Source organism: Bubalus bubalis, chromosome 10 (assembly GCF_019923935.1).
Source record: "Bubalus bubalis isolate 160015118507 breed Murrah chromosome 10, NDDB_SH_1, whole genome shotgun sequence".
Taxonomy (NCBI): domain Eukaryota; kingdom Metazoa; phylum Chordata; class Mammalia; order Artiodactyla; family Bovidae; genus Bubalus; species Bubalus bubalis.
The window spans coordinates 11988300-12132478 of NC_059166.1; the positions used below are offsets into that span (position 1 = coordinate 11988300).

The following is a 144179-nucleotide window of genomic DNA, read 5'->3' on the forward strand; positions in this document are numbered from 1 at the left end:
TTTTCTTCTCCTAGGGATCTTCCCAACTTAGGGATTGAGCCTGCATCTCCTGTGTCTCCTGCATTGCAGGCGGATTCTTTACCCACTGAGCCATCAGGGAAACCCTAAGATTTCCCTATCACCCCCAACATAAGTGAAAATACTCTTCTCTACTGTTTAAATATCTTATGGAAGTTCATCCTTATTATTATTATTTTAAATTTTTAATCGGAGAATAATTGCTTTACAATATTCTGGGTATATTCTATATATAATACAGAATATTCTATATATAAATATATATATTTATTCTATATATATTCTATATATAAATATATTCTATATTATTCTATATATAATGCTAGCTATGTTCGTAGTATTCTATATATAAATATATATATTTATATATAATATATATAAATAAATATATATATATCCCCTCCCTCTTGAATTTCCCTTCCAACCCCCCCACAGCCCATCCCAACCCTCTAGATTGTCACAGAGCACCAGGCTGAGCTCTCTGTGTTATACATCAAATTTGCACTAGCTATCTGTTTTACACATAGTACTGACCATTCAGGTATGACCTAAATCAAATCCTTTCCGACTATACAGTGGAAGTGACAATAGATTCAAAGGATTAGATCTGATAGGCAGAGTGCCTGAAGAACTATGGGCAGAGGTTCGGAGCATTGTACAGGAGGCGAGACCACCCCCAAGATAAAGAAATGCAAAGAGTCAAAATGGCTGTCTGAGGAGGCCTTATAAATAGCTAAGAAAAGAAGAGAAATGAAAGGCAAAGGAGAAAAGGAAAGAAACATCCATTTGAATGCAGCGCTCCAAAGAATAGCAAGGAGAGATAAGAAAGCCTTCCTCAGTGATCAATGCAAAGAAAAGAGGAAAAAAATAGAATGGGAAAGACTAGAGATCTCTTCAAGAAAATTAGAGATACCAAGGGAACATTTCATGCAAAGATGGGCTCGATAAAGGACAGAAATGGTATGGACCTAACAGAAGCAGACAATATTAAGAAGAGGTGGCAAGAATACACAGAAGAACTGTACAAAAAAGATCTTTATGACCCAGATAACCATGATGCTGTGATCACTCACCTAAAAACAGACATCCTGGAATTCGAAGTCAAGTGGGCCTTAGGGAGCATCATTACGAACATAGCTAGCATTGGTGATGGAATCCAGTTAAGCTATTTCAAATCCTAAAAGATGATGCTGTGAAAGTGCTGCACTCAATATGCCAGAAAATTTTGAAAACTCAGCAGTGGCCACAGGACTGGAAAAGGTCAGTTTTCATTCCAATCCCAAAGAAAGGCAATGCCAGAGAATGCTCAGACTACCGCACAATTGCACTCATCTCACATGCTAATGTGTAATGCCCCAAATTCTCCAAGCCAGGCTTCAACAGTACATGAACCGTGAACTTCCAGATGTTCAAGCTGGTTTTAGAAAAGGCAGAGGAACCAGAGATCAAATTGTCAACATCCGTTGGATCATAGAAAAAGCAAGAAAGTTCCAGAAAAACATCTACTTCTGCTTTATTGACTATCCCAAAACCTTTGATCACAACAAACTGTGGAAAATTCTGAAAGAGATGGGAATACCAGACCACCTGACTGCCTCCTGAGAAATCTGTATGCACGTCAAGAAGCAACAGTTAGAACTGGACATGGAATAACAAACTAGTTCCAAACTGGGAAAGGAGTACGTCAAAGCTGTATACTGTCACCCTGCTTATTTAACTTGTATGCAGAATACATCATGAGAAATGCTGGGCTGGATGATGCACAAGCTAGAATCAAGATTGCCAAGAGAAATATCAATAACCTCAGATATGCAGATGACACCACCCTGATGGCAGAAAGCGAAGAACTAAAGAGCCTCTTGATGAAAGTGAAAGAGGAGAGTGAAAAAGTTGGCTTAAAGCTCAACATTCAGAAAACGAAGATCATGGCATCCAATCCCATCACTTCATGGCAAATAGATGGGGAAACAGTGAAAACAGTGAGAGACTTTATTTTTGGGGGGCTCCAAAATCACTGCAGATGGTGACTGCAGCCATGAAATTAAAAGATGCTTGCTCCTCGGAAGAAAAGTTGTGACCAACATAGACAGCATATTAAAAAGCAGAGACATTACTTTGCCAACAAAGGTCCATCTAGTCAAACTATGGTTTTTCCAGTAGTCATGTATAGATGTTAGAGTTGGACTATAAAGAAAGCTGAACACTGAAGAATTAATGCTTTTGAACTGTGGTGTTGGAGGAGACTCTTGAGAGTCCCTTGGACAGCAAGAAGATCCAATCAGTCCATCCTAAGGGTAATCAGTCCTGAATATTCTTTGGAAGGACTGATGCTGAAGCTGAAGATGTGAAGAACTGACTCATTTGAAAAGACCCTGATGCTGGGAAAGATTGAAGGTGGGAGGAGAAGAGGATGACAGAGGACAAAATGGCTGGATGGTGTCACTGACTCAATGAACATGAGTTTGAGCAAGCTCTGGGAGATGGTGATGGACAAGGAAGCCTGGCATACTGCAGTCCATGGGGTCACAAAGAATCACATGTGACTGATCAACTGAACTGAACTGAACTGATTTATTTTAATGAAAAGAAAGTGTGGCATTTCGATTAAGAAAAGAAAGGTAAGGATGGAGGGTAGATTTGCCCAAGGAGTTAGGAGAAAATTCAATCCTAGGAGAAAGGGAAGAAAATCAGTAAGGTAAATAGGCTGCAATATTCAGGAATGTTTAGGCAGTACAAACCCCAACCACGTTGGGAAACGGTGTGCTTCCCATCCCCCCACCTCTGCTGGGCTGATGGTCCACAGGCAAAATGTCTGAACTGCTAGCTCAGGAGAAAGATGGGGGACTTGTTAGACAGAGCCGCCTGGGCTTCCCAAACCATTTTCCAAAAGGATGGATGGCAGAAAGCTGTCCCAAGAGGTAGCTGCTCCCATGACCACAGGCAAGCAGGTTTGCAGACCGTTTCAGGTGTTCCCTACCACTGTTCGTTAATATGCAGCCCGCATATGTCAGACACAAGGAAGCCTGGGTCTGCCTGCAGCCTGTTGACAGAAGAAATGGTCTGTGGGGGATAAACCCAAGGAGAAATCATCACATCGCAGAATACTTTGTGTTGAAAAGAAATTGTACGATCCTTCCCCCTCCCTGTCCTCCAGAAAAGGCTTTTTATTTTCTAAAGGGCATGATGCTTAAATCGTTCCAACCAAGGCTGTGCACAGCTCTTCAAAGGGGCTTCTGTGGCTGCCCTTGGGAGATGGTGCCAAAACACATTAGATTTTGAAGCTCTAATTTGAAAAAATGTTTCTAATTCAGATCCTCCAGTTTCCTTTAGTAAATTTCACAGTATTATTTCTTGTTATACTTCCTCTTGGCACTATATATAATCCTACCCTTCTTCTTACCCTTCAGATGGCAGTCAAGAGTTATTGCATTTCTCCAATTTATCACTTAGCTAAGACATATAAAGCATAGTGAGTTATTTTAGCCACCTTTTTCAGGATTAAATGCTTAATATGATCTCTTTATCGTCCCCAGCACTTTCCTGGCAGAAGATCGCAAAGTTAGAAGGAATTTTAAAGATCATCCTTAGTCTGGCCACCTAATTAATATCTAAATCTCATTCTCCCAGAAGACCAATAAGAATACCCCCAATGGCTACTCAGCCCTCATGTAATTTAGTACCTTGTGAAGTAACTTTTTCTTTGCCCAGATGAGATGTATTTTTTGTTCTTTTGTTGTTGCTGTTCTGGTGGGGAGAAAAAAAATTATAGCTTCCAACTATTGTCTATGCTTTTGGCAATAAACAGAAATCTACTCTTCACACATGCAGCCAATCAAGTACTGAAAACAAGTTTCAAGCTCATTGAATATCCCCAAGACTCTAGCTAAAGTCAGGTAAGAGGACATACATTAAATTTAACTATGAAGTAAGCAATTTGCTTACCTATTTACTTATCACGGGAAAAAACACAAAGAAAGCATCCAAGTGTTTCTTCCTGAGTTTCCATCTTTCATGTGCCTTGTTTTGGTCAGTGTATCCTGCATGTTCTCCCTGAAGAGCCCTTCCTTTACATTTTCCCCATCATTTACCTATATTCTCCTTAAGTCCTTGCTGCTGCTGCTGCTAAGTCGCTTCAGTCGTGTCCGACTCTGTGCAACCCCAGAGACGGCAGCCCACCAGGCTCCACTGTCCCTGGGATTCTCCAGGCAAGAACACTGGAGTGGGTTGCCATTTCCTTCTCCAATGCATGGAAGTGAAAAGTGAAAGTGAAGTTGCTCAGTCGTGTCCAACCCTCAGCGACCCCATGGACTGCAGCCTACCAGGCTCTTCCATCCGTAGGATTTTCCAGGCAAGAGTACTGGAGTGGGGTGCCATTGCCTTCTCCACCTTAAGTCCTTACTAGGTGGTTAAAAATCTAATATGTGAATATGAACTAACAAGTCAATGTGACAGAATGATTTAGCCTTTTCTGATAACATCATTTTAAAAGAGACCACCAAGTCATACATGCTCAGTCATTCAGTAGTGTCCAATTCTTTGAGACCCCATGGACTATATAGCCCGCCAGGTTCCTCTGTCCATGGGATTTTCTAGGCAAGAATACTGAAGTGAGTTGCCACTTCCTTCTCCAGGGGATCTTCCTAAACCAGGGATTGAACCCATGTCTCCTGTGTCTCTTGCATTGGCAGGCAGATTCTTTACCTCCTGAGCCACCTGGAAGCCCGAGACCACTAATATTTACCACAAATAAGTACAGGATGTTGGAAATATCAGATGACCCGGTAGTTTGAAAGGAGTGAGATCCTGAGCTTTCGGAAGGAATTTTGATCCTTTTAAATGTAAACCATTTGTCTAGCCTAGGGCTCAGTGCTGGAGAGTAATAGTAATGTGCTTCAGGTTCTGGAATAAACCTCCATTTCAACTTTGAAAGAACTGCTTATGTTATTTGTTTGGGGAGATGACTCAACATTTCTGGCATAAGCTGTAAATCAGCTCAGCTGAATTGCATTTACACCTGGAAAGTAAGAAGCTTACCATGAGCATTCTCCCCTGATTACTCATATATTCAAGGGAAGAAAGTCTTGACTGTATCTCTACCCTCATTCCTAGAAATCTCTTCATTCTGTGGATGGAGATACCCATTAGTTCAGCAGGACTCTGACTGATGAGAAGTTAAAGGTCTCCCAGGAAGGAAGCATCCTGTGGTTACCTTTGCCAGCATGGCACTTAAATACACCAGAATGTCTCCCTGTCCTTCCCGATTCAAAACCCTCTCCTCACCTTTTTTTGTTCCTCCCATGAAGGCATTTGGATTCTCCTGACCCTTCTATATTAATTTTTGCCAGGTCAGCTCTCACCTCAAAGAAACCCAGAAGTTCCATTTGCTTCCAGAATAAAAGTCAAATTCTAACCAGGTCTTATAGATTCTTCATGAGTCAGGCTTCTCCTGCTTTTCTGGGCTGATCTCCCACATTCCCTTCACAAATCTTCTGACTTAGGCAGAATTCATCATTGGACCTACCTTTCATGGTGGCTCAGGAGGTAAAGAATCTGCCTACAATGCAGGAGACCTGGGTTCAATCCCTGGGTTGAGAAGATTCCCCTGGAGAAGGGAACAGCAACCCATTCCAGTAATCTTACCTGGAGAATTCCATGGACAGAGGAGCCTGTTACAAAGTCCATGGGATCAGGAAGAGTCAGAGATGACTGAGTGACTAACACGTTAACTTTCAGATACACAGACACTTTCACACCAGCCCTTGATATCCTTTCTGCCTGAAATGCCCTTTGCTGCTGCTAAGTCGCTTCAGTCGTGTCCGACTCTGTGCAACCCCATAGACGGCAGTCCATCAGGCTCCACCGTCCCTGGGATTCTCCAGGCAAGAACACTGGAGCGGGTTGCCATTTCCTTCTCCAATGCATGAAAGTGAAAAGTGAAAGTGAAGTCGCTCAGTCGTGTCTGACTCTTAGCGACCCCATGGACTGCAATCTACCAGGCTCCTCCGTCCATGGGATTTTCCAGGCAAGAGTACTGGAGTGGGGTGCCATTGCCCTTTGCTACTTGTTTCCAAAGAAATATATTCTCCTGCCCTTCAAACACTAATGCTTCTGTTAAGGGTTCTTTTATACTGCTCCTAACACTTCCTTCTAAACATTCAGGGAATTGGCTTTATTACTTTTTTGTGGTACTTACATACAACCCAGCTTGCATGATTTTATCATCTTCCTACCTGCCTATAATAACATCTTACACCAGCACCTAGTTCTGTGTTTGAGTCCCGTGGCATTTGGTGCTTATCAGATGGCATCAAGCTTAAGCTAGTAACTCAAGTTTATTCATAAACTCAGATTCCAGTGAAAAAGAAATACAAAATAGATATATAAATGGCACATACACATGTTCATTTCAGGCCCAAGACCAGTGTTTTAGAATCTTAACCTCAGGCACTAGAGCCAAGGCATTTTTGTGCTTGAATCACTAAATCCTCCATTTTATATATATATATATATATATATGTGTGTGTGTGTGTGTGTGTGTGTGTGTATTACTGTTAGAAGAAAATGAACATGCTCATCACTTGCTCACATAAAGTTTTAGTACTGTTAAACCATCCTGTAAACTGTTTTACGTTTCATTCTTTGCTGGGCTCTGCCACAATATTGTATTCCACTGATGCCCTTCATTCCTTTTAACATGTCTGTGCTCTTGTCTTAAAGTTCTTAGAGTCACTGCAGAATACCACTGTTTCTTGTAATCAGTGAGAAAAATGGAATAGCTTCATTTCCCACCAACATAACTCTAGGTAATCTTCCTTTGCTGCTAATTCTGGAAAGGACAGGAAAACACAAAGAAAACATCAAAGGGTTATTTCCTGAAATAATTCCATTCTCCCAGATCCCTTCGCAAAAGTGACAGCAGAAACAGAAGAGACAAGGTACAGCTTCCAAAAGCTAATGACGGTGCCGCCATCCAGGGCTGCAATAATTGAGTTTTAATGTCCTGAGCTGTTGCTGGTCATAAATCCTCTATATGCAAAACGCCAGCCCCTGCTAGGCAAGATGAATGGTTAGCACTGTATATAATATTTATTAGACCCCCTTTTATGTTGCTTGGCAATCTGTGCTACCATCAAACAAGTTGAAATAATTGACATTTAGCACATCAACCTGCTTTTGACTGAGAAGCATGACATTCATGTAGATAGTAAACATTTGGCAATTGCTGTAAATGTCTCCAAATTTAACGTCATGACCTTTTCTCAGGTAAATGTTTTTGGATAAAATGTAAATAATGATTCGCTGTATGTCAAATACCACGCAATGTCAAGTTTACTGTCTTGCTACCCTCCAGAGGTTCATAGATTGGTGGACCTGTTGCATCTTTCAGTGAGTTTTCTATTAAAACTCACCATTATTTATTATAATTTACTGGCTTTCCAAACTTTGCCCCCCACAACATTTCTGATTAAGAAGCGTGGTTTGGTTCCATTGTTTAATTACATGAAACGTGGCATTTTAAAAATCCATACCACAGTATGAAAAAATTAATTCTATTTCTGAGACTTGTAAGTACAAAGAAACACACATGCCTCAGAATCTTTGGAAGTAGTGACTGAAAATCATCAAAGAAAGTAAGGCTAATGGATTCGAGGGGCCCATTTCTTACCCTCCAACATCTCTGGGCTCTTTTCCAATCAATGAGAAATCCTAATGTTATAAACGTATAATGCAACTGCATCCAATCGTGCTGCTTTATAAAAACTCATCCTCATTCCTCACGTGAAAAGGATCACTCTAATTAATGGTCCATAGGTCCTTTGCTACGACATTTAAATCTCTTTCCAAAGAGGAGATCTGCTTTTCAGATGTGCTCTCCTTTGTACACATTAAGTACACATGGCATTTGTTCCATGAGATCTTCCATCCTTTAGTTTAACAAAGTATTCTAGACAGAGCATTTCACAACTGTCAGTGGTTCACTTAGGCTATTTTAATGTGGTAATAGATATAGATATGCACTGATGTGCCAAGAATAAAATGAAATAGATTTAAATTTTTTTTTCCTGCTGTTTAAAGATAAGATAGGAGAGGTGCTCCTAAGATGGCAGAGGAATAGGACGGGGAGACCACTTTCTCCCCCACAAATTCATCAAAAGAACATTTAAACGCTGAGTATATTCCACAAAACAACTTCTGAATGTCGGCAGAGGACATCAGGCACCCAGAAAAGCAGCCCATTGTCTTTGAAAGGAGGTAAGAAAAATATAAAAGACAAAAAAAGAGACAAAGAGGGAGGGACGGAGCTCCATCCTGGGAAGGGAGTCTTAAAAAGAGGGAAGTTTCCAAACACCAGGAAACACTCTCACTGCCGAGTCTATGACAAGCCTTGGAAGCACAGAGGGCAACATAATAGGGAGGAAAAATAAGTAAACAATTAAAACCCACAGATTACGAGCCCAACAGTTACTCCACCAGCGGAGAAGCAGCGCAGATGCCTGCACCCGCCACTAGCAAGCAGGGGCTGGGCAGGGAGGCGCGGGCTGCATTGCTTAGAGTAAGGATCAGGCCTGAATGCCCCGAGGATAATCAGAGTGAACTAATTTAGGCTAGCAAACCAGACTGTGGGATAGCTACCACGCAAAAAGCCCTAAGACGCCGCCAGGCCCGTGCACAGAACAAAGGGCTGAACAGAACTAGCCGGCTGCAGACCATCCCCCTCTGGTGACAGGCAGCCAGAGCTGGAAGTGGGCAATCACAGCCCCAGAGAGACATTATCTACCTAACTGCAAGCAGGCTTCTTTGCTAACTAAGACTTCTTGGGGTTCTGGACAGTCATCATCTGCCTGAGAAGGTGAGCCGGTTGTACACCCAGAAAACCAAGCAGCAGGGACGGGAGAGGCGATAAGTCACAGTGACCGCAATTGCCAAACACCTCATCACCCGAGCTGCTTGGGGCTGGGAAGGGCACAAAAGACAGGCCCAACGGAGTCTGCACCTCTGAGGACTACCCAAGTGCCTGAACCTGAGAGGCTTAGACCTGGGAGGTGCATGCAGCCTGGGGCCAGCCTCCAACGGTTATGGTGGAGGAACCTAGAGCCTGAGCTATGTGGGCAGGGAGGGTACACGTGCAGTGAGTGGGGGCAGGCCCAGTGTGGGCGTTTGTTTGCAGCATCCCTCCCTCCCCACAGGGCGACTGAACAAGTGAGCCTAAAAAAAAAAAAAGTGTCCACCACCACCCACCTTGTGTCAGGGCGGAAATCAGACACTGAAGAGACCAGCAAACAGAAGACGCTAAAACCGAGGGAACCACCTTGGAAGTGACAGGTGCAATAGATTAAAACCCTGTAGTTAGTACTGACTACATAGGAAGGGGCCTATAGATCTTGAGAAATATAAGCTGGACCAAGGAACTATCCAAAAATGAACTGACCCCACACTGCCCACAACAATACCAGAGAAAGTCCTAGATATATTTTTACTATTTTTATGATCATTCTGTTCTTTTTTTCTTTTTTCTTTTTCTTTTTTTAACTTTTTTTAATTTTTAAGTCCTCTATTACTCATTTAATTTTCATTTTTGTAACCTACTATTACTTTTCAAAAAAAAAAGACTATTTTTTAAAGCAAACTTCATATCTTTTTTAAAGTAATTTTTGTGACTTTTTTCTTCTTCTTTTCTTTAATATTGTATTTTTGAAAATCCAACCTATACTCCAGAATTTTAATATTTCCTTTTTGGTATTTGTTATCAATTTTGTACATTTAAGAACACAATCTTCAGTACCTATTTTTACTTGGGAGTGAGATTACTGACTTGATTGCTCTCTCCCCCTTTGGACTCTTCTTTTTCTCCACCAGGTCGCCTCTGTTTCCTCCCTCCCCCTTCTCTTCTCTACCCAACTCTCTGAATCTCTGTGTGTTCCAGACAGTGGAGAACACTTAGGGAACTGATTACTGGCTGGATCTGTCTCTCTCCTTTTCATTCCCCACTTTTATCCTCCTGGCCACCTCTGTCTCCTTCCTCCCTCTTCTCTTCTCTGTATAACTCCATGAACATCTCTGAGCGGTCCAGACTATGGAGCTCACATAAGGAAGTGATTTCTAGATAGCTTTCTCTCTCCTCTTTTGATTCCACCTCATCTCATTTGGGTCACCTCTAACTCCCTCCTCCCTCTTCTCTTCTCCATATAACTCTGTGAACCTCTCTGGGTGTCCCTCACTGTGGAGAAACTTTTCATCTTTAACCTAGATGTTTTATCAATGGTGCTATATATAAGGAGAAGTCTTGAGACTATTGTAAAAATAAGACTGAAAACCAGAAGCAGGAGACTTAAGTCCAAATCCTGAGAACATCAGAGAACTCCTGACTCCAGAGAACATTAATCAATAGGAGCTCATCAAACACCTCCATACCTACACTGAAACTAAGCACCACCCAAGGGCCAACAAGTTCCAGAGCAAGACATACCACACAAATTCTCCAGCAACACAGGAACACAGCCCTGAGCTTCAACATACAGGCTGCCCAAAGTTACTCCAAAACCATTGACATCTCATAACTCGTTACTAGACACTTCATTGCACTCCAGAGAGAAGAAATCCAGCTCCACCCACCAGAACACCGAAACAAGCTTCCCTAACCAAGAAACCTTGACAAGCCACCAATACAACCCCACCCATAGTGAGGAAACTCCATAATAAAGAGAACTCCACAAACTGCCAGGATACAGAAAGTCTACCCCAAACTCAGCAATATAAACAAGATGAAGAGACAGAGGAATACCCAGCAGATAAAGGAACAGGATAAATGCCCACAAAACCAAACAAAAGAGGAAGAGATAGGGAATCTACCTGATAAAGAATTCCAAATAATGATAGTGAAAATGATCCAAAATCTTGAAATAAAAATGGAATCACAGATAAATAGCCTGGAGACAAGGATTGAGAAAATGCAAGAAAGGTTTAATAAGGACCTAGAAGAAATAAAAAAGAGTCAATATATAATGAATAATGCAATAAATGAGATCAAAAACACTCTGGAGGCAACAAATAATAGAATAACAGAGGCAGAAGATAGGATTAGAGAAGTAGAAGACAGAATGGTAGAAATAAATGAATCAGAGAGGAAAAAAGAAAAATGAATTAAAAGAAATGAGGACAATCTCAGAGACCTCCAGGACAGTGTTAAACGCTCCAACATTCGAATCATAGGACTCCCTGAAGAAGAAGACAAAAAGAAAGACCATGAGAAAATACTTGAGGAGATAATAGTTGAAAACTTCCCTAAAATGGGGAAGAAAATAATCACCTAAGTACAAGAAACCCAGAGAGTCCCAAACAGGATAAACCCAAGGCGAAACACCCCAAGACACATATTAATCAAATTAACAAAGATCAAACACAAAGAACAAATATTAAAAGCAGCAAGGGAAAAACAACAAATAACACACAAGGGGATTCCCATAAGGATAACAGCTGATATTTCAATAGAAACTCTTCAGGCCAGGAGGGAATGGCAAAACATACTTAAAGTGATGAAAGAAAATAATCTACAGCCCAGATTACTGTACCCAGCAAGGATCTCATTCAAATATGAAGGAGAAATCAAAAGCTTTACAGACAAGCAAAAGCTGAGAGAATTCAGCACCACAAAACCAGCTCTCCAACAAATGCTAAAGGATAGTCTCTAGACAGGAGACACAAAAATGGTGTATAAACTCGAACCCAAAACAATAAAGTAAATGGCAATGGGATCATACTTATCAATAATTACCTTAAACATAAATGGGTTGAATGCCCCAACCAAAAGACAAAGACTGGCTGAATGGATACAAAAACAAGACCCCTATATATGTTGTCTACAAGAGACCCACCTCAAAACAGGGGACACATACAGACTGAAAGTGAAGGGCTGGAAAAAGATTTTCCATGCAAATAGAGGTCAAAAGAAAGCAGGAATAGCAATACTCATATCAGATAAAATAGACTTTAAAACAAAGACTGTGAAAAGAGACAAAGAAGGGCACTACATAATGATCAAAAGATCAATCCAAAAAGAAGATATAACAATTATAAATATACATGCACCCAACATAGGCACACCGCAATATGTAAGACAAATGCTAACAAGTATGAAAGGGGAAATTAACAATAACACAATAATAGTAGGAGACTTTAATACCCCACTCACACCTATGGATAGATCAACTAAACAGAAAATTAACAAAGAAACACAAACTTTAAATGATACAATAGACCAGTTAGACCTAATTGATATCTATAAGACATTTCACCCCAAAACAATGAATTTCACCTTTTTCTCAAGCACACACGGAACCTTCTCCAGGATAGATCACATTCTGGGCCATAAATCTAGTCTTGGTAAATTCAAAAAAATTGAAATCATTCCAAGCATCTTTTCTGACCACAATGCAGTAAGATTAGATCTCAATTACAGGAGAAAAACTATTAAAAATTCCAACATATGGAGGCTGAACAACATGCTGCTAAATAACCAACAAATCACAGAGGAAATCAGAAAATAACTCAAAATATGCATAGAAATGAATGAAAATGAAAACACAACAACCCCAAACCTATGGGACACTATAAAACAGTGCTAAGGGGAAAGTTCATAGCAATGCAGGCATACCTCAAGAAACAAGAAAAAAGTCAAATTAATAACCTAGCTCTACACCTAAAGCAATTAGAAAAGGAAGAAATGAAGAACCCCAGGATTAGTAGAAGGAAAGAAATCTTAAAAATTAGGGCAGAAATAAATGCAAAAGAAACAAAGGAGACCATAGCAAAAATCAACAAAGCCAAAAGCTGGTTCTTTGAAAGGATAAATAAAATTGACAAACCATTAGCCAGACTCATCAAGAAACAAAGGGAGAAAAATCAAATCAATAAAATTAGAAATGAAAATGGAGAGATCACAATAGACAACACACAAATACAGAGGATCGTAAGAGACTACTATCAGCAATTATATGCCAATAAAATGGACAACGTGGAAGAAATGGACAAATTCTTAGAAAAGTACAACTTTCCAAAACTCTACCAGGAAGAAATAGAAAATCTTAACAGACCCATCACAAGCATGGAAATTGAAACTGTAATCAGAAATCTTCCGGCCAACAAAACCCCAGGTCCAGATGGCTTCACAGCTGAATTCTAACAAAAATTTAGAGAAGAGCTAACACCTAGCCTGCTCAAACTCTTCCAGAAAATTGCAGAGGAAGGTAAACTTCCAAACTCATTCTATGAGGCCACCATCACCCTAATACCAAAACCTGACAAAGATGCCACAAAAAAACAAAACTACAGGCCAATATCACTGATGAACATAGATGCAAAAATCCTTAACAAAATTCTAGCAATCAGAATCCAACAACACATTAAAAAGATCATACACCACGACCAAGTGGGTATGGCTTTATCCAGGGATGCAAGGATTCTTCAATATCCACAGATCAATCAATGTAATACACCACATTAACAAATTGAAAAATAAAAGACATATGATTATCTCAATAGATGCAGAGAAAGGCTTTGACAAAATTCAACATCCATTTATGACAAAAACTCTCCAGAAAGCAGGAATAGAAGGAACATACCTCAACATAATAAAAGCTATATATGACAAACCCACAGCAAACATTATCCTCAATGGTGAAAAATTGAAAGCATTTCCCTTAAAGTCAGGAACAAGACAAAGGTGCCCACTTTCACCATTACTATTCAACATAGTTTTGGAAGTTTTGGCCACAGCAATCAGAGCAGAAAAACAAATAAAAGGAATCCAAATTGGAAAAGAAGAAGTAAAACTCTCACTGTTTGCAGATGACATGATCCTCTACATAGAAAACCCTAAAGACTCCACCAGAAAATTACTAGAGCTAATCAATGAATATAGTAAAGTTGCAGGATATAAAATCAACACACAGGAATCCCTTGCATTCCTATACACTAATAATGAGAAAATAGAAATAGAAATTAAGGAAACAATCCCATTCACCATTGCAATGAAAAGAATAAAATACTTAGGAATATATCTACCTAAAGACCTATATATAGAAAACTATAAAACACTGGTGAAAGAAATCAAAGAGGACACTAATAGATGGAGAAATATACCATGTTCATGGATTGGAAGAATCAATATAGTGAAAATGAGTATACTACCCAAAGCAATCTATAGATTCAATGCAATCCCTATCAAGCTACCAACGGTATTTTTCACAGAGCTAGAACAAATAATTTCACAATCTGTATGGAAATACAAAAAACCTCGAATAGCCAAAGCAATCTTGAGAAAGAAGAATGGAACTGGAGGAATCAACCTGCCTGACTTCAGGCTCTACTACAAAGCCACAGTTATCAAGACAGTATGGTACTGGCACAAAGACAGAAATGTAGATCAATGGAACAAAATAGAAAGCCCAGAGATAAACTCACGCACCTATGGACACCTTATCTTTGACAAAGGAAGCATACAATGGAGAAAAGACAATCTCTTTAACAAGTGGTGCTGGGAAAACTGGTCAACCACTTGTAAAAGAATGAAACTAGAACACTTTCTAACACCATACACAAAAATAAACTCAAAATGGATTAAAGATCTCAACATAAGACCAGAAACTATAAAACTCTTAGAGGAGAACATAGGCAAAACACTATCCGACATACATCACAGCAGGATCTCTATGACCCACCTCCCAGAATATTGGAAATAAAAACAAAAATAAACAAATGGGATCTAATTAAAATTAAAAGCTTCTGCATAACAAAAGAAACTATAAGCAAGGTGAAAAGACAGTCTTCAGAATGGGAGAAAATAATAGCAAATGAAGCAACTGACAAACAACTAATCTCAAAAATATACAAGCAACTCCTGCAGCTCAATTCCAGAAAAATAAACGACCTGATCAAAAAATGGGCCAAAGAACTAAATAGACATTTCTCCAAAGAAGACATACAGATGGCTAAGAAACACATGAAAAGATGCTCAACATCACTCATTATCAGAGAAATGCAAATCAAAACCACAATGAGGTACCATTTCACGCCAGTCAGAATGGCTGTTATCCAAAAGTCTACAAGCAATAAATGCTGGAGAGGGTGTGGAGAAAAGGGAACCCTCTTAGACTGTTGGTGGGAATGCAAACTAGTATAGCCACTATGGAGAACAGTGTGGAGATTCCTTAAAAAACTGGAAATAGAACTGCCATATGACCCAGCAATCCCACTGCTGGGCATACACACCAAGGAAACCAGAATTGAAAGAGACACGTGTACCCCAATGTTCATCGCAGCACTGTTTATAATAGCCAGGACATGGAAGCAACCTAGATGTCCATCAGCAGATGAATAGATAAGAAAGCTGTGGTACATATACACAATGGAGTATTACTCAGCCATTAAAAAGAATACATTTGAATCAGTTTTAATGAGGTGGTTGAAACTGGAGCCTATTATACAGAGTGAAGTAAGCCAGAAAAAAAAACACCAATACAGTATACTGCTGCTGCTTCTGCTAAGTCGCTTCAGTCGTGTCCGACTCTGTGCGACCCCATAGACAGCAGCCCAACAGGCTCCCCCATCCCTGGGATTTTCCAGGCAAGAATACTGGAGTGGGTTGCCATTTCCTTCTCCAATGCATGAAAGTGAAAAGTGAAAGTGAAGTCGCTCAGTCATGTCCCACTCTTAGCGACCCCATGGACTGCAGCCTACCAGGCTCCTCCGTCCATGGGATTTTCCAGGCAAGAATACTGGAGTGGGATGCCATTGCCTTCTCTGAATACAGTATACTAATGCATATATATGGAATTTAGAAAGATGGTAATGATAACCCTGTATGCGAGACAGCAAAAGAGACACAGATGTATGGAACAGTCTTTTGGACTCTGTGGGAGAGGGAGGGGGCGATGATTTGGAAGAATGGCATTGAAACATATATAATATCATATAAGAAACGAATCGCCAGTCCAGGTTTGATGCAGGATACAGTATGCTTGGGGCTGGTGCACTGGGATGACCCAGAGGGATGGTATGGGGAGGGAGGTGAGAGGGGGGTTCAGGATGGGGAACATGTGTACACCTGTGGCAGACTCATGTTGATGTATGGCAAAACCAATACAATATTGTAAAGTTATTAGCCTCTAATTAAAATAAATAAATTTTAAAAAAAGAAAAGAAAGATAAGATAGGCATTTCAGTCAAATTTCTAGAGAGACTCCTACAGAGGGACTCAGATAATCAGTTAAAAAAAATAAGTAGGTATGAATTCTTTTTTAAAATTGAAGTTTAGTTGATTTACAATGTTTAAGATGTGCAGCAAAGTGATTCCGTTTTCATATGCATGTGAGCACTGCATGCTCAGTCTCTTCAGTCATGTCTGACTCTCTGAGACCTATGGAGTGTAGTCCACCAGGCATCTCATCCTTGCGATTCTCCAAGCAAGAATACTGGAGTGGGCTGCCATGCCTGCCTCCAGGGGAATCATCCCGACCGAGGGGTCAAACCCTCATCTCTCATGTCTCCTGCATTGGCAGGCAGATTCTTTACCACCAACGCCACCTGAGAAGTTCAAAAAAATTTTTTTAAGAAAGAAGAAATGGATATGAAGACTCACTTTGTATCTGATATTCATTTTGCATTTTGATTATCCTTTATTAAACAGTTTTTTCAACAGAATGTTTTGAACATCTACTCTGAGCAAAGTGTCGCACTATAGGCATTGTGACTTTCACTCTGGATAAGGCGTGAGCTACCTTCCTTCAGGGCTTACAGTCTGGGGAAAACTTACACTGCACATGCCCGCCCTCTCTTTGTTTCCATGACATCAAGTCACAGTTTATGCTGTTGAAACCTTAGAGATCACTTCTTCCAACACCTTCATTTTCTCCGTGAAGAACTTCAGTCCCAGGATTTCTCTCTGACTTGTCCAAAGTCGCACACTTCCAGCAGCAGATTGAAATAAGAATCAAGTTCTCCTGCCTCCTAGGGGACGTGTAATCCTCCCATTGTCCACCTAATTCATCCCTTAGTCCATTTAATATTAAATTCGAAATGGAACCTCATTCAAAAGTTTGGGAAAAGTTATCTGATACTTACACAATTGCCATTATGGGAAGACAAAACAAACTCTCTTTAGATATTTAAATATGTCTTAAGAATATTGTCAGATTGTGGTTAAAAATAATAGTGATGATAATATCAAACTCCTTTATCATGCCTCTTAGCTTCCAGATATACTTCTAAGGCTTTTATGTATATTAACACATTTAATCCTCACAACATTGTAGGGCAGGTGCTATTTACTCTCACTTTACTGATTATAAAAAAGAAATTGAGGCACAAAGAAGTAAAGAAACTAGCACTTATAAAGTACTTCAAGTTAATAAGTTAGAGCAACCATCAAAAAGAATAAACTGACAATGTGTATTGATACTGTATGACTTCCACAGTATATTGTTAGGTGAAAGATACCTATTTAAGTGTATGCATAAGTTTATATACATATGTACCTCTATGTGTGTGGTTCTATTGTTTGCTTTTTTAATCACCAGGGAATGTGGTCAAAAATATACGTTCCATACTACTTAGCTATTAAAAAAGGAATGAAATAATGCCATGAATGAAGAATGAAATGCAATTAAATGCATTTAAATGCAACTAAAAAAGAATGAAATGGCAGCAATATGGATGAACCTAGATATTATGATACTAAGTGAAGTAAATCAGAAAGAGAAAGACAGATACCATATGATATCACTTATATGTGGAATCTAAATCACAACACAAATGAACTAACCAGAAAGAGCCTCACAGGCAGAGGACAGACTTGTGGTTGCCGGGCAGAGGGAGATAATTTGGGAGTTTGGGATTCACAGATGCTATTATACATAGGATGAAGAAAGAACAAGATCCTACTGTATAGCACAGGGAACTAGAGCCAATATCCTGTGATAAACCAGAATAGAAAAAAATATAAAAAAGAATGTGGATATACATATATGTATTAATGTAGCTGAATCACTTTGCTGTACAACAAAAATTAATAACAACATTGCAGTTCAACTATACTTCAATAAAATAAATTAAAATAAAATATATAGATACTTTCCAGTGTCCTAAGTCTAAATTAGAATTTCTCTGGATGGGGTCTGCACCCATGGATTCATAAATAGATGCTTCATCTGCGTACTCTTGGTTAATATTGCCTACCCTAGTGCAACCAAACTCAGCAGGGAAACTGTATTCTAATTAGCTGATTAGAATACGTTACACTAAGTTATGAAATCCAATAACCTTAAAATTCTCCAGGCTTATTTACATGTATATAAATATAACCTACATCATGTACAAGGAAAGAACACATGATCAAGAGCAAGAGTTTTGAGCCCATTGCTAACACTGGGCCTCCATGAAGTCACTCCTGTCACCAATATATCAGAGAAGCAGGGTTCAGAATTTTAATTGTCAATCTCTGATTTAGACCATTGAACTGCAATGTGCTTTAAGGTTAAACTAAATTTTAAATTCAGTTCACTTGAAGGAGTTCATTGGTGACCTTTGAGAAATCAATTGTGTAGTATCCCAGGCAAAAAGATGATCTAACTTCCCTATCTCTACCAAATATATTGGGAGAGCATTTGCATGGTTCAAGTTCAATGAGAGCCTCTTAAGTCCTGATGGGGAAGTCTTTGAGTCTCCACCGAAAGAGGGATGAACACTGAGAGTCAGCTCTGAGTCTGGTTCTCCAGAGAAACACAGCAATTTTTATAAACACGATTTTGGCCTCACTCACTCATTGTTTTGATTACTTAAATAAAAATTCAATTCACTATTTGATTAAAATCTTTATTTTGAAAGGAATACATTTTCTCTTTGGGGGAAAAAAATGGTGAAAGTGGTTTCCTCTAGACAAACTTGAGAGGTCGTCATGGAGACAGTCTTCAGAATGTAGACACAGACAACAGAGGCTGTCACCCTGAATTGTCGCAATGATCGAATGAATTCACGTCCCACAAGTGGTCATGGCTTTCTGTCTGTTAGGGGCCCAGGATCTCTGAACATCCAGATTCAAGAGTTCCCTTCCTATGGCTGAAATTTGTTTCTATTAAATTTCATACTGAGGCCAGTGGACCTCCCTACATGACTGTACAACCTATTGCTAAGAGATTCCCTCTCTAGAGACCCCTGACTGGAGAAATCCAAGCCATCCTAGTCCCAAGGAAACACAAACCAGGCCACAAACTACATTAACCAGGATGGTGGTCCTCCCTTGAAATAACCCCATGATTGGCTGCAGCCTAATTTAAGTGGCATTTATTAGTGTAATAAATCCACTAATGAGATAAGCAACTGAGCAATATTTAGACAAAGTAAGAGGACCCTTGTTTTGCGAGATCAGTAGAAGCTTAAAAGAAAACTGAGAACTGGTCCAGAAGATAAGGAAAGAAGTGTTAAGACGCCTCGCGTTTCATCTGTTTTCAAGGAGAGCTTGTCGGCTCCCCTCTGACTCTCAGTAAACAGCGGCTCAAGTCCCAGCTCCTATTTGCCCAGCCAGCAGAGTTAAACGCTTCTTCTCAGGACAGCCTTACATAAATAAGTTATGGACAATGTATTGCCAGCTTCCACCACCTAATAACATCATGTATTTTTTATGTATTCTTGGGATTCATAAGTGGGAGGCATATCCATTGAGATGGATAATGGCTGTGCTCTTTTAGTTTATGCACTTAGCCTTCTTATTGAGAACTGTATTAATCTTGTGTTTCATAATGGTGAATGCCAGAGAGGTGTCTCCCTCTTTGACAAGAAAAAAAATCCTGTTTTGACGTCTAATGTACTTGCTACCTCAGTTCGTCCCCTGCTTAGACATTGTTTATTAGTATAATTGTTTTTAGAAACACACAGCAAAAGCTAGAATCTAAGGAGATCAAATTCCTATGGAGTAGATTTATGATCCAATATGAAAAATTCTTGTACTTTGAGATGTCAAGAAGGATTTGATGTCAAAATGTTTTTAAATTATTTCCTGGAGGAGATTTAATACAAGTGCCTGGAGATGCTAGGGCTCCAACAAATGGAGTTAAATTTCAAATTAATTTGCATTGATATCAAGGAGTATTAGGTGATTCAACCATCATTAGTTTCAAATTATTATATAGATTATGTAGCTATTTTATCCTAAATATAAACACAATGGCAAAACACAGAACTGTTATTTAATTGTTTTAAGTAAACTCTAATTGTGACTATTTCTGGTATGAAGGATTTTCTTAACTCCCCTGAAATAAGTAATGCTGCAAATGTATGGACAAAAACCAGTTAGTGCAAATATACCATTACACCACCGTAGAAAACAAAACTTCCACAAATATGGGCTTTCTGCAACTGCAAATCTACCTGGATTTTCTAACACATTTCTTAGCTCACAAGACATCAGAGACTAAAGGAACCATGAAAGATAAACTAGTCTAGCACCCTTATTTTATCCTGGACATATCTGAGTGGGTAAGTGGATTATCACAAAGCTGTTTGAAAGAAGAGATTGCATAAAGATGCAGAACTGTCTTCTACAACAATATGCTTTCCACCAGACCATCTCATGTCTACACAATCACAGAAAATCAAAGCTGTTGTGTGTGTATGAAATTACTTGCCATCTCTTGAGACATTTTTATAAAACTAATCAGAGCGTTCACCTCTATACCATCAAATTACTCTATTAGACAAATAAATTTTCACTTTAAACCTAAGGATGTGATTAAGACTACCAGAATGAGCATCAAGAGGTCAAATCTAATCGTTGTATTTATATCACTGTTAAAGATTATAATGTTGCACTGTTAGTGGAAATGTAAATTGGTGCATCACTATGAAAAATAGTATGAAGATTCCTCCAAAAACTGAAAACAGAACTACCATGTGGCCCAACAATTCAACTTCTGGGTATTTATCTAAAGGAAAAAGGATCATTGTCTCAAAGAGGTATCTGCCCTTCTGTGTTAATTGCAACCTAATTTATAATAGCCAAGACATGGAAACAACCTCAGTGTCCACTGACAGATAAAGGGACAAAGAAAATGTAGTATGTATACATATATATTCAGCCATAAAAAGAAGAAAACTCTGCCATTTGTGACAGCATGAGGAATGGATCTTGAAACATTATGCTATGCGAAATAGGTCAGGCAGACAAAGACAAATCCTTGTATAATCTCACTTACATGTGGAACTTTAAAAAAAATAGAATTCCTAGACACAGAGAACAGATTAGTGATTGCCAGAGGAAGGGTCAGGATCGGGCAAAATGAGTGAAGGTGGTCAAAGGTACAAACTCCCAGCTATGTGATGCCCTGAGGGTGCCGGGCATAGCACGGTGATAATAGCTACAAATATTGCATTGTATATTTGAAACTCGCTAAGGGAGTGAGTCTGAAAAGTTCTTATCATGAGAAAAAAATTCAAACTCTTGTCTGATGATGAATGTTTACTAAAATTATTGTGGAAAGCATTCCACAATAAATACATACAATAAACCATTAGGTTTTATACCTAAAACTAATCTCATGTCATCTATCAATTATATCGCAATTTTTAAAATTAAAATGTATGTCTATTTAAAATTAATTGAGCACCCATGGTGTGCCAGTAGTTAAAATTTATGGAGCACCTATCGTGTGCCAAGCCCTTGTAAAGGGCCATTTTTTTTTCCCCATTTAATTTTTAGCACAAAGCTACAAGGTGGATAGTATTTATTATTCCAGTATGCAGCTGAAGAAAGAGAAGGTCAAAGAGAACTTGATCAAGATCATATTGCTGGGGAATTCAGGGAGTTTGAGCAAGAGCCCCCTGTTATCCTTGCTTGGCACTGCAATAAACACTTCTCTGCTCACATATATTTTTACATATATATTAAAAAAAAATCTTATTGCTATCCAAAGATAGGTCAAGGTTCAGATCCTGGCAATCTTGTTCCAGAGCCTTTGCACAGAAGGAGTCCAAGGGAAACTCATTAAGAACCTGACTTGGGCAAGATTTAGGACCGGTCTATCTTCACAAGACAAACCACTTCACAAGATTTGAAAGCTCTTCTTCCATTAGACTCATCAATTGCTCTCAATTTCTTATGCAAATGAATTTACAAATACATAAATGCCAACTCACAGCAGAAATGCAAACCTGATAAATCTGTAATGAGTGCAACTCTTATTAATAGCCTATGGTTCCAACAGAAATCTTCTTGTAATTTACAACAGAGGCATAATTATTCTATTTCCCATAAGCGGCTACTGTAGTGATACCAAGTTTGTAGCTTGTCACATGGATGACAACACAAGACATATGTAGCTGTTCATTTGTAACAAGTCCGATACATTGTGAGTATTCCCTAGCAATAACATTATGAAACATATTTATGAATTTATGGGGACATTTGCTTAATGTCACAAATTAAAACATCAAATATGAAGTAAATATGGTGGACCATGAACTGTAACGTACAAATGAAATGTTGTTATAGATTTTGTAATTTTTGTCTTGCTACCTCTATATTTATCCATTTGTGCTATGCTTTAAGTTAATGTCAGAGTGACAAATGTCACCACCCACAGTCACCCCTCCTGTGAAGAGAACTATTTATATCAATGTAGTTATGAAGTGAAGAATGATATCTGGAAATACTCTGGAGTCCTACCTATGAAACATTGGTATTAAAAACCAAAGAATGGCTTACTTGCCTGATGGCATTATTTTACTTCAAAAATCTAAAATATTGATAATGAGGTGATTCATAGAGTGATGATAGTAACCTTTTACCTTTGTTATATATTGAAAGATCACTTGATTTTATGGACTTTTGTGGACATGTGTTTCAAGTAATTGTGTTCTATGTATCTATGAAATCAAATATATAATATCAGAAAAGATGCTCCAGCCTAATTTTGCACTATGTCTTCTAGACTGAGGGTCACAGTTATGTGTTTTCACATTCACTTAGTATGCTCAACTGTGTCTTGGATACATCTAAGATGACAGAAAACCGTGTAATGAACCTTAAGTTTGCGATCCTCAGGTTTGCCCCATAACCCTGTTTTCTTCTTATTGGTCTGTATTATCTATTTACTGTCTATCTCCCCCTCTGCCTAATTATAAGCTCCTTGAGATGATGACTGAGTCTTCTTCCTCTTTGAATCTTCATATTCTTCTTTGGATTTCCAATGCTGGCACGTACCTTGAAAACAGTAGGCATGTGATATCCATTTGAGGAATGAAGAAAGGAAGAAAAAAGGGAGAGATGACAAGAGTGGTGGAAGGGAGGGAGAGCAGGAGGGAAGGAAGAAAGAAGGAAGGAAGAGAGGAGACAGGAATGAATTCTGCTGTATCTTCTTCATAAACTAACAGGCTCCACCCTTGTAATCCCCTCAATGACACATATATGAAGAAAATGTGAAATTCTCGATGAAGATATTCACACAGATACAAGTGATACCAAGAAAGGACATCATCGTAATGTTCTGCTGCTATGAAACTTAAAGAAAATTCCTCTGGTTACAGTGTACTTGGATTTATATTTAATTAAGATCATACTGTTCATTGTTTTTGAATAGTAATTTTAAAATACTCAAATAGTGTTTATTAAGTATTTAGTATGGTCTGATATTATGCTAAACACTGAAAGAAAAGCAAAAGAAGTTGTGCAATCATACATTCATTCAGCATTTATTGAGTATTTAGTAATTTGCCAGATGTGTTGAACACTTTTCTGCCCTTGAGATAATTACATTGTTCCTGGGAAGCCAGAGCATGCAAGTGTAAAACAGAACACTGGGAGAACATAGAGATAAATATAAGCATTTAATGATAAAGGCAATATTAGCCAGTATTTAGTAAGTGCTTACTATGTGTCAGTCAAGGGGCCAAGCATTATACATGCATTACTTTATTTAATGTTCACTGTAATTTATACACACACAGTACTTTATATTCATGCCATTGAAATACTCATTTTATAGCTAAGAAATCTCAGCCCAAAACAGTTAAATAATTTGCCAAAGTCATCAGCAATTAATTTAATTCAATGGTCTTTCTCACTCCTAAATTCATACACTTAAACATTTGGTTCTACCACCCCTGATCACTGCCTAAATTTTTGGATGCAGGTAATATACTCTAAGAAATGGAGATTTTGTTTGGGCTAAAATTAATTTTTAAGTGACATGGAAGAGGCAAAACTTGAGATACCAATCCTGAAGTTGGGCATGATGTATATTACTTGAATAAATAGAGGAAAGAATTGATCACATCAAAGTGAAAGCAGGGGATAGTAAATCCAAAAATGTCAAATGCAAATTTATATGAAATGATGAGATCTGCCTAGGAGCAGATAATTTAATGGGATGGAAGCTTTGGGTCCATAAGTCTACTGAGACCAATGGATATGCTCAAGATGGCAACATACGGATGGACCACCATCCTCCCCTCCCATATCAGCCCTTAGTTAATGGCACCAAATTCTGTTCCCATTTGAATATGTGTTCTCCCTTTCACCTCCATCTCCAAAAGTTTCACCTCCATCTCCATAGTTCCCAGCTATGCAATATTTTTCTTGGATTCATGCTCCATCGTAACTCACTTAATGCTGCCATGAAAAGTATTAAATCCCTCTCTAATCCCCAGTTTTCCTATTAGAGAAGTGAACAGGACCATAAAACCTGTTTCAAGGCTAGTACATGCATCGAATAAGATAATACATGTAAAGTATATAGCTCAGTACTGTTTACCTGGCACATTGTATCAACTCAATGAATATCAGTTTTGCCATCTTCTTATCTCATCTTTTTTATGATCTGTCTCCTCTGTTTTCCACCTCTTGAAATATGGCTAGAGTGAATCTTTCCAAAAAAACCATATGTCATCATTTAAGTTTGCTGCTTTAAAAGTTTCCAGTGATTTCTCATTGCATCCAGGATGAAATCCAAATCACTTAGTCTGGTACTAACATTATAGGCCATTCATTGGTAGATTAATTTAATTTTAAAAATAAGTAAGTCCATCCTATGTGCTAGGAACTATTCTACATGTGTCACAAAAACAACAACAGTCTTGGTAATTCAACATCTAGAGCTCAAGACAAAGTTCTGGGTCAGAAATGGTTTGGAGTTCATCACCATTATGGTGAAACCATGGGCATGGTTGAGATTGCTGATGGAGAACATGAAGCTTGAGGAGGGAAAAGGGCCAAGAATAAAACCTTTGGGATTATCAGCACCTGGTATTGATGGGATAGACAAAGGAAGAAGAGTCCATGAAGGAAATTGGAAAGACCAATCAGGAGAAATTGAATGGAAACAGACAAGACTGATATTAAAGACAAGGAGGAGGACGCAAGGAAGGAAGACGTTGTCAACCACATAAGTAAGCAGACCCTGCGACGAGAAAGCCAACAGTAATGTGTGCCCTGGCGAGGGGAGAAACCTAACCACAACAGCTACAAAAGAAAATGGGAAGTGAGAAAATGGAAGCAGGGTTATGGGCTATATTTCTAGGTGCTTCTTGATAAAAATGAAAGCGATAAATCCCTCTATTCCCACTCCTGCATCTCCACTCAGCCAGAAGTTGAATTTTTTTTTTTTTTTTTTTTCAGAAAGACTTCATTGGTCAGTGGCTTTCAACCCTGGCTCCTATTTAGAATCACTTCAAGAGAATTTAAGAAAAAATGACACCCAGGCCAAGTGCCAAAATTCTTATCCAAATGATTTTGAAATAAATATGACACTGATATTGTTTTAAAGCTTCAAAAGTGATTCGAATTTGTGGCTAGGTTTAAGTAGGCAACAAGCAAGAAACCAATTACAAGCCTCCTGTCTATCTCATGAAAGACGTGAGCAGAAAATCCTGTTACATGGCAGGGACTTTGAGTAACACTAACTATTACATTTTATGCATTTACGCTGCACCGTGCCCAGGAATTGATGTATACTATCTTAATGTATCCTTGGAATCACCTTATGAGTGTGATGATCATCCCATTGTGTGGCTGTGGAAACTGAGGCTCAGGAAGGTTGGAATTTTATCCAATGTTAGCCAGCTGGTGAGAGCAAAGCCAGGATTCACAGGAACTCAGTCTGTTGAATCTGGTTCCCTGTATGCCTAACCTGCTCAACCAAGTAACCAAGTGAAGTCGCTCAGTCGTGTCCAACTCTTTGCGACCCCATGGACTATAGCCTACCAGGCTTCTCTGTCCGTGGATTTTCCAGGCAAGGATACTGGAGTGGGTTGCCATTTCCTTCTCCAGGGGATCTTCCCGACCTAGGGATTGAACCTGGGCCTCCCACATTGCAGGCAGTCGCTTTACCCTCTGAGTCACCCGGGAAGCCCGCACAAAAGCACTGTGGCTGGCATCACAGAATAATCAAATAATTCATTTCTGTGACTATACAGACAAAAGCTAAAAACCAGAAGTGAAAACTTAAGACTAACAACACTAACTCTACTGAGGGTTCTACTAGAATATTCAGGAATACCATATTGTCAGTTTCCAAAATTATCCCTCCATCATTTACTTGGCTAACTCTACACTGCTGAAATTTAATTAACAGGTCCAACACAATCCAGATAAACCACTAGACAGATAATTAATTTTGCTTAAAACTAAACCTGAACCTGAATGGCACTTCTATTCTACCTTCCTAAGTGACCCAAAACTGAATGGATGCAGTGACATAAACCTAAATAATGATTTAGTAGAGCAATTACCAAAAGTTTAAAATTTTCTCCTAAATGATCTGCATGATAGAGAATCCTAAATTTGCACATAAGTGAAAGTTTGTATTCAAGAGAGGTGAGCAGAAGAGTATCACCAGGCACCTTAAACTGTAACTCATTGTAACTAATATTCATGTCATGGCACACACACAGAAATCACACCTGTCCTCAAGAAGTAGACATAAGTATGTTAGCATGTGTGTTCAGGCGTGCAGTACTCACATGTGCCCCAACATGGAATCGCTTGGGCCAACCCCAGCTTCAATTGTGCTAACAGCCACAGCACTTTAGGACTAAGTAAACAACGGATACTTTTTTAATTTGTAAGTGACAGGATGAAGAATATTGTGGATTTTCCCCACCAGACTGTAACAATATTAGGTAAATCAAATTTTGCACCTCATTTATTTAACAATGTCGTTTTTCAGTTGCTTTCAGGTTTTTCAGTCTCTCAGAACACGAGGCTGCACAAATTTCCCAGAACTTATTTTCACAAAGAAAAAAAAAAATGTTAGCTCTTGAACACTTAATTATAATTGGCTACGCTTCTTTTCTTTTATTAAGTGATAATTTATGAAAGACTACTTCAAGATCGTCTAAACCACTGCCTTTGGAAAGGCTGAAGCAAGGGAATATGTAATTGCTGTGTAATGTAATCAGAATATGTAATTAACATATAATCATAAAAGAAGAAGATAGTCTCATAGCATCCATGCCCCAAAGTCAACAAGACTGTATTAAAAAGGCTGTGTATGCTTATAAAAATATTTTTAATAAAGATAACATTTTTTAATAAAATATTTGCTCAATCATTTTTTTAATTTCGGCCAGAAAATTTGACCTAGAACTTAGTACTGGAAGGATACAGCCTCTGGTTTTTAAACTGGTTCACAGCCCCCTTCATATTCTCCAGATCCCATGAACTCCAATCACTCACCATCCCAAAGCCTTCTTCAGTCACATCCTCTTCCATTCACCTCATAAATTTCTTCTTTCTCCTGAGTCTTCATTTGTTATTGAGGGCCATCCTCCAAAACCAAGCTTTGTTATTTTAAATATCTGGTCCATGTTTTTTCCTAGTCAAGGATCCATAAAAACATATAGAAATGCAATCATAGAAAATCACTGAGGATGGGGAGGGAGGTCACAAAATTTTGTACCCCAAATCAATGACAAAACTCAGAGCAAGAGATGAATGTGATTAAGAATCATAAAGATAATACCCAGAATTATAATAGCGAACATAGTTCAGAATTAAGTGCCTTTTATATGTTCTCTTGGAGGAGGAAATGGCAACCCACTCCAGTATTCTTGCCTGGAGAATCCTGTCGACAGAGGAGCCTGGTGGGCTGCTGTCCATAGGGTCACGTAGAGTCGGACATGACTGAAGCATCTTAGCATGCATGCATGCATTGGAGAAGGAAACGGAAAACCCACTCCAGTATTCTTGCCTGGAGAATCCCAGGGATGGAGGAGCCTGGTGGGCTGCCATCTATGGGGTCGCACAGAGTCAGACACGACTGATGCGACTTAGCAGCAGCAGCATACATTCTCCTAGTTGTAGACATGAGATAGTTTATATTTTAATCCTTAAAAAAAAAAAAAAAGCTGCAACAAACTTCTTGTACATATCTTCTTAGATACATGTCTGAGAGTTTCTTTAAGGCAGGTACCTAGCAGAGTTGTGTGAAAATATTCCAGATGACTACATACTACTCAATGGCTTTCCAGGTTGGTTTTCACAATTATCAGTTTGGAGGAGTTCTTTTCCTTAATGCCAACTCAGTAGACTCTGGCATTTTAATTTTTGCAAATCAAATGAGCCAGAAAGGGTACTTTGTTTCTTCAGTTTGTATTTCTCCAATTATTAATAAAGCTAGATTTCCTTTATTGGTGTTTTAACCAATTTAATTTCCTCTTCTCATAGCTGTCCAATTTCATGTGTTTAGTTTTCTAGAGAGTTTTCTGTCTCTTTCCCATGGATTTCTAGAGTTTCCTCCTATCTTCCTTATATTAAAGATATTAATTATATATCATTAAAGAAAGTGAAGTTGCTCAGTCATGTCCATCTCTTTGAGACCCCATGGACTATAACCTACCAGGTTCGTCTGTCCGTTGGATTTTCCAGGCAAGAGTACTGGAGTGGGTTGCCATTTCCTTCTCCAGGGGATCTTCCTGACTCAGGGATTGAACCCAGGTCTCCTGCATTGCAGGCAGATGCTTTACCATCTGAGCCACCAGGGAAGCCACTATTATATATAATATGTATATTATATATCATTAATATATGATGTATAATGATAAATATAAATAATAAAATAATAAATTATATATAATATTATGTTAATTTTTCTTCAGTTTTAACATACCTTTAACTACAGGTTTGTGTTTATTACTGCATAAATTAGAGCTTTAATTGTGATGTGGTCAAATGTATAAATCTCCTTGGTTAAGACATCCTTTTCTTTATTCTCAGTTGATAAAACTATCACCTGTATTTTCTTCTACTAGTTTCAAATTTTTGGTTTTCTCTTTTAGGCATTTAATCCACACAGAATTCATTTGTATGTAATATGGTGAGAAAGGGAGTCACGTCTATTTTTTCCATACTGAGAGCCATTTATCGCCTTATCACATATTAACAGTCTATTTTCTGCCCACTGAGTTGTAGTATCACCTTTCACATAAGTTCCCACATAAGACAAATCTGCAACTAGACATTACATTCTGTACTATTCAGCAATTTTTTTCTTATTCAAAAAGCATATCATTTTATATTGCTTTATATTATACAATATTTTAAATTAAGCTTTATATTATCTTGGTACCATATAGAATAGTTATCTTTCCTTTGTTTGTGCCTACTTCCATTGTTTAATTTTGTTTTTAGAATTATCTTAGATAGTTTTCAAATTCCATGGAAGCTATAGTTGCGAAGAGTCAGACACAACTCAGTGACTTTCACTTCATTTCACTTCACTTCGTTTTCATTTTTTTTTCTTCCATTTTAAGCTTTGAATCTCCTTCACAAACTCTAAAAACTTAGTGATAGGATTTTAATTCTAACTGCATTGAATTTCAAATTTTATTTGGTAGGGAAATGGTATCTTCATTATTGTGAGTCTTCTCTTTCATGAAAACGATATATTTATTACTTTAAATCTATTTCAATGTTCTGCAACAGAGTAAAATTTCTCCATAACAATCAAACATATCTTTTGCTAAATTTGTTCCTGGCTACCTCACAAATTTCATTGCCACCGTGAATAGGATTTTAAAATTGATTATATTTTAGAAATAGAAAATCTATGAGTTCTCTGTGTTAATTTTTATATACTAACATTCCTAAAATCTTTTATATTAATAGCTGTAATATTCTGTCATTTGGTTCTCTTGGATCACATATGTAGATCATCATCTGCAGTCTGCCTTCTTCTTTATAATCCTGTAAATTGTAGTTGATTTCTTTATTACCTTTTTTAATAAGAATTTATTTATCTATTTATTTATTATTATTATTATTTTAGGTGGCAGTACTGAATGGCATGTTCCCTGACCAGGTATCGAAGCCATGTCCCTGCTGTGGAAGCCTGGAGTTTTAACCACTGGACCTCCAGGGATGTCTCTATTTCTTTTATTATCTTGTTGGTTAGTTCTATGAGAACAAGGTTGGATGACTATAATGACCATCCTTGTTTTATAAAGCACATTAATGGAAATTCTTTTAAGTTATGTAAGTGTGAGGATCATTATAACTTTTTTTAGATGCCCTCCTTTAGCTTAAGAGCTCTATTTCATGTTTGTAGCTTAATAAGAGCTTTCATCATAAAGGACTTTTATAGAATAATTTTTCTAGAATAATTTTTCTCTAATCATTGAGACAGTTATATTGGCTTTAATCTGAATTTATTAGTACAGTGAATAATATTTATTTTTTTTTCCTTTAATTTTATTTTATTTTTAAACTTTACATAACTGTATTAGATTTGCCAAATATCAAAATGAATAATATTTAGAGATGTCTAATCTTTTAAAAAAAATTCTTGAATTCCTTAAATAAACCATAGTTGGTCCTAACGATTTTTTCTATAACCCAGATAGTCAATTTTCTAATATTTTACTTGGTATTTTTACATCATTTCAAAATAAGATATGTCTATAATTTATTTTGTTGTTTAATTATACTAGCATAAAATTGCTTTTATAAAAGAGAGAGCACTTGTAAAGTTTCCATAACACTTTCTTCTAAAACTTCTCAGGCCTTGGTCTTATCACTGCCCTGGGAAAGGACAGGGTAGGATTTTGGCTTTTAATCCATTTCTGTAATAATTATTTTTCTACTCAGTCTTCTGTTTCTCCTTGAGTACATTGCACCAATGTATATTTTTCTTGAAAGTCATATGTTTATCCATTTTAGTCATTCATACTATTCTCTGATACTTTAAATTTTAGTTATTCCTACTATTCCCATTTTTTTTTTAACTGTTGTTGGGTTCATTGCTTCAGTTTTATCTTTATTATGTTGTTTTACTTATCTTTTATTAATTCATGCAATTATTTACTATTTTAAACACTCTTCTATATACCCACTATTTCCTGAAAATTGGTAGTTAGACCTAGAAACCTGATCATATTATTTTGTTTGGCAAAAATATTTTATAATGTTATATACCATGAAGAGATTCATAATGCCTGGTTGAATTTCTTTTTTTGATGTTACCAGCTAGTGATAAAAATTGCCTGTGCTATGTGCTAAGTCATTTCAGTTTTGTCCAACTCTTTGTGACACTCTAGCCCACTAGGCTCCTCTGTCCATGGAATTCTCCAGGCAGAGATGCTGGAGTGGGTTGCCATACCCTTCTCCAAGGGATCTTCCTGAACCCGTGTCTCTTATGTCTCCTGCATTTGCAGGCGGGTCTTACCACTAGTGCCACTTGGGAAGTCCTAAAATTGCCTAAATTCACTCAAGCTGAATTTCCAAATGACTGTTTTAATATTATTATTCCTTTTGTATTCATAAGCTTGAAACCAATCCCCCTAGAGAGAGAAATTTTCTTCATCAATTATTTGGTTACCCCAGGTACAGTTCAAACAGAAAGGATAAGAATGTAAAAATATTTGACTTTTTTCTTTTATTTAAGAGTTTTCAAATGAGTTGGTGCCCCAACCGCTTCAAAAGATGACAAAGGAAGTGCTTCCTTTTAATACCTTCACGAACCCGTGCATTTAGGAATATTTGATATGCTGCTGTCTTTCTTGGTCTTCAAAGCGTCCCATCTCTGACCTATGGGAACTTTCTCAACTCGGCTTTTAAGTCGCTTTGACATGTAACTTAGAGTCTTTGATAATTCCCTTGATTTTGGGTATGACAAGGTAGTCCGGGCTCTTAAAAACTTCCTGTTCCAGAACTTAAGCACTTATCCATGGATTTGTGGCTTCTTTGTTTAGTGAATGGTATTTAAAACCACAACCTGAACCAAGAGATGTTCATTGCCCATTGCTATTTGGACCCTTCCCACCCTCATGACTGTTTTTGCTTTTTGGGGTGTGTGTGTGTGTGTATGTGTGTGTGTGTGTTTTACTAGCATAGTGAAGAGCTGATTCATTGGAAAAGATCCTGATGCTGGGAGAGACTGAGGGCAAGAGAAGAAGGGGGAAGCAGAGGATGAGATGATTGGGTGGCATCACTGATTCAATGGACATGAGTTTGAGCAAATTCTGGGAGACAGTGAAGGACAGAAAAGCCTGGCATGCTGCAGCTCATGGGGTCCCAAAGAGTTGGACATGACTTGGTGACTGGACAAGAAGTAGATAAATCTATCAAGACTTTGTACTGAACTTTACATTTGAACTATTTCTAGTTCAAATCCATAATTATAGAGTTTCTACTTAGCCTCATTGAGCTCATATCTGTATCATTTTTTCCCACATTGAAATCCTTGGTTCTCAGTGACTCAAATATAAATATTCATTTTCTTTATCCTTCAATGGACACAACAGTCTTACAGTAATATTACGGCTAAAAGTATATTTTAGTTCTTTTAGTCTTTACAGATAATGCCTCAGATGTAGTTCAATTACTTTTAAAAATAAGCTGGAATAATTTCTCTTTATGTAGCTATTGCTCCTTTATTCCTAATAATTGAGATGGTAACTATCTAATTTAATGTCTATGGATTGTCTTGCTTTGTTCAAAACCTTGACTGTATTAGAAATTTCCCTATGAAAGGTTATCTCTCAGTCTTAAGGGAAACCCAAAAATTGAGTTCTACTTTCCCTGGAACATTTTTCAGTGTCTCTGCCAAGATCCTAAAAGTTTCCCTGTTTATGAACCGTGTTTACATTAATTCGTGGCTCCATGTTTTATTGCCTTTCAGCACAAATTCAGGTTCCACTCTCAAGGCAATTGTTTCCTCCCACAGTAAGGTATGAACTGATCTTCCAGGATTACAAGCAAAGATCTTTCAGTTCTTATTGATACAATAGTGATGTCACAGCTTCTTCCTCCGGGAAGGGAGCCTGGATCATCTCTTGGGTGTGCGTGGGGCATCTTTCCTGACCTGTAGGTCCTGATGCGAGTTTCCACACTGGAACCTGTATTCCAACAGTACTTCTTTGCTTACTGTGCCACTTCATTTTGCTACCTGAAGTTTTCTATTTTTATCGTAAATTTCTTTGTTAGTATTTAGTATTGGTGACAATTTCTGTGCATTATAAGTAGTAGTGGAGTTCTCTGCATCTGTGAATGCCACAACCTTGATCAGAAGTCCCAGAAATTAAACTTGTACAGATACATTCACACAGTCCAGAAAATCCAGGTCAAATCTGGAGGCTTTCTCCATCCAGATATTTTGATAAACAACTGAATAATTGAATTTTTCACCTGGTCGGTTAAGTTCATGTAGGTACACATCCATTTTAATTTGTGGTACTCATTTTAAATGGTTTTTAACCTTTCAATCTATGCTCTGTAGTAGTTTGACCTTGATTCACCTTGAGTGACTCAGTGGGGATGCGTCTTTCTGAGTGTTCGAGATCATGTAATTTAACTCATGCACTGATGTACTACAGCCTAATAGATCCTACAGATTTGAAAGCTTTCTCTTTGGGTGCACACCCAGCACTGTTTAGGGACACTATATTTTCTAGTTCATCATTTACTCAATTGTTCTGAAGGAGACCTCATTTGCATTTAAGTTATTAGCTTCCTCAAACTCAGCCCCCATCTCTTCTTAAAAGTTTAATTTTTTCAAAAGAGAAAAATCACATATTTTTAGCACTTTCTTTTCCTATGACTTAAACATATCTTAACATGATTTTTAAAACATATTTTAAAATTAAATTTATCCCTTGACAATTTGATTTGTAGGCTAAGGAGAGCAAAGTTTTACAAATGGAATACTTTTAAATAAATCATAATTAATTAACTATGCAAATATATCAAATAAATGTGGATACATAGTTAGATGACTAATTACCATTCAGAAAGGTTAGAAATTGTAATCCTATTTTTTAGCTTGGTTAATATAATATTATAATTGGGGTTGCTTTGATCATGGGGAATGTCAGAGACAATAATTTTTCAAGCTTGGCTGATTTTGAAATCATATGGTTATGAGTATTAGCAGCTTAATATAAAATGTGGTGCTGTCCACAAAGTTTAAAGAAAATTATTTTTGTCATAATAAGCTATATTAATTTAATTAGTTGTGTATGCAGTTATATTTTTCATTTGAAAATGAAAGCAGAATGGTTGTCGATAGATCTAGTTCTTAAAAAAGAGAAAAAAGAGTTCTTTGATATTTTAACTCTGTAGGAAAACATTTTTGTCTCCTTGGGTTTTACTATTTCATACATCCTAGTTATTTTAAGTGCCAGCTAATTCCTGGATCATTCAATAAGCGTTCATAGGGCCTTAGTGGTGCATTTAGACTGCCAATCCTTGAGTTAACTGAATGTAGCCTCTCCTGCTGCTGCTACTGCTGCTAAGTTGCTTCAGTTGTGTCTGACTCTGTGTGACCCCCATAGACAGCAGCCCACCAGGCTCCCCCGTCCCTGGGATTCTCCAGGCAAGGATACTGGAGTGGGATGCCATTTCCTTCTCCAATGCATGAAAGTGAAAAGTGAAAGTGAAGTCGCTCAGTCGTGTCCGACTCCTAGCGACCCCATGGACTGCAGCCCACCAGGCTCCTCCATCTATGGGATTTTCCAGGCAAGAATACTGGAGTGGGGTGCCACTGCCTTCTCCGGTAGCCTCTCCTGGCCTACGGCAATGACCTCCTACTTTGCCTTCTGGCTTTGAGGCTCAGTCCCTCTGATCCATCCTCCACTCTGACACCAAGATTGTCTTCTCGTGAAGCCACCTGGGGCGTGTACCCTGCACGCTGTGTTTCACACTTCTACGGGGCTGATCATCTATTACAGTGACTCTTCTAAACCAAGCATCCATGGGCCATCCCCAGGCAACAGACTCATTTCTTGGGCTCATACTGTGAGGTCAGTCTTGGTTTTGTTTTCACTTCAATTTGTTTCCAAATTTTAAAATGAGATTTTAGGTAAAATTCTAGAAATCTGAGTTTTCTTCAAAACTTGAAGTGATGTGACAGTGTTGGTCCACATTCCTTCAGGAGCTGAGCAGCGGCTGCTCCTCTCAGATGAGGTTGGTCACAGCAGGCACCTCGGCCCCCACTCACTGATGTTAACCACCTGAAACCTGTATCTGTGGTCCTTGAATGCAGGCTCAGATCCACATCTGTCATTTTTCCCACAAGGCTATAGTGGATTAAATTGTGTCTCCCCAAAGGATAGGTCCACCTGGAATGTCAGAATGTGACTTCATTTGGAATAAGGGTCTTCGCTGGTATAATAAAGGGAAGTATCTGAGATGAGATTGGGGCTTCCCAAGTGGCTCATCAGTAAAGAATCCGCCTGCCTATGCAGGAGACATGGGTTCGATCCCTGGGTTGGGAAGATACCCTGGAGGAGGAAATGGCAACCCTCTCCAGTTTGCTTGTCAGGAAAACGCCATGGACAGAGGAGCCTGGGGAGCACAGTGCATGCAGTCACAAAAGAGCACACACGACTGAGCAACTGAGCATGCACACACATCTGAGGTGAGATTATCCTGGATAGGATGGGCCTTTTAAATATGAAGATGGGCTGTCTTCATAGGAGACAGAAAAGGAGACGACAAAGACACACAGAGAGAAGAAGGCTGAGTGAAGATGGAGGCTGAGGTTGGAATCACGCAGCTTCAAGCTAAGGAGAGAGGAAGGTGTCAGCCACCAGCAGCGTAGGACAACTTTTTGTGGTTTAAACTTCCAAGTTGTGGTAGTTTGTTACAGCAGCCCCAGGAAAGTAAGAAAGCCCCTCTGTGATCTGGGTCTGGCCTAGCTCTCTAGTCTCTACCCTGATACTTGCTTGCTGCTCCCTCACAGCTGTGTGATTTTGTGATTCTGTCTTTGAACTGGCTGCTCCCCTTGCCTAGAAAACTCTTATCTCTTTCTTCCTGTTGAATTTCAGTTCACTGTTTAAGGCTCATGTCAGAAGGCAAATTCCTTGGAGAACCACGCCTCCTTAGCTGGGAAATGAACAGATTGCTGCCCCCTGGTGCCAATATCGATCCCTGATCTACAACTCCTTTTAGCACCAGGCTACACCTGGCTAAACTATGCCAGGGTAAGAAAGCTTCCATCAGAGGTCTTATTTGAACTAATCTTTCAAAGAGGTGAAGGTTTGAGGCATGTGATGTTAATTTTATGTGTCAACTTCACTAAGCTGTGACAAAGCCGTTTGGTCAAACTCCAGTCTACATGCTGCTATGAAGGTATTTTTTTAGATGTACATTTAAATCAGTAGACTTTGAGTAAAGCAGATTACTCTCCACAATGTGGGTGGGCCTCGTCCAATCAGCTGAAAGTATTGAGAGCAAAGGCTGAGGTTTCCCAAAATAGAATAAATTTTCCTCAAGACTGAAGTGTAAAAAATAAGAAACCCTGCCTGGGTGTTCAGTCTGCTCCCCTGTGTACTTTGGACTCCAGACTACAACCCTCTCCTGACTTTCCAGCCTACAGCACAATTGAAAACTTGCCAGCTCCCATAATTGTGTGAGACAAGTCCTTAAAATAAATAAATAGCTGGTGTGTGTGTGTGTGTGTATTCTACTGGTTCTGTTTCTCTGAAGACACCTGATTAACACCAGACAGAAAAGAGAAAGAAGAACATTCCAGAAAGCACAAACAAAATAATACAGATGTGCTGGTGGGGTCAGGTGTGGCTGGACATGGGGTAGACTGAGACACGGAAAGAGGCAAAGCTGGAGGGGGAGCTGGGGACCAGCTTCTTGGGGGGGTCATTTCAGACATATAAGCAGAGTTAGGACTTGTTCTGTCTGCTTTAGAAAAGTAGCTACTTTGGTTGCAGCACTGGGGTGGAAGCAAAATGTTGCAAAAATGCAAGTAAAATATAGTAAAGGCATGTAGTGAGGGACTGGAAGGAAGCGGGGTGCAGATTAAGAATCAGAGCCAGAATCAAATGACATGAACTGACGGCTGGTTTGCCGCACTATACTTTCTTGAAATCAGCTTATTTCTTATTCCTCTTGGCACCCAGGACCCAGCACACAATAACTTATCAAATGAGGGATGAATGGAAGAATAAACAGGAGGAGAATGATGAAATATTTAAAGACAGCCCCGGTGCCTCTACATCACAATAGCTATTCTTTTTTCCTTTCAGCACCTTTTAAAAGCTCTATTTCTGTACTTCTTGCCCATCCTCAAAAATCTGTATGATCTAAAAATAATAAAGAACAGTGTGGATTTAGTTTTGCAAAAAACTTCTTACCCCTTGAGCCTTACCTCTAATCTCCTCTGTTTTTCCTTCCTCCGGTTTTACTTTGTACCCTTTGGAGCCTGGAATATATGAAATGTGATTGCTGAGTGTGACCAGTGAGGAGATTGAATTTAGTGGAAGTAGAATCAAGGTTGGTTGGAACAACTGCTGTGTTAGTAAACTTTAGGGGAAACGGATAGGTGGTCAGGGCCTACCTAAGCAATGCGAAGAGGCAGAAAATTCAGAAGATGTCAAGCCACCATCGGGTACTTTGCAGTCATCTGACAAAACCTTCTAAACAGAGTCAGAGTGTAACAAAGCAGTTTCGAGAAAATCCATATTGTACATTGCACCTTCTTGGTCACCTTGACAACAAATCCTCTTTCTTAAGACAATAATACCATACCAAGAAAAGCACTTGCAAATTATGTAAATGTTAATTACAGATGAAATATCTATGGCTGAGGTAGCTCCACCTGGGGAAATATCAGGAAGGTATCTGAAAGTTTGTACTGCTAACACAGGATGGGGTAAGGAGGGAAAATTGGAGTTGGGTTATAAAAAGGATAAAGTACAAAGGAAAGATGGATTTATTCACAACTAGCATCAATCAGGAGAAGGCAATGGCACCCCACTCCAGCACTCTTGCCTGGAAAATCCCATGGACGGAGGAGCCTGGTGGGCCGCAGTCCACGGGGTTGCTAAGAGTCGGACAGGACTGAGTGATTTCACTTTCACTTTTCACTTTCATGCATTGGAGAAGGAAATGGCAACCCACTCCAGTGTTCTTGCCTGGAGAATCCCAGGGACGGGGGAGCCTGGTGGGCTGCTGTCTATGGGGTTGCACAGAGTCGGACATGACTGAAGCGACTTAGCAGCAGCAGCAGCATCAATCAATCAAATGATGTGCAGTCAGGATAATGGATCCATTGGTCTTACCTCCTGGAAGGGACTTTAAATGGAAAAATGGAATAGTTATAGCAGACACTGTAGCACTGTGGCACTGCAGCTTCAGTTGACACTGAAATCAGCTGGGATGACTGAGGCCATGTAGAAAGGAGAAGAACCAGACATCAAAAGTGACAATGGACCAGTATACTGATTTTCAACATACTCGAAAGAATTCATTGTTCTTACCGAAGATCCCTCTTTTAAAAAGCACTCTGACATGGATTCTGAGCAATTATTTTTGTTTGGCCACCCCACACGGCCTGTGGAACCTTAGTTCCCTGACCAGGGATCGAAACTGTGCCCCCTGCAGTGAAAGCACAGAGTCTTAACCACTGGACCATCAGGGAAGTCCCTGAGCAACTATCTTGTTTTCTCTACATGGCCAAAAGTATTGCTAAAAATATCACAATGGAAAAAATTAATCTTACTTTTAAATTATCTACAAGTAACAAAGCACTTTAGGATATTATCCTATTTGGTTGTACTCTTCCCAGGAAAATTTAGGCTTTAAGTCTAAACTTTTAAACTTTGACATGAAATTCACGCTCTCTCAAGAGCTATGTTATCAGTGAGGTGGGTCAGAGGAGCACTAGATGACTGACCCCATCTTTCCATGTGTCCAAAACACAGCTTAATGGCTGTGGTCATTCCAAACAATTTTTTTTTTTTATTGGTTCAATTAGGCAGACCATCATAAAATGCATCTAGCTCTGGACACCAGTCAGACAGAAGCATCCATGCACATAGGGGAAGCTTTCAATGGTGGTTTAGGAAGTGCATCTGTGCATTGGTCTCCAAGGTAACATAGTCTAACAGGTAGATCACAGGACTGGGGTTGGGCATGTGCAGCTCAGCCACGTTTACCAACTAGGAGATCTTAGGATGTTTTCTGAGCCTTGTTGCCTCCTCCTTTTCCAGAAAGAATGTCTTTACCACCCTCATATGTCTGCAGGATTAAGTATCACAGTGTATGAAATGCCTGGCACCTGGGAAGGTCTCTGGAAATATCCATTCTCGGGGCTTTTGTAGAGTAAATACACCTTCCCTATTAGCACTTCCAGGCTTCCCAGATATCTGGGTTGGGAAGATTCCCTGGAGCAGGAAGTGACACCCCACTCCACTATTACTCCCTGGAAAATCCCTCAGACAGAGAAGCCTGGCAGGCCACAGTCCATTGGATCACGGTCCAGAGTTGGACACAACTGAGCCATTAAGCCAAAGAAGGCAATGGCACCCCACTCCAGTACTCTTGCCTGGAAAATTCCATGGACAGAGGAGCCTGGTAGGCTGCAGTCCATGGGGTATCGAAGAGTCAGACAGGACTGAGCGACTTCACTTTCACTTTTCACTTTCATGCATTGGAAAAGGAAATGGCAACCCACTCCGGTGTCCTTGCCTGGAGAATCCCAGGGATGGCGGAGCCTGGTGGGCTGACGTCTATGGGGTTGCACAGAGTCAGACACGACTGAAGTGACTTAGCAGCAGCAGCAATAGCATTTCCAGGCTGCATTGTCTAGGCTCCAGGCTCTTGCTATGAACTCATTGAAGCTTTTTGCTAATTCTTTCACCTTTCTATGCTGTAGACTGGAAAAATGCAAAAACCTGAGTGTAATAAGTGATGTAATGGAATAGCCAGTGGACTTGAGCACTTGGACTCTAGTTCTGTTTTTCTACTAACCTGCAATATTACTTTAAATTAGTCGCTTAAGCTCCTTGTTTCTGTTTTCTCCTTCATAAAATGAGAATATTGCTCTATTTGATCCCTATGAGTCCCCTCAGTTCTTGAGTATTAGGATGTTAAGCAATATTTTGAGTACATGAATTTTGGTTGTGAAATATGATAATATATCTGTACACACTACAAAATGATCACCACCACAGTCTAGTTACCTCACAGCTGACTCCCTCCACCCATTAGCTTGCCCCCCTGTGATAACCACGAATCTGTTCTCTGTATCTGTTTTTGTTTTATTTTGTTTGCTCATTTATTTTTAGATTCCATGTATGAATGAAATCACAGTATTTGTCTTTTTCTGTCTTACTTACTTGACTTAGCCAAATAACTTTTATCTATGTTGTCACTTATGTCAGGATTTCATAGTGTATCATTTTCTTACTGTATTGTTGGATCTGATTTGCTAATATTTTGTTGAAGATTTTTGCATGTATATCAAGAATTAGTTCCATTTAGTCACTCAGTCATGTCCGACTCTTTGCAACTCCATGAACTGCAACACGCCAGGCTTCCCTGTCTATCACCAACTCTTGAAGCTTGCTCAAACTCATGTCCAACGAGTCAGTAATGCCATCCAACCATCTCATCCTCTGTCGTCCCCTTCTTCTCCCGCCTTCAATCTTTTCCAGCATCAGCGTCTTTTCCAGTGAGTCAGTTCTTCACATCAGGTGGCCAAAGTATTGGAGTTTCAGCTTCAGCATCAGTCCTTCCAGTGAATATTCAGGACTGATTTTCTTTAGGATTGACTGGTTTGATCTCCTTGCAATCCAAGAGACTTTCAAGAGTCTTCTTTAATACCACAGGTCAAAAAAGCATCAATTCTTCAGCACTCAGCTTTATAGTCCAACTCTCACATCCATACATGACTACTGGAAAAACCACAGTTTTGACTAGATGGACCTCTGTTGGCAAAGTAATGTCTCTGCTTTTAAATATCCTGTATAGGCTGGTCATAGCTTTTCTTCCAAGGAGCAAGCACCTTTTAATTTCACAGCTTCAGTCACCATCTGCAGTGGTATTGGCCTATAATTTCTTCTTTCATAATATACTCATCTGGTTTTGGTATCAGGGTAATGTTGATTTTGTAAAATGTGTCTGAAAGTTTTCTCCCCTCTTCAACATTTTGGAAGAGTTTGATAAGGATAGGTATTAAACTTCAAATATTTTGTAGAATTTGCCAATGAAATTGTTTGGCCCTGGGCTTTTCTTTCTTGGGACATCTTTGATTGCTGTTTCAATCTCCTTACTAGTAACTGTCTATTCAAATTTTCTGTTTCTTCTTGATACAGTCTGGGAGAGTGTATATCTCTAGGAACTAAGCCATTTCTTTTTTTGCTATACAATTTGTTGGTGTATAATTGTTCTTATACTCTCTTATGATCCTTTCTACTTCTGTGGGTTCTGCCATAATGTCTATTCTTTCATTTCTGATTTTATTTATTTAAGTCTGCTCTCTTTTTTTTCTTAGTCTGGCTAAAGGTTTTTTAATTTCATTTATCTTTTCAAAGAACAAGCTGTTAGTTTCATTGATCTTTCCTATTGCTTTTTCAGTCTCTATTTCACTCTGATCATATTTCCTTCCTTATACTAATTTGGGATTTCGTTTGTTCTTTGTTTTATACTTCCTCTTGGTATAAAGTGAAATTTCTTATTTAAGATTTTTCCTGTTTCTTGAGGTAGGCCGATACTGTTATTAACTACCTTCTTAGAAGCATTTTTGCTACATCTCATAGTTTTTGGTATTTTGTGTTTCTGTTTTCATTTGTCTCTGCTGCTGCTGCTGCTAAGTTGCTTCAGTCGTGTCCAACTCTGTGCGACCCCACAGACGGCAGCCCACCAGGCTCCCCCGTCCCTGGGATTCTCCAGGCAAGAATACTGGAGTGGGTTGCCATTTCCTTCTCCAATGCATGAAAGTGAAAAGTGAAAGTGAAGTCTCCCAGCCATGTCTGACTCCTAGCGACCCCATGGACTGCAGCCTACCAGGCTCCTCCATCCATGGGATTTTCCAGGCAAGAGTACTGGAGTGGGGTGTATTTTTAAAATCCTTTGATGACCCAGTGGTTTTTCAGTAGCACATTATTTAGTTTCTGTATTTTTGTGGCTTTTCCCATATTTTTCTTGTGATCCATTTCCAGTTTCATGCCATTGTATTGAGAAAAGATGTTTGATATGATTTCAGTCTTCTTGAATTTACTGAGACTTGTTTTGTGAACTAATGTGTTATCTATCCTGTAGAACATTCCATATGAATTCAAGAATGTATATTCTACTGCTTTTGGATGGAATGTTCTACATAAATCTATTATAAATTCATCTGCTCTAATGTGGTATTTAAGTCCAATGTTTTCTTATTGATTTTCTGTCTGGATGACCTATCCATTGTTGTAAGTTGGATATTACAGTACCTACTGTTGTTGTATTACTTTCAATTTTTCCCTTTAAGTCCATTAATATTTGTTTTATACTTCTTGGTACTCATCTGTTGGATGCATATACATTTCAAGTGTTATATCTTCTTGCTAGATTGACCCCTTTGTCATTATATAATGCTCTTCTTTGTGTTTTATTACAGCCTTTGTCTCAAAGTCTATTTTGTCTAATATGAGTATAACTACTCCAGCTCTCTTTTCATTACCTTTTGCATGAAATATCTCTTTCTATCCCCTCACTTCCTGTCTGTCTGTTCTTCTTTCTAAAGTGAGTCTCTTGTAGGCAGCATATAGATTGATCTTTTTGGAAAACTCCATTCAGCCATTCTGGTTTTGATTGCCAAATTTAGTTTATGTACTTCTTAAATAAGTGTTGGTATGTATGTATTTACTGCCATTTTTACAAACTTTAAAAAAAATTAAATTCCATAGTTTTATCTTTTTACTCCCCCTCCATCACATTTTATATTTTTGATGATACCTAGGCAAGGCTGGCCCCTGGACCAGCTGCAGGACCTAGCCATGGCTCCTGTGGCATGCTGGTGGACGTGCCTGGCCCCCAGAAAGGCCACAGGACCTGACCACAGCTGCTGTGGGGTACTGGTAGTGGGGCTAGACTCCAGATGAATCCAGGCAATTTCGATTCTTAGTATGAAGCTCTACAAACCATCTCCTAAAAAGGTATTCCTAAGTCTTTTTGTGTGTGCATGTCCTGTGTTGCTGGATGATGGTTATGATAACTGTGGACAGGTTTTTCCCTTTTTGTCAGTTTCTTACTTAGTGGTTATTGAATAGTCACAGAAATTTTGTTAAAGTAGCAAGCGAACCTACTCTTTTCTGTGCTTACAATTCTTTCTTCTATTTTCCATTTTTCAAAAGCTTGTATTATTTTGGTTCCAATTCCTAACTGAACCCTTTGTCAACAAAATGAATCTTCAGAGTTGTAATAATGCAAACATTGATGGTTGAGTAGAATAATAGCAAATTGCAAATGAGATGACAAACGAGCAGCAAATCATTTCATCCTGGAAGAGAGATCACTGAGCCTGTTGAGGGACATTGGCATCCTTCAGTACAAACGTCCAATGCTTTCTCCAGCTGATACTTTCTTATCTGATGGCTTTACTTTAAAAAAAAAAAAACAAAAAACAAAAAACTAAACCTTCATTTGATTTTCCTTTTCTTTCTTGAACTGTGATCAAACAGTCCCACAGTTTGGCAAACTGCCTTATAAGATAGTAGAGGGCTTAAAACTTTCCAGTTCATCTAAATGGATCATGAAAACAGAATATTTCAATACGTGTTCATTTGATTTCTTATTTGCTACCAGAAAATTCATGACTGCTACAAAAAAAAAAGTATTTATTTTTAGGAAGCTTGTTTTATGTTATTGCACCCCTCTGCTGTCTATTAAATCAAATGGATGTAATTCACTGCTTCATTCCTCAGAGCCTTTCCCTGCAGCACACAGGGGATTAGAGCACGCAGTGTGAGAGAGCAGCGGGAGAGATGGTTTGGAAGTGCTCTCCTCATCACAAATATGTGTCTTCAATATTTAGTTGTTGTGGCAGGAAAACAGCAACAAATACATGAACTGTAAACCATCTGCTTTGAAATATGTTCAAATATGAATGTTCATCTTGAAAAATGAAATCTATGGAATTCTGGCATCCACTTTGACTTTTGAGAGATGAACAGCTTGGATATGCAAAGAAGGGATTTCCAGACTAGCCTTCTTAAACTTTAAATTTTCCTAAACTCAGAAGTTAAATAATTCACGACCTAGACAGGAAACTTTCCTCTCAGTTTTAAACTTTAAGGGAAAACACTGCTCGAAAATCCTGCAAATGTATCTGTGTATGGATTTGTATAGAACTGTCTTATGTTTTAAGAAGCAGAGAAATGAATGTATTCTGTGTTTGTTATTTAATATTTATTACATTTCTGTGTATGCTGGGCATGATATAAAATATAAAAAGCATGATAATTCTGACTTTCACCAGATTCCTAAAACCAAAAAGTTAAAATTGGCAAAACAGGAGACTTTGAACTGTGCCACTTGGTTTGGGGATAAGAAATGATGAGTTAGTCTCTCTGCTCACTTTTGAGCTGTGGTCCTGAGGCTATCAGCATCGGTGCCCTGTAAGAAGTAGCTTTCTAAATAACTCTCAAAAAGATTTTAGGTAACTCAATAAATGTAAAGATGAAAGGTGCTACAAACTTACGTGAGCAATGAGAAAGATGAAGGCAGGAAAACGGACACCAAACAAAGCACAAAGCCCTCTGGGTTTAGCAGACTGCATCAGAGGTGACTGCAGGAAGAAGATTGGAAGCAGGAGTCGTTTTTCCTTGCTGTTTGATGTTTTGGGAGCTGATTCAATTGACCCTTTGAGAGACACAGAAATTCAAACTTATTTTCCTCCTTTTCTTCTTCATGCCATGTAATTTTTGACAAAAGTCAGTTTGATCCCCATGTAGAGAGCATTCTCCCTACAGTAAATCCTTTAGCAAGATCTCTTTGTGCTTCAGTGGCCCCCAGGTGGACAACCTCGGTCACTCCAGAATGTACTCACCTTTAAATGATTATTTTATTGCCACACATGTCCTGCCACTTCCCTGCTACACTGTAAGCTTCTAAATAGTGGAATCCAAACTCTAACACCCTCTGAGCTGAGCATCATGTGATGAGTGCTGTGGTCTCAGTTAGTGTTCATTTGAAATTGGGAAACTTGGACAAATAAATTATGCCTAAGTGGGGAAAAAAGGTTTGAACTGACTAATGCCAATCTAAGTTTGTGAAATAAGCTATTTTTATACAATATTAAGAGAGCACAACCTTTCCTAAAACAAAAATACAGTATACTTAATTCAGCAAAGGGTAAGATGTTGGTGATATATTTAATTTTATTTTATTTAAAAAATCAGGTATATTTCAATGCATGGCCTTTCTGAACTCTTTTCTTTTGTTCTACTTTTTCTTTAAAAATGAATTCATTCAACATATGATTTATCTGACAGAGTTTCATAATTTTTACAACAAATGCTCCTCAAAATAACTATATAAATATCTGATACTATATGTGTCTATAGTTTTTAATTTACTTTTTTCATCTCTTCTCACTTTTGCTTTTAGGAAAAGGGGTAAAAACATGTCTAATGCTTAGAAGATTTGGCAATGCTATTTTTATGCACTGTGAACTCTGCTATGTCTACAGGGAACTTAGATTTTAGTATGCAGCAGCAAAAAAGCTACTAGATGATCAATCTTGCCCTTGAGGATCAAAGTGTTTTTTTTGTTGGGTCAACTGTTCAACTAAGAAACTAAAAAGAACAAAAAAATATAATGGAGTAAATCCAGTCCAGAAATGTAGTGTGGGTAGTATGGAGTTTCTGTTTTATATACACACAATTAACCTGCCTTTGTAAACATATCTGTTTGGTTTCCTTCCTACTTTCTCCACTACAGAAAGTCTGTTACTGGTCATCTTTACAAGGGAAAAAAAATCCACATCTTTTGTGTTGAGCTGGAAGAACCAATGGGTGTATCTATTTAATTAGAAGGACTATATCTGCCTTAGAAACACACAGAACAAACTTCACTTCATTTTTTTCTGAGAAAATCCTGAGAAATGAAATGAGCACAACTTATTAGCAACAAAGAACAATTAGATGAAGCTAGATTGAATGCTGAGAATTCATATCATTTTAGTAGATTTTGTACAATTTCCTCTCCTTAGATGCAACTCCATTCAATTGACCTGAATTCTTAGTAAATGATTCAGATTGCTTTGATTTAAATTCTGATCTGCACAAATCTCTTCATTGCAGTAAAAACTAAGGCAGCCACTGGGGGCTGGAGAGGCATCCTCGAATTTCCCCAGATAAATCAAAAATAAAGAGAGAAATCACAATATCATATTTATCAAAACTGAGGACTTCTGGGGAGTGCAGAGGCTAGACTGAGTTGAACTTGTGTGTGTGTGATATAAGATACGATACTTTGTGTTTTATAAAATCTGATTCCAATATTGTAAACCAACCAGTGGTGTCAACAGATTATTCTTATATATGAATATACAGAATTTGATAAGAAAAAGCATGTCCATCAATTGTACAATAGTGCTGAGCTCTGAATAAACTGAATATAATTTGAAAGTCACATATTTTTTAATATGAGTAAACTAAACATGGTAAGTTCTACAAAAATAAAATCTGTGGAGAAAAATGCAGAGGCTGTCATGATTTATACTTTTATAACACAACTATGAACCGTCTTTTACACTATGAATGAATAATAGATTTAGCACATAGTGTCTTTGCATGCTCAAGATGAGGAACAAACACACCACATTTTAGAAATAAGAATGGAACACGAAAAGATGCTGTGTTGTTTTTAAACCTAAACCTTTAAATTTTATTTTTATCGTAGCACTAGAAATAGTCTAGGCAATTAACAACAACAAAAATGTGACCACACATTATTATTCAGCAATATATGCCTCTCATTTGTAACGCCTTGTGAAGAATACAGAAGGCTAAAAAACTCCAGCTCTGTCTCACACTCACTGAATCTAAAATAGAGAAGATAGGATAAAATTCTGGAGGTAGTCTTTCTGAATTAATTTTTATAACCCAACTGAATAATGTCTCTAAGATATGTAAATCCTAAACACTTCAGAAATAACAAATCATTTCATCATGGAAGATTATTGGCTTAAAGAAATGAATATGAAGACTTTACATCTTTATATGTCTCACTGTTAAAAAAGCTACTGAGGATATTTCACTAACTGCACTCTTACCTCGGGTTAATGCTGCCAAAATACCTGTATTTAATATATTAGAATGCTCAAACTACCTCACAATTGCACTCATCTCACATGCTAGTAAAGTAATGCTTAAAATTCTCAAAGCCAGGCTTCAGCAGTACATGAACTGTGAACTTCCAGATGTTCAAACTGGTTTTAGAAAAGGCAGAGGAACCAGAGATCAAATTGCCAACATCTGCTGGATCATCAAAAAAGCAAGAGAGTTCCAGAAAAACATCTATTTCTGCTTTCTTGACTATGCCAAAGCCTTTTATTGTGTGGATCACAATAAACTGTGGAAAATTCTGAAAGAGATGGGAATACCAGACCACCTGACCTGCCTCTTGAGAAATTTGTATGCAGGTCAGGAAGCAACAGTTAGAACTGGACATGGAACAACAGACTGGTTCCAAATAGGAAAAGGGGTACATCAAGGCTTGTATACTGTCACCCTGCTTATTTAATTTATATGCAGAGTACATCATGAGAAACGCTGGGCTGGAAGAATCACAAGCTGGAATCAAGATTGCCGGGAGAAATATCAATCACCTCAGATATGCATATGACACCACCCTTATGGCAGAAAGTGAAGAGGAACTAAAAGCCTCTTGATGAAAGTGAAAGAGGAGAGTGAAAAAGTTGGCTTAAAGCTCAACATTCAGAAAACGAAGATCATGGCATCTGGTCCCATCACCTCATGGGAAATAGATGGGGAAACAGTGGAAACAGTGTCAGACTTTATTTTTTTGGGTTCCAAAATCACTGCAGATGGTGACTGCAGCCATGAAATTAAAAGACGCTTACTCCTTGGAAGGAAAGTTATGAGCAACGTAGACAGCATGTTCAAAAGCACAGCAGTCATAGTCACTGTATTTAATAACCATGTGTCTGTGTGCTCAGTCGCTGAGTTGTGCCTGATTCTTTGCAACCCCAAACACTGTAGCCCTCCAGGATCCTCTGTCCATGGAATTTTCCAGGCAAGAATACTGGAATGGATTGCCATTTCCTACTCCAGGGGATCTTCCCAACCCAGGGATCAAACCCACGTCTCTTGCATCTCCCGCATTGGCAGGCAGATTCTTTACTGCCACACCTCCTGGGAAGCCCCATTTAATAACTGTAACTTACACAAAATCAGAGAATGGATCAGGCCCAGACAGCCACTCCTTGGATCACTAAAGTATGAAAGAATATTCTCACTGACCTCATGGGTACACCAAGTGGGATTAAGGGGGAAAAAATACAATTTATTCTGCAATCCCACAAAACTGTCTCCTTCATTCTTTATAGTTACATATTTGGCTGCATCAGATTTTAGTTGTGGCAGGCAGCATCTAGTTCCCTGAACCAGGAATCAAAACTGGGTCCCCTGCATTGGGAGCATGGAGTCTTAATCACTGGACCACCAGGGATGTCCCATCCACATTTAAAATTTATGAAAGTTCCTCCATCTGTGTTTTTTTTCAGAGATTCTTCTCTGGTTTTCTTCATCATCTTCTGAAAGATTAACTTATATTTATTTACCCATCATTCTATGTTTTCTATAAAAAGTTTTTTCCAAAGAGGAAGAAAGGAAGTGAAGAAACTAAAATAAACAAAGTGGCAAAAACTCTATTAAAATGTTTTGCTGTATCCAGCCTTCAGCAGTTAGGTTATTTTTCAAATTTACATAAGGACTTATTATCATCCTGACTGCAATCATGTAGAAAATGAATGGGGTATAAAGTATATCAGGCTAATTTAATAAAACGAGCCTTCTTTTCTTGTGAAATCTTTGAAGAAAGGAATCATTAGACAGAGACTTGCCTTGTTTTCACCCAGGTCATGAGGCATGTCAACTTGGAGATGTGCCTTTGGCAAGAAGTCCTTAATTAGAAATTCCTCGAGAGCTGCTCCCAGTAGGTGCTTCCTAAGACAAAAAGATAAAATAACATAGCAAAAAAGCCCTTGCTAAGGATACAACATCCAGGCTGAGCTGAATGAAAGAAATAATTTGCTAACCGCAAACGAGCAAGGCTGTCATGATGGGATGCTGGATTTTGAATGAGAGTCTCTCCATCATATTAGTAGTAAGTATCATTTTTGTTATTCAGCTCTAAACATATACATTGCATACCTTGATTCTTCAGATAACTTGTATAGGAATACTAAGTAACGTGAAGTATTGCCCTGCTTAAAAGACTAAAACTTGTTAGAAAACATTTAGTAGATACACCTTGGTAAATCTTAATTTACTCTTGCAGAATCATGCAAATCATTATTTTTAAAGTCAAGTGGTTTTCATTTGCATCAGGTATGAATGTTTCTGTAAATCGAAGGAAGTGTTTGAATTAGACTATGACATTGGAATTTTTCTAAAGTATTTTCTGAGTTGATTTTTAAGGATTTCCTCCTTCTTGACATCATTGACTTGAAACATTATAGCAATGTTGATTAGGAGGGTTCTGTATTTTTCATTAAATTCCTTAAAGTATACCCCTATGTATTTCAAATCTTTTTTAATAAAGTTAACAATTTCTTATCATGATGATAACTGTTACAAAACTAACCTATAAGAAATAAGTATATGGAATGATTCTGATTGATATTGAAAAGCTTTTCATTTCACTTTAAAAAAAAAGACCCCAAGAACTCCAAATGAATTTGAGAAGAAGGAAAGGTTGAAGACAGTATTGATTGGCCCTTTTTTCCATTCTGCTCTAGCTCTCATGGCTGGGAGTGAATTTATATCTGTTTATTGACACATTCTATTGGTATGAAGAGGAAGAGTCTTTCCTTTATACGCGAGTTATTCTGGGTGTAAGTAGATTTGGGTACTATGCATTAATTATCATTTCAGAAAACAAAATGCCTTTTATTTCCCCCAGCTTCCTTGTTTCACTGTATCTCTTTCTTATGTCTTTATATATGGACAGTCTACCCTGGCTTGGGCTCGCGCATCTGCAGTGTGCCTGAATTTTAACTGCATGCTAATTCTATTACCTGTCAGTCGAAACCTTATTTCATTCATGAGAGGGACAAGTGCTGTAAGTACTAAGTTATTTGAAATAATTTCCGTTGTTATGATCTATTAATATAAGTGCTATTGAAAACAAAGATGTACTTCACTATGAAATTCCCAATAATCCTGTTTAGATTGACATATGCTTCTTTGTAGAGAGGACACAATGGTTAAAACTGAAAATCGGAAATTGGTACATTTGATTTGTGTTTTCCTTTTGCCATTGACACCTTACATGACATTGGACTCATTGCTCAACCTTCCCCTGATGCATCTGCTTCATCGGAAAAGAAAGGCTAATAAGATTGACCTGACTCATGAAGATGGAAGCATTATAACAGCTTGAACTATTACCATTTCTGATTAAAAGGAAATAGATACGTAGATGAGTCAAATGCCACTGAAGAAGCGTCTCTCTGAGTTTTCAGCCCAGGAAAACACAATTAGTGTACATAGATTTTAATACGTAAATTTTAACCCCTAGCAGACACAATGGGGCATTTCCTAATTATGTAGATTTCACTGCGTTGAGTACTTACCTGTGTTTCCTGCCAAACAGAATAGTGCACTGTACCAAAAAATGAGACCTCAATAACCCTTCTAGACTAAATAATTTATCATATAATCATCTTCATAATTTTATGAATATTTAGATATAGATGAATATAGAGCCTTTCTTTGTGTAATAAGGAATAATTTATAGACTACTTAGACCACATCACTGAGGATGATGGTTATCATCTTCATTTTCTAAATTAGCCGATGCATGATTATTAGCAGGTTTATTCTAGAGTTTTGACTTGTAGCCAGGGAACTACTAACTCAATCACTTTTATTGAGTTGGAATTTCAGCAAAGCTAGTAATAACCATTTGATTTTGCCTGTTTGACTAATTAATGGCCACTCATTTTTGTCTCAGGTAGGCCCACCTTTAGTAATTTAGAGGCAGAGCCTGAGTCTTGCTCTCTTAACTCTCATGACACTGCTATTGCTATGATTTTCCCTGAATAAGACTTTCTAATTTTTGTTACTCTAGTGCTTCAGAGGACCGTGGAGGAGGCAATTAGACAAAAATCTCAAATTCCACAAACTGGTTGCCTATGGAATAGTCATTAATGCAAGTAAGTGCTTATTATTAATTGTCTGATTAATTTTATAATACTGCACATTCACTTAATAGTTTTGTTTATTCCTTCCCTGCCAAAGACTCACCCTTAGGTGAAAGAAATCTTTGTCTTCCACCTGACCATGCAAACCTTATACAAATGGATTTTTAAGTTTCTAATGTACATTCATGCCTTCTCTTCTTTATCAAGCCTTCAATTTGTCAAGGAAAAGTTTATGAAACTTCATTTTCATTTCTGAATAATTAAGCTTGTTGATAATACCGTGGTAAAGACCCACTTGAAAAATAAGCACTTTGTTATTCAATATAATTCACATCAGAAATAAAATTGACCTATACTCAAAATCCCATTCAGTCATGGGAAAATGACTATCAAGTGGTATCATGGGCAATAAAAAGAAGAAAAGCAAGATCATGTGAACGAGGTTTTGAATAGTATTGAGCTAGTGGATATAAAAGGATCTTGAAAAGATCTGAAGCTTTATAGCCATATAAATTGTTATCACCATTTCTTGAATTAGAAAACAAGAGAGTTCAAGATAAAAACACTAGAAATTAGCATCCAAGGTCAAGGTTAAACTCTGGTCAGGAAGAAATGAAGAGGGGCAACAACCAACTGGCTTGTGGTTTTGTTGGACAACAAAGACAGTGAAATAAAAGGCTATCTGAACAATAAAGAGTTATGATTCAGGACTGTTTTCCTCAAACTAATTTAACTATAAAATGTTTTTCTCTTTTGTTTTTATCCTCTCATGCATAAAAAATAGCAGAATAAAAAGAACATTCAAAACAAATGTAGATTTAATTAAGCAACAAGACATGACAGACGGTGCCCCCAGTGCCAATTAGCACAATTTTGGGTGTGTGCTTAGACAAGTAGGGAGAGCTCCCTACTGGCTGTCTTCAACGCCAGATTAAACCAACCCAGGAAATGTTTGGAAAAGTTCTTTGGCATTTGTTAAGAATTAAGGGTAAATCTACAGCATGTCCTAGAGAAAACCAGAGAAAGTTTGGAGGACAAAGAGCAGGGCTAATTACTTTGTGTTCCGAGGCCTGCAATGGTGCAGAGTATATATAGATGCCAATAATCTTTGATGAATGAGTAAATGCAGGAAGTAATGAAGACTCAGGGAAGCAGATTTAAGCTCAGAAATGGAAGCCTTTGCCAGACCTTGAAAATTATCTAAAATTAGAATGAGGGTCCCCTGAGAGGGCTGAGTTCCCTGTTGGGGGAGCTGTTCTAGTGGAATCCAGATTGCATCTTGGGAAGTGCTTCAGAGAAGGAATTCAAGGAAACTCTCGGCTTCCTTTAAAGCCTAAGAACCTTTAATTCTGTTTTAAAAGAGGAGATAAAACACACTACAATGTCAGGAAGAATGCTCACTCTGCAATAGCTTTAAGGCAGAATTGGACTCTAAGAGAAAGTTATAAAGATATAATAGAGAGAAGGAACAAAAAAACCCCAGAGCATCAAAATATGTCAGAAAAGGAATCAAAGAATAAAGGAAAATATGTGTTATGCAATGATTTTTTTCTCCTTAAACCTTTGAGTATGTATATTTCTTCATGCAGAATCATATATCAATAGTATATATATATATATCAGTGATGCGTGTTCAATATCTGCCTCCTGTGCCCAAGATACCATGATAGGAACTATATATAACCTCCTGAAACTGGTACAGTCAGTAATGGTTTCAGGATAGAGCATAATTCACAGGGACAGCAGTTGACTAGAAGCAGATGACCAAGTTATTTTATACCCCTGCTACTGATGGGTTGTGTGATCTCAGATAAGTTCCTTATGTCCTACTCCATGGAATTAAAAAAAAAAAAAAAACACCAATAATGCAGTCTATCCATTCTTATGAGATGTGCAGACTAGGTGTCAGGAGTGGACCTCTTGGAAACCCACAGACTTCAAGTCATTTACTGCTGCCACTGCAAAGAGAATCAGATCAAGTGTAGTCTGGTGGGCAGGCTCCCATCACCAAGCTCCGCCCACTGTGTACCAGCTCATCCTTCACCACACCCCCTTGCTTTTTCCTAGCTACTGGTGGTCCCTGAGCAGGCTGTGCATTTGCCCTTGCTATTCCCTCTGTCTGAAATGCTTGCCCTCTCCTTCTTCACTGGATAAATTGTCACCATATCCAGGGCTCCATGCTTAGCCAGCTTCCCCCTGAGCTGCCAGATCTGGGCTGTTGGGCTTCCTTATCTCTGGGCCCCAGGCACCCCTCCTACCACACCGTACAGTTTCTCAGATTCTGATCACCTTAAAATATGAGACTGTGCCTTATGCCTCTTCCCTCTCCTGGTTGCGGCACATGACCTCAACAAATCTGGTCAAACCTGAGGATGAGTAGGAAAGTTGGCCAGCAGGAAAAAAGAGATAGATCAAGGGATTTCTTGGGACAAGGTGCTAGATGTAAGCGTTCAGGAGTTGCCAGGGAACCGGGAGTGTTTTGGGGTGGACAAAAGATAGTGTGTGGGCAGCAAAGAGACTCAAAATGATGCCAGTCATCCATGATAATTAATTCACATTCTGCTATGACAAGACAAAGCAGGATGCCTGTTCTCCCGCTTTCCCTCACAAATCCCTGGAGAGAATCAAGTCTTCTCCCTGGCCCTCTTCTCCTTGAATCCCCACTGTTTGCCAGGCTCCCAAATGTCTCCCGGGGCTGTGCCAGCAGGGTCTGACTGCTTTTGAGAGCAGAGGCTCCTCATCTCCCACCGCCATGGCAACCAGCAGCCCAGCAGTTGTTTCCATTCCAGGCAGAGGCAGGAGGGTGGAGAGAGAGCACTCTGCTTCTCCCAAACCCTGACAAAGCAATTATTACATTTCACATTGATGAAGAAACGTGGCTGGCAACTGTGCTTTTAGGAGGAGAAAAATGCTAAGCCCTGGTTTTATAGATATACCTTTGCTTTTCCCATTTTGTCCTTCTGGTGTATTCACTTGGGAGCTGCTGAAAATGTCCCCGTGCTTGCTTTATTAGCATCGCCCATTATGCTGCTTTTCAAATAGCCGACCGGCTTAATAGAGGTGTGTAACCTTGGAAGAAGTGCATCCTCGTCGAAGTTTGCTTGCCAGCCTCTAATTTCTCATCCGTTCCCCTATAAGTTGAACTGCAGGCTTTAATTGGTCAAATCATTAAAGGAGGTAATTAGAGCCTGGTGAAAGCAGGCTGGGGAGGAGGAGGGAAGAGGCAAACAATGGTATCTATGATCAAGGGCATCACCGAAAATGCAGTGACAGGAACTCTTCTTTTGGCTTCCTGCCTTCCTGCTTGCTTGCCTACGATAAGAGCTGCCGGAGCCTTCTTCAACCACTAATAAATCATTTTCAGAGCCCCATAACCTCCCTGGGATAAAAATCATAGTTTTGCAGCCTCTCTATTCTTGTTAATGCAGATCTTTCTGGACTCTGGCCCACAGTAGACCTTGAAGACCCTTCCAATTGAATAGTAGTACTTTAAGCCCAAGCTTCCTTCCAAGGGGCTGTGAATAGTGACCCTGGCAGCTCTGTCTGTCCCTGCAGTTGGCATCTGCTAGGTTCCAGGGGTGGATAATGACCCACAGGCAGCTCCTGATGCGTTGATTAGTTTGTAAACCTCAAGAAACACAATAGAGACAGGTTGAGAGAAGTGACCTCAGAATCAGGACGCTGAGAAAAAATGATTTGGAGGCCCCACCACAGAGAACAATCCCGGAGGTCCACATGCTTTCAGACCTGATCCCAAAGGGATGGCTACTGATCTAGTTCTGCTTGAGGCATGGAGAGTTCCAAGTAGGCGTCTCCCCTGTCTTGCCTCACACAATCTAATGTGATTTTCAAATGATTGGCATGCACAGAGTGCCAGAGAATATGTATATTCTTGCAGAAATAAGACCACAAATTTGAAAGTTTGGGGCCAAATTCTGGCTGCAAGAAACACAGCCAGAATTTGTCCCTGGGTCCTTCTTTCTAAAGGCTGCTTAATTAGGAGGTGACTAACTCCAAAATGACTGTTATCACTGACAGGCAGGCAGAGAGATAGCATAGAACTGACCACACTTCCAAGATTCTCCCTCAATTACGCTCCCTTTGATCTCCTGAAAAAGAAAAAGAAGGAAAGACGGGAGAAAAAGGAACTTTCTCAGGGCAACTGGCTCTAATTGTAGCCTTTATGAATTTTTTTTTGTTCACTCTTCAATAAAAGCTCCTTATTTGAACTCCAAAGTTCACACAGCAATTAAATGTGCATTTGTAGTGTGTCCAAGATTGCAGCTCTTTTTTAACTGTGAAAAATATTTTGGTAAGAAAAAAATAATGGAAAGACTGAGCCATGGCATTTTTTAGCATGGAACTCGGGTGAGTTCTGCAAATGTGTACCTTGGGATCTTCCAAGCGATCGATAGAAGGTCCCCTGAGATACCATGAGGAGAGAACCCATGTAGCTGGTGACACTGGATTTGCTGTAAGACTGAAGAAGCTCCGTTAAGACAGTGTTGATTTTTAAAATGTTTTAAAACGGTAAGTTTCATGTTTGCTCTCATATTGGACTGCAGCTCCCTTTCAGATGACAAATGTTCCCAATTAACTTCAGATGGAGACATAGGAGCCAGACAGCTGGAAGGGAACCTAGATATCATGGTTTAGTTCAACCCACCCCTTTTACAGATGAGAAAACAGGGACTAAAAGAAGTTAAGTAACTGAGACGTATCCTCTTCAGTATTCTTTCTCCCACATGCTCATACCAAATCTAGTAACATGATTTTGATGACTAAGAAAGAAAAAGTAAAAGCGTGTCACTATTTTATCATATACTTGAAGCAACCGTCACTGTAAACATAGATAGTACTGCTGCTGCTGCTGCTAAGTCGCTTCAGTCGTGTCCGACTCTGTGTGACCCCATAGACGGCAGCCACCAGGCTCCCCCGTCCCTGGGATTCTCCAGGCAAGAACACTGGAGTGGGTTGCCATTTCCTTCTCCAATGCATGAAAGTGAAAAGTGAAAGTGAAGTCGCTCAGTCGTGTCTGACTCTTAGCAACCCCATGGACTGCAGCCCACCAGGCTCCTCCGTCCATGGGATTTTCCAGGCGAGAGTCCTGGAGTGGGGTGCCATTGCCTTCTCCAATAGATAGCACAACTATTCATATTAAAATAACTAAAATGTATAAATGGAAGAATAGAAAATATAATGTCTGAAAAAACCAAATCCATCTCTCCCCTGATATCTATCAAGTCCCAGCAACCCTGGATTTGGTAGCTGGAATACCTTTGGTTCCAAGGCAAGATCACAATAAAATCAGGGTACTATCTAGGAGAAAATGGATCCCAGGTGGCTCAGTGGTAAAGGATCCACCTGCCAATGCAGAAGACACAGGAAGTGCAGGTTCAATCCCTGAGTCAGGAAGATCCCCTGGAGAAATTGCAACTGGCTCCAGAATTCTAGCCTGGAAAATCCCATAGACAGAGGAGCTTGGCGGGCTACAGTCCATGGGATCACAAAGAGTCAGTCATGACTGAGGAGCTGAGCGTGCGCACAGGCCCCACCACTGAGGTGCTGTGCTCTGCTCAATCGTGTCTGACGCTTTATGACCACATGCACTGTAGCTCCCAGGCTACTCTGTCCATGGTATATTCCAGGCAAGAATACGGGAGTGGGTTGCCATTTCCTTCTCCAGGGTTCAAACCGGTGTCTCTTGCATTTCCTGCATTGGCGGGTGGATTCTTTACCACTGTACCACCTGAAAATAAAACAACATGGAGATAGCTGGAGAAATGAAACATTTAAGATGCGAATTTTAAAGTACTTAGAAAAAAATGGAAAGAATAGCTTTCAATACATTCTCTAAAGAGCTACCTTGTGAAAAGCATCTTGGGTTTTCATACTCTACCTCATTAATTTCTTCAGACTTGTTATGGGAAACCTGGCAATAGGAATAGATGAAGAGCTCAATATCTTTGCTCATTCAATAAATGTACTTAAATTTAGTTTATCAGTGGCAAATGTTCATGTGGAAATCAACCTAATAGAAAGTAAATTGTGACCAACAGCTCATTACATGGGAGAAAGAAGCTATAGAATGTAGACTATAAAAGACCTAGATTTTACCTGGTGTTCCTTTTCTGACCATCACATGTAGGTTATGTAATGGTAAATACATCACTTAATTTGGGGCTTGAAGCTCAGTGTCTATTTCTGTAAAATGGGAATAACTCCTCTCTCTCTGGTGTGCTTTAGTCCACAGAGGGAGAATGGAAGAGAGGCATGAGCAGAGGCGTGAGGGAGAGGGATAAAATGCAGACAGAGGATTCACACCCACCTACAAAGAAGACTCCAAAGACAATGATCAGTCATCAGTCGTAGGAGCTCTTTGACTCTAGATTAAAGACACCAAGTGAGCTATTCAAAGAGTCTAGCTAAGCCCTTAGGAGAAATTCATCTTCAGTAAAGTATAGCAATTATTGATTAGAGAAAAGAAGCAATATAACTTAAAGGTCAAAAGATCAGGTTCTGGCATAGGCAGTTTTATCCTACCTTTTCCATCAATGGACCACTCTTAATTTATTAAACACTTATCTGTAAAATGGAAATAAGACTAGTATATGAGGATTACATGAGATCAAATGCCTAAAGAATTAATAACAGCATTTGGAGTATAATAAGTATTCAGTATATGTTAGCTAGGAAAAAGATTACTTGTTTTTCAAAACTTTAAGATAACTGTTAGAAAACAGCTATTAAAAAATACTAGACAATGTCTATGTTGAACTAAGAAAATAGTTTCCTTTTTATATACGACATATTGCAAGAGACTGCTGCCGGGTAAGCTTTTCCAGCTCCATGGATGTTGGGACCAAACAAGGCAGCCCCTTCAGAGACATGGCCGCATATGTTGACAAATAGAACATTTAAGGAAAGACACTACCTCTTGGGTGCTCACCTCACTAAATCTGTAAGGAGATAGTCAACATCATACTCAGAAACACTCACATGCTTTGCATTCCTAAGTAAAAGCTTCAACCAAAAGTATATTTGAATTGATTTCCAACTTAAAGCCTGTAGAAAAAAGTGCAAAAATACATATTAGCAGAGAAAATGCTACTCTAACTGCACATAGATTGTCTCTCTGGACCTTTCTCCCTTTCTGTAATCTCACTCTGCAATCATCACTAAGGACGTTCATGCTCAGTCGCTTCAGTCGTGTCTGACTCTTTTTTACTCCATGGACTGTAGCCCATCAGGCTCCTCTGTCCATGAGATTCTGCAGGTAAGAATACTGGAGTGGGTTGCCATGCCCTTCTCCAGGGGATCTTCCTCACCCAGGGACTGAACCTGAGTCTCCTCTGTCTCCCCCATTGGCAGGCATATTCTTTACCACTGAGCCACCAGGGAAGCCCTTACTAAAGATAGGCTGGTGCTAAGCAAGTGACAGGTGTTGAGATTTCAAGATGATCAAGTCTTGAGGGGTCAAAATCCATCAAGCAACGCAGGTAAAAGATCATCAGAACCATAATATCTGGGAAATGTAATCAAGGCACCATCCGTGCCTGTGGAACTGAAGAATGCTTGAGAAAACAACTTTTGAATTGGGTCTTAAAACAGGAAGACTGCTTTGCAGGGCAAAAAAAGGGAATGGCTCTGTTAAATGGAACTCAGATGACAGAGAGAAGAGGACAAATAGGAGATGACGTTTCTAAATGTATCTGCTACTAGAACCAAATGCCACCAACTTCACAGAAACTCCTGTTGTTTCCTTTTCCCTTACTCCCCTCACCCACTCCAGTATTCTTGCCTGGGAAATTCCATGGAGAGAGGAACCTGGTGGGCCACAGTCCATGGGGTCACAAAGAGTCGGACACGACTGAGCTACTAAACAACAACCACACCTCAACTCACAGTGTACAATCACGGTTGACCCCAGAATTCACCCACAACTGTAGAGACTTAGAATAGTAGTAGCCTCTGCGACTTTTCACTGTGGATGCAGGGGGCGGGGAGGGGGGAAGATGTCAACTTGGAAATTACCTATCCTCTGGGTAATGAGTTCTCATTTCACACTTGAATGTGATCTCAATGGCGAGTATCAACTGGCCACCCAGCAGGGCTCCCATTGGCAGGAAGAGCCTCAGGATATTCTTGTCTGAATGTTGTGGCTGCTGGCATGCCCATAGATTTCAGAAGACAAGAAAGTAGCACTGGGCATAGACTCCTTAGGCCAGAGGATTCTGTGATCTGAGCTTATTCTCTTCACTTGGAATTTAGACATAACCAATTCCCAGAATTAGAAAACTAAAGTTTCTTCTTAAGAATATACTGAGAGGTTTAGTTTCATGAATATTTATTTTGGTCCACTGGGAATAACACATGTAAGTATATGCATGTATGTGTACATATATGTGTATGTGTATATATACATATATATACACTAAAATGTATAAAGTAAGAATAAAAAATATAATGTCTGAAAGAGAACAAAAACACCACTGTCTCTTCTGGTATCTATATCATATATTATATGCATATATATGTGTGTTTGATATACAGTATTCTAGAAAAATACTTTCTGATTTCTTGGGAAAGAAGAGATGTGTGTGTATGTCTATCTTCTTATATATATATGTATAGGGTAGAATATATATATAACTAGCTTGTATATCATAATATCTATTCTATTCCAGAATGATTATATGTTTATAATTAAATTATGGTTAATTGAAATTTACTTTATGTCTTAATATAGTTAAAATGAATATGATGATGGGTTGCACAGCCAAATTTTTTTGAAAAATGAATGTGCTGAATCATACAGTATCTTCAAAAGTATTCAGTTCATTTCATTCAAGACACTAGGAAAGATGCACAGATTAATCTTGCTTGGAGGTTACAAAAACCAGAACAGAGAAACTTGACCAGATAGACATTGAGTTTTTGAGTAACCTCAAAGGAAGAAATTAACATGGTGCCTGTTGCGTGTCGTCCCCTACCCATGAGTGGGTGAAGCCACTCAGTCGTGTCTGACTCTTTGCAACCCCATGGACTGTAGCCCACCAGGCTCCTCCATCCATGGAATTTTCCAGGCAAGAGTACTAGAGTGGGTTACCATTTCCTTCTCCAGGGGACCTTTCCAACCCAGGGATTGAATCCCGGTCTCCCGCACTGCAGCCAGACACTTTGCTGTCTGAGCCACCAGGGAAGTAAGCGCAAAGGAAGAAATTAACATGGTGCCTGTTCCGTGTCGGCCCCTGCCCGCAGCCATCCACGTCGTGGCGCATTTGTTTAACCTGGAGCACTACTACTGGGGCCAGTCGCCAGAGGCAGAGGGACTCGTGGCTGCACTTTCCAAACTTGGTGACACCCCAAATGAAACCTACCTCAACCCCATCCGGACCTTCCACACAGTGAGTTCTTGCATATCACCTCATTTCTCATCCCCTAAATCCTTCCTTTTCTGATCCCTTTATAAGGAATCATGTATTTCAAAAGCTTTTGATCATAATTTTTAAAAAGCTAGAGAGCCAGTTTCTGCCAAATGCTAACATCAGTTTCACCTTTTAAAAGAAGTTCTTTTTCTTCTGCCATCATCGTTGCTAAGAGGTTATGAGCAAGAAAAATTGATGCCACTTAATTAGTTTATAGCAAAAATAAATAAATAAATACACCTAAACAAGGAATGAAATAACCTATTAAACCTTACTTTAAGTTTTTAAAGTAGCTCATGATTAGATATTTTTTGCCAGTATTAGAATCATAAAGAATGTGAAGTGCCATCTAAATTCAGGGATGATGAATTGGATGTCTTTATTTTCAGTTTGCAAATTGTTTTCTGGATTGCTTTTCCTGTGTCATTTTTGGCACACAAATGACTAGCTAGTTTGCCAAATCTGATGCTGGACAGAGCAGCAAATTCCATAATGAGACCTTCATGGCCAGTGACATCATTAATGCTAATTAGTTGTGTGTACATATAAGAAACAAAAAGAAAACCCAATGTGTAGCCACAGAAATCCTCCTAAAAAGACATTTCTTTCCTTTAATTCACCTCCTACCTCTGTTTTCCTGGTTGATCTAAACTTTTCCCATGTACTGCCTATCATATTGGAAAATGTATGCTGCATGTTGACCAAGATCAAAACTCTGTATTGTCCAAGAAGAGCCTAAGACAATACCCTCCAAAATGGAAATTCCTCCAATACTGTCTGGGCCATCTCTTTAAGTGACCCTTTTGCCCATTTAGCCTTACTTGAAGAAGCAATATTCAAAGTCTCTTTCTGGGGAAATTCTTCCATGTCATGTCTTCTAATTATCCTACAGTGATTTTGAAAATCAGGCCATTGATCTAGTAGAGCTACATTTTCTTAGCTGACAATAATTAGAAGCTACAGAGGCCCTAAGCCTATGGGAATGGAATGCCTTTGGTGTACTTATTGGAGCTGCAGGATTTATCTGGGCACCTACTGGGGTTAACTCTGTCCCCCATTAAGACTCTGGGAAATCTGTTGTGATACATAACCAAGAATAAATCTCAAGATTTTGAAGAGACGATACAATAAATTGTATTTATTACAATTACTTTTAAAATAATTTGAAGCAAATTAAACATGATTAAGCTACTCCCCATATGGCTATTTCAAAATTTTAAAGGCAATATACTATGTAAGTACTAATTAAGGTCAAGAAACCTTCTAATCTAGGATATTTAGAGAAAGATGGGTACCCATAACACAACATGTACATTATAGAGCATTTCTAATGAGACACAGAGGAATTGTTTTAGATGATCCCTTGCAACTCAAACTAGTCTATAAATATGTCACAAGAAGAGGGAAGTGGGGATTTGCTTTAATAAGCAAAGAAGAATGATTTGAAATTAGCACACCATGTGATATCAGTGGATTTCTAAAATGCCTGAGTACACTGGGGAAAAAAAAAAAAGGTCTTTTAAATGTTTTAGACATAACCCTTTCAATTTTATTTCCACTGTTTGCTCTACAAAGGAAAAAGTAAACAACAGAGAAGTCCCTGTTTAAATTACCTCAAGATCTCAAAGCGGCCCAAATCAATGAGATTTTACTGACAAAAAATACAGTGTGCATTTATGGAGCTCATAGTTGTCTCAAAGATAGAAACACAGTGTGTGAATACTAATGACTTGACCAGAATATGGCAAACTCCCAATAAAACAAAATGTTTTATGATTCCTATTCTGAAAAGCTATTTAACCATCCTCTACACTAACAGGTCAGAATTCTGGCCTTGTGGCAGGGTCTATCTGATAAGAATAGCTGTATCTTTATTGATCACCTAGGATTTACAAAGCCGTATTCCAAGCCTTATGAGGTGGCATGAAAGAAATGCAAGTCATGGTCCTTCCAATTAAAAATCGAGAGCAAGGAATAACTGCCAGGGGAACAGAGTTTGCAGCTGCTTTATTAGGGATGCCCCTGAGGGACCTCTCCAGAAAAGTGTTTATTAATGTTAAGATGCAATTAAGCATGGTGAGTCTCATTTTTATTTTAAAAATTAAAAACTTGAAACACTTTTTTTTTTTTTTTGCAGTATTGTATCCTAAAATGCATTTTCATATATTGTCCTAATTACAATTCAACATCATCAACTTTGGCATGCTGGCTGATTTATACAGATGGGGAAAAAAATAGTTAACAAAATGACATTGGACAAAATTTGAGCATAGTGAATTCCACCCTTAGGTGGCAGAGGAAAGGATAAGGAAGTCCCTTGTTAGAAGTGTATGGGGACCCTTCCCAAGGTTAATGTGCTTCTGACTAGTACACTGTGAATTGCTCCCTGTTTGGATTCTCAAATGTTGATCCTAAAATGGAAGAACAGAACTGAGCCATTAATGTGATGGTGTTTGTTTCTTTTAGAACACAATCACTGAGTTGCTAACTACAATCGCGGGCATTACTGGCCTATTGATCTCTCTGGCTTTGATCTTGATCATGACCTCTTCCACCGAGTTCATCCGGCAGGTGTCCTATGAATTGTTCTGGTATACGCACCATGTTTTCATCATCTTCTTTATCGGTCTGGCTATCCACGGAGCAGGGTGAGTCCCTTTGACACTCAGTGAGTAAGGTTTTATTTCTGTGAATCTCAGAATAGTCTTAGAAAGTCTTTTGGATGGAGGAGCATGACATGCAGGACAGATGGACGCAGAGAACGTATGAAAAAGCAAATTCACTATGCCAAACATAGTGAATTTTTTAGTTATGCTGGAAAAAAAAGCAATATAGATGGTTAAGGACTTCATTTTTTCTAACCAATTCTGTTGGGGAATCTTGACAGGTATATGGGAATTTTAATGAATGCTGGATAACAATAGATCTATATTTTATTTAGAATCTATTTCCACAATCCAATTTATATGGGAATCCTTGGGATATATATTTTTGATACTCAGATTTTACCATTGCTGGACTAAAATAATCCATTAGGAAACCCCATGTGGTGGAGGGACAGAGTGTGAGATGACCAACCTGATCTAGGCTGTGCCACTAGCCACCAGAGTGACCACGTGCAAGCCATTTCAATTTTTTGAACCTCAGTTTCTCCATCTGGCATCTAGGATTCCTTTTTGCTCAAACATCCCATAAAATGCTGTTCTGGCATTCAACACCCACCTGATACTCTTAATTCCTTCATCAGGAAGCTAGAGTAGCATCATCTGAAATATAGGACCTTCAAAGATAATGTTTTTAAGTCTTTACATATTACCAGAATTGTGCAGGAGGCAGTGATCAAAACCATCCCCAAGAAAAATAAATGCAAAAAGGCAAAATGGTTGTCTGAGTAGCTGTACAAATAGCTGAGAAAAGAAGAGAGTGAAAGGCAAAGGAGAAAAGGAAAGATATGATATAATCTGAATGCAGAGTTCCAAAGAATAGCAAGGAGAGATAAGAAAGCCCTCCTCAGTGATCAGTGCAAAGAAATAGAGGAAAACAATAGAATGGGAAATACTAGAGATCTCTTCAAGAAAATTAGAGATACCAAGGGAGCATTTCATGCAAAGATGGCACAATAAAGGACAGAAATGGTATGGACCTAACAGAAGCAGCAGAAATTAAGAAGAGGTGGCAAGAATACATAGAACTATACAAAAAAAAAAAATCTTAATGACCTGGATAATCATGATGGTTGATCACTCACCTAGAGCCAGACATCCTGGAGTGCAAAGTCAAGAGGGCCTTAGGAAGCATCACCAAGAACAAAGCTAGTGGAGGTGATGGAATTCCATTTGAGCTATTTTAAATCCTAAAAGATGATGCTGTGAAAGTGCTGCATTCAATATGTCAGCAAATTTGGAAAACTCAGCAATGGCCACAGGACTGGAAAAGGTCAGTTTTCATTCCAATTCCAAAGAAGGGCAATGCCAAAAAATGTTCAAACTACTGCACAATTGCACTCATTTCACACACTAGTAAGGTAATGCTCAAAATCCTCCAGGCTAGGCTTCAACAGTACATGAACCAAGAGCTTTCAAATGTTCAAGCTGGATTTAGAAAAAGTAGAGGAACCAGAGATCAAATTAGCAACATTCGCTGGATCACAGAAAAGTCAAAAGAGAATTTCAGAAAAACATCAACTTCTACTTCATTGAGAATGCTAAAGCCTTTGACTGTGGATCATAATAAACTGTGGAAAATTCTGAAAGAGATGGGAATACCAGACCGCCTTACCTGCTTCCTGAGAAATCTGTATGCAGGTCAAGAAGCAACAGTTAGAACCGGACGTGGAACAACAGACCAGTTTCAAATTGGGAAAGGAGTACATCAAGGCTATATATTGTCACCCTGCTTATTTAACTTATATGCAGAGTACATCATGCTTGTGCGATGAAGCACAAGCTGGAATCAAGATTGTCGGGAGAAATATCAATAACCTCAGATATGCAGATGACACCATCCTTATGGGAGAAAGTGAAGAAGAACTAAAGAGCCTCTTGATGAAAGTGAAAGAGGAGAGTAAAAAGGCTGGCTTAAAACTCAACACTCAAAAAACTAAGATCCTGGTATCTGGTCCCATCACATCATGGCAAATAGATGGGAAAACAGTGGAAACAGTGTCAGACTTTGTTTTCTTGGGCTCCAAAATCACTGCAGATGGTGACTGCAACCATGAAATTAAAAGATGCTTACTCCTTGGAAGAAAAGCTATGACCAACCTAGACAGCATATTAAAAAGCAGAGACATTACTTTACCAACAAAGGTCCAAATAATCAAGGCTATTGTTTTTACAATAGTCATGTGTGGATGTGATAGTTGGACCATAAAGAAGGCTAAGCATCAAAGAATTAATGCTTTTGAACTGTGGTGTTGGAGAAGACTCTTGAGAGTCCCTTGGACAGCAAGGAGATCAAATCAATCAATCCTAAAAGAAATCAGTCCTGAATATTCATTGGAAGGACTGATGCTGAAACTGAAGCTCCAATACTTTGGCCACCTTGTGTGAAAAAAACAATGCATTGGTGAAGACCCTGATGCTGGGAAAGATTGGGAGGAGAAGGGGACGGCAGAGGATAAGATGGTTGGATGGTGTCACTGACTCAATGGACATGCATTTGAGCAACTCTGGGAGATGGTGATGGATAGGAAAGCGTGGAGTGCTGCAGTCCACAAGGTCACAAAGAGTCAAACATGACTGAACAACAAGAACAAACTAGTTTGTCCCATATTAATTATTTCATAAATTGATGTTTTTTCCCATGTTAAAATTTTAAAGTACATTCATATATGCATATAATCAATTTGACCCCAACAACAGTCTTGTCCAATGAAGACGGCTCTAGTATTCCCATTTCATAAGGAGGAAATAGATGTTCAGAGGATTAAGTGATTCACTCAAAATCCAAGGACAAGTAAATGACAGAGTCAGATGCAAGACACTGGCTTTCAGACAACCCACCCTTTAGTGGTAACAAGCCCTGGAGATCAGTCTCTACTTACATGAATAAAACATTCCTCAACACTTGTGAGAATGTGATTGGTGATACTGCAAAGCCCTGCATGGCTTGCCAGAAGCTCCTCTTCTGCTGCCCACGCTCGCTGGATACTCTGTCCTGCACCCATTCTCCTGCCCTAGCAGCTGCTGAGTGCAGGGGGCTGGTCTCAGAGGTGGGCTCTGTTTCTGCCCAGGGCTGGAAGGGCAAGCACACAGCGACGGAGACCAGATGGCGGGCCGAAAAGGTCACACACCTCGTGGGGACTGTGGGTCTCATGTGGGGCCCTCTGGCAGTTCTTCTCAGTTTGTACATCCCAGCAAGTCAGTCACCTCCTCCAACCTCCCACCCCATCGTAGATGTACCCCTAAATCTTAGCCTCCCCTTCTTGCAGGGGGGCTGTGTGCCTTCCACTGGCTCTGCCCAGTTAAGAGCTTCCCCATCATCCATTAGCTTGTCCAACACACAAACACAGAAGGGAAAATTGCCCCGGCAGCATTTTTAACCCTAAACCAACTGGCCATCCCTCAGCTAATCTTTAGAAACCTAGTCGTCAATGTTCACGTTGATGCTGCTGCATGGCTAAGGGCTTTCTAGCCTCTTTTAACTTTAAAATAGCTGCACTTGACTCTGCTGAACGTGTCATCCTTCACCCTGACTGTATTTGGGGGATGGGGTGGGTGGTATGTAGTCCCCAAGCCTTCCACCCCAAAGGCTGTCAGGCCTTCCTTTCTCTCTGAGCTCTTCTGCCGATGCCAGAGTGTTAACCCCTGGAGTTCACTTGAGAGCTCTTCATAATTCACGTGCGTCTAGAAGACCTCTTCACAAAAATTATGCATGCATCGCCCTGATCCTTCCTCCTCGGCATTCACTCCATGGTGCATTGTAGGAGCACGAGAGGATTTCAATGGGCAGTGTTTCACTGGAGATATTTTTTAATATCCAAATAACATTTCACAAGATGAAATTTTTTTTTTAGTCATTTTAACTTAGTTGAAAGGCTTATTTTGGGATAAGGGCCTCATTTAATCTTCTCAGCTTGAAGTATTCTACAGCTACTGTTTACAGCAAAAAGTAATTTGCAAATTCTATACAAAAATGCCAAGTAAAGTAGGATTATTGCAATGTGTTAAAGCCCACTAATCTTCTTATTATGGGATGGCATAGATGAAGACATAAAAAGTTTAAGATTTTTTAAAAAAATGCTTACTGCATTTGAGAAATGTTCTGAGGTCCCTTGGGATACAAGAAAAATTGTCTGAGGCCTGAGAAGGAAGGTGTTAAAATTTACAGATTCTTTTCATCTGGCGTCTGTATTTGATTCACTCTTCCTATGTCTGGGCATCGTTTGCTCATGGGAGATTCACAGATAGTTTTGCTCATCTAACTCAAAGGGATGTTACCAAGTTTGGATGACTTCCATAAAACAGACTAGGACAGAGGCCAGGATGGCAGTTCTCCAGGCCACTTCCAAGGGCATTGCTGCACCCTCCTCCCAGGCAAAAGGGGATATGTTACTCCACAGGCTACCCAGGACCTGAGCAGCCTAGTGTGATGCTAAGCACACACTAAAGCTTCGTGTGATGCTAAGCTTTCTCTGCAATGACCATGTTCCTCAAAAAATAAACCCATGTATTTTACTCATAAACACCTAGGAAGTGAGTGACGCCTAGGTTGTCTGACTTCAGTACCCCACGCGTCACAGCCTGTGCACCAGTAGATACAGGAAGGAATTTGCCCCAAAGCAAATTGTCCGGGGTCAGTTGATACTGCATGTGTAGGAAATCTAATATAGCAGAATCACAGGACTCTTGATCCAGTGCTCCATTCACGAAGGCCAGCTTCTTCTTTCACTCTCCAATTCAACAATATCGTCTTAAAAGGCACATTTTACATCGACCTATTTGGACCCCATCAAATATTAAGCCTGCTCTGGGTCACTGGGGGGGACACATACCATTATTCAAGGCACTTCTTTTGACTTCTTCACTTGACAACTTGAAGGTGCTCAGAAACAAACCAGGAAGGGAAGAAGTTCAATAAATTCGCAAAAGACCCAAATAGTAGTTAGCCAATTAGCCCGAATCAGCAATCAGGACAAGATGTAACCTAATTAGATTCAACAGTCTACAAAAGGATGTGTTCAAACAATTTCCTTCATTATGAATTCTCTAATGTAGACACTTTCAATTTAACACAGGATACCACCGAGGGGCACTTCTTTTCTGGGCTCTTCAAAGTTACCTGAAGCTTCTTAAATTCCTATTTTTAAAGAAGCTCAGGGAAATGCACCCCAGCCCAGATTGCAAGACAGTGAAAGTGTTATTGTAGAGTCCGTCATAGTCTATGTATCTGTGGCAATCGCAAGGCACAAAATCACTTTTGAATCTGAGGGCTTTATTATTATTATTTTTTTTTAATAACAAGCCGGATTGTTCGAGGCCAAACCCCCGAGAGTCTCCTGCTGCACAACATCACCCTCTGCAGAGACCACCCAGAGGAGTGGCAGGTCCGGTGCCCCGTGCCTCAATTTTCTGGCAAGGAACCTTCGGTAAGAACGAGCCCAGGAGCTTTTAAAAATAGCTGTTGCCACAGTTAAAATAGCTAGAGCTTTTACATGCTTGAAAAAAAGAACAGCCCGTGTCACCACGAGAGAAAGCCAGCTCTTTATTAAGGGTGCTAATGGAGGACTCGAGTTATGGATAATTTCAAGAGAGATCCCCTGCCAAAAGCACTCTGTTCGTTTTGAAACGTGTTCTTCCACTTACATTTAAATATGGATGTCTGAGAGCGTGGGATTCAGAGCCCCGTACGCACAGCCCTGTCTCTGGAGGAGTCAGAAAGCGGTGGGTTCGCCACCCTCTGCTCTCCGCACACTCGGCTCCCTGATGCCCTGGGCGACTGCCCACTCCATCCTGAGGACTAAGAGCATCCCTTCTCAATGAATGTCAGGCAGTGCCCAAGTGAGAATCAGGCCACCTTTGCAAGCTTGCCTTCTTTCTTTCCACAACTTACGAGACAGAAAGAAATTGAAAGTACATACATTTACTTCCTGTTCTAATTAAGCTTCTATTCCTGAAATAATGACAATATTAGACCAAAATAGACTTAATTAGAGTAGATAATAGTGTCCACAAAATCTAAAAAGTAAGATTTCCTGGGTATGCTGTCAGGATGACCGTTGATGACATGCTGCTGCTGCTGCTGCTAAGTCGCTTCAGTCGTGTCCAACTCTGTGTGACCCCATAGACGGCAGCCCACCAGGCTCCTCTGTCCCTAGGATTCTCCAGGCAAGAATACTGGAGTGGGTCGCCATTTCCTTCTCCAATGCATGCATGCATGCTAAGTCGCTTCAGTCGTGTCCCACTCTGTGACCCCATGGACAGCAGCCTACCAGGCTCCTCTGTCCACGGGATTCTCTAGGGAAGAATATTGGAGTGGGTTGCCATTTCCTTCTCCCAATTGATGGCATAGATAAATAGAAATAACAATTTTCTTTGGTCTTCTCATGTGTCTCAGAACAATGCAAACCTTGGGACAGCTGGGTATTGTGTAAAAGAAAGTGAATGAAGCCAGCAGATTAAAACGAGGAGGAAACAAGGGACAAAAAAGTGCATGGTTGTGCTCAGTCGTGTCTGACTGTTTTGCAACTCTATGGGCTATAGCCACCAGGCTCCTCTGTCTATGGGATTTCCCAGGCAAGAACACTGGAGTGGGTTGTTATTCCCTTCTCCAGGGGATCTTCCCCACCCCCCCACCCCCCAGGGATTGAACCTGCATCCCTTGAATCTCCTGAATTAGCAGGCAGATTCTTCACCCCTGAGCCACCTGGGAAGACAAAAGATATTTTAAAATGGGATAATAGTATATAAATGGTGAGGATTCAGGAAATCAAGTCATCAGCATATGAAGAATATAATGATTGACTTTTTCAAAAATCTTCAACTCTATTAAATTAAGCACTGGATTTTAAGGATGAAAACTGCTAGGAGGAATGTTTAAAACCAAGAGAAGTGGAATAGATGTGCCCATTAGACTGTGGTTCTTTTAATGGCCAGTATAGATTGTCTCTGTCTTAAACTCAACTATCGGGAGCCACTACCCAGCCTGCATATTAATGAGGAACATGAATGCCTCTCTCAAATGTTCAGCTACAGTGTCTCCATAAAAAAAATCAATACTCTCCCACACCTCATGAATACAGACTAGAGCCTGCTCCCAGCAGCGTTTGCTGACATTAATTATCATGAGAAGGGGGGCACGTACCCACCTCTCTGTTCACTCTCCCCTGCTTTACATCCTTGCACACCCAAACTCGTGTTGTCACTCTTTCCCATTATTTTTAATGGATCCTGATTCAAAGTGTGTGTGGGCTGTGCAATTACCGCTTGGCTGAGCTGTACAATATTCTTTCTGTTGTCTGAGAGACACCAAATCCAAGAGGCATCCCAAGGACAAGGAAGGGTTCCTGCACCTCACTGCGCCACACCTTCCCTGTCTTTGCAGGTCTCCATCGCTTCCTCTCTGCCTCTCTTGACTCAGTGCATTTTCATGGTGCTTTTCTCAAGAGAATATTTATCAATTCACCTTTAGGGGTGCACCTACTCTCCCACTCCTCCCAAAGCTGATAATGCTGCATGCATCACCTCTACAAACTGAACTGCTCAAAGGAACCAATTATATTATTATTTCACAATCCCGTTTTCCCCTACTTGTCTCCCTTTCTTCCCAAACGCACAGACACATGCTGCAAGACTCCAGACTCTAGAATTCCTCATGCCATTCATCTCAAAAGATACCTGGTCTTCCTTAGCCTATTTCATTTAACTGCAGCTTTAACAAATAATAACAATAATGTCTGACACTTTTTAATTACTAAGGAATGATGTCAACAGTATAGGGAAAAGCTTTAACTGAGGTAGAGTTAATTCAGCAAACTCTTGCCAAGTGGCTGTTATATACTTGGCACTGCGCTAGATGCAAGATTCAGGGATGTGGTTCCCACCCCCTGGAAATCCTATTGTCTCGAAAAAGAGACCATTCATAAACACACACATAAAATAAAATCAAAGCCAGCATGTTCTTATTTTCTGGTAGGAATGAAAAACCAGGAGTGAAAGTGGAGGAAACAAATTTCATTACTGCAGCTTTTAAATCAACATGGTTTTATTTCTACCATAAAATACTCACTGTACCGTGACTTTTTCAGTATTTTTTAGAGAAGAAAATATAAAGCTAAAAATCCACAGAGTCTCTTAACATTAAAGAAACTTAGATACTAAATAGCCCTGGCCCTTTATTTATTAGATGGAAAAATTGAGATCCAAGGAGTTTTCATTTCTTACCTATGGTCACAGAGGGCATTCCAAGCAAAATCACATCAAGGAGCCAGAGCGTCTCAATCTCTGGCCGTGAACTTTCACCTCTATGCTCTTCAGCATTTGTTTTGAATCTCTGGCCTTTTCCCACTCCTCATTTTGCCAGCTCTCTGCTGCTATCCACAAGTATATGCCCCCAACATTGTACTCACCTCTGTGAGCAAAGTTGAAACATTTAAGAGCTTGGAGGGAACCCAAATAATAACTTCCTTCAACGCTCCCGTTTTATAAGGCAGAAAAGTTGAGCATAAAAGAACCCAAGATTTTCCTAAAGGCATAGGATAAGGGAGGGTAATCCCAAGACCAGAATCCAGGTCTTCTGAGACCCATTCCAAGACTCACCCCATCACACGTCCCTCCTGCTCTGGCTGTTTCTTGTTTTCACTCGCTGTTGCCTATCCTGGTCACCCCTGTTGGGAAATATACCTTTGAATATTCATCTCTGGCCATCTTCTCCTCCATCTCTACTACCCAGGGGCTCCAAGAATATCACAGTATAACTAAACTAGGCTTTCTCCTCCTGGAGCGATTTATATACTAGACAGAGGTAGAGGTGAGGATCAATAGCTTACATTCACCTTCCTGACTAACCGTACAAAGAAAAATAATCCATTCCATTTTATCAACATGGAAAAAGCAGAGACCATGATTGACTTGACACCAACAAAATGAAGTGTGTGATGTCTCAAACTTTCTAAAATGGGCGTGGAAGATTATTTGTAAAAATACATAGAGACTATGGGAGTGTTTTTTGCAAATCTCTAAGCTCATACAGAAAGAATTGCATCCTTGCTATCTTTTCTGTAAATATCCAAGCTTATTCTCAAAATACTTTCTGGTTCATTCAAGCATAAGAGACCTATGGACTCACTGCTTTGGTCCAACCCCATCCTTCATGTCTATCCCTTCCTGCCTTTTTCCTTTACTCTGATCATCATGCCCACCTCACCCACGGCATAGGTGGACAAAAGGTTTTATTCTCTCGGCTATTCTGAACACGTTGCTGAATCCCACTGAGGCAGAAAAGAATAAGTGGGTCAAATTGCTTTGTGTTGCCTCCATAAATGGAGCCTTTATCAGGCAAACAAGAGGCTCCCAGGGAAAAAGCACAGAAGGTTGATGTAGGTGAGAAAAGGTGCCATGCAAACAGACCTAGAAATAAACAAAAAAGCTTCGAAGAAACAAGAAAGACAACAAAAGCAAAAATAATGCTGAAGGGCTTGTGACCTGCCAACAGACAGACAAGACAGAGAAGGATAATGAGCAGGGGAGTAATGAACAAGGAAGATGATGAGTCGGTCGGTGAAGGTTTAGTGAATATCCGTGTTCAGGAGAAAGGGACGCCCTCCTTGCTACTAAGATAGGATTCTAAGAGTAAGGTCCAGTGGATTTAGAATTCCAAGGAGAGAACTGACGGAAATTAGGAGAAGGCTTGGGTTCTACTCCTGGCTCTCTGCGACCTCACCCTGTGTCCCTGACAATTTATACCCATTCTTGGAATGTTGCTTTTTCTTCTTTAAAAGAACTAGGCTAGATTTCCAAGAACCTTGATCATCCTAAAATTCAATGAATTAATGAGTCTCTAATGTGAAGCAAGTGTCTGTTCTTCACTGAACAAAAAGAAGCATGATTACATGGGGAGAGCATAGGCTGGGTAGTAAAGGCCATCTGGGTTCACATCTTCACTGTGAACCTTGTTTATCACCTTTGTGATCCTGGACAATTTGTGTCATCTTGTTGAGCTGCAGTCCCCTCTTATGCAAAATAAAGAGAATATCATATGCCTCAGAAGGTTGTTTGATTAAATTTGAAGATTAAATCTTCAAAATTTTTAAGTTCCTATTCCTTCCCTTTTAAGGAAGCAGACACCTTATGCTGTAACCCAACCCCTGGTACAAGGGTAGCCAGTAAATTGAAGCTTAATACGGCAGATTACACTCAGAAAAGGCTAACATAGAATGGAAATGTTCCCTGTCACAATTCTCCAGACAAGTATTGAGGCTTTTGTTCTGATTCTGTTAATCTAGATTTACAACACTGTGAAACTAACTTTGTTTTATTTCAGATGACACTGACTATGCCCATGTGTGTGAAAGTGTGTATGTGTGTGTGTGAGTACATGGGTGCATGCGTGGTGTGAGAGTGTGAGTTGTTTTAGGCAGACCTGCAAAGTTATGATGCATTCTTGGCCCCCAAAATTACTATTTGAAATGTTTTTTATTGAATTTCTCATGTCCTGTGTTGACTCAGTAATGTAGTTTGTAAGCCTTTGACTTTGGTTGAGTTTGGGAGCATTTATGACCCTATCATATATAACATAAACATCAATCTACTTTCTATTTCTTTGCAAATTCAATTATTTCTAATTACATAAAGGCATCATTGATCAAGTAAGCATAAAAACCAATACAGAAGAGTTTAATCTCTTAAATAAGCTTGTAGACTTCAAGGCATAATTGAATGTTATAGTATTTAATACAAGGAGACATCTTTGTTGTTGATAACTGGCCCAAAGTTAAAGGAAAATGTCTAAACCCCGTCGCGTTATATATTGATTGGTTCAAATTGAAAATATTTGGATTCCATTTTCATTTCCTTTTCTTCTCTCTTTGCCGCTCTCTGCAGGCTTGGAAATGGGTTTTAGGCCCCATGGTCTTGTATGCGTGTGAAAGAATAATTAGGTTCTGGCGATTTCAGCAAGAAGTTATCATTACCAAGGTATGCATGTAGGTTTATGTCTGAATAAAAACCTGAGTGTAGATGAAAATTTTTTATTGGCCCAAGTTTTTAATTTGCCATTTTTATTGCAGAACCGTGTGTAATTTAGAGGCTCATCTTCTGTTCTAATAATTGCTTGTATCCTGTGCATCTTTTAGTGAGACTAATTTTACTGAAGACAGGGATCAGGGCTCCCGACTGGTACACAGAATTCTGATAAAGGTTATACTACAGCCCTGGAATCATCTGTATTTCCCTGTATTTTGGTGTCCTCTAGGGGAAAAGGCAGGAGGGCTGAGTATGCTTTACATGGATCACAGTGTCTTAGAGTATAATTGCTTCCTCCACCACATAAAAACATGGACATTGCAAACACAAAAATAACGTATATATATTTTCAAGTACACACGCTCACATTTGGAACTGCTGAGCAGAAGATGGGGGAAGAGTTGCCCTCAGGTTTAGATGAAGAAAGGGCACTGTGGGGGAGTTCAAAATGGAGAGGAAGGGGCCCTGCCCTAGTGAATGAAGGCAAGAAGGTAGTATTTTCCAATCTTGACATATCTCATCATTGCTCCCCAATTTTTACCTTGAGCTGGAGGAAGGTCTCAGCAGATAGGTCAAAAATACACGCCCAAGCAGTAAAAGCAAAAGTGTGAAAGTGTTAGTCACTCGGTCATGTCTGACTCTGAGACACCATGGACTATAGCCCGCCAGACTCCTCTGTCCACAGAATTCTCCAGGTAAGAATACTGGAGCGGACTGCCATTTCCTTCTCCATTTCCTTACCAACCCAGGGATGGAACCTGTGTCTCTTACATTGCAGGCAGGTTCTTTACTATCTGAGCCACCAGGAAAGCCCTGGCAATAATAGTAGTGTAATAATAACTCTGCTTTTGATTAATAAGAGTAGAACTCCTGTGTCATTCTGCAACATATTGTGTTGTTTTACTTTCTTCATAGCATGTGTCATCTCCAAATACATTTATTTGCAATAAAATAAAAACTTCTCTACCCCAGCTAAGATATATGCTACTTGAGAGTGAGGACTTTTTTTGGCTTCATATTCTATACTATATCCCCAGTCCTAGAATAAGTCTGGAATAGAATATACATTCAAAAAGCATTTGTTGACTAAATGAATGAATGAAGAAAAAATGAACACATGCCTGGGAGACTGAAAATTTACCCCAAAATCTCCCCTCGGATGTTTTAATGTCTTAGAAGAAATTCTCTGCTAACCAAACCCATGCAGCTTTGCTAATACAATATTAACAGAATACTCTTATCTCTTTAACTGTCTTCATGAAAGCAAATGCACAGAAATTGCTTCATATTTCTGTTTTAAGCTGCTTCTGTGTTGCTGTTTTTAAGTTAAGCACCAAAGAATATCAAGCTGTATAAAAAGCCAGACCCGTAAAACTTCTGGAAATCTACTCAAGCTGTTACTAGGGAGACCATTTAACAGCTGAATCAGAACGAGATCAGTAGGGAGAGGAGAAACTAATGATTAAAATGCTGTGAAATTCTCTTCTGAATGGAAAAATACTGTCACAGGATCCAGACACTAGATTTTGCTCCCATATAACTCCTGTCAAAAAAGAAGACATGGGAGCCTGGAAAAAAGTGGTATGTCTAAGGAGGAAAATTAATTCTTTGTCTCTGATAAGTAGCAAGTTATAGAGCACTTTACAAAGCAATAGATTTTGCATCATGCTTTCTTACATCTAAAACTCAGAGCCTAAGTAGGAGACTGGACAAAGTTTGAATAACACCAAACCAAACCAACAAAACATTTCAGAGTTTGAAGACTGTTTCATACTTAGAATGAAGAAATACCAAGGTTAGTTCACAAAGGATAAAGAAAAGATACACATCATTGAAAATGGTAACAAACTAGACCTACATTTTAAAACAACATAAAGTTAATTCTGTGGCTATTTCAATAACTTTAAGGCTAATTATGTGCTATGGATGAAATGCTAGCTTATAGTCTCTTGAAATTAACCGGCCTGAAATTAACTGTGCTACCGAAAACATGGTCACTGAGACAAAAAATCATGTGCTAGACACTACTTTGCCCCTGATGCAGCCGCACAAATTTCTGGCCTAGCCCCTGAAGAAGATTAATGTCATTCTGGCTGAAGTTGCCAACTCAGACATAAAAGTTGTGGCAATGATCCTTGGAAGCTCATAATTAATGGTCTATGTCAATTACACCTCAAAAGAGTTGATATAAAAATTGAAAAAGCTTTGATGGGATGAAGGCCATTGTCTTATTATTTAACCTAAGCGAAAGAACCAATGACTCTCTTGCTGTGATTTAGGTGGTAAGCCATCCATCTGGAGTGCTAGAACTTTGCATGAAAAAGCGTGACTTTAAAATGGCGCCAGGGCAGTATGTGTTGATCCAGTGCCCATCCATATCCACACTGGAGTGGCACCCCTTTACCCTCACCTCCGCTCCCCAGGAGGACTTCTTCAGTGTGCACATCCGGGCAGCTGGAGACTGGACAGAAGCTCTATGTAAGGCCTTTGGAGTAGAAGGACAGCCCCTGAAGGAGCCCTGGAGCCTGCCAAGGTGGGAGCCCATTTCTTTTTTATGTATAAGTTACCATATTATAAAAAGCAAGGTCTTTTAATGCATCAACATGCTGAGAGCTTCTGCAGTATCTTAATTCTAGATGGTAAATTTGAAACCATTTTTAAAATTTGAGTATGAACAAGTACATTTCTTTAAAAATCAAATGATCAATAAAGGCAGGTCATGATCCAGGAACAGGAAACGTTTTGCTTTCCCGGGTCTAAAGCATCACTTTGGCGAATCACAAGCCACTTGTGATGCCTAACGCAGAGCTGTGCACTTTTTGCTGTCATGGTTTGTTGTTGGACAAGTCAGTCCAAAACAACACCCTATTTAGAAAAGCCTCAGCATGCAACAGAGTTTTGTATAGTCACCATGCCTTGGTTCCTTTTAGTAATCAATGGCTTAAAATTGATTCCCACTCTTGCTACAGGATTACCCAATAAGAACTCAAAGTCTATGTTTAGGGCTCCAGAAAAACAGGGACACAGACAAAAAAATGTTGGGATAAACATTGTGAATAAATTTGAGAAAACCATAATTTTTCACTGCTTTGGGCACAGAAAGAATTTAATACAACCCCAGGAATCTCTGAGACAAGCAGTGACTAAGGAGTCCAAGAGGAGAAGCAAAGCCTCATGAAGAGGAAGAAAACTCTTCCTCTAAACTCAGGAGAAAGAGAGAACAAGACCTCTTTTTTAAAATTTTCACATTAACAGATATACACTACTATATATAAAAAAGATAACAAGGGTCTGCTGTGTAGCACAGGGAACTATAATCAGTACCTTGCAATAACCTATAATGGAAAAGAATCTGGAAAACAATAGATATATGGCTCAGATGGAGAAGAATCTGCCTACACTGAGGGAGACCAGGGTTCAATCCTTAGGTCGGCAAGATCCCCTGGAGGAGGAAATGGCAACCCACTCCAGTATTCTTGCCTGAGAATGCCATGGACAGAGGAGCCTGGTGGGCTGCAGTCCAGGAGGTCTCAGAGCTGGACGTGACTAAGTCACTAACACTAACACATGTATGGATCACAGAATCACTTTGCTGTACACCTGAAACAATATAAATCACCTATACTTCAATAAAAATAAATAAATGAATAAAAGACTTTGCCTTCTGAGGTAAAATGGAGGAGTTTCTCGACATTGGTACTAGAGTTCTCAGCAACTTATATCTACAACCCAAAGCCAAGGGCCTCGGCATTTGACAACCTGGGTTCAAAGCCCAATTTTGCATGTGATCTTGGAGGATGTATGTAACACCTACCTCAGTTTCCTCCTCTGTAAGATGAAAATGATAATAATAGAACATAGGTTCTGTTTAGGATTAAATATGATAGTCAGTATGATGCTCTTTGCATAATGCATAGTAAAAAAAAAAAGTTAACTACCCTTGCTATTAGCAAAATAAGAAAGGTCATCTACCACAGAAATGACAATGAACGTGCTGATGAGAAAGGGAGGGCAATGTAGATAAAAAAGGTCTTGGGTTCAGAGACCAGACCGAAGGTTGATGGGCGATGCTGACGAGAAGCAATAGGGACAGTGTGATGTGCCTGCTGGAGAGGGAACTTGTTTCTAAGATATGTTATCAGAAACTGGATCTACATCAGACAGGAAGTACCTGAGTGACCTTGATAAACCAGAATTTGTACAAAGGCAGCCAGTTCAACGTTGAGAGAAATGGAGGTGTTTTGGTCCACAGAAAGAACCATCAGAGTGCCGTGATGACTAGATTCAGCTAGTTAAAGGCTAGAGAGGCAGGGAAGGGAAAAGACCTGGTTTGTGTTTCTCAGGAAGGTAAAAGCCCGTGAGTTGTCAGAAGGCAGATCCCAGTGAGACAGGAGGAAAAACTAGATCAGCCCCTTGATGGAACATGGGGCTCTGCAATTTCACGTGGGAAAGTGATCAGCAATCAGGGATGTGAAAGGAAGGATCACTGTATCAGCAGGGAGATGGGATCTAATATTTCCTCCTGCTGCTCCAGCTTAGATTCTCAGTTTTATGTAGAAATGTGTTCATTGTGCATTTCTATGAATTATGACACAATTCTTCTTTGGGTTTAATTGTTCTCTTTGATCATCAGTGTCAAATAAATCCCAAATACAATGAAGTATAAAAATAACCATAAGACATTTTAGTTGTGGACAGTTTCTGTTTTTCTCTCTCTCTCAATTCCCTTTATCTAATTATTTATAAAAGAATCTACCATGAGCTGAGATACAAACCCTTTCTGATTAAGGCCCTTTTATTTTTATTCTTCTATTTCCATACATCAATATGTAATAAAAGCCTTATTAATTAATATTAATTTGAGGAGAGTTAATTTGAATTATTAGGAGGTTTGTTATATGGAATATTTTAAAATAAACCCAATTGAACTTTCATGAACACATAGTAAGCCCAAATGGGCCAACCCCAGGTGCCTTCAATAGACACTCCTTAGGGAATGGTTATGAATAACTTAGAAGCTTTTTAATTAGCATAGCTTTGTTCATATGTAAATGTGTGCTTTTGGAATAGTTGAGGTTATTTAATACATTCTGTTGATTGAAGTATTTTAAACATTCACAATCTATTCAACAAATTGTTATTGAACAATCCACGCCTTGTAAGGTGCTGGCTTGCACTGGTGGGCAAAGACAGATACGGCCCCTCCCTCCTCAGAACTTACAATCTAGTGACCAAACAGGTGCAAATCAAGTCATGCACACACACCAAACCCACCTGCCAATGCAGGAGACACAGGAAACTCAGGTTCAATCCGTGAGTCAGGAAGATCCCCTGGAGAAGGAAATGGTAACCCACTTCACTATTCTTGCCTAGGAAATCCTATGGACAGAGGAGCCTGGAGGGCTACAGTCCATGGGTTCACAGAGTCAGACACACACATAGGGAACAAAGACCCCACATGCTGCGTGGTGCCGCAAACACACACACACACACACACACACCCCACCCAAAACAGCTTCAAAATTACACAAATGATGAGGACTGCAGAGGAGAGATCAGTTCAGTTCAGTCACTCAGTTATGTCCGACTATTCACGATGCGATGGACTGCAGCACACCAGGTTTCCCTGTCTATCAACAACCCCCTGAATTTGCTCAAACTCACGTCCATCGAGTCAGTGATGCACCAAGCATCTCACACTCTGTCATGCGCTTCTCCTCCCGCCTTCAATCTTTCCCAGCATCAGCGTGTTTTCTAATTCATCAGTCATTCGCATCAGGTGGGCAAAGTATTGGAGCTTCAGCTTTAGCATCAGTCCTTCCAATGAATATTCAGGACTGATTTCCTTTAGGATGGACTGATTTGATCTCCTTGCAGTCCAAGGGATTCTCAAGAATCTTCTCCAACACCACAGCTCAAATGCACCAATTCTTCAGCCCTCAGCTTTCCTTATGGTCCAACTGTCACATCCATACATGACTACGGAAAAACCATATTGTTGATTAGATGGACCTTTGTTGGCAAAGTAATGTCTCTGCTTTTAATCTGCTGTCTAGGTTGGTCATAGCTTTTCTTGTAAGGAGCAAGCATCTTTTAATTTCATGGTTGCAGTCACCATCTGCAGTGATTTTGGAGCCCAAGAAAATAAAATCTGTCACTGTTTCCATTGTTTCCCCATCTATTTGCCATGAAGTGATGGGACCAGATGCCATGATCTTCATTTTTTGAATATTCAGTTTTAAGCCAGCTTTTTCACTCTCCTGTTTCACTTTCATCAAGAGGCTCTTTAGTTCCTCTTTGCTTTCTGCCATAAGGGTGGTGTCATCTGCATATACGAGTTAATGATATTTCTCCTGGCAATCTTGATTCCAATTTGTGCTTCATCCAGCCCAACATTTCTCATGATGTACTCTGCATATAAGTTAAATCAGCAGAGTGACAATATATAGCCTTGACATACTCCTTTCCTGATTTGAAACCAGTCTGTTGTTCCATGTCCAGTTCTAACTGTTGCTTCTTGACCTGAATACAGATTTTTCAGGTCTGGTATTCCCATTTCTTGAAGAATTTTCCACAGTTTGTGGTGATCCACAGAGTCAAAGGCTTTAGCGTAGTCAATAAAGTAGAAGTAGATGCTTTTCTGGAACTCTCTTGCTTTTTCGATGATCCAACAGATGCTGGCAATTTGACCTCTGGCTCCTCTGCCTTTTTTAAATCCAGCTTGAACATCTGGAAGTTCATGGTTCACATACTGTTGAAGCCTAGTCTGGAGAATTTTGAGCATTACTTTGCTAGCGTGTGAGATGAGTGCAACTGTGTGGTAGTTTGAACATTTTTTGGCATTGCCTTTCTTTGGGATTGGAATGAAAACTGACCTTTTCCAGTCCTGTGGCCACTGCTGAGTTTTCCAAATTTGCTGGCATATTGAGTGCAGCACTTTCACAGCATCATCTTTTAGGATTTGAAATAGCTCAGTTGGAATTCCATCACTGCCACTAGCTTTGCTCATAGTGATGCTTCCTAAGGCCCACTTGACTTCGAATTCCAGGATGTCTGGCTCACTAGATGAGTGATCACACCACTGCAGTTATCTGGGTCATTAAGATCTTTTTTGTATAGTTCTTCTGTGTATTTTTGCCACCTCTCCTTAATCTCTGCTGCTTCTGTTAGGTCCATACCATTTCTTTCCTTTATTGTGCCCATCTTTGCATGAAATGTTCCCTTGGTATCTCTAATTTTCTTGAAGAGATCTCTAGTCTTTCCCATTCTATTGCTTTCCTCTATTTCTTTGCATTGATCACTGAGGAAGTCTGTTTTATCTCTCCTTGCTATTCTTCGCAACTCCACATTCAGATGGATATATCTTTCCTTTTCTCCTTTGCCTTTAGCTTCTCTTCTTGTCTCAGCTATTTGTAAGGGCTCCTCAGACAGCCATTTTGCCTTTTTGCATTTCTTTTTCTTGGGTTTGGTCTTGATCCCTGTCTCCTATACAATGTCATGAACCTCCATCCAGTTCTTCAGGTACTCTGTCCATCAGATCTAATCCCTTGAATCTATCTGTCACTTCCACTGTAAAATTGTAAGGGATTTGATTTAGGTCATACCTGAATGGTCTAGTGGTTTTCCCTACTTTCTTCAATTTCAGTCTGAATTCGGCAATAAGGAGTTCATGATCTGAGCCACAGTCAGCTCCTGGTCTTGTTTTTGCTAACTGTATAGAGCTTCTCCATCTTTGGCTGTAAAGAATATAATCAATCTGATTTCAGTATTGACCATCTGGTGACGTCCATGTGTAGAGTCATCTCTTGTATTGTTGGAAGAGGGTGTTTGCTATGACCAATGCGTTCTCTTGGCAAAATTCTGATAACCTTTGCCCTGCTTCATTCTATATTCCAAGGCCAAACTTTCCTGTTTCTTCAGGTGTTTTTTGACTTCCTACTTTTGCATTCCAGTCCTCTATGATGAAAAGGACATCTTTTTTGGGTGTTAGTTCTAGAAGGTCTTGTAGGTCATCACAGAACCAGGGGTTAGATACATGGTGTTATAAATCATCTAATACAGTATTTAACCTAGTCTCAGAAATCCATGAAGACTTCCCCAGGGAAATGATTACTGAGATATTATGGAAGGATAACCGTGAACTATATAAGATAGAGGAGAACTTGGGGCAGAGTTTTCCAAGTGATTAGTCGGATTATCATGGGCAGAGGCTCCATGGCCAAAGAGGGTCCTGTGTTCCCTAAGAAACAAAAGAAAAACCAGTGTGGAGAACTGGTCATGAGAGATGAAGCAGAATCCAGGGGGGTGGTCAGTCCATTTAGGACCCTATTAAAGACAATTACGGGCTCCCTGATTGCTCAGATGGTAAAGAATCTGTCTGCAGTGCAAGAAATGTGGATTTGATCCCTGGATCAGGAAGATCCCCAGGAGAAGGGAATGGCTACCCATTCCAGTATTCTTGCCTGAAGAATCTCATGGACAGAAGAGCCTGGTGGGCTACAGTCCATGGGGTTGCAAAGAGTTGGACACAACTGAGCAACCAAGCTCACAAAAAGACAATTATATTTATTCAATGAATATGCATTATTCTTACAAAGAAAAAATTTGCCTACGCAAAGACCACCTGCCCCTGGCCTGATTATCATAGATTTTTAAGTTTGCATAATCTAAAATAATGAGTTTTAGAAATTCAACATAACTGACAAATTATTCCAAAATTATATTTATTCCAAATGAATAGCTTCCATTAGACTAAAATTATATAAACATACTAAGAAGTGGTATGGAATAAATAAAAACAAGGGGGAGTTACATTAGCAAAAGGAGAGATAAGCCTTCTAAACCACCTTGATACTTCTGCTTTTTCCCCTGATGGCAGCTGGGGAGAGAAAAGGAAAAAGAAAAGGCATCTTTTATCAGTCTTCATGATGCAAATCTAAGAACTGTAAAAGGAGCTGTGCTGTGAGGCTGGCCACCATATCTCTATACTCTGTGTGTTCAAACAGGGCATTCTTGAGCACAGAGCTAACCTCCCCACACACTTATGCCAACACATCCTATCCAAAGCACTGGTTTAGGATGGCTTTGTTTTTAAGAGTAGACTATTCTGAAAGTCAAACCGTGCACTTTGTGATTGCAGGCTGGCTGTGGATGGGCCGTTCGGAGCTGCACTGACTGATGTATTTCACTATCCAGTGAGCATGTGCGTTGCTGCGGGAATAGGGGTCACTCCCTTTGCAGCTCTTCTGAAATCTATCTGGTACCAATGTTGTGAGGCACAAACCCAGTGCAAGCTGAACAAGGTATGGAAAAAAATCATCAGCTCACCCTTCCATGAATTCAAAAGTTCAACATCCTTCTATCTATCATCTGCTGATTCCTGGGGAGGGTTTTAATTAACTATGAGGGATAAACTCAAGGATCCTTAACTATACTTATGTTCTTAAAAATCTCCATTCAGTATTACATTTATGAGAAGGGTTATGTCTAATCTTGTTAAAGATGACAAGACATAAATTTTATTGCTTCATTGCCGTAACAGGACATGTAATTGCTCATGTCAGTAAAATATGGACAGGCTGCAAACGGCTATGTGACTGGGCTGCAGTGAGTAATATTAACAGGCAGGCTTTGACTCTTGAGCTTGTTACTGTGGTTTAAGAGTATGATTCAATATCTTCATCTCGTGGACTCAGAGTCTTAATTGAGAAGCAAAAATGGCACAGTTGGGATTCATTTGTCTGCTTGCTTGCTGTTGTCATCCAACTCCAAGTCTCTCTTTTGTCATTTCTTGAATGTTCTCAGACTAACTTCCTCCATAGTTCCCTTCCTCCCTTTTTCCATTTCTTATCTGAACCCTCTTAGGGTTAGCAACAGACACTGCAGCAGCCAGAGAAAGGGATGTCAAGTTGAATGGTGTCAACTCCGGAGGACCCAGGACCCAGGACGCCTGATGAACCTGGTTCTGGTCCTTATCCTGCCACTTCTCTGGTTGACACTTTGGGTGTAGTTTCCTCATCTATCCAAGGAAGAGGCTTGATTAGGTCAGCATGTCTCCATGTCTTCATATAATGGGGTCCACTGAAGAGAATTCTGTAGTCAAAGGATTCCAGAAATGCTATGATAAATCCCCCTTTAGACGAGTCACATCTTCTATTTGCCTATTAAATAAGTTCTGTAGAAAAGAACATCATTCAGTTTTGTTTCACCCACCCTTCTCAAGCATATTTAGCCATGGAAATTTTCTTCACTTCCCATCTTTAAGAAATGGCACTCTCACTATGGAGAACAGTGTGGAGATTCCTTTAAAAACTGGAAATAGAACTGCCATGCCGCTGCTGCTGCTAACTCACTTCAGTCATGTCCGACTCTGTGCGACCCCATAGACGGCAGCCCACTAGGCTCCTCTGTCCCTGGGATTCTCCAGGCAAGAACACTGGAGTGGCTTGCCATTTCCTTCTCCAATGCATGAAAGTGAAAAGTGAAAGTAAAGTCGCTCAGTCATGCCCGACTCTTAGTGACCCCATGGACTGCAGCCCACCAGGCTCCTCCATCCATGGGATTTTCCAGGCAAGAGTACTGGAGTGGGTTGCAATTGCTTTCTCCAATACAGCCCAGCAATCCCACTGCTGGGGATACATACCGAGGAAACCAGAATTGAAAGAGACACATGGTACCCCAATGTTCATCGCAGCACTGTTCATAATAGCCAGGACATGGAAGCAACCTAGATGTCCATCAGCAGATAAATGGATAAGAAAGCTGTGGTACATATACACAATGGAATATTACTCAGCTATTAAAAAGAATGCAATTGAATCAGTTCTAATGAGGTGGATGAAACTGGAGCCTATTATACAGAGTGAAGTAAGTCAGAAAGAAAAACACCAATACAGTATATTAACGCATATATATGGAACTTAGAAAGATGGTAACAATGACCCTATATGCAAGACAGCAAAAGAGACACAGATGTAAAGAACAAACTTTAGGACTCTGTGGGAGAAGGCGAGTAAAGGATGATTTGAGAGAATAGCACTGAAACATGTATATTACCATATGTGAAATAGATCACCAGTCCAGGTTTGATACATGAGACAGGGTGTTCAGGGCTGGTGCACTGGGATGACCCTGAGAGATGGGATGGGGAGGGCTGATTCACGTGAATATATGGCAAACCACCACACTATTGTAAAGTAATTAGCCTCCAATTAAAATTTAAAAAAAGAAAGAAATGGCACTCTGAAGCACTGGGGAAAAGCCAGACTGGAAGATATCTGGAGGTGGCAAATTCTCAACTAAGAAGTTAGAGTAAAATAAGCTCCCATCTTATGAGTTTCCAAGTGACAGACACTTGACAAATGCTTTCTCGTTCTATTTTTATAATCGTCCCAGCAACCTTAGAAAGTAGGTAGCATAATCTCTGTTTTCCAAAGGACTCCAAAGCTTTGAAGAGACTACACTCACTTTCCTGAAAACACACTGCGAATGAAAGATAATGCCAGCATTCAAACTCAGGTCCATGTGGCTCTCTGGTCGACACAGGCAGTACGTGGTAAACGTGACTGCCACCTGCAGCGTTGTAGAAAGACTGTGGAATTCCTGGCCAGAGAATCTCCCTCAGCTTGATTCCACCCTCACCAGAAGCATCAGTGCATCAGTTCACCTCTCTGAGCGGTTTCCTGATCCACACAACAGAGAAATAAGATTATATATTCAACCAGATAGTTTTAATAACAAATAAGACAAATAAATGATGTCGAACTATTTCATTGTAAATGTGTATGAAAAGAAAGTGACAGTCACTCAGTCATGTCCAGCTCTTTGCGACCCCATGGACTGTAGCCCACCAGGCTCCTCTGTCCATGGAATTCTACAGGCAAGAATACTGGCGTGCAGTTCCTGTACTGTAGCAGTTCCTGTACTGTAGCAGTTCCCTTCTCCAGGGGATCTTCCCAACCCAGGGACTGAATCCAGATCTCCTGCATTGCAGGTGGATTCTTTTCTGTTTGAGACAACAGGGAAGCCCAAGAATACTGGAGTGGGGTAGCCTACCCCTTCTCCAGGGGATCTTCCTGACCCAAGAATCAAACTGGGATCTCCTGCATTGTAGGCAGATTCTTTACCAGCTGAGCTACCAGGGAAGCCTGCAAATAGCTATAAAATTATATTAAATGTGTACTATATCTGCCAGACATATAAAAAGATTACTAGTTCATGTCAGTCATTCAGTTGTGTCTGACTCATTGTGACCCCATGGATTGCAGCATGCCAGGCTCCCTTGTCCTTTACTATCTCCCAGAGTTTGCTCAAACTCATGTCCATTGAATCAGTGATGCCACATAACCTTCTTATCCTTCATCATCCCCTTCTCCTCCTGCCTTCAATCTTTCCCAGCATTAAGGTCTTTTCCAATGAGTCAACTCTTCTCATCAGGTGGCCAAAGTATTGGAACTTCAGCTTCAGCATCAGTCCTTCCAATGAATATTCAGAGTTGGTTTCCTTTAGGATTGACTGGTTGGATCTCCTTGCAGTCCAAGGGACTGTCAAGAGTCTTCTCCAAAACCACAGTTCAAAAGCATCAATTTTTAGTGCTCAGCCTTCTTTATGGTCCAACTTTCACAGCCATACGTGAAAGTGAAAGTCTCTCAGTCATGTCTGACATTTTGTGATCCCTATAGTCCATGGAATTCTCCAGGCCAGAATACTGGAGTGGGAAGCCTTTACCTTCTCCAGAGATCTTCCCAGCAATGCAGGTGGATTCTTTACCAGCTGAGCAATAAGGGAAGCCACATACATAACTACTGGGAAAAAACATAGCTTTGACTATGCAGAACTTTGTTGACAAAGTAATGTCTCTGCTTTTTAATATGCTGTCTAGGTTTGTCATTACTAGATTACTAGTACTACTACTAATACTAATAGCCTAGGTTCAACAATCTGTTACTTCTAGAAGGCAGGGAGTAACAGGGACTTACACTTTCATTCCATTTTACAGATGAGAAAATTATAATACCTCTTTCAGATGAGTACTGTCCTCAGATTATCAATGAGAAAGCAGAAGCAGAGAAAGCTAGTCAATAACAGAATGAGAGCTTGAATCCTGGTTCTTCTTAGTTCAGTTCAGTTCAGTCCAGTCGCTCAGTTGTGTCTGACTCTTTGTGACCCCATGAATCCCAGCACGTCAGGCCTGCCTGTCCATCACCAACTCCTGGAGTTCACTCAAACTCACGTCCATCAGGTCGGTGATGCCATCCAGCCATCTCATCCTCTGTCGTCCCCTTTTCCTCCTGCCCCCAATCCCTCCCAGCATCAGAGTCTTTTCCAATGAGTCAACTCTTCGCATGAGGTGGCCAAAGTACTGGAGTTTCAGCTTTAGCATCATTCCTTCCAAAGAACACCCAGGGCTGATCTCCTTTAGAATGGACTGGTTGGATCTCCTTGCAGTCCAAGGGACTCTCAAGAATCTTCTCCAACACCACAGTTCAAAAGCATCAATTCTTTGGTGCTCAGCTTTCTTCACAATCCAACTCTCACATCCATATATGACCACTGGAAAAACCATAGCCTTGACTAGACGGACCTTTGTTGGCAAACCAATGTCTCTGCTTTTCAATATGCTATCTAGGTTGGTCATAACTTTTCTTCTTAAGCTATTAACAAATCCCATCTTCTTTTCTTTATACAACAGTTAAGTTTAACTAAGTGTCTTGCTCTGTTTGACCTTCTATAACAAAATGCATAGGTGGGGTGGCTTTAAGCAACAGAAATGTATTTCTCACAGTTCTGGAGGCTGGGAAGTCCAAAGTTAACACATTGACAGACTTGGTGCCTGATGAGAGCCCAGTTCCTGGTTTATGAAAGGTTATCTTCTAGCTCTAACTTCCCACTGCAGAAGTGGGCAAGGGAGTTTCTTGGACACTGATAGGCACTAATGTCATTCAAGAGGGCTCCACCCTCCTGACCTAATCACCTCCCAAAGTCCTCACCTCCAAATGGGAGCGGGGGTGGGGGGGGTGGGGGGGGAGGACGGGGTTAGGTTTCAACATCTGAATTTGGGGAAGGGGGCACAAACACTCAGCCTAGGGCATAAAGCAAGCAAAACAGATACTGTTTACACATGTGAACCCTACTGCAAAGCTCTGTTATTCTTTATGCTGATTTCTGTCTCTGTAAACTCTTTGCTCTTACTGTCTACCAAGTCAAACTGATTTATTCAGAAGGCTCATTGCTTCATTGTTCTCATAACACTAAAGGTCATATTATGCTTCACATGCAGAATGTGATGGGATTGTATGTCTCACTTTCATTCATTTATTCACTCAATGAGTATTTATTCAGCATCTACTATGTGCCATAGGCAAAGCTATGGTTTTCCAATAGTTATGTATAATGTGAGAGTTGGACCATAAAGAAGAGTGGGTGCCAAAGAATTGATGCTTTTGAACTGTGGTGTCGGATAAGACTTTTGAGAGCTCCTTAGACTGCGAAGATATCAAACCAGTCAATCCTAAGGGGAATCAACTCTGAATATTCATTGGAAGGACTGATGCTGAAGCTGAAGTTCCAATACTTTGGCCACCTGATGCAGAGCTGACTCATTAGAAAAGACCCTGATGCTGGGAAAGATTGAAGGCAGGAGGAGAAGGGGACCGCAGAGGATAAGATGGTTGGATGGCATCACCAGATCAATGAACATGAGTTTGAGCAAGCTCTGGGAGATGGTGAAAGACAGTGAGACCTGTTGTGCTGCAGTCCATGGAGTCACAAAGAGTCGGATGTGACTGAGCGACTGAACAGCAGCAACTATGTGCCAGGCCCTCTCATGCTGACATGAAAAGCCTACCCGTGTCCTCATATCAGACTCGCAATGCCAGACCCTTCTCTCAACATCCATTACCCCTCTGCTCCCCTTTCATATAATTTATCTTTCCTTTTTGTATTAAGGTTCACAAATTACCTTATTTCCCTTAACAGATTCTGAAGTCCTTGAGTGTGTCTCCTCTGGATATCTTCATAATTAGATATGTGTGTATATATGTACATATATACACATATATATATTTATACATGCATACACACTATAAATTTTAAATAAACCAATGAGTAAATAAGTGTCTACATGCCCCCCAAAATTAAAAAATGCCTTCTTCACAATTTTCTGTAAAATTCTAGGTTACTGAGAATAATTTTTTTGTTTAAACAAAATGTTTAGTAACTTTATAATTAAAATAATGCATTCCGATTATTTTATCATAAATAGAAAAAATTCTTCTAAGAATCCACAGAATCTTAAAGTCCTTATAGGAGCCCACAAAATCTTAATACTGTCTCCTCACTCACCATTCCATTATTATTCATGGGCTCCGTTTATGGGTTTTGTTTACGGATTTTCTTAAGGCTGTTTCAGTGGGAAGGCAAAGGAGTGATCATGAAACCATAAAACAGGAACTTTGATCTCTATTCCAAAAACTAGAAACCATGGAATTGGAAATAAAACACAATTGTTTCATGACTTATAAAAGTTGAGGATAATATTGAGACAAGCCTCCACTGAAAATCAACGTAGAGGTTGTAGTATATGGGACAAAATAAGCTAAAAGCAACTGAAGGGTTCAACCTCTCAGCTTGGCATTTGACGATACTTAGAGTGGCAAGTGACTGGTCCAAAGTCCATACCTGGCTAGCTACTGGATCAGGATAGGAGACTGTGCTTTTGATTTCAAAGCTCTTTTAGGAAAGAAGTGAGGTTTCATGCTATTGAAAGTTTAAACTGAAAATAACACTTGAGATCTACTTCCTCAAAATCTGCATGCTTGAGAAAAGTTTAGGAAATTTCTCTGTTTTAAAGCAATGCAGTGTTTGTTTGAATACAGCTATCATTAGGCTTATGTAACTAATATTCATCAGGGCCACCCACATGCCTTTGAGATATAAATACTACTCCTTCCACTAAACTGTCAGCATCTCTATAATTTTTTGAGTGCAGCAGAGCAAAGCAGTGCATTCTTATCTAACTACGTCTTCACAATTATAGATCTGGGCCATAGTTTTCAGTGTTCTGTTTTGCAACAAGGAAAGGGGAAAAAACAGCAGAGAGATGTAAAGCTGAAATTTTAAGCTTAAATAATTAAATGTGATTGGTGGGGATTTTCTTCTTTTTTGTGTAAAACACCAGTTGGCATAAAAGCAGATTTTTTTACACACAATCCTTATGTTGCAAGTCTATAGTCAAAAATTTGCACCAATGCTATTTTAGTTGTGACCATTGCAAGCTGCATCTCTTTATCCTTCTCCTCTGACACACTATTCCAGAACACTTCTAAGTAAAATGTGAGAGAATAGCCAGTAGAACTCCTGCTTCTTCTTTGGTCATAGGTAGCACTTTTTGTTTGACGCTGGGATTTTTCAAATTTCTTGCGAGCTATGTTTTTTATTTAAAATAGTGGGGAGAACGAGCAGAGGAAGAGAGAGATGTGATTATGAGGAGATGTCCCAAGGAAGCAAAATAGCAATAAGTATAATGATGCTCTGCTGTGAAGAAAATGGGTAAAAGTTGTAATATATTAAAGGAATATTATCAACCCAACAGTAAGAGCCAACTTCACTTAGTTGGAGGCAGATGAGAACGCAGTGCTCCTTTAGGATGAGGGAATGAGGGAAGGGGGTGTAAGCAGCTAGGAAGTCTCTGTGATACAATATGGAGGAAGCTGAGGGTAAAAATGCTCCTTGGCAGTAGACGCCCCCCAACTCCTGCCCAACTGGGATGATTAATTCTACATCACACTCAATTTGTGAAAAGAGCTCTTGAAAAAAATTAGGACAGTTTGCTTGTACAAACTGTCAAAATGATGAATGGAATAGGTGTGTACAAACAGGGAGGGAGGGGGCAAGTGCTGACATAAATGCATTGGCCTCTACATTTGGTTTTCCTGGTATCACATCCGTGCAGTCAGACGAGAGGATGGCCAACGGAAGGATGTGGTTCATTTTCTTAAGTGCATATGTAATCTTCAGATGATAATAAAATAGATTCTAGAAAAACTGAGATAATCTAATCTCTTCATAAATTGTCTTCCTTCATCAGTTCAATAATACATAACTGTGATAATGGGTATTTATAGTGTGTCCCGTGCAAAATGGCCTTTGGGTTCTTAACCTAATATAATAAACAGATAATTCAAATAAAAAGACAGCATGGGCCAGTGGGAACAAGGCAAAGAGGCCAAGAAAGGCAAAAATCCATACTCTCCTTAAATATATTAATAAAACAAAGGAGGGCCTGCTCCCTTTTCTAATGAATGAAAAATGCATTTAATTTAATCTGTTTAGCTTGAGAAATTATTTACTTTCACTTTCCCTCACCCTGGTGCTCTGGCTACTCCTGGAATTGATCATCTCTGAGAACCGCTGAGTGTTCTGATAAATTGAACCAGGGAGCACGAAGGCAGCTTGCATCTCCAGGAGACACACGTGCATCTCATCTTTCACTAGGCAGCCTCAAAAGAGTCCAGTTCCCCAGAAACCTTCTCCATTGCCCTGTGGGGGAAGTGACCAGTATTAATATTTTTAATATCTTGGTTTATTAACCACACAAACTATACATAACTACAGGGTTACTGTAAAAGATTCAAATAAAATATTCACTCAAAAATCTCCCTTCAAAAAAAAAAAAAAAAACTCACCCTTCAGAACAGATCAGTGGTTGCCAAGGGAGTTGGAGGAGAGCTGGACTGGACTGGGATTTGAGAGGTTAGCAGATGTAAGCTATTACATATAGAATGGATAAAAAACAAGGTCCTACTGTATAGCATGGAGAACTATATTCAGTCATTATCCTTAGATAAACCATAATGGAAAAGAATCCAAAAAAGAATATATACATATATGTGTGTGTGTGTATGCATGTGTGTGTATACATGTGTGTGTATGTGTGTTAGTTGCTCAGTCATGTCCAATTCTTTGTGACCCCATGAACTACATGTAGCCTGTTAGGCTCCTCTGTCCGTGGGATTCTCCAGGCAAGAATACTGGAATACTGGAGTGGGTTGCTATTTGCTTCTCCAGGAGTACATAGATATATATATGTACTTCAATTTTTAAAAAACAAATGTAAGTATGGCTTTAAAGAGAGGAAAGGACACTGTTCTGGGAACCCTTAAGATGAAACACATCATCTTCATTTAGCTGGTTTTTTAAAAACTCATTTCTGCTTAAAAATAAATTGGTTTAGCAATTTGAAAAAACCAAAAATCTCCCTTTATTCACCTTCCTTCCCAAACTAACCACCACTTGACTCTCCAGGGTTCTCATCTGAAACAGTCGAGCACCTTTTATTCCATTCCTTTCCTGCACATTTGTGTACATATACACACCTGCACACATATGTTTATTTTTTATAGTATTACAATAGGGATGTGGGGTTGGGGAAGGAAGGAGAGAGAGAAAGATGCGCAATTTATGTTTCTGTTTTTCATTCTAACATGGCCTGGAGCTCCTTCAAGTGTCAATGCCTATTTATTGATTTTATTTTATTTAGTGCCTTCAGTGAATTCTGTAGTATGACTGTCTCACAATTGATTTAATCATTCTAGTATTAATGAACATTTTGGTTGTCTAACAAGTATTAGAACAAACTGAGGCACAGTGAAGTTCAGTTCCCATTCACAAGGCAAAGCAGCAGCATAGCCATGAAACAGTTAACAATAACAGTAATGGCTTTCAGAAAAACTCTTATGGGCTTCCCTGTTGGCTCAGATGGTAAAGAATCTGCCTGCAGTGCGGGAGACCTGGGTCCGATCCCTGGGTCAGGAAGAGCCCCTGGAGAAGGGAATGATTATCCACTCCCGTATCCTTTCCTGGAAAATCCCATAGACAGAGGAGCCTGGTGGGCTACAGTTCATGAGGTCATAGAGTCGGACACAACTAAGCAACTAACACTTTCACTTTCAAGGGCTTAACATGATTAACAAAGGCTGGTCTTAGTCTTATAATGGATAATGGGAAAAACAATCTTATAACTTTACTTCTTTAAAACTTGATGTGGAAGCCACGTTAGGGAAGCTTCTCGATAAAAACTAGTTGCTTCAAAATCTGTTTGCTATTGTCTTCTTCCAGGATGACCTTGGCGAAAGAAACCACAAAATAAAAACCAGGACAATAATAGTTACCATTTTTTTTTAATTTTATTTTATTTTTAAACTTTACATAATTGTATTAGTTTTGCCAAACAATAGTTACCATTTATTGAGGAGGTATTATGTTTTCTAAATATCAGTCTCAGTCTTTATCTTTTCAGAGACAATGGTTCTCTTTTTGGAAAACAGTCATGAGTCCCTCCATGGAAAGTCTCCATCACCCTCCTCCATTGGAGCTGCTACCAGTTCTGTTAATATTTCATGAAGTGTGGAATGTTAGCTCAGATTACTATAACAAAACACCAAGGCTAAGTGGCTTAAAACAACAAACGTTTCTCACATGTCTGGAGGCTGGGAGCCTGAAATCAAAGTCCAGGATGATCGGGATTTTGCTGGAAGTCTGAAATCAGAGCCCAGGGTGATGGGGTTCTGGGAGGACTCTTCCTGGCTTGCAGATGACCACCTTCTTACTGTGTCCTCACATGACAGAGAGAGGGAGCTCAGGTCTCTTCCTCTTCCTATGAGGGCACTAATCCCATCACGGGGGCCCACCCTCCTGACCTCATCTAAATCTAGCCACCTCTTAAGGGCCACACAATTATCACATTGGGTTAAGCTTTCAACACATGAATTTGGGAGAGAGACAGTCAGTCCACAACAGTGGGGAATATAGGGTGCTGCCCAGGAGGAGGCAAGTTCACAGTGCAATTCCCCTGGCCTCCTGGGGGAGGAGGTCAACCCAGCGCCCTATAAATCACCTTACTGTGTGTTGAGCACGTGGAGCCTGAGGCATGTTTCACTAGTGAATGGGTTCTTCTTTCAGAACTGCATGATGATGAGCACTGCTGAGGTTTTGAGACTGATGCTGGAGATAAAATTTGGTTTCACTTCCTGTGGATGACCACCATCTTTATAATTCAGGAGTGGGGACACAGACTCCTAAGTAAGGCAGATGACCCCTTTGCTCTCTAATATCATCATGTGGTATTCATTCCGTAAGCTAGACCAGATGCCATTGAGATGGCGGCAGTATCTCAGCTCACATCTCACACGGCAGAGCACTTACTGTATCCATTAGACTTAGAGCTAAATGCTTCCGTGAAACCTACCCTTTCATCTTCAAAATAATCTTGTGAATTATTGTTCAGTGTTTTTGTTTGGGTGTTTTTTGTTGTTGTTGTTGTTTGCCATTTTAGTATGTGATCATCTAGGCTCAAATTACATAATCTGCTCCCAGTTACACAGCTTGAAGGTAGTGAAGTCAGGAAACGAGGGCAGCTTGCAGGACTCCTGGGTTCACAATGTTTAGTTACCATGTTTAGTTTCCTTTCTTGGAAAGGAAAAAGCCCCTTGGAGGGACCCTGGGTCATAGATAGATAATTTTTAGCCCCATTTCCACCCTCAGGAAATCAATTTGGGTCTAAAGGTTGTATTTGAGGGTGTGTCCTCTGCCTTGTTCCGTGTCTGTGAGTAACTAACCAGGCCATGGCACGAGAACCTCTGATGGAAGAGTCTGGAGCTCTTGTAGTAAAATAGACAAGTAGCTTTCCTTAATACATTTTCTAGAATTGTGTATCCAAAAATGGCACAGGGCCATTTCCCACTGGGTCCAGATGACCTGGGTCAAACACTCTTAAAGAGAAGCCCAGGCTGCAGGGAAGCTGGGGGTGGGCTGGAGCTGGGACCCAGGCACCCCAAGATTGGCTGTGACGGAGTTTGTCTGGTGGCTCATGCCGGGAACAAAGTGAAAGCAGAGGCCTGGGACAGGCCACATGCGCACAGAGTTCCCCAACTCCGTGACACCATCCTGGAGCCGTCCCCCATCACGTCTGGGGATCCGTTAGGTCCACAGAAATGTGTGGGCCGAGTTGTAAAAGAAAGAACTTCATTACTACAAAAGTTCAGAACTTTCATCATTTTCCTGAGGACGACTTTCTGTGTAACAAAACCTTTTAAAGTTACCTGAGGTATTTTAGGCCTCTGTTATTCACTGTAGAATCCTGAAAGCCATGCTTTATTCGGGTAACCGATTTTAGGGTGGTTTTATTTTTGGAGACTGGGGCGGGGTGAGGGTTGGGAAGCACAGATCACAGACGTGCAGCCTATTGTTTGGGACATTTGTTCTAGCGTTGACCAGACCCTTCCTACGGGAGGAAATGCAGAGGTGGGACCGTTGGTCCCTTCACAGCGAGCGTCCCTCAACATTAGAAAGATGAAAGGGAGGCAAAGTAAATACGCTTTGCCTCCGTTCAAAGTCCGTTTTCTCCTTTTTCTGCCTGAAGCACTTCTCCTGGGCCCATTCAGTGCCCTTCCATTGCCTCCTGCACCAAAGCCGCCCAGTGTCACCGATGAGTCAATTACAGAGGGAAAAACACACAAAGCCATTACAAGGAAGCAAAAAAGTATAAAAGGCTTGGCAAACCCTCAGAACACTGACACACAGCTAAGCCACAAGAAAGCAAGGACAGGAATGATTTCTGTTTGAAAGAATAAGGGTCAGTAAGTGGAGGAAGCTGAGATGTGACTGTTTTTCAAGTAAGGGTGATTGGAACTGGATTTGAAATGAGAAATTCTCTTTTTTTTAAATGATACTTTTGTTTATTTCCTAGATGAGTATATTTTTAGCATGTTTCTTAAAGAGTGAAAATAGTAGAAAATACGTCAATGATGTTTGTTTTATACCAAATGCCACCATTAATGTTCTCAGATAAAACAACCTACCAGGGGGCAGGGAGGAGAAGGATCATAGATAAGAATGGCATTAAATTCAGTCAGGGTTTTCGTTTCCATGGGGAGCCCAGTGAGCCAAAGGCTGGGGGCTGAGGTTTGGAAATAATAATTTAAATGAGGCACCTCACAAAGTGGAAAGAAGATAGCAGTATCAGCCTCATAGGACATAAAGTCAGCTTCCCGGCCTCCATTCTCCCTTCCTTCCGCTCCCTCGCCCCCATACACCCCCAGTCCATCCTCAAGATGCCGCCAGAGTGGTCCTTCCCCGGGTCCTTCCTCAGATGACATCATTCCCCCCTGAGCAGCCTGCAGTGTCTTCCCCTGTGACTCAGAGTAAAAGTCAATATGGCCCTACAGCCCCCCGCCTGCACCTCCTGCCTCCCCCTCAGACCTCACCTCTTGCTGCTTCCAGCAGTCTCACTTTACCCCCACCCCCGCCCACCCAAGAGCTCCTGCCCTGGACCTCTTTACTCTGTTGCTCTCCCAACCCTTCAACTTCCTCCGTGGCTGGGCTTAAATGTCTCCTGTCCTTGACATAATACTGCAGGACGTTCCAGCCTGTCTTCGTTTCTCCGTAGGACCGATCACCCTCTGATGTGGCCTATATTTCACTTATTCACTTATCACCATCATTTTTTTCTCCCTCTAAAATGCAGACTCCATGAGCACAGGGAATTATTGGCTCTTTTGTCTGCTCTTCTAGTTCCAGAGCCAAGAACACTCTTGACATAGAGTAGGCATTGGTAGATGTACGATCACCAGAGGGGCCTGTGGACTGAGACAAAACTGAGAAGAAGCTCGTCTTGGGCTAGGAGGGGGGAACACGCCTAGGAGCTACTGTTTGTCCTGAGGTTAAGATTCCAAGTGCCCTTCCAAGCAGCAACTGTCCAACAAATAGGGAGGCTCTGAGCTTTTGTTCCTCACTATTAATTTAATAAATTCCTGCACAGACCTGGAGAGAATAGGCAAAATGCTTAGCCTTGAAACACATTCTGTGATTTTTCTTTTCCTCATGAATATGATTTGCTAATTAAATCTCGTCTGGAAGTTTCATAATGTGATGATGGTGAGATACAGGCTGGCAGCAGAGGGGAGGGCGAGAACACTGGCTATTGGAGGCGATATTTCCTGGTGGAGATCAGGCTAGCCCTCTCCTCTATCTTGTTAAGCAGCATCTCTTTGGGGAGGGGGTGCAGCAAAGAGCAGTAGGCAGTAGTGGGTAGGAGTGTGAGAAAAATAGGAGAATTAATAGACCTATCTCCTATGGTTTCTTCTAGATATAATTATCTGAAACCCAAAGTACAAAGCTCAGCCTTGGTTTTAGCAAACTCAAACTGCTACCTGTCACATGCCCTTTGCTAAATACAGAGAGTTAAAGAAAGAAAAAATGTTCTTCAACATCATTTCATTATAGCAGTTGACACAAGACCACTGCCACCACCCACCAGCCTCCTTGGACACTAATAGGTCTGGTTGAGAGCAAACTTCTGGTCTGCAAGGTTGATTCTGCAGTTACCATAATCTTCACCCTCTAGAGGTCATGACTGGTGAAGTCAATTAGTGAACAAGCCTTTGTGTCTCTAGAGAAGAAGGTCCAAATCCAGAACTTAGACCACAAGTAAAGATGAATAGGATTGGTCTAATGGTTTATCCCCCTTTAGGAAGCAGTGAAAGGCACAGCTAGTTATGATTATTAACCTCGTTCAGACTCAGCACATCTGTAAGAATGGGGTAAACTGATCCTTATCCAGAGAAACCGGCAACAACCCACAGGCTCCTGACTCTGAATTCATTCTGGGCCTTTTCAAACACAAGGTGAGTGTTCTGTAAACAAATCACAGTGTAACTGTTTACTGGCAGAGAGAAGCATGTTATTTTGTAGAAGTGCCCATTTGGACTCAAATAATGGAGGCTAAGTAGTCTGCGATTATTGGCATGTCGTGAAAGGATAGACCAATCTGTTTTCTTGCCCTCTCTCTTGACAGGTGTATTTCTATTGGATTTGCAGAGATCCAGGAGCCTTTGAGTGGTTTGCTGATCTCTTACTCTCACTGGAAACAAAGATGAGTGAGCAAGGGAAAGCTCACTTTCTGAGTTATCATATATTCCTTACTGGCTGGGATGAAAACCAGGTATTGATAAGATTCAGAATGGGCAATATTATCTAATTTGTGTTATGATAGAGCAAAGACGAATAATTTCAGTAGTAAGCTCTACGATTATCAGGTAGCCTGAAAGTATTGTTTTTATGTTCTTTAAAAGAAAAGAGGAGAATAAAATAAAGCCAGAGTAGAGCTATTCACATTATAGCAGTAAAAGGAATAGAAAAGGAGATTAGAAAAGAACTTGATCAAGGTGAGAAGATTCCAAGTTTGGAAACTCAAGAAAAATTACATCATTGGAAATTGCCTTTGAAATTTAGTATTGTCAAGCAGACATTGTGGATCAGCTCTATTGTCCTGAGCTCTCAATTGGTTCTAATTCTATGCTTTGAGCTGTTCAAACAGAAAAAATTCGCAGATGTTGACATTCAGCATTTTGTATTGTAAAACTTGTGAGTTCCTACAAAAAATAATTGTTCCTACAGAAAATAAATATGAATATATGATTTATCTAGAGATTTATTTTTCTTAAGGCATTCTTAGAAATTGCTTGCATGTATGTTTATACACCTAAGATCAAAATGATCTTCTGTTAGAACAGGTGTTCTGCCTTGTCCATTAATACGTATTGCTGCTGCTGCTAAGTCGCTTCAGTCGTGTCCGACTCTGTGCGGCCCCATAGACGGCAGCCCACCAGGCTCCTCTGTCCCTGGGATTCTCCAGGCAAGAACACTGGAGTGGGTACGCCATATTAAAGTTAGGTTTACCAAAAGTAACGTACTATATATCAAAATATCGCACTATGATAGTGTTTCAGTGCTAATAGTATTGAATGATCACTGCTACATTTTAAATGTTTTCTAACTTCTCTAATGTGAAAGCTAACAGCCAAGTGATGAAGTGATTACGGCAGTGGTGGTTTAGCCTCTAAGTCGCGTCCAGCCCTTGCGACCCCATGGACTGTAGCCCGCCAGGCTCCTCTGTCCATGGGATTCTCCAGGTAAGAATACTGGAGTGCGTTGCCATTTCCTTTTCCAGAGGATCTTCCCAACCCAGGTCTCCTGCATTGCAGGCAGATTCTTTACCAACTGAGCTATGAGGGAAGTTAGAAAACATTTAAAAGGTAGCAGTTATTATTCAATACTATTAAGGCTGAAACTTCGTTAATGTGGAAGCCAACAGTAATGTGATCAAGTGATTACTAGGCTATGACATTTATGTCCTAATCAGCACTTCTGTGACAGTTAGTGTAGATATTTAAGGAAAGCATGTTTGAGCCAGAGATTTGCATTAGTCACTAAATTTACAAATGAATGCACTCCTGAGTCTTTGTCTCTCTCTCTCTCTTTCACACACACACACACATACACACCCACACACTTTGGCCCTATAGAATATCACTGTAATTTGACTCTGTGTTTCTGAAAATGAATAAGATTTTGCTTGAAATTCAGTTGCTAAATGTTTTTTTAGGGTCTTATTTGCAGTCAGCCTTAAATATTTATTCCTCTGGGGTACTTTGAAATAGAGATTTCTTGGGAACTAGACTCGAAACACCTTCATGAATTAAATAGTGTAAATTATATTTTCCAGAAAAACACTTTTCTTTCAAGTGGGATTTTTGACTAGTGACCCATTTGGTGAAGTGCAAACACAGCCTTTGTCTTCTGCTTTCTGGTCCCGTGCTTGCTCTTCTGCTTCTATGGTGGATTGATTTTGAGTGTCCACCTAGGCAATCCCAGTCATTTGGAAGGTGCAAGATGCAGGCTCTGTTTGATTCTGTGACAACACAGCTCTGCCCCATCGCATCGCTGCCACTTCCAAAAGTACACTGTAAGAGATACTTTTCTTCTGAAAATAGTAAACTAAAATCGACACGTTCTTAAATTTTTGCCATGACATGTTGGAAATTCTCGAGATGCTTAAATTTCAGGACAAAATAATTGGTACATGCTGTCAGTCAGGAATCAAGAGGCTGTTTTAGAAACACCCAATTGTTAAACTGAATTCAACAACCTCAAAGTGGCAGAATGACAAGAACAGAAGGGACAGATGGAAAAGGTATTATGAAGGGCAAATCAACAGTGTTTGGAGATTAATTGAACATTGGGCAGAGAAATATGGAGCAAATATAATTCCAAATGTTGAACACCAGTGATTGGTAGCTGGAGAGTAAAATGGTCGGAAATGAAAAAAACCTCTTTTTTCTATTGAACAATACCCAAACTTAGCATATACCTCCAGGCACCCCCTGACCCTGACCTGACAGCAACCCCCTTGTTCTATACAATTCCTGTCATTCGCCACTGGCCCCAGAGCCACCAAAAAGTGTGTGTTCTCCAATCACACCGAGGACTTTCTTGCTTCCATCTCCCCTCACACTCTTTCCTTTCCCTTCAATGCAATGTTAAAGCGCCTCAGTCATGTCTGACCCTTTGATACCCCAGGGACTATAGCCTGCCTGGCTCCTCTGTCCATGGGATTCTCCAGGCAAGAATACTGGAGTGGGTTGCCATTCCCTTCTCCAGGGGATCTTCCCCCGTCAGGGATCGAACCCACGTCCCTTGAGTCTCCTGCATTGGCAGGCGGATTCTTTATGACTAGCACCACCTGTCTGTCTCTCCTGCTGCCTACTGCATGGAATCATCCTTTAAAGCCCAGTTCCCACAAAGGCCTTCCCCAGTTCTCTTAGTTAAAATTATTTGAGGTTAACTTAGGTCTCCAGTTCACTGCGGGTGGTTCAGATCATAGTATTTGTGCACACGGGCTTCCCTGGGGGCTCAGCTGGTAAAGAAGCCGCCTGCAATGCGGGACACCTGGGTTCGATCCCTGGGTTGGGAAGATCCCCTGGAGGAGGGCATGGCAACCCACTCCCATATTCTTACCTGGAGAATCCCCGTGGACAGAGGAGCCTGCGGAAGAGGGGAGGTGGCTACACTCCATGGGGTCACAAAGAGTCGGACACTACTGAAATGACTAAGCACACTTGTGCACATGGTCTGTCCCTTCCTCCAATGACCAGTTCCTCACAGAGCGGAGACCTTCTCTCTTTCTTCTTTGTACTCAGATTCATAACATTCTGCCTGCCTAGGGCAATCACTTAACAATTGTAGGTGGAAGTAACTTGATGTCACAAATTATTTGGAAAGTGTAATAATTCATTTTTAGCTAGGATGGCCAATTTGAAGGTACAGGAAGAATTCTACACAGAAATATGTTTGGGGAGTTTAAGATGCAGTCCTCTACTCAGGTAGGAAGATGACAGTTTGGGAGAGAAAGTTTGATTCACCTATGTAGGTGATGCTAATTGGGTTGTGAAAATGGAAGTTCTTTGGGGAGTAGTGGTCTGAAAGAGATTCAGAGAGCTGAGCTAGAGACTGGGAAGGCAGTCTTCCCATATGGAGACAGGGGAATAGGATAACAAAATAACAATTACTCTTTCTTCAATCAGAACAAGAACAAGAGAGAAGTAGAAGAACTAGGATTTTGTAATGAAAATAGAATCAAGAAGCAGTGCTTGGCCACATGGTAGAGAAGCCAAGAAGAATAAGGCCTGAGTTGCTCATTAGATTTGGCACTTAGTCAAAAAGGGAATCGACTGTCCCTGGCTTCTTCTTCCACCCACTGCTGGAACCAGTTTCCTCTAGGGTTAGCAAAAGGGCTGTGGGGACACAAAAATTCCATTCTAATCTGGAGGCCGATACAACTCTGACCTTGAGTTCCAGTTCTAATAACGGGGCTTCTGCCAGTTTCCAAGACTCAGTCCTCAACTACCACTTCTGTTCTTAGCTTTGAACCCTTGTCTTCTATTTTATGCTTTACTCTCTGTCTAAACCTGCCTAAGAAGAGGGCACTGCCTGATGTTTGCCAGTTTTCCCTCTCTTGCCTGAAGTCCTCTTCCCACGCTCAATTCCTACAGTAGCCCTGCTACCTGGGCTCAGACTTGCCTAATGGCAACTCCTTGCAGCCTGGATTTCTGTGACTCCACCAAAGTCTCCGTCATCTACTAGCTTGTTAGGGCCCAGCCTCCTTATCCCTGGCTGCTTTCTAGACCGATGAGAAGCATGCCAGGGAAGCCAGTCTTGCAGGATCATGGGGTAAGAGTTGGGCCCTGCAGTGCTGCTACTCCAAATGGTCAGAGGAATTGAACAAATGAAGTACCCAAGGGTAAAACCCATGAGCTCAAGAGTTTTGGAGGGGCCTGAGCAGAGCAAACACAGATTTCAGGAGTTAGGAAGCAAGAATCCTTCTTACCTATCAGAGTTCAGCATGGGCTGAAACAGATGATAGCAATTTATAAACTCATCACTAGGCATGGCTATGCCCCAGGCTCTGACTTATCAACTACCTGATGCCTGGGTGCTTTTGTGCAATTTAAAGGCAAACCGTTGGCCACAGAGCTCTAATCTTGCCCTTTACGAGGTCTGGCAACTTGTTCTGCCTGCCAGACTCAACATCCTCCCAGCATTTGAACTTGAACACAGATCGTTTCACTCCAAAAGGCAGATCTAACTGTAAAATCCAGCTTCACTCTAGGCATTTTCTATCACTTTAATCTGTCAGGGCCCTTCTCAGATCCCTAAGGTTTACTGTGAAGTGAACAGGGGCAGAGCTAGAGATTAGTTTTTGAGAAATTTGGCAGGAAAAAGGTAGCTTAGTATCTGCTTTGCCTTACCCCTTTTCACTATATTACCTGCATCCTCTCAAGAAAAATCTTTCCAGGCTCACGTTTCTGCATGTCAACCACATAGAAGGCACTTTGTTTCAATAGTGCCCAGGTGGAATACAAAGAATTTCCCATAAAAAATAATTGTGTGTTAAATCTACAAATGAGCATAATTACATCATCCTTATTTATTAAAGTTTTTTTTCCCCCTCTGAACACCCATCTGATACCACAATTTTTACTTTAGGCCTTTCACATAGCTTTACACTGGGATGAAAATGCTGATGTGATTACAGGATTAAGGCAGAAAACCTACTATGGAAGACCCAACTGGAATCATGAGTTCCAGCAGGTTGCCTTCAGTCACCCCAGGTGAGCAGCTCTCTCTCCTCTGTCTCTTGGGAGCCTCCAGGAGAGACACAGTCTCCATTGTTGCGGGAATGGAAAGCAGCTCTCGAGCACAAACCGGTTAATCCACAGCAGTGGGCCTTTTGTTTAGAGTAAAACATTGACCTTAGAAAAAGTAATCATGGGCTATTTCAGGAACCACGAACCTATGCATGACCATCTTCCAATATCTGACAAGTGTCAACTGCGTTGAAATTTGTCATTGTTGTTGTTTAGTCGCTAAGTCAGGTCTGAATCTTTGGCAACCCCATACACTGTAGCTCTCTGTCCATGGGATTTCCCAGGCAAGAATACTGGAGTGGGTTGCCATTTCCTTCTCCAGGGGATCTTCCTGACCCAGGGATCAAACCCACATCACCTGCATTAGCAGGTGGATTCTTTACCACTGAGCTACCAGGGAAGCCCTAAAAATTTTTAATACTTAAACTCAATTGAAGATGGTATTCCTTTTTTATTTTTATTTATTTATTTACTTATCAAAGTAGCCTCTACTATGTCTTTGCATTAGATTTTTAGGATGGATTATTTGTGGGCCAAAAGAAATAGAGCTGAAAAAGAATTTAGGGATTATATTTATCTTTATTTATTTTTTAAATTAATTGTTATTGGAGTACAGTTGATGCACAATGTTGTGTTAGTTTCTGCTGTATAGCAAAGTGTCTCAGTTATATATATATATATTCTGTTTCATAATCTTTTCCATTATGGATTATCACAGCTACTAAATATAGTTCCCTGTACCATACAGTGGAGAAGGCAATGGCACCCCACTCCAGTACTCTTGCCTGGAAAATCCCATTGGCGGAGGAGCCTGGTAGGCTGCAGCCCATGGGGTCGCTGGGAGTCGGACGCGACTGAGCGACTTCACTTTCACTTTTCACTCTCATGCATTGGAGAAGGAAATGGCAACCCACTCCAGTGTTCTTGCCTGGAGAATCCCAGGGACGGGGGAGCCTGGTGGGCTGCCGTCTATGGGGTCGCACAGAGTCGGACACGACTGAAGCGACTTAGCAGTAGCAGCAGCAGTGCCATAGAGTAGGACCTTGTGGTTTATTCATGCGACACATATACTAGTTTGCATCTGCTAATCCCAAACTAGCAAACCTTCCATTCCCCATCTTCCTACTCTTTGGCAACCAGAAATCTGTTCTCTGCATCTGTGAGTTGTTCCTGTTTCATAGATATGCTCATTTGTGTCGTATTTTAGGTTCTACATACAAATGCTAGCATATGGTATTTGTCTTTCTCTTTCTGACTTACTTCACCTAGTATGATAATCTCTAGGTCCAGAAGATGGTATTTCTTAAACTGCCTATGCCTTCAAGAAATCTTGGGTAAACACAATTGATCTGTAATTACTCAACTGGAGAATTCACTTATGCCAAACTGTAAACTGTACCTAAAGCATATCTTGCAAAGCAGAAAAAAATATTCTAAAACCAAGCAGGAATTTAGGAGTCTGAGTACCTGGTTGTAAATCCTGGCTCCATCATTAATACCAATTTACCTTGAACAGATTATTTAACTTGGCTCTGACCATCCCCTTCTCCGTAAACTGAAAATAATAAAACTGTTTACCTCCTAGGCTTCTGTGAGGATTAACTGTGTGAATTTTAAAGGGCCTAAAACACTGCTCTGAGTTCATTGTTAGCTGCTATCATTATCAACTATTAGTTCAGCTCAGTTCAGTTCAGTCCGACTCCCTGCAACCCCATGGACTGCAGCACACCAGACATCCCTGTCCATCACCAACTCCCAGAGCTTGCTCAAACTCATGTCCATCGAGTCAGTGATGCCATCCAATCATCTCATCCTCTGTTGTCCCCTTCTCCTTCTGTCTTCAACCTTTCCCAGCATCTTTTCCCAGGTTCTTTTCCAATGAGTCAGTTCTTTGTATCAGGTGGCCAAAGTATTGGAGTTTCTGCTTCAGCATCAGTCCTTCCAATGAATATTCAGGACTGATCTCCTATAGGATGGACTGGTTTGATCTCCTTGCAGTCCAAGGGACTCTCAAGAGTTTCCTCCAACACCACAGTTTAAAAGCATCCATTCTTTGTTGCTCAGCTTTCTTTATAGTCCAACTCTCACATCCATGACCACAGGAAAAACCATAGCTTTGACTAGATGGACTTTTGTTGGCAAGGTAATGTCTCAGCTTTTTCATTATCCTCTTTCGCTTTCATCAAGAGGCTCTTCAATTCTTCTTCACTTTCTGCCATAAAGGTGGTGTCATCTGTGTATCTGAGGTTACTGATATTTCTCCCAGCAATCTTGACTCCAGCTTGTGCTTTGTCCAACCCTGCATTTTGCATGATGTACTCTGCATATAAGTTAAATAAGCAGGGTGACAATATACAGCGTTGATGTACTCCTTTCCTGATTTGGAACCAGTCTCTTGTTCCATGTCAGGTTCTAACTGTTGCTTCTTGACCTGAATATAGATTTCTCAGGAGGCAGGTAAGGTGGTCTGGTATTCCCATCTCTTTAAGAATTTTACAGTTTTCTGTGATCCACACAGTCAAAGGTTTTGGCATAGTCAATGAGGCACAAGTAGATGTTTTTCTGGAACTCTCTTTTTCAATGATCCAACAGATGTTGGCAATTTGATCTCTGGTTCCTCTGCTTTTTCTAAATCCAGCTTGAACGTCTGGAAGTTCATGGTTCACATACTGTTGAAGCCTAGCATGGAGAATTTTGAGCATTACTTTGCTAGTGTGTGAGATGAGTTTTAATAAAAAAACTTAAGTATGACTACTATATGATAAACTTCATCGTAGAAGAGGAAGAGCATTTGCTCTGGGACCATAAGACAAGAGTGAAGGCTGTGTTTTCTGATTCTGGAAGATACTGACTATGTGACAAACAAGGGAGCTTGTTTGAGCTTTTGGGGCCCAGTGTAAAACATGCATGATTCTATACATTCACATTTTTATCTTCATAATTTAAAAATGCATAGTATGTTGAAAAACTTGGTGAAGTACAAAGCACTAATACAAAGATTTTGTTGTTATTTATATATATTGTCTAAATCGGTCATTGTTCTGAACCCACATCATCTACAGGTCTTGGAAGCAGCATGTCCTAATATTGTCTTTGTTTAAAGAATAGTTTCCACTTTTGAGGAAAGACCTGAAGGAGGTAAAGAGCTGGCAAGTGTGCCATGTGGGCAACTGGGAAAAAGCAAAAGGGCAGCATGTGCCAAGGCCCTGAGACTGCAGACACTGTTCCTGGCATGATCCAGGAGGCCATGGATCAGGTTGCTATGTTCTTCCTTTGGAAAAAAAATTATTCATCTGATAAATGTTTTACACTCAGTTTTCAATTATCATGGGACTAACATTCCCACACTGTAGCTTTTGACAGGGACATGTGTATCTTTGTCTTTAAGCTTTTATAGATAAGACTGCTCTTTTCTGTGCTGTTTTTGTTGTTGTTCAATCGTTAAGTCATGTTTGACTCTCTGTGACTCCTTGGACTGTAGCATACTAGGTTCTTCTGTCCTCCCCATCTCCCAGAGTTTGCTCAAATTCATGTCCATCGAGTAAGTGATGCTCTCTAACCATCTCATCCTCTGCTGCCCACTTCTCCTCTTGCTGCCCACTTCTCTTTCAATCTCTCCCAGCATCAGGGTCTCTTCCAATAAATTGGTTCTTCACATCAGGTGGAAAAGTATTGGAGCTTCAGCTTCAGCATCAGTCCTTCCAATGAATATTCAGAGTTGATTTAATTTAGGATTGACTGGTTTGATCTCCTTGCTGTCCAAGGAGATCTTCTCTCGAGAATCTTCTCCAACACCAAAGTTCAAAAGCATCAGTTCTTCAGTGCTCCAACTTTATGGTTCAACTCTCACATCCATACATTACTACTGGAAAAACCATAGCTTTGATTGTCCCTTATTGATGCTTCACACGGTATTTGTTTATTTGTGTTACATATGAAGTTTACAGCCCAGTAAGAAGACCTTTCAGAGCAAACCATTTAATTATCTCCCTTCCCTCAGAAAGGTGTAAACCAGAAACACGGCATCAAGAGATGGAGGGTAGACCTGTGTTTGCACAAACTCTACCTCCAAAATCACATTGCATTGTGCTGAGAATTGAGTCTGTCTGATTTTGCAGGGAGTGAGAAGTAGAGAACAGTTTGAAAGTGGGAAAATCATATAGCTGTCACTTTTCTCATTGCCTTGGGAACCATGTGCTCATTCCTTTTCAAAAGCCATAATCGAAGTATAGTATATACATGTACTTAAAGCCCAGTTGAATTTTTCAGCACAAGACTTATGGAAACTCTCTTCCCAACGGAAGACTTCATCTCTCCCAGAGTTTAAAAACAAAACAAAACAACAACAACAAAAAAAACAAGGTTTGGAAGTCACTGAATCAAGCCTCTATAATTCTAAAAATAGTGTATCTGTAACAACCTTAGACTCTCTAACACTGCAACTTATTACACAACTTCAACTATCAATGTAATTAACATTAGACATGTGTCACGGCTGTTGCTATTGTTTGGGCACTAAGTCATGTCCTGCTCCTTGCCACTGAAAGGACTGTAGCCCACCGGGCTTCTCTGTCCTTCACTGTCTCCTAGAGTTTGTTCAGATTCACATCCATTGAGTTGGTGATGCCATCCATCTCATCCTCTGTCATCCCCTTCTTCTCCTGCCCTCAATCTTTCCCAGCATCGTGGTCTTTTTCAATGAGTTGGCTCTTCACATCAAGTGGCCAAAGTATTGAAGCTTCAGATTCAGCATCAGTCCCTCCAGTGAACATTTAGGGTTGATTTCCTTTGGGATTCACTGGTTAGGAAAGCTCAGTTATCCTTTTATTCATGGAATGCCAGATTCCTGGGAAAAGACAAGTCACCAGTAGAAGGCTTAGCACTACTCTTCCAAAAGACTTTTTAAATGACCTCCTTAAAGTAATTTTGTTTTCTGCTGTGTAAAAGAAGATTTATGTTTAATGAAGCTTTTCATGAAGACATCACAGAAAGAGAATGCCAATAGAATCTAATTTTTAAACAAGAAAATCTAATATTGAGAAGTATTTCAATATCCCGGCCTTTGCCAAGTTATAAATAAAACACACAATTCAATTATTGTTCTGCACAAAGAACAAAGTCACATTAATTTTCCTCAAGATGGTTATTAAAGACATAAACAGTATGTTTCCCCCCCCGATTATGTCAAGGAGATGTTTGTTCCCAAGCCTCATTGGCTACTCATACAAGACAGGTCTGTCCTGTCATTAGCTCATATCTTTTGGCAAAGATGGGCCAGAAAGAATTGGTGGATTTGTTCATGGCCTCAGAAAAGGTTCTTTGTTCTTGAGGGTCTTTGAAGTAGGCTCTCAACCATTTCTATTCATCTGTGCAAAGCGGAGTATTCTTAGGGCTTACTCTTTCAAAAACATTTACCTGTTCATTTAAAGCAGGAGTCTGTTCTTGTTCTAAGAAGAAGGAGTTAAATCAAAAGAATAAAGGGAAGAGGGGCAAAAATATTTTTTTACAGAACATGAAAAACAGCACCAAAAATAAAGCTTGAAGGGAAGCAGATCAAAGAGAACAGTGCAAGCTATAAAGGAAGCAGAAAATTGCAAAAATAACAGTAATAGAGAAACAAATTGATGGGCATCAAAATGAATACAAATAAGAAACGGGAAAGAAAAAATTTTAAAGAGATCAAAGACAGAAAGTAGAAAATAGGGAAGTATACTCTGTTGTTTTTATGTGCAATTAATTTTCATAATTGTATCAGCTGTATAACAAAAGCACAAGTATAATTTTAAAAGAAGATTAACAAATAATAAGTGGACATGGAAAAAGTAAGTCTTTTATTGACATGGCCAAACTGACATGCATGTAACTATTGTTGTACGTTGCTTAAGTTAGACAAGCACAGAAAATTACTCTAAACTCACAAACAATGGAAACTATTCTCTTAATTAAAATATAAATGTTAATTAAATACACACATTGATATCTGTGTCTTATTAATCTTTAGAAATGCATGTCTTATACAAAAATGGGAGCGACATATCATTATTTGTAGATGTTATTGTGATTCCAAGCTTTAGGCAAATATTCAGAAAATCAGGAAAAATGTTTCCAAGAAGGTAGACAGAATGAAAATAAATATATCTTTATCACATTTAGCTACTTTTTGATAAACACATATTATGTGTGTGCTCAACCTTCTGGATTTGTAGGTCTGTTGTTTTTAATTAATTGAATAAAATGATATTCCATAAGACTTCAATCTTTGATCTTACTTTTCACATAATATCTATAGTTTGCCACTTTTGACTTATCTACTAATAACTTCACCATGCCTTGTAGGTGTAAAACTTTATGCAATTAATTATGATAAAAACTTAGAAGATCTGACCATTTTTTAATCGCTTTAGTAGAAGTGTTTCTTTTCTCTGGAAGAAAAAATAAAGAATAGAAGAATACTACCATTTGTTAGAACAGTATAACCCCAAAGTGAAGAAAGATGCCGACTTACCATATGACTGGGAGCTTCTGATCCATGCTACATGAATGCATTTTAGACCACTCATTGTTTTCAGAAATGTAAAAATACCTTTCTACTAAATTGAGTAAATGTGTCCACCTGGAGCCACATTTGCTTGTGTGCACACCCTCCCGATTCTCATTTGTGTGTACATATGCACAAACCTAGATAGCATATTCAAAAGCAGAGACATTACTTTGCCAACAAAGGTCCGTCTAGTCAAGGCTATGGTTTTTCCAGTGGTCATGTACGGATGTGAGAGTTGGACTGTGAAGAAGGCTGACCGCCGAAGAATTGATGCTTTTGAACTGTGGTGTTGGAGAAGACTCTTGAGAGTCCCTTGGACTGCAAGGAGATCCAACCAGTCCATTCTGAAGGAGATCAGTCCTGGGATTTCTTTGGAAGGAATGATGCTAAAGCTGAAACTCCAGTACTTTGGCCACCTCATGCGAAGAGTTGACTCATTGGAAAAGACTCTGATGCTGGGAGGGATTGGGGGCAGGAGGAGAAGGGAACGACAGAGGATGAGATGGCTGGATGGCATCACTGACTCGATGGATGTGAGTCTCAGTGAACTCCAGGAGTTGGTGATGTACAGGGAGGCCTGGCGTGCTGCGATTCATGGGGTCACAAAGAGTGGGACACGACTGAGTGACTGATCTGATCTGATGCACAAAATGTTTTTGAATAATATTTTTAAGAAATTAACATTCTGATTATAGCACACAAGTCTGTCTGTCTAAAAGGATATCGTAAACATTCCTTATATGACTAAATTGCTCAGAATATTCAAAGAAATAGACTTTGGTAGAAATTCCACACAAAACAAATTATAGCTTCAAGAGAAAAAGAAAGCCACCATAAACTTATGACCAGGCATTGTCAGCATACATAAATAATATCTTTCCATCAGAAGACATCCAGTCCTCCTGTTAAGATCAAGTGAAGATTCACTGAAAATTGGTGGCATTATTCCATTTGTGGGAGGTGGGATTAGGGAGGTGGGTGAGCACAAGGTAAATTTATCATTATTCTTCAATTCTCTTTGGGAATTATCTATTGAAGCATTCAGTTCAGTTCAGTTGCTGAGGAGTGTCTGACTCTTTATGACCCCATGAACCGCAGCATGCCAGGCCTCCCTGTCCATCACCAACTCCCGGAGTCCACCCAAACCCATGTTCATTGAGTTAGTGATGCCATCCAACCATCTTATCCTCTGTCGTCCCCTTCTCCTCCTGCCTTCAATCTTTCCCAGCATCAGGGTCTTTTCAAATGAGTCAGGTCTTCGCATCAGGTGATACAGCAAAAATATTAGGATATTTCTGTGTGATGTATTTCTGTGTGAGGTGTATGTTTTCAAAGTTTTATCAGAGGAAGGAGGGGACCCAATTGGCAGAAACATAGCTCTGCCATGGGGATCCAATACTACAAGTCAGCTGCTTTCATTTCTCTCCCCTATTTTAATCATGAGGGGCTTCCCAGGTGGCACAGTGGTAAAGAATCTGCCTGCCAATGCAGGAGACCCAAGAAATGCAGGTTTGATCCCTGGGTCAGGAAGATCCCCTGGAGAAGGAAATGGAAACCCACTCCAGTATTCTTACCTGGAAAATTCCATGGACAGAGAAGTCTGGTGGGCTACAGTCCATGGGGTTGCAAAGAGTTGAACATGACTGAGCAAACACAAAACAACAACACACATTTGTAACCATGATGCTCTCAAAGGCAGCAACTTTGTGCTCCTCAGAGCCAAGTCCAGTCACCAGCTTTAGCTACTGAAGGGACCATGAGAAGGATGAGGAATCTGGGACAAGCGTGATGACTCACCAAAGAGGATGGAGTTGGTGGGAAGAGCTAGGGAAGTGTGTCAGCCATGCACAAACATCGTTAAGGACGCCTGCAGCCTCTAATCAACCCCCGAGTAATTAGGTCTCAGCGAAAAGTAGCAGAGGAGGCTGATACAAATAATCGGGAGGCGGGTTTAAAAAAAAAAAAAAAAAGCCCAACGCAGTTATCATCTCAGGTTACAAAAAGGAAGGTGTACAAAATGTAATTATGAGATGAATTATTTGGAGGCTTCTCTAATGAAAAGCATTCTCTAGAAAAGATTAAATACAAGTCTGATAGTGAGTCCACTGTCTGATGGTGAGCTTGTAGTTCTCATTGTCTTCTTTCTAAGCCTCCATAAATCCACAGGAAGCTTCTGTTTATCGATTTTATTTGCAGAGTGCACTCAGGGCATAAAGTAATTTGATTTTTTTTAAATGGGGTTTAGGGTCTGCCCCTATAGGGTTATAACTTACCAAGCATAAGAGCCAACACATAAAAACAAACATGCAATTTAAAGAGAGCAGGGCTCAAGATGGGAGAACCTGGGAAGAGAGCAAGGTGGTAGGATTACACTCGCTCTCCCATATATCTGCTGGCCAGAAACCTCCCGGGGAGTGACATTTTGGATGCCTTTCATGCATGGCATCACCAAATTGTTTTGAAAAATGCATCAAGCCCACACACACACAAAAAAAATGAGCACAATAGTCATTTAGCAAATAAGAGGGGAAGAAGAGAATTTTCTTTATTGTTTGTCAGAGCTAAAAATGCTGTTAATGTTAACCATCTCTGCAGCTTGTGTAAAATTTGTCCTTTCCCCATCAAAGTCAGATGCCCAGACTGATCAATGCTGCTAATGTTGTCCCCAGTCCAATGCCTCCCGTGTGTGCAAACTCTGCAACTTGCAGGCTGTAAACTGAAGAATAATGCCTTGTGTTTTTATACTTCTTTTACAGAGAATCTTTTTTTTTTTTTCATTCTGAGCATTCGTGGGTAATTAAACTTTATAGAAGAATGTTTTTTCTTTAGCAACCCCATTAAGGTTCTGTTGCACTTGTCCACTGCCTCATAAAAGAAAAAAAAAAAAAAAATGCTGCCACATCAGTGCCTTTTCTACTTTGTGAGGCCTCTTGGCTCCTTGCTTCACAGTGAGGCTTCGTGATGAGAAAGGTCCATAGTTGAAATCACAAACGCCGAGGCAGGGAAGAAAGGCACACAAAAGAATGCCATGTATGGGGCCCATAATGCACAGAGAGCTAAGGAAGGACTGGCCTTTCTGCCTTAGTGGAAGGTAGGTGATGAAGGGCCTTTGTGAGACTTTTTGGAGATTACATAACCATGACAGTTATATAAATACAGAAACATGTGTACTCAGCTGTGCAGTGTTATAGCCGCAGCTTCAAAAGAGGCAGGGTAGCTGTGAACTGCTGGGGACACCAGGGCTACACCTGGCAGCCAGCAATCAGAATCCTTTGAAATGGAGTCTTAAAGGCAGAGCATCAAAGAGCATCTTCATGATCTGCAAACAGTCACACGTGGCTGCAAACGAAAGGGCAACCTTAGCCTGTTGGGAACGGACCAGTGGGCAATCTCTTTGGTGACACGTACACTAATGGAAAAATATCACCACCCATAACAGTGTCTTTGAACATAGATGCAAGGTTGCCTCTGGGCATCAGACTCCTCAAGGGGAAGGCTTTTGCCTGACCCATCTATCATTCAAACTGCGGCAGTCCAGAACTCAAAAAACCTAGTACAAGCCTGGGCGGGAGGGGAGTACAGGGAGAATGGACACATGTATATGTATGGCTGAGCCCCTTCACTGTTCATCTGAAACCATCACAACATTATAGCCAGCTATACCCCAATACAAAGCAAAAAAACTAAGAAAAAGAATGATGAACACTTCAGATTAAAAAAAAAATCCTAGTGCAAGAGTGCTGATCCAGGAAGTCTGTAATCACTGCTCAGTTAACAGCGCACGTCACACACATCCTGTGGTCAGCTTCGTGGAGCAGGAAGACATAATGTAGGTTGCAATGTAAGCTAACCATTCTTGACAGCTCACTACGTGCTAAGTCTGATCTAACCCTCACAGAGGCACTTAGGAGTTTGGTATAGAACTGTCGCCGTGGACAAAGTCCCCAAAGGAGGACTTTGGGAAGCTAATTAACATGCCCATCAATGAAGTGATGAATCAACAGCTCTCAACCATTGGCTGATATTTCCATGTATGTTAGTTGCTCAGTCATGTCTGACTCTTTGAGACCCTATGAACTTTAGCCCACCAGGCTCCCTGTCCATGAAATTCTTCAGGCAAGAGTACTGGAGTGGGTTGTCATTCCCTTCTCCAGGGGATCATCCCAATCCAGGGATCGAATTCGGGTCTCCTGCATTGAAAGTAGAGTCTTTATTGTCTGAGCCACTAGGGAAGCCCATAAACACCTTTAAATTACTTCATTAAGTCATAAACTCATATTTTTTTCAGTGGGAAATGTTTCCTGAAAAAGTGTTTTCTCAAATTTAGCCATAGGAATAATCTCTTTAAAAATAATACTTAAACATTTTAAACATACTGTCATTTACAACGAATCCACTTGATAAGTTCCTTTGAAGCTAGAGTTTGAAATGTCATTGAACCATCAATTCCTACCATGGCTGTTATTGTTCAGGAACACATAATTAAATGTGGATTCAGTACATGGCAGAGAATCATGTTAACACACGAGCTAAGAAGAATGAGGTTATAGAGGCTGGTCCTGAAGTGTTTCTAAGACAGTGTTTCTCAGAGGATAGCTCATAGGGCCCATGTGCTTTAAGAGTACCTGGGAGGCTTGCTAAAAATGCACTCCTTGGATTCGAGCCTGAGACTCTGTTTTAATAATCTGCCTAGATAATCTTATGCCTAGCAAAGTATGAGGACTTTTGACCCAGACTCGAACCCTCTAATTAAGCTTGTGCCAGAGATTAGAAAATGTTACAAGGAATAGTACAACGCAAGATAAGGGAAATCGCGGTTTCTCTAAGTCCCTGTAGAGACTGGCCGCTCCCACTTTTCAGAGACAACCTGAATCCTGGTGCTAACTCATTATATATAAGGAGAGCCAGCAATTGTGTTTTCAGGGGATTGGAGCAGCCCTGGGACATTCATTATATGCAAAAACAACCCTTCAACACTGTTTTCTGAAATGCCATAATTAAAGAGGACAACTTTGAGGTGACCTCATTTTCAGCCATGTGATTTTCCTTTCCAGCTCTTCTTTTTGGCCTTCTTTGAAAATTAAAGTAATTCCAACAGGAGAAGTAAGCAAACGTTGCTAGAACTTTTGTAAAGATGATCTTAACTATGAAAAGGCAGAGTTGAAAAATAGCAATAACTAACACTTTTTAAACCTTTTGGAATGCATTATCTCATTTTGCTTTGGATAAAACATACCAAGTAGTCACTATAATCTTAGTTCAACTCATGTTGAGATTGAGGTTCATAGTCTTGCTCAAGACCATGCAGATAATAGGGAACAGAGCCATTTATTCATTTCTTCAGCAAACAAATATTGGTTGTCTACCCAGGATTACAGAGATGAGTAAGACAGACCAGGTTCTTGCTCTCAGGGAGGTGACATTCTAGTCAGCAATCCAAGAGAATGCTAATCAAGGTCACGACCAAAATTCCACCCAATATCACCTCTATAATGAAACGCCTTCATCTGTCATAATGGCACCTGCCAACCTCAACCTTCTTCACATCACCTATCTATATCCCACAGCATCTTGTGATACAGAGCTTAACAGGATTCTGGGAACCTGTGAGAGAACATGGTGCTAAAAGTAGGAGAAAAGATTTTAAGGAAAAAAGAAAGTGGGTGGAGAAAAATACGTCAAGTCACAACCACGGCTACTGGCTAACTGTACCCTTCTGTCTTGGCTGCTGGCTGGCCTTGCCCTGTGTAACATTTTCTCTTCTTGTCTCACCTCCACCGCAGCAGCAACATTGGCGTGTTCTTCTGTGGACCCAAAGCTCTCTCAAAGATACTTCAAAAAATGTGCCGCGTATATTCATCCGCTGACCCCAGAGGGGTTCACTTCTATTACAACAGAGAAAGCTTCTAGACTTTGGAGGAAAAAAAAAAATCCACATGTTGTGTAAGTGGCTACAATCATATAGGTCAAGCGTCAGGAAACTTTTCCCCAAAAGTGCCAGATAATAATTATTTTAGATTTTGTGGACCGTATGGTCTCAGTTGCAACTACTCGACTCTGCCGTTGCAAGCACCAAAGTAGCCCCTGTATCTTAACAAATGGAGGTGGCTGTGTTCCAGCAAAACTTTATTTATGGACACTGAAACCAAATTTCATATAATTTTCTTCTGTCATAAAATATTCTTCTTTTGATTTGTTCTCAACAATTTTAAAATGTAAGACATTCTTAGCTCATGGGTTGTCCGAAAATGGGTGGTGGGCCAGATTTGACTTGTAGGCAGTAGTTTGCTGAGCCCTGATATAGGTCATCTTTCCCAAGCTTGTTTTCATGCTTAACAATACGTCCAAATGGAGACCGGCATGGCTGCTTGGCTCATAGCCTCCTTTAGAAGTCATTTCAAATTTCATCTCCCTGATGGCAGAGACATCTGCCTTGTATCCAAACCTGATCTTTTCTGCTTTAAACTTAAGCTCCTTTGTGCTTTTTTCATCCTCTATAGATCTGAGAAATCACCAATGGGGGTTATCTTTCACAAAAATCCTTTCTAACTTGAAAATGATAATAAAACCATCCTTTACCTATCCCTTTTCTAGTCCAAACAATACTGAACTCTTAACTTTTCATCCAAGGATATATACCCTAGCACTTCAATCATTCTTGTTGCCCTTCTTCAAAATCCATTTTCATTCTTCACATCCTTTTAAAATGTGTTGACTAAAATGAGATGTAACATTCTAATCTAAGCATGACTAGTAGTGTATAAAAGAGTGATTTTTTTAGAGCTTGGATGCCATATGCTTTTCAATACAACTAAATTCTGTTTGCATCTCTTTCTTTCTTTCCTTCCACATTTCTTTCTTTCTCTCTTTTAATAACTACTTTTTGTTACTATCACATTTTGATCTATGATCATCTTGATACTTAACCTCAGCTCAACTTCTACCCCACAAACATACTGGAATTTTTTTTTAATTTTATACTCTTATTGAGCCAGTATCTCCATGCCATGCAACTGTTTTATCCAAAAAATGTTCAAAAAATACTTTTCATATTGTATAGTTTTCTCTACTGGTATCAATTCTTTTTTTAGAATTTTTCTTTCTAATATTTCAGTATTGTTTTTAAGTCTATCACCAAATACTAATACTACTATTTAGCTCAATTTACCTCAAATCTTTTGTTCAGTGTTCAAATTTAGACTCCTTTCTTTAGATTCAAGTTATTAAATCCAAAGGACTCCATGATTAATTTTTGTTACTGCCTGTTAATATGAGCACCCAGTTGGGAACATATTAAAGATACCTAACCATTGAGAATGGCACATCGCCCTATACTGTCTTAGCTTAAAAATAAGATATAATATACAATGAAACAAAAATATTTATTGAAATTAAAACAGATTATGTTTTACAAATGCTTCTTATCTTTGTAGGTGGCCATTCTGCCATAGAACAGAATTTAATTGGTCTGACCTGATTTGTTTCTACAAAGTTAGGCAGCCACTTAAGCTCTTCCAAGTATTTCTGAATTATAAATTGATCATTTGTTTTACTTTATCCTCAAATAATAGTGCTGATTCTGTAATTTCTAGGGTATACACTTAACTATATTCTAGGGGAAAAGTTAGGTATATCCTGATGTCTCAAAAATTATTTCTACTAACTCTGCATTGTAATTTATTAGTATCTTTAATTATTCCTTGGAGAATATCATCCAAATTCTACAAATTTTAGTACACCAAATCTTTCTGTCTATTTATTTCCCCATTTAAATTTGATTAGCCTTTACAACTAGGCATTTCTGTAGTCAAATATGTTTATCTAACCTTTAGCAGGAAAATAAATATATTAAAATATTTTCTCTTGATTATATTCAATTCTTACTTTTCTTTTCCTGTCTGTAAATAAAATGTACTCTCTAGTCAACTAAATTTGTCTAATAGGTATACTTGTCATTAAAAATAGGTTTCAGTCTCTGTAGATTTCTTTTAATTTTGTTATAAACCTAAAATTGTTCAAAACATAGAGGGATGGTATGGGGAGGGAGGAGGGAGGAGGGTTCAGGATGGGGAACACATGTATACCTGTGGCAGATTCATTTTGATATATGGCAAAACCAATACAATATTGTAAAGTTAAATAAAATAACATTTAAAAAAAAAATTAAAAAAAAAAGATTTTGCTGCATTTGAAAAAAATCCTTCCTATTTGCATCCGTTTTTAGTTTTGAGCTTTAGGTTATTTATTTAAACACCGTGTAGAATCTGACCTATCTCGATAGTAAAAATACAAAAAAAAATCAGTAGATTTCTTTAATGCAGCAATAATCAAATAGAAAATACAGATTTTTTTAAAACGATATTGTCTATTCAAAATAGAAACAAAGATATAGCAAACATAAACTTATCTGACAAGAATTATGTAAGGTGATTTGATAATCAGCAAACATTTACAAAGAGACATTTTTAATTTGGTAGAAATAACATGTTCCTAAATAGGAATATTAAGCATACCAAAAATATTGATTTGTTCCAAATTAATTAAATAAAATTACAATCAAAATTTAAATTCTCTTTAAAACTTTTTGAAATACTAGATATGCTAAAGTTTACCTAGAAGAATATATAAGCAAGAAGAAGCAAAAAAAAAAAAAAAGTGAAAAGGAAAAGAGAAGAAAGAAAGAAAAAAGGAGAAGAAAGAAAGAAGAACAGAACAGAAAGAAAGAGAAGAGAAGAAAGAGAAAATTCAGCATCCAGAAGCATCATCGTAAAACATAAGATCGTAAAGTAACCAGAAAGATAACACTAAATTACTTACAAATAAACAACAATAAATTTGACAGCTGCCTTCTCAGAAGCAGAAGTAGAGACCAAATGATAATGAAGTAATATCTTCAATGTGCTGAAGGAACATAACTATAAATTGAGATTTTTGTGCTTAGTGAAGTTATTGGGCAAAAGTGGAGGCCAAAAAAAAAAAAGTGAAGGCAAAATAACAGATATTTTCCAAACAAAAGAATGACTCAGAAGGGAGCTTCAGAGGAGTAGAGCTAAGTAGAATTCGAGTCAAACCACTGATCTCCTTTCTGCTTCAGAATTCTCTGTGCTTTTTTTTTTAGATTTTTATTTTACTATAAAGATCAAAACAGTATGGTACTGGCACAGAAATAGAAATATAGACCAATGACAAGATAGAAAGCCCAGAGATAAATCCACATACCTGTGGACATCTTATCTTTGACAAAGGAAGCAAAAATATACAGTGGAGAAAAGAGAGTCTCTTCAGCAAGTTGTGCTGGAAAAACTGGTCAACTATATGTGAAAGAATGAAATTAGAACACTTCCTAACACCATATACAAAAATAAAGTGGATTAAAGACCTAAATGTAAGACCAGAAACTATAAAACTCTTAGAGGAAAACATAGGCAGAAAACTCTCTAACATAAATCACAGCAAGATCCTCTATGACCCACCTTCTAGAGTAGTGGAAATAAAAACAAAAACAAGCAAATGGACCTAATTAAACTTAAAAGTCTTTGCACAACGAAGGAAACTATAAGCAAGATGAAAAGACAGCCTTCAGAATGGAAGAAAATAATAGCAAATGAAACAACTGCCAAAGAATTAATTTCTAAAATATACAAGCAGCTCATGCAGTTCAATACCAGAAAAACAGATAACCCAACCAAAAAGTGGGCAGAAGACAAAAATAGACATTTCACCAAAGTCATACAGTTGGCTAATAAACACATGCTCATTATCAGAGAAATGAAAATCAAAATTACAGTGAGGTATTGATAGCTTAGGGTGAACAATATCAGATTCATGATCTCCAAAGAAGACTTAGCTTCTGGATCAGGGACCAGGCTTGATTATTCAGAGCTTTTATGTGGAAAAGTTTTATTCCAGTGAAGAAGGACAGAGAAAACTTCTGACACAGACATCAGAAGAGGGATGGAGAATGCCCCCCTCACTACCAGACCCACTCCCACAACATACATCCTAATACAACAAGATTAGTCAGAAGGTTCCTGTTAAGGAGAAACATGTCCTCAAGCAAGATACATTGTTATCATATCATCATTAGTACAGAGCTTAAGGAAAAACATACCCTTGAGCAAGACAGTTGTTTTGTTGTATAATCATTAGCTCTGGGCTTAAAGAAAAGTCTTATGTGACTAAGATGAAGGAATGTAGGAAAAAAACGTTTGTCCCTTTCTCCTCCTTGAGAGCCCTGGACCCCTTCCTCCTTATCAACGTACCTAAGAATCAACTCTCTCAGTATCATCTCACACCAGTCAGAATGACCATCACCAAAGAGTCTACAAACAATAAATGCTGGAAAGGGTGTAGAGAAAAGGGAACCCTCTTACACTGTTGGTGGGAATGCAAACTGATACAACCACTCTGGAGAACAATATGGAGATTCCTTTAAAAACTAGGAATAAAACTACCATATGACCCAGCAATCCTTCTACTGGGCATATACCCTGAGGAAATCATAATTGAAAAAGACACTTGTACCCCAGTGTTCAATGAAGCACTATTTACAATAGCTAGGACATGGAAGCAACCTAGATATGTTCATCAGCAGATGAATAGATAAGGAAGTTGTGGTACTATACACAATGGAATATTACTCAGCTATAAAAAGGAATACATTTAAGTCAGTTCTAATGAGGTGAATGAACCTAGGGCCTATTATACAGACTGAAGTCAGAAAGAGGAAGACAAATATCATGTATTAATGCATATATCTGGAATCTAGAAAGATCATACTGACACTCCTACACGCAGAGCAACAAACGAGACAGAGACATAAAGAACAGACTTTTGGACTCGGTGGGAGAAGACGGTGGGATGATTTGGGAGAATAGTATTGAAACATATACATTATCATATGTAAAACAGATAGCCAGTGGGAGTTTGATGCATGCTGCAGGGAACCCAAAGCCGGTAGGTACTCTGTGACTACCTGGAGGGCTGGGGAGGAACATAGGAGGGGGGTTCAGGAGGGAGGGGCTGCATGTGTGCCCATGGCCGTTTCATGTTGATCTATGGCTGAGGCCATCACAGTATTGTAACGTAATTATCCTCCAATTAAAATAAATAATTTTTTTTTAAAAAAAGAGGGACACAAAGTAGACATGAGTAGGTAGATGATAGAAAGTTGACAGAGAAAGAGATGGAGAAATAGAGAGATAGATCTTAAAATAATAACAATGCTGATCAAAATCTCAAGAAATATGGCTGACATATTTCAGCCATAGGCTACTACTAGCTTAGCTTCTATATGGTTATAGAACTGAATGTAATCAAAAGAACAGATCAACTTGCTGCCGTTCTGCTAACCACTAAACAATAAATATGCTTCCATCAGGTGAGTTAAATGCAGCAACACAACTAAATTGAGCCACATTCATTTCCTACCTTGTTTGTATATTACTTTCCAGACAGAGCCATCTTCCCAGAAAAAAATCTCATGCTGATGACCCTGGGATGTGTATTTATGGCCTTCAAAGTTGTTCAGTCATCAGACCAGATGTTTACTTCCTACTTTTAAGATTTTGGAATTATTTATGATTCTGAATAAACTGTTCACATGTATAAAAATAAATATTTCACTTACTAATTATTTTTCTCTGCCCTGGGCCTTCATTGCTGTATGTGGGCTTTCTCTAATTGTGGCAAGTGGGGGGCTGCTCTCTGGTTATGGTGTGCAGTGGCTTCTCTTGCTGCAGAGCACAGGCTCTAAGCAGGCAAGCTTCAGTAGTAGCAGCACATAGACTCAGTAGCCACAGCTACTCTCAGGCTCTCGGGCTCTGAGTGTGGTGCATCAGTATTTGTGATACACACAGCATGTGGAAATCTTCCTGGACTAGGGATCAAACTCCTGTCCTCTGCATTGGCAGGGGAATTCTGATCCACAGTACCACCAGGGAAGTTCTGGTGCCTTTTCTCGTCCACAGGTTTTTAAAACTTATTAGATATTTGTCCTTGATTTTGTCTATTGACGAATGTTTGTGTGTCCATTGCAATATCAGTCTACTCTCCATGGTTAATTGCCCACAATGGTCTCTCTTAATTTATTGTTATCTCCAATTTATTATTATCTCCACAACTATAACTATTTTCAAAGTGTGTATCTCCAAAACGTGAAATTCAACTCTTTTTTATTGTTAGCAGCAACTAAATAATTGACTCCTTCTCCCTTCTTTTGACTCTGATGTCATACTGACCCTTAGTTTTCTTCTCAGGCTCCTCTGTTCAACTTTAAAATGTCAGAGTGTGCTAGGGCTTGGTCACAGTTCTTGTCTTCACATGTCTACCCTCTACCCTTGACTGGTAGCAAACATTTCCATGATTTTGAACCAATGAGTTCCAGATCTAAAACTCCAGCATATATTTCTCCTCTGGATTCCAGTCTGATATATACAATTGCTTACTCCACCTGGAGAATCCCAGGGACAGAGAGCCTGGTGGGCTTCCGTCTATGGGGTCATACAGAGTCGGACACGACTGACGTGACTTAGCAGCAGCAGCAACTCCACCACCGAAATATAATAAGCATCTCAAATTTTACATATCCACAGCCAGACTCTTTTTCTCCTCATAAACCTGCTGTTCCTCCATTTTTGTTGTTGTTTTTTGTTTCAGTACTAAGAAATCTGTATGCAGGTCAAGAAGCAACAGTTAGAACTGGACATGAAACAACAGACTGGTTCCAAATCAGGAAAGGAGTATATCAAGGCTGTATACTGTCACCCTCTTTGTTTAACTTATTATGAGTACATTATGAGACATGCCTGGCCAGATGAAGCAAAAGCTGGAATCAAGATTGCTGGGAGAAATATCAATAACCTCAGATATGCAGATGACACCACCCTTATGGCAGAAAGAGAAGAACTAAAGAACCTCTTGAAGTAAGTGAAAGAGGAGAGTAAAAAAAGTTGGCTTAAAACTCAACATTCAGAAAACTAAGATCATGGCATCCTGTCCCATCACTTCATGGCAAATAGATGGGGAAACAATGGAAACATTAACAGGCCTTATTTTGGGGGCCTCCAAAATCACTGCAGATGCTGACTGCAGCCATGAAATTAAAAGACACTTGCTCCTTAGAAGAAAAGCTATGACCAACCTAGACAGCATATTAAAAAGCAGAGGCATTACTTTGCCAACAAAGGTCCATCTAGTCAAAGCTATGGTTTTTCCAGTAGTCATGTATGGGTGTGAGAGTTGGACTATAAAGAAAGCTGAGCACCCAAGCATGGATGCTTTGAACTGTGGGGCTGGAGAAGACTCTTGAGAGTCCCTTGGACTGCAATGAGATCCAACCAGTCCATCCTAAAGGAGATCAGTCCTGAATATTCATTGGAAGGACTGATGCCGAAGCTGAAACTCCAATACTTTGGCCACCTGATTCAAAGAAATGACTCATTGGAAAAGACTCTGATACTGGGAAAGACTGAAGGCAGGATGAGAAGGGGATGACAGAGGATGAGATGGTTCGGTGGCATCACCGACTCGATGCACATGAATTTGAGCAAGCTCCGGGAGTTGGTGATGGACAGGGAAGCCTGGCATGCTACAGTTCTTGGGGTCACAAAGAGTCAGACACAACTGAGCGACTGAACTGAATGTCACCATCATCTACCAAAATACCTATACTAAAAACACTAAATACATCAGAGTTATCTTTAATTCTTCTCTTTTTCTCACCAGTCCCCTCAAATCCCTATCCCAAACCACTGTTTCATCATCTTATTTCTTCTACATTTTCCTAAAAATAGTTCACTAAAGCATATGTCAAGCTTTGGTGACCTTGGATATGTACAATAGAAATTTCCAAGTGAACGCTTATGGGTAGTCCAACTTCAGGCAATCTGTATAGCAAATCTGACTCACAAATAGGCAAAAACAAAGGACTGCTCATCAGGGTAACTAGTCTTTCCCTTCATTAAGAGATGGTTGGCATCCTAGTTATGCATTTCATCTACATAGGTCATTTCATTACCAAATAATAGAAAGCTTTCTTAGACACATCAGTAATTATTATGCTGGATTTTTTTCTCTTTTCTTTTTCTTTTCTTCAATTCTGAAATTGTTTTCCCTATCAATTATTATAAGAATTCTACATCTCTAAGTTGCTTTTTCTCAGTTCTGTCCCTCTGAACAAAAGAAAAGCTATTTTAAGAATTCTTTATCAATTTCAAACCCTTTCAAAACTTCCTAATTGATCTTAAAGAAAACAGCTCAATAATGATCCAGTCTCAGTTTACTGATTTAACTAATTATGCCAACTAAGGAAAGGACTGTCACCATTACATTTTTTATACAACAGTCTTGTGCCATTTCCTCCTAATCTCAAGCCAATTTACCTCAAAATTCAAATTTTTAAAAAATGTTTGAAGTGTAGGAATAGAATCAACAATATGTGGTACCCACAAATGATCCTAGCAAAATATATGAAAACTTTACAAAGAAAATCATAGAACTCTATCAACCACTTCCTTCTCACACTAACATGAATGGGGGTGCTCCTTCTCTACTGTCTCGCCCCCACCTTGAGACTGAGTGGTGGGGACTTGTCAAGTATTCTTGTCCTATCCTCAACAAATATCTAGGAAAGGTTGAGAGGAAGGGTCTGGGAAGAGGGTGGGAAGGGGAGTATTATAGAACTAAGAATGCTGAAGAAAAGGATTTATAAATCTATATACAAGGGACTTCCCTGGTGGACCAGTGGTTAAGACTTCATCTTCCAATGCAGAAGGTACAAGTTTGACTCCTGGTCAGGGGGCTAAGATCCCACATGCCTCATGGCTCAAAAACATAAAAACAATTAAAGCAACATTATAACAAATTCAATAAAGACTTTAGAAATGGTCACATCAAAAAAATAAAAACCTTAAAAACAATTAAAGTCAGGACCTTTCTCCAAGGGGGAATCTGTTCACTTTTAAAAAAAAATCTATGTATGAAGACCTGGGAAAATTCCCAGGAGGTCAGTATGTAAAACCAACCAGAAACAACAGCAGATGACTTGAGATTTGAACTCTGGTGAGGAATATCATCCAGCTTTCACATCAGCCTCTAGGTCGCACACATGAAGCATACCAGAATAGAATTGCAAAGGCTTTAAAAACTAAATAGATATTGGAACCACAAACCATAGAAGTGGGCCAGGCTGTGTGTTCTGAACCTAAACCTGTTAACTGCCAGCTAAAATAGAAGATCTAAATAAGAACCAGAGTGTCATAACATTATACTCAAAATGTGCAGGACACAATCCAAAATTTTTGTCATACGAAGAACTAGGAAAATCTCAACTCAAATGAGAAAAGAAAATCAACAGATGCCAACACCAAGATGACACAAATGTTGGAATTATCTAACAAGAATTTTAAAGCAGCTATCATCAAAAGGATCCAACAGGCAACTGCAATCACTCTGAAACAAATGGAAGAATAAATAATCTCAGCAAAGACATAAAAGATACAAAAAGAACCCAATGCAAATTTCAGAATTTAAAAATATAATAACTGAAAGAAAAAGCTCACTAGATGACTTGTGGTAAGTAAGATAAGGACCTAAAAATGTCCACATCTTAATCCCTGGAACTTGTGAGGTGTTTTGGCAAAGGGCAATTAAAATTCTAAATGGTTGCCTTGAGATGATCCTCTTGAAATGGGAAGATCATCTTAGATTACCTGGACAGGCCATGTTTTATCATAGGGAGTTTAAAAGTAGAAGAGGGAGACAGAAAGTCAGAGTCAAGAAGCGGAAGTTGGAATGTGATGGATGGCTTTGAAGGAGGAAGGGGCTGCAAGCCAAAGGATGTGGGCCTCCCCTAGAAGCTGGGAGAGACAAGGATACAGATTCTCCTCAGAGCCTTCAGAAGGGAACATAGCCTTGCCAACACCCTGATTTTGTTCTGTGAGATTCGTGTTGGAGTTTGACCTAAAAAAATACAAGATCACAAGATAGGGTTATGGGATTAAAAGATGCAAAGTACTATGTATAAAATAGGCAAGCGACAAGGATATATTATTCAGAAAAGGGAAATATATCCACTATTTTGTGATACTTTAAATGGAGTATAATCTCAAGGGGTGCATAAAAACAAACACCAACTAGATTTGGCCTATGGGCCATAGTTTGCTGATGCCAGAATTAGAACATGAATAAGCCTCACAATCATATTAAGGGAAAAAAAGTTATTGAAGAATAGATATAGTGTGGAACTATTCAACAAGATTAAAAAACATACAAAACAATATTATTTACTCATATACACTCATAATCAGATAGATGTAAATATACAGAAATTAAATTACACATCCAAACTCAGAACACTAATTATTTCTGATAATAGGAAAACAATGAAGGACCTCAATAATCTTGGTAATATTTATTGCTTAAATTGGATTTTTAATGTGTATTACATAAACTGTAATTTTGCATGCACTTGACATATTTTATAATATTAAAACTTTCTTGGTAAATTTTTTTTTCTCTGCTAAGCAAGGGATGACTCCTCAAGTTATCAAGGGAGGTATGGATTGTCCTCAATGGCTGGACAGTAGGTTCCCAGGTTCATCCTTCTTCAGGGTTTATACACTTGTCCCATATATTAAAAGTGAGGGTTTGAAAAAACTTGGTTTTCTGGAACCCAGGAAAGCATGTTCAATTCATCATTGTGCCTGTGTCAAGGAAGCTTGGCTTTCATCTCAACAATAACTGTCTAGAAAATTTCCAAAAGTCTGTGATGAAAGAGACCCAGACACTCAGTGTCTCCCATCACTGCCATCTCCCAACACACATGATCGCTTGCTCAGTCATGTGAGATTTGGATTTTTAAGATGACACATCTCCAGTTCACAAGGATGTCCTTTGCTAATCCTCCGAATGCTCTGTCTTAGCCACCATCACATAGCTACTGTCACATCGAGTTCTAGGACCTTCCACTCTGCTTCTAGTCACTTACTCTCTTTAAACTTTGAAGTAAGGGTCAGAGTATGGCAAAAACACAATATGGAAAGAAAATATGAGACAAGATCTGGCACAAACCTCTAAAACTACAACAGATAGCAGGCTAGAAGGCAGGCTCAGTCTACGTGCAAGAGCAGCTGGGCAAGAAGACAAGTGTCATGCCCAAAGAAGGGCCATGGGTCAGGCAACAGTGGACATTAAGACTTCCAAGAGATAGACACATCCCGGGAAGGAAAGTAGACCAAGGTAGTGGAAAACCCAGATGGGGAGCACATTAGATTGAGGATGACAAGTGTCATCAACAGGAAGCTTCAAACCTAGCATCAGGGCAGTGGCTGCAGGATTGGGTGTCAGAAGCAGAGATGCCTGGGCTCACTTGAGGATGGCAAGGTGGTGAGAACCGAAACAGCGCTCAGGTCTCAGCAGTGAAGCACATGGGAGCCCAGGGACGCCACAGGGCTCTAGGAAGCTGCAATATTCAGCCCGTCTGTTGTCTGATTCGGTCCAAGACCCAGGGCAGATCTCAACGAATGGCTAGACCCAGCCCAGCTCCTGTGACCTGCTGAAGGTCACAGGGAGAGAAAAGGGAGGGCAGTTGCCTCTCCTCTTCTTCCATTTGTCAGTTTCCTCCCGCCTCTCCCTCCCACCCCCCACCCGGGTATCCATCATTTGTACTAACATCTGCAGCACATTTTTGAGATTCACTGCTAGTACCAAGAAAGCATCCCAAAATAAAGTCGTGCTATTGTATTTTTCCTTAATGGTGCATCTTGGTTCGAAAATTGCTTAAGTTTTGGAAATGTCTCTCCATCCGGCATGATTAATGTGATACATACAGAAGAGCAGCCGAGTGAGTGGAGAATTAGAGTTGGTGCCAGTTCACCTCGAGGCATTTATCTTTGGTTTTTTTTTTTTTCTTTCCCCTGGTGCCTGTGCTGAGCCTGAGGGTAAGCTGACACTTTTTTTTCTTTTTTAACAAATTAAGCTTCATTTTCCTTTTCGCATGTGTGTTAAGAACCTTGAAGGGAATGAGCTTTGTCTGCAACCTCCAGTACCAGCTGCCATGGCAGGAAAGAAAGAGGTGACAATTTCCCGCAGATTCCAAATGATTGTTTTAATGGGGCTGTGGTGGAGGTAACAAGCACAAAGATATTGTGCTGCCAGGAAAAACAGGTTCTCTCTTCCCCTAGCCTCACGCTACATGATGTAACATTTAGCTTCTGGCTTAACGTGGCATCTCTTCCCAGCTTTGATTTATTCCCACTTTTGCAAATCACAGAGGTATGTTACAGGAGACGCATTTAGAGCTGTTGTTCTAGTTCATTGAGGAGGCAGGCTGTTATCCCCACCAGAGGAGAGTCTCCCACGTGGCAGGGTGAGTGACCTAGAATTAAAGGGGAAAAAAAAAAGTGAGGGAGAGAGAGACTGAAAGAGAGCAGAAATCTAGATGTTAGGCTGGGATGAAATTGTATTTACCTTGATTGAAAACTCTTTTATTATGAACATAATTTAGATCAGAATGGAAAATAAAACGCCTGGGCTCCTTGCCTGGCCGAGAGTGTTGCTGAGTACACAGCCGCTACAATAATGTAAGTGCATGTGTGATGACTGTGTTATTGTGTTTATATACGAAGGCATTATGCTCCATCAAAGGAAATGAAAAATATCTCCATGGGTTTGCTCAGTCAGCTTCTTTAGCAGAAAACGCTTGGAGGTGTGGAATAGTAACAGTGGCCAAAATGCAGAGTCTCAAAGAACCATGCAGGCTTATGTTAAAGTCACATATCATCTGAAACAAATGACATGCTGCCAGACCCTGGCCTCCTCAGAATAGTTAATCCTGTATTATGACGTGGGTCTAAGCACTCCCTGAGCAGGAATTATGCCTGCAGCTGCTGAGTTGGGCAAAATGATGTGTAAGACAACAATGCTGTCTGCAAGGAGACTATAGTCCAGTTGGACAGGAAAAACACTTCTAAAGAGAGAATTAAAATTGTAGGGAGAAGGTGTGGATTTCAAATGAGTTGCTGCAATGATTCAGATTCTAATAGGAAGAGAAGTGAAGTAAAAGTCACTCAGTCATGTCCGACTCTTTGCGACCCTGTGGACTATACAGCCCATAGAATTCTCCAGGCCAGAATACTAGAGTGGGTAGCCTTTCCCTTCTCCAGGGGATCTTCCCAACCCAAGGATCAAACCCAGGTCTCCCACATTGCAGGCAGATTCCTTACCAGTTGAGCCACAGGGAAGCCCAAGAATACTGGAGTGGATAGCCTATCCCTTCCCCAGCAGATCTTCCTGACCCAGGAATCGAACTGGGGTCTCCTGCATTGTAGGCAGATTCTTGACCATCTGAGCTATTAGGGTCTAGTGGGAAATGTTCTAGGAATTTAGCCACTCTCTCCAGAATGTCTGTGAGTACGTGTATTTATCTCTATATTAACATTTTATTTACATAGATGCTATATATTTTACCTTCTTTTCCTAACACACTCAATTAGGCAGTCTCAATTTCCTTATTTCTACGACTTTCTCCATGTCAAAGCTACACTTTGGACCACAGAACTGAGCTAGTGGAGGCCTTTGTCTTCACGTCCCACTCTCAGCAGTGTAGAGGAGCCTCTGGATGTTTTCTTTGTCAATTCGAGTCATAATTGACTCCCCCCAGCCCACCCCTTGCCCTGCACGGTGTGGAGCAGTGCTAGTGCTGGGCATTGAGTATGGCTCAGAGGAAGGCAAAGAAAATAATCAGCTCTGAGCGTTACTCTGTGCTAGAACCATGGGATGATGCTAAATGTTTCACTTGTTATCACATCTCAACATAGAATTTCCACAAGAGCAGGGATCTTATCTTATAATCAATACTCTATCCTCTTTTCCTAGTTCTGGGCTTGGCAGATAGAACATGCTCAGTAAACATCTGTTCAATGAATGAATGAATGAATGGATCTTTATAGCAAAATCTGTGAAGCATGTATCATGATCCCATCTTTCTGGCAATGAAACTTCAACTCAAAGATTGAACCATCTGCACGTGGTCACACAACACATCGAGACAATTACCCACATTCAAGGTTAATTAGGTCAGACTCCAAAGACCAGCTTCTTTCCACATAAATATCATTGCTTAAAGACTAAAGCCCTAAGCCTGATCTCAGAGGGCTTACCATCAAATAGGGAAACAACACTTCATAAACGGCCCGAGGCAGGCTGTGCCAGCATCCTTTATCTGGCAGTAGCTGGTAACCCACTCACTCTCTCGTCTATACCATAAAGGGAAGGAAAGTAATTACTAGCACACTTGGTTTTGTCTACCCATGTTTTTCCAGGCCAAAATAACCTAAGAGTAGGAATGTAAGCAAAAACATTAAATTTCTGATTCCAGTGTACACTTTTTTTCTTTTTTTCTGATTTTGCACTTATAAATTTCTATCAGATGGGTCTGGATTCTCAGCCATTTTCCTCTCCTCTTGGGCCAGCTCACTGTGGTGACAATGTGTTACTTGTAAAAGATCACGCCTCTGACCTGAGTTAAAGACATGGCTGATAGGAGGCAGGATAAGAGGGATTTAAGCGCAGAATCTGGGGTCCCATTCTGCCATTCAGATGCCAGTCAAATTTGTAAAATGACCACAGTTGTGAGGCTCAGATGATAAATGCCTCCATAGGAAGATCAGATTGTTACCATCTTAACCCAGTGATAAATTTTAGTATCACTCATGGTGCACCAACCAGAAATTAGCTACCACCCATTGTAATTAAAATGAAATACACAACGACACCTATGACCTATTCTTGCCAGAATGTTTAACGTAAATCTGATTGGGTCTTTCCATACAGGGCATAGAGAATAGGTTAGAGGGCACCACAGAAACAATCAGACACATACAGAAGGAGGGACATTTTAAAGATAATGGACCTGGTCTCTTCAAGCCAGAGTCATGATTGTTAAAAAAAGAAAAGCAATGTTGAACTGTAAAAATAAATAAATAAAATGAAATGGAGGATGGGAGGATTTTTCTAGATCGAGATATTTAAAGAAATATAGTAAGTGTGAAAATTTAATTCTGATTTAAACAAAAGAGCTATATTTACGGGGAAGAACTGAGGAAATTTGAATATACACTAAGTTTTAGATATTAGGGAATTGTCAAGGATGATAATAATTTATAGTTATGTAGAAAATATTCTTATATTTTGGAGGTGCATACTGAAGTACTTACGAGTGTAGTGTCATGATATCTGTAACTTAAATTACTTCCACCAAAATAAAATAGATGCAAATATAGAAAATGTAGATGATGGGCTTATGGATGATCCTTATTCAGACTCTCTGCTTTTTAGGATGTAAATTTTCATAAAAAAGAGAATTTAAAAGGATGATACAATGCATGTGACTTGTTGAACAGAATTCCTGGCACACAGTATAGGCTTATTAATATTGGCTTTTACAATGATTCTTGTTTTTTATTATTTCCAGCTGTCACTGCTGCTACTGATGTGTCTGCCAACATAACCATGAAGGCCGCTGCCCCCAAAGGCCAGACTGCTGGTGTCATTGTGGACTGCGGCCACCAGTTCCTGCCTAAGCACAAAAGCCAGTGTTGCTGAGGTCTGTGTTCTCAATAACCCACATTGTTTTGTTTGGCTCGATTTTTAGATTTTGGTCACTGGAAACTGGACCAGAGAAGAGTCTGTGTGGCAAGTGCTGGGCTCAATTCAGAAACAGCTTTGAAGATACTGATCAGCCCCCTGTGCTGCAGCGGTAAGTGTTGGAAGAGAGAAGTGTCCTCCCCCAGCTTCATCTTCCCCATGCAGGAACAATGGTGAGTTTGGATACGCCGTACTTCCTCACTCACTCTTCTTTAAGAAGGAGGCTTGTGTTATCTTATTGGCAAGTTTGGGAATAGGCACTAGTCATGGACAACCTCTGCTGATACAGAACACATGTGGTAAGCCTCCAATGTGCTAAGCCTTGCCACAAAAGCTTTATGCCTACACAGGGACCCGGCAACGTTCCCAGTTATTGCGTGGGTGTTTGTCTGATTCTGAGATTCAGGATGGAAGTTCACATTGCTACTCCTAAGCCATGTTCTCCAGCAACAAAAAACAAACAACAAAACACCCCCAGAACTGCTATTTTCTCCTCCAGCTCCTTATTTCACTTTATTATTTGGTTTCAAACCAAATGGAAGAGAAAAGGAGTGTTATGTATCTACTTCCTCAAATGCCAACATCCTGGACCAAACAAGTTGAGCTTCTAACTTTCCAGGTTCCTTCTCCGGTCCTTGAAATAATTAGGTATATGTTCTATACTCTGAGTCATGCAGATATGCCCAGAAATACCTGAATTTTGAGAAAATACAGTTGATTTGGGATTTCTGTTCTATGTGTTTTATTTAAGCTCATTATACTGGTGATTAATGGCTATCAAACTTAAAGAGCTGGGCAAATGGGTTTTATATGAGTTATAAGAAATTTTAAGATGAGAACATTCTGAATGAAGCTGATGAAATATGAAATTGCTATTAGTTTTCCCAGGTATTTTAATATTTCAAATTAAAAAGAGAAAGAGAACAAAGTTCCATATGCTACAAGTATAGAATTAGTAAGTCCTTCGGTAGTTAATTTTTTCTATGGTTTGGGGAAATGCTAAAGTTAACCTTGAAGATGAAATGTCTATGACATACTGGACACCCTTCCAGTAACCATCTCACCTCTCCTTGCCTAATAATTTCAACTATCAGGAAATCCATTTCCTAGGAGAATAAGTCACCAAGTTCATAAGATAAAAGAATTGATACAATGGATTTTTATAGGAATGGATTTTTATAAGGGCAGAAAACACCTACCCAAAGCCAAATAAACTAAAGACAATGATTTTTAATATTTTTCATTGTGGTGAGATATACAAAAACTGTATCACCTTAGCTACTTTTAAGGGTAGAGTTCAGGATTATTAGTAAATTCACATTATTGTACAACCATCACTATCATTCATCTCCAGAACCCTTTCATCTTGTAAAACTGAAACTCTGTCCCCATTAAATAGTTCTTCACTCCCTCCCCTCCCCCACCCCCTGCAACCACCATTTTACTTTCTGTCTTTATGAATTTGACTAATCTAGGCCCCTCCTGTAGGTGAAATCATATTTATTATTTTAAGTAGCTTCTTTTCTGTCCTCTGCTCATCACTTGTATATGCCTTGAATGAATATTTGCCCAGTGATTCACCCAACAGTTGTCCCCGCACGTAAGCCAAGCAATTTTACATTCAGAAGACCACCTCTTTCTACTTGACTTTCGCATCTAGCAGTCACCATGTTAGATAAAGCGTCTGTGTCATAACATGTTTTCTTTGTTCAAAGTTAAATTTGTAAGATCAGAACACTCTCCAGTTGGTCTGCACCAGTCTCTGGATGTGGTATCGGCCTGGGTCATAGGCAGCAGACCCCAAAAAGGAGGACCAAAGCTGGACTCAGAGAACAAAAGTAAGCTGTCAGGAGTCTGGAGGCAAAACCATCAACAGAAGATGAACGTCAATACGCATGACAGACGAAGTCTCAACCGAAGACCCACTGTGCGTTTTCAGGAGCATTGCTGCTGCACATGGAGATGACACATATGTCAGAGGCTGCCTGTTACCAGCAAAATGTGTCCAGTGCATAAGACATATTAAGAAAACATTCTGTATTTTCTATTTTTATTAAGGGTAGAATTTGGGATTATTAAGTACATTAATATTAAAATAAACTAGAAATCATATTTCTTAATCATCTCATTTCTACCAGCAGAGATACCAAATACAAAAACCGAATGAAACCTTACTTAATTCAAGTCTTATTTCTTCTACATAAATACCTTGCTTTATATTAAGAAACAAAATCCTGGGTCTGAGGACCCAGAGGAAAGAGAAATCTTTTCTGATGGATTGTTGTTTCTCTTATGAAGTGTGACTCTGGGAATAAGAAGTCAAAACCAGTTTGAACTTTGGAACTGAAATAACATACACTGAATATCATGAAACCATAATTAGAAATAGTGTTCAGAAACCAATAATCCTGTATTTTTTAAACTGATATTACTGTAGTAAAATTTTGTAATTAATTCTGGGTCCTGGAAGAATTAATTATTTCTCATTTTGGGAAGAGTCTGCTTTCTGCTGTTCAGTGCCTCAGATTCATCACATACCTAGTCAAGGGAGCAATTTTCAAAGTTCAAGTTTCCAAGTTCAAAGTTATAGTCCTGACAGACATAGTCATTTTCATAATCACTGAAAAAAAATCTTCCATCAAAGAATTAAATTAAATTAAAACTTCAGATTCTACTTCACATGAAAGTGTCATGGTCCTGAAAGTCGCATCTCTATGTGCCAGTTCTTATACCACTTAGGCACATCATTATGCCTAATATACAGTTTGTTACAGAGCCTCAGAATGCTGGAGACAGACTTGGAAGCCAACTGCAACAAATTCTTCATTTTTCAGTTGAGGAAACTTTAGCTCCAGACTGGTTTCACCCAGTTAAGTTCATGTAACTAGAATAAAAATTCCAATCTCTTGAATCTTATTTCAATGCTATTTTCATCACACCAAATAAAAATATCTAAATTATGAGAAAAGAAGTTGATCTTTAGTTAGAATCCAATTCCTAAGAAATTTCCAGAGTTGTCTTGCCCTGACCAAACTTCTCCAGGATGAGGAATGCTAACTGAATGGACAGAAGCTAGTTTCATTAGTAGATTAGACACTGACTCAAAAATAGATTGTGTTGGCCATGATCCATGTACTAAAATACCCACTCTACACCTTACAGTGACCTTTGTAAAACAAGCTGCAATTTCTTGGGACAATAAATAATTAATAATAATAGTTAAAGGGACTCAATTTGAATCACACCTGAGTCAAATTTAAGTTACAAAACAAACAGCTTCAGTCCAATATCCTGAAGTAAGGTAGATTCTATGATGAATTTTCAAGAGAGCAGATGTCCAGAGCCAGAACATATAGATAAAATAATAGTATAAGAAAGAGATTTATAGATTCACCAAGAACCAGGATATCTTTTGGAAAGTCAGAATCCACACAGGAAAAAAAATAAATAAATAAATAATGGGCTAGTATCTGAGGTAAAATAGCATCAGACTGTTAAGAATACTTTTCAAATTTCAGTAAGTTTAAAATTAAATAATAGAGAGGGAAATGGCTGAAAACATACTTGAATTATCCAAGATTCAAATAAAGCAATCAAGGAGGAAGTGGAGAACATATCTGAGAAAAATAAGGATAATAAAAAAGGATGGTGTAATCTAAGAACTAGTGGATGGGAGAAGTGGTGAAAGATCAATTCAGCATGCAAAACCGTTTCAAATAAACAATAAAGGCTTATAAGACCAAATGGCCAGAAGGAACTACGTTGACAGCAAATGAGAGCTGTGATGTAATCAGCAAAGAAGGAACCAGATAGCCTCCTGCTGCCAAACAAAAACTCTGTCTAGGAAGGATATGGTGCAGGCACACAGGAGGGGATGTGGCTTTGTATTTTAGGGCCTCTTAAATGAAAACAAGGTTGCAGGAATTTATGGACCGAGGAAATATGATAGAATCACCGGGGGTAGAAAATATCATACTTAAGTATCTAGATAAGACTTTGGCAGATCAGATTACAGCCTGTAGGCCAAATCCAACCTGCAGCTCATTTCTGTATAACCTGCAATCTAAATGAAGTTTAAAAATAAAAATATATTGTTTTAAAGGCATCATATGGAAAATAAATGTAGCTGAATAGAAAAATATCAGTGACATAATATATAGCAGAAAAAAAAACACAATATATATGCATAATATATAGCAGAAAAAATGTTTTAAGCTCAAAAAGAACCAGGGCACGTATCCGAGGATTCAACCCCAGTATTAAAATACTTGTTAGAAACAGGGGAGCCAGAGAGATAGCAGGAGAATCAATGAGACCAATTGATTGATGATCACAATATAAAAAGTCCATGCAGGTCTGAAAAGGAGATAGAAGAATGAATCAGCTTATAAAGGAAAGCATTAGTGACAGTCTCACTCCTAAATTAACTTCTGAAGCAGATCAGTCACAAGTACAAAATCAAATAGCAATAAATAAACTAGATGTCGTGGCTGAATCAATAATGCATTTTGTCACAATTTTCTTTCCCGAACTTGAGTAATCACTGGAAATAAATGGGCTCTACCCAAGAGTTTAGAAGACATTCAAGGGTGAAATTTGGGATCCATTGAAACTTGTGTAGACAGGTCAATTTAATGGAGGACTGGTGGGCTGCTAATGTGACAAGCATTTACGAGTAAAGACCGAAGGATACGATTCCCTGCACATTTAAGAATAAGACAATCTACAGAGTAAGGCAAGACAGTTTATGAAAGCAAGACTACACCTGCCTCATATTTTGAAGGAAGCATGTGGTAAATGTCCTCTATTTAAATGCTCAGTAAGCCCGGGTGGGTTACAATTCCATGAAAAACTGCCTGTTTAATATTTCTAATTACAAAAGCAATATATATTCTTTGTAGAAAATGTGGAAAATAGAGAAGCAAAATGAATTCAATTAAAATCATCCATAATCCAGCTAACCAGAAAAGTCCACTGTTGATATTCTGCCATAAATTATTTGGGACCGAACACAGAATTTAATTAACTGTTTTATCTTAGAAGAGAACTGACACTGGCTCCAAAAAAAGGAGAAAGGGGAAAGGAAAAATATTTTTTAAATTGTACCAACTCACAAATGAATGCTAAGATGTTAACAAGAGACTGTTTACAGTAAAATCCTCAGGTTTGCACATGACACTAAGTTTTCTTTAATAATGAAATATTATACCATTTATGCAGGGGAAACTGGAATTTTCACAAGACTGCATATGGGAGCAGAAAACTGGCAGATGAAACTCCTTATATGCAAGTGTAAGAGAATATATTCAGGGGACTGTAAGACCAATTATCCTAGAAAAATGATGGATTCCACAGTTTTAATCACCATCTAGAACATGGAGCATGCCATCATTATAGACTATACCTTAAAGACAATGTACAGATTCAACTAAAAGATTTAAAATGATGCAGAAGCCAATATTATATTCTCAAAAAGAACAGTATATCCACAGCTAGAGTGCTCTGTGCATTTTTAGTCCTGCCCTAATAAAAGCTAAAATAATTCAAATAAATAATCAAAGCAAGATAGGGGTAGGGAATTAAGAGGTATATACTATGAATAAAATAAATAAGTTACAATGATGTATTAAACAGCACAGGAACATAGCCACTATTTTATAATAACTGTAAATGAAATATAGTCTATAAAAATTTTGAATCACTATGTTGTACACCTGAAACTAATACAGTACTATAAATCAACCAGACTTCATTTTTTTAAATGCTCTAAAAGGTCAAAGAAGTGAAGACACTTGCCTATGAGAAGCAGTGATGATTATAACTGGCATTCTCCAAAGTGTAAAATCTAATAGTGGCAGCTGAAATCTAAATAAAATGAAATCTTTAAAATAGTAATATTGCTAGATTAGATCATGCTTTTTAACCTGGAGTGCATGGGCTTTAGCATGGCATGCACATTTATATATGTGTATGTTTGTATGTATATGCATGCATGCTCAGTCACTCAGTTGTATACAGTTCCCTGTGACCCCTTGGACTGTAGCCCATGAGGCTCCTCTGTCCATGGAATTTTCTTGGCAAGAATACTGGAGTTGGCAGCCATTTCCTTCTCCAGGGGATCTTCCTGACCTAAGGATTGAATCTGGTCTCTTGCATTGGTGGGCAGCTTCTTTACCAATGAGCCACCAGGGAAACCCATATATATATATATATATATATAGAGAGAGAGAGAGAGAGAGAGTATATGTTTATGACACATATATGTTCCTTCTGTTGATTAGATGCATAGTTATCATCAGATTCTTAACAGTGTTCATAACCCTAAAATCTCCAGAACTAGTTATCTAGAGGGTAAGGGTGCAGATTCAGACACTAATTCCTGGGAGTAGGTATTGAGGCTTGCAAAATAAAGCTTTAGAATTAATTAAGTTGTGTTTACTCCATGAAAAATAAATGTGAAGAGTTCATTTCCCTGAGAAATGCCATAGAAGAAGAAGACAAAGTTATGAAACTGCCTGAGGGAGATATGCAAGGTAGATCTCTAAGTTTCTCATATTGGGGCTCCAGGAGGGCAAAGACGGAGATCTTGTTTGCTGCTCTATGCCTAGGCCTTAGAACAAGGGCCTGGCACATGGTAGGCACACACTAAATACTTGCTGACCACTCAGGAGCTAGGGGAATCCTGGTGGCGCCACCAGAGGCAGCGGCTTCCTGAAGGCAGGGTCTTTCGCTGGGTGGCATTTCTGATATTCATAAGGGTGAGGTTCTTTCCCTCTTTCTCTCCTTCCGACATCCTCATCTCATCTTCTCACTTGATCATCTACCACCATGAGGGCATCTAGGTTGTAAAAAGAGAACGGGTACCACATGAGCAAAGAACCTCACTACTTTGGCCTTGGAAGAAGACAGGAAAAAAGACCCAGAAATGAAATACCAAAGAGCTTATGAACATAAAACATGTACCACTGCTAAGTGGAGCACTGTCAAGCAGATTAATTGGTTAACATTTGGAAAGTGCAAATAAGGGCTTTGTATATTGAACTGGTTTCTCGTTTGTTATAAGTGAGTGGCGTAAGAAATAAGTCCACTAATAGTTAAGACAACTATTGTGCCCAAGATGGGCTGTATAAGGTCTTTGGCTCTCAGAAGACTGAGCCCAGCGTAGCTCTGCTTTAGGATTTGGGGAGAGCATCTTCCCCAAGTGTCTGTGAGGTCCCAGCTCTAGAGCTCCTACCCTTGCAGTTCCCTGCTTTTGCTTGCCAATCCCCTGCTACAGGCTCCTTGCAGGAGGTTTCTTAAGGCCAAGTGAAGAATTTATAAATAATTTTGTTAGAAGTTTCCAAGTTCAATCTGAAATTTGTTAAGATGGGATTTTAGCCAACCTTCCTTGGATAGATGGAATTCCATTCTTCTACAATGGTGAGATATTGAACCATCCAGATATTCTTGAATCCCAGTAGGACAAGAGTCAGAGCTCAGCACCAAGAGCTAGCTCCAGCATGAGCATTCAGAATAGACGCTCTCTCTCTGGAAAGCAGGGGTCAATGAAGACAGAATCCCCAGTCAGAAATCATCTGGAATGGACATGTGAAACCAAATTCAGTATAACTTGTCTCTGAAAAAAAGAAGGGGTGGTTCCACCTGTTTGATGTAGTTTTGGCTGTCTATGAATGCAGGATTTTTATTTTGACCAATATTTGTTTTGTTTCACTTAAATTTTAACATCCCTCCTACTTCTGAAAAGAATTAAGACAGATTCAGATTAAAACAAAGTACAAAAAAACTAAAGCAGTTTGGGAGAAAATAGGACAGATAATGCATTTTTGCTGTAATTCTTAGGACTCAGTGTATATATTTTAGTAAAAAATGTACTGGAACTGAGGTTTAAAAATCCTGGGCTCCAGCCATAAACTGTGTCCCTAATGAACTGTGTGGTCTTATGCAGTCATTATTCCATTGGCAAAATAAAGTCTCTGGAAGTTTTTCAACATGATCTTTTTAAGTGTTTAAAGAATAATGTTCTGGCATCAGTAGGTAGGCAAAATGGAGTGAGCAAGGTCATAGAGAAAACTGTTAAGAGATTGAAGTGTAATCCAAGTCAGCAGGGATCAACAGTAGAAATGGAGAGAAAAAAAGAAAAAAGTTATTTGAGGAAGACTGGACAGAACTTGGAGATTGACTGGATATGCAAATGAGCAAAATGACCCAAAGAAGACTGTAAGCTTTTGTGGCCAGGAGCACGGTATCCCTGTGAATAAAGAGAGGAAAATATTTCTAGAAAAGGAAGTGCGGCCAGGACTGAACAGAGTCAGCTTGCAATATGGAGTTTGTGATGAGCAGAAGCCATCCAAGAGAAATATCATGGAGTCATGCCTGGTGCGAACTCACGCGAGGCAGGAGGCACACTCTCTGAAGTTATTAGTATTTCAGCAAAGGAGCAGATGGGGGCAAACAGGAAGTGTACGGGGGAGTGGAGGGCTGAGGGCTGAGTCTTGAGGTGACCTGGTTACTCAGAACCAAGCATTTGTTTCTGGCATTAAATAGTTTTTTGTTCTTCTCAGTTCAGTTCAATCCAGTCGCTCAGTCGTGTCTGACTCTTTGCGACCCCATGAATCGCAGCACGCCAGGCCTCCCTGTATATCACCAGCTCCCGGAATTCACCCAAACTCATGTCCATCAAGTCGGTGATGCCATCCAGCCATCTCAACCTCTGTCATCCCCTTTTCCTCCTGCCCCCAATCCCTCCCAGCATCAGAGTCTTTTCCAATGAGTCAACTCTTCGCATGAGGTGGCCAAAGTCCTGGAGTTTCAGCTTTAGCATCATTCCTTCCAAAGAACACCCAGGGCTGATCCCCTTCAGAATGGACTGGTTGGATCTCCTTGCAGTCCAAGGGACTCTCAAGAGTCTTCTCCAGCACCACAGTTCAAAAGCATCAATTCTTCAGCACTCAGCTTTCTTCACAGTCCAACTCTCACATCCATACATGGCTACTGGAAAAACCATAGCCTTGACTAGACGGACCTTTGTTGGCAAAGTAATGTCTCTGCTTTTGAATATGCTATCTAGGTTGATCATAACTTTCCTTCCAAGGAGTAAGCGTCTTTTAATTTCATGGCTTCAGTCACCATCTGCAGTAATTTTGGAGCCCAAAAAAATAAAGTCTGATGCTGTTTCCACTGTTTCCCCATCTATTTCCCATGAAGTGATGGGACTGGATACCATGATCTTCGTTTTCTGAATGTTGAGCTTTAGGTCAACTTTTTCACTCTTCTCTTTCACTTTCAAGAGGCTTTTTAGTTCCTCTTCACTTTCTGTCATAAGGGTGATGTCATCTGCACATCTGAGGTGACTGATATTTCTCCCGGCAATCTTGATTCCAGCTTGTGCTTCTTCCAGCCCAGCGTTTCTCATGATGTACTCTGCATAGAAGTTAAATAAGCAGGGTGACAGTATACAGCCTTGACATACACCTTTTCCTATTTGGAACCAGTCTGTTGTTCCATGTCCAGTTCTAACTGTTGCTTCCTGACCTGCATATAGATTTCTCAAGAGGCAGATCAGGTGGTCTGGTATTCCAATCCTCTTTGAAGAGCGTGCCTGCTGGAGAATACAAGCAGAGATATGAGAAATGAATTTCAGGTGGGTGTTCATCTGCCCTGATTGGCTGAGTTGTATTTTCCTAGCTTTCTTTCTCTTTCCATTGGATGTGGCCCTTAGTTGAAGATCCTCTTCTGAATGCATGTTGACTCCCTGCAACCTGGGATTTCCTGAACTATGTAGGTAGACTCAGCGTGTCTCATCCAGCTGTATTGTATTTTCATTTTCCCAAATCTGCCCCTGTCCCTTCCTAGGTCCGATGCTTCTAAGAGTCATTTTTTGTGCTGTGCTCACTGCCAATCTTCCCCAGAAACCTTGAGTAACTTAAGTCACAAGTTTCAGTTCTCTTTCCTACAATCTATCAAGGACAATTGCACAGACCTGTATCCAACCCCTGTTATCTCTTGGGCCACAAGAGTATCCAATGTTGTCAATCCTCAGAGGCAGGTATAGTTCTGGAGTTTCCAGTGAGGAAATATACATCTACCCACATAGTAAATTAAAGAACAATGTACCAAAATACTCACCATCAAAAAGAAATATGTTTTTTTCTTTTTGTCTTTCCTCTTCTAATCTTGGTATTAAACATATCATAGTGAAAAAGAACTATCCAGATATTCTTTTTTTTTTTTTTTTTTTTTGCTGTGCTGGGTCTTAGTTGCAGCATGTGGGATTTAGTTCTCTGATGAGGGATCAAACCCTGGCCCCCTGCTTCTGAAGCATGGTGTCCTAGCCACTGGACCACCAGGGAAGTCCCTATCCAGATATTCCTGCATCCCAGTAGGACAAAAGTCAGAGCTCAGTACCAAGTACATGTGTTTTATGTTAGAATAATGAGCTTCTCTGGATATAAATTGGGTATATTTTGGTATAATACATATATGTAACATGTATGCTAATATATTATCAATATATTATAATGGTGTATTTTTCTGTGGGGTAGGCTATAACAGATATGTCTTAGTGGTTGTAAAACTTGATGTCACTCAAATCTAAAACATTTTTTCAATCGCAGAGTTATAAATGATATTATCGATGTAGTTGATGCTAACATTTGCTAAACCAACTTTTCTAATGATATTCATTTATGACACAAATACAATAGTAAGACCAAATGTGAGAAGAAATAGAAATAGGTGTGTAATAGAAAAGAGAGGGATACCTAAGGATATAAATTTAATTTGATTTTGGCTTTCCTGTAGAGTCATTTATGGTAGGACCTTACTGCTGGTAGCTCTGGTGATCTAGGAAGGAGGTTCTCCAGTTTTCCCCTCCATGGCTCTCAGCTACTCGTGACCTGAAGTCAATCTCAGACTGAAAGTGAATCCTCAGGATAGTTGGAATACAGAGCTATCACAGATAAATGGTTCTTCACTCTGCACACTCAGGGCAAAGTCAGATCTATCAGTGTAAGGCAGAAGACGGTCGTATGGAACTCCACTCATGAGACAAAAGTGGAAGAAAGAATGTGTGTGTTTGAGATGAAAAAAGAACAAAGTCGTAGGGGTCTCCAGTAGAACAACCATCTTATGGAACATTTAACAGACAAACCCAAGCAAACTTTTTGGCAACTCAATATTAACCTTTTGAAGAATGAAATCTCTGTATTTCTTACTTCAAAGAACTATTTGCACCATCTCTGCTGTGACATATTATCAAATATTTATTTTGAATGTAAGTGGAAAGTTCTCAAGGTGTAATAGGAACATTGCTAGAATTAGAACCAGAGGGTTTTATTGTCTGTCTGCTACTTCTTGGCTGTGTGGTATGAAGCAAGTTATTTAACCTCTTTAAGCCTCTTTTTTTGTTTGTTTTTTCTTTTTTTTTAAATTCCAAATCCTTCTGAGCCTATTCAGCTCAGTTCAGTTGCTCAGTTGTATCCAACTCTTTGCAACCCCATGAATCGCAGCACGCCAGGCCTCCCTGTCCATCACCAACTCCTGGAGTCCACCCAAACCCATGTCCATTGAGTTGGTGATGCCATCCAACCATCTCATCCTCTGTCGTCCCCTTCTCCTCCTACCCTCAATCCTTCCCAGTATCTGAGCCTATTCATTTATCAGTAAAATGGGAATAGTAATTATAATGCATCCATTACAAAGTTGCTATAGGGATTCATAAGATAACGTAGCTAAAAAATTTTTGTGAAATTTTAGTGCTATGCTAATGGCAGTTATTAGCAATTCTCTACAACCAGTGGCATGTATTATTTATGTTGAGATTGAGCTCAGCTCACACAAGAATGAGCATGCTCACTTGGGCAGTTGTGGGATAATTTGGGAAGACTTCTGCTCAATGTTTGGGGGGTCAGGGTCTGTGGAAGGGGGCAGTTTGACTTGCAGGAGGCTATATGAAGGGGATTGGCTCTGTAGAAACTATCTCTGTCTGACTCTGGATTCCAACAACCTTCCAGAAGTTACAGTGTTAGGGGTTTGGTGCCTATAAAAAATATCCTTCCAGTGGCTTCCTTGCTAGAGAAAAGTGGGTGAGAGCCTCACTGATTGAGAACCTGGTCCCACCTCAGTCTCACCCCGCTGCCACTGGGTGACACTGGGAAGAACGATGGTTTGAGTCGTTC

At 39.7% G+C, this 144179-nt stretch overlaps 1 protein-coding gene, 1 long non-coding RNA gene and 1 other non-coding gene across 3 annotated transcripts; 1 reads left to right on the forward strand and 2 right to left on the reverse strand.

Moving 5' to 3' along the window:
• Window positions 1–38857: 38857 nt before the first annotated feature.
• Window positions 38858–38930, reverse strand: TRNAE-UUC. Its single transcript has one exon. It is a non-coding gene; the product is annotated as a tRNA-Glu (tRNA).
• A 10646-nt stretch (window positions 38931–49576) lies between these two features.
• NOX3 (NADPH oxidase 3) lies at window positions 49577–116269 on the forward strand. Its single transcript, XM_006074367.4, has 13 exons — window positions 49577–49624; window positions 50259–50354; window positions 50471–50581; window positions 51593–51677; window positions 60927–61072; window positions 63560–63741; window positions 69059–69182; window positions 74635–74727; window positions 77055–77308; window positions 83915–84077; window positions 98627–98773; window positions 103657–103781; window positions 116142–116269. Exons 1-13 carry the CDS (start codon window positions 49577–49579, stop codon window positions 116266–116268), a joined length of 1701 nt encoding a protein of 566 aa, XP_006074429.4. The 3' UTR covers window position 116269.
• LOC123327644 lies at window positions 93938–94385 on the reverse strand. Its single transcript, XR_006542274.2, has 2 exons — window positions 94252–94385; window positions 93938–94159 (listed from the first exon to the last, which is right to left on the reverse strand). It is a non-coding gene; the product is annotated as an uncharacterized LOC123327644 (long non-coding RNA).
• Window positions 116270–144179: the final 27910 nt, after the last annotated feature.

What these genes read in the sequence shown, in the direction of transcription:
- NOX3 (XM_006074367.4), top strand. Translation starts at nt 49,577, where the DNA reads ATGATGGGATGCTGGATTTTGAATGAGAGTCTCTCCATCATATTAGTA. An exon ending in ATACGCGAGTTATTCTGGGT is followed by an intron (nt 50,355 to 50,470) that starts GTAAGTAGATTT and finishes ATATATGGACAG; the next exon opens with TCTACCCTGGCTTGGGCTCG. An exon ending in CCATCCGGACCTTCCACACA is followed by an intron (nt 61,073 to 63,559) that starts GTGAGTTCTTGC and finishes TGTTTCTTTTAG; the next exon opens with AACACAATCACTGAGTTGCT.